Raw genomic sequence first — 109795 nt, forward strand, 5'->3', positions numbered from 1 at the left:
TTAACCAATCTTGCATATGCTGGTTCTCAGATTATGCTGTTCAAAGGGATTTTATTGCTAGCTGAAACAAAACACTAATCAGTGCACACACTGTAAAGAAAAGAAAATCCCTCAGTGTTAAACTCCTTGACTCAAATCTGAATTTAATTGCCTTTTAAAGACACACGTAGGCTTGTATGTGTTGCACTGACGCAGGTAAGGTTTCAAAAATAACTCTCACTTTGGTAACTAATGGCATGAAAACGAATGCCATAGCAACTCTATGATTTAACAGCTCACCTGGCTGAGTTCAACCCGCAAGTGAACCATCTGATGGAAGTGCTTGATCTATAACTTTTATTTCTCTTGTAAATAGAAAATATTCAGCCCACTTCAAGTGTCAAGTGCTATAAAACGCTTCGTTTCTGCCCATATAAAGCGAGTGTCAGAACAAATAAAACACAGGTACTGTGAAAGCATAATGTCATGTTTAAGGCAGCGACTGAGTGGGAATCACAGGATCCAACAGCTTTAAAGATGCAAAATTATTGAACAAACACTGATATTTCAATGCTTATATTTTAGTACTGGAATTAAATTTCCTGTCATTCGCTTTGTCTGTTATTTGTTACGGTAATTATTATAACAGTAATGTTGTCTGTACACTCTGGTGAATGGAGTATTAATCAGTATGCATTATGTATTATCTATATTTTATATAGTACTTGTGATCATACACACACACACAGGAAAGTGAGGAGTTTTAATTAAAAAAAAAAAAAGTCCAGAGGAGCCAGCAGTCTCTAAGCCTTGTGTGGGATGTAGTTTGGCCGGGCATGAATGCAGTATAACCAGACACCCTCCTTTTATTTTCCCCCCTTCCAGACAAGACACACACAAACACACACACACACACACACAGATGTTGTGCTTCATAATTTTAACACCCCTCTCTGACCTGAAGGCATCTCTTGTTAGCACTGTGTGTACTGTACAGTTCAGACAAGGTCAGTAAGTGGGCTGAGGTTTCTTTTTTAACACCCCTAGTTGGAGTCCTCCTGCTCAACACACACACACAAGAGGAAAAAGAGTGAATGTCAAACAATGTAGCTACATCATGCAGAGAAATATGCATGGGAAAGTAAGTTACTGTAAAGCTGCTGTTATAAAAGCTACTTTTTTATCAAAATCAGGAGACAGCGTAGCAGACCTCGCTCATATCTGCAAACAAGGGGGGAAGAGAGAGGGTGAGAGAGTCTCAACATTGGCAAAAAGCTCATCCTGATGAGTTTCTACATTTTGGGAAATCTCAAGGTTGAGATTAGGCCAAATCATTAAATACGTCTTGGTCTCAGGAAGTTGTCATGTGCACATTTAAACCGGAGTATTTCAATACTTGGCTGTAATTGCAATTCGTCGCCTTTTTTTCTCTTTTTTTAAAACTTTAATTTTGTCTTCAAATGGATTCAATTACCCCAGCACTTACTCATGTCCAGACAGTTTAATGCCGCTACATAAACCATAAATGACAGAGACCAGAATAGAATAAAGTGACCGTGCATTGACACGAGGGGAGATGGTATAATGAAAAATCCCCCGAAAAGTGACGCAAATGAAGAGAAACGCAGGAAACATGTCATCGGGATCTGTCACGAATGCTCAGCCTAAAAGTTGGATTTAATAGTTTTAAACAAACCCATTACACTGTGCCTGGTAGTGTCTGGGTTTTTTTTAAGTGGGTACATGAGAATAGGTCTGGGATGTTTTTATGGCTGGAAGTGCTGATATTTTTCCTCTTGAAAGCTAGCACGGAGCAATTATGCTATTCCCCCCTCGCCTCAAGACCGTGTTTTTCTTATTACTTTGATGTTTGCACCTTACAGATTGAGCAACTTTGCACATGTATCGGCATTTATCTGCTCCTCTGAGACTACACAACAACCTTGAGTAAAGAGGATACCGTCCCACCCCACACACACATACATACACACACACACACACACACACACACACACACACACACACACACACACACACACACACACACAGAACAAACAAACTATTTTTGAAGGTCAAAAGTATGTTTCTTCCTCCCTGCCATCTTCCAAAAACAACCCATCCTCTGCTACCCTCCCACATCTCCTTAACACCCCCATCTAAACTCCTATTCCTCCCCCCCTCTATCCATACCTGTCACTCTCCCTCCAACCCCTGCTGCTTGTTGCATCTCTCACCTCCCCTGTTCCCCTCTCCTCCCCATTTTCTCTGCCTGGCTCTTCCACTTTCTCCTTCCACCTGCTACCCTATCCACCCCATCTCCTTCTCTGCATGCCTGTCCCCTACCTATTGCTGTCCCCGCGGCTCCCTCCGTTCCCCTCCCTCTCCGTCCTTCTCTGCTTTCTGACACTCTATGTGTCGTTGATGAACTTCCTTCTGTGTTCCATCTGCCCCTTTCCCACCTCTCCCACTCCCTTCCAGCAGACCCACCTACTCAACGGGTGCTCACCATACATGCGGGCGTGTACACACACACACATGCACGGCCCAGAGCTGTCAACGTGCTCCTCGGACACTCCGAGTTGTACTGCAGATTAACAGCAGGGGGAGTGCCAGGCTTCAGAGGACAGAATAGAGGGGAGAAGAGAGAGCAGAGCTGCCCCCTCTGCTGCTACACCTGCGGGAGGCATGATGAAGGGATGATATACAGAACACATGCACAGAGTTGTTCATTTGCAGCTTGAATAATCTCTGTTTATAGCTGATAACATTTTTTTTATTAAAAGCTGTTTTGATTGTTGTTTATGTAAAATGCCAAAAAAAAGAATTCAGTGGTTTTCACCTTGTACTGTAACTAGTAGAAAACAGTGTATTTTGTATGATGCCATGGATTCTTCGGCTCCAGAATGAATTGCATTGTCAAGAAAATAACCAGCAGATAATTAAATCTTCTTCTTCTTTCAGTTGCTGCCTTTAGAGGTCGCCACAGTGGATCCAGATAAATAAAATCAACAATTGCTGATTGCAACTCAGTATTTATGAATTTGGTCTATTGGTGATTAGATCTCTAAAATAAGTATATAGTGAGGTATCAAACTCCTTCTAACCATATTTTTTTTTAAAGTGCTTTGGAAAAAAATTGAAATTATGTTTATATTATTTTGCCACATAGTTGAGTACATGCCTGCCTGACACAATCTGTGTGTGTGTGTGTGTATCAAAAATACCACAGGATTGTTTAATGCAGGAATCATTTGAGATTTCATTAATATATTCCATCATTTACTTTCCGCCTCCATGTAGGTTACAGTAAATCTGTGACTTACTGCACATTTTAATAGCACTGCTCACACCACGGTCCTATGATCTGTCTGCTGCCCCCACCTGCTGGTTATAACGCTATCGTGTTTTTGTTACTCAACAAATTGAACCCCAGCCAATCGTGTGTGTGTGTGTGTGTGTGTGTGTGTGTGTGTGTGTGTGTGTGTGTGTGTGTGTGTTTTATTTGTCCGAGTATTCATGTGATTTTGTGTTTGCGTGCCCGCGTGTGTGTGTTTTACACAAAGAGATGTTCAGTCACTTCCACCCACTCTCTCCATCTAGTTCACAGTGATCTTTCTCCCACACCTATCTCCTGCAGCCATTCAACCCAACAATAACAGAGCAGAGCTGCAGAAGACCACTGCATCAGGGCCGCTGGCCTGATGAACCTCACAGACTGACAGGCACAAATAATCAGCTGCCCTTTAAAGAAAAAAAAAACATATATACAGTACTAACAGTTTCCTGGCTGGTGTTGTTTATATCACACCGTTGCTCTCAGAAGCCGCAGGAGGGGAGCGTCTGTGACCTTAAGAGATGTGGGGCCTGTACTGTCTAATTCCATGTTTATGGTTTTGCCTTTTATAACACACACAGACGGAGCTGCCCAGGCCACAAGCACACGGAAATATCATCATGCGCCCTCTCTGCTGCTAATTGGTGCCTTGCTACCATCCCTCTGGGGAGGATTCAGCTTTGTGCTGGGCGACCTGAGGAGCAGCTCCAGCTGCAGATTTTGCTTCTCATTCTCCCACTTAGCTAAATGTTCTGCACGACTATCAAACCCACTTCAAAATACATCTTACGAGAAACGTTTATCACAGTAAAAAGATTTAAAAGATAAACCCAAAATATACCTCCATGGATGGAACGTAACAAAGCAAATAATTAATTCATGTTCATTCACAGCTACTGATTAATTTAAACCCTTCCAATCTGCTATTTTCAGTGTTAAAGTGATGCAGACAAACTGATACGTGATCATTTTATTATTTTTAATTTAATCTAAATAATTAAATGCATATGCTTTTGTGCACTGCCATATGTTAACAGGATTTGAAATTTTTTATTCTGCACTTTGTAGCATTGCTAGGACTCACTCCACTAGTATGTAATTATACAGTGTTTGAACTGATCTGTACTCACACGCTGTTAGTGCGGCCTAAAAATAAATATAACATTACACGTGTTCAAAAATACATACAAATGATTTATCTCTTCTCTCTGTGTTCAATAAAAACAATGTTTGACTTTTTGTTCGTATTGACTTCACTGACTGACTTTCTTTTTCGAACAATTAAATTATATACCAATTTGACACTATGGTTTCCTTGGCAACAGTGCAAATTACTTTGACCAGCATTAAAAAAAAAAGCCTCAACAAAAGCCTTAAATCAAATGTTCAGTATATTCATTGATTTAACACAGACGCGGGGCTGAATTAGGTTAGATGCATAATAGAAAAAGTTTTCTCACATTCTCAGTTAGCAGACTACAGATTTCATGATGCCACTTCAAAGGTTTTGCTTTATTTTTTTTCCTGAAGCACACATCTCAACGAGAAAGCTCCGGGTTTTAGCACACGTGAGAAGAAACCAGACAAAATGGTACATGTGCACGAGAGAAGCCTGCTCAACGGCATGGGTGGGAATGGAAGCCTGAATTGGCTGGAGTGCTGTGGCTGATGCTGAGAGGACAACAAAGTAATTATGGGACAGTTAAGGATATGCATAGCACTGAGAGAGTGAGTGAGAAGAAACCAGAGACTAAGAAAAGGAAGTAGCAGAAGAAGAAAGGGTCAGGAGGGGTGTAATGACCTGCTGCAATCTCCATCACGCCAATTAATTAGCCTCTGACTAGCAGCCATCTGGAACAGAGAGGGCACTTTTTCACTCGGCTGTCTGTCTACCTATCCACGCTCAGATTCATACATCCTCATTTTAACACTTTATCTATTTTTGTATTGCTTATTCTTCCATCTGTCTGTTTCCCGTATGTCTAACTATATCAGAATCAGAATCAGAATCAGAATGGGGTTTATTGCCAGATGTTGAGGTTTACAACATTAGGAAATTGCTGCGGTGCTTCAGTGCAAACAATAAGAATTAAAGTGCTATGTAGAAAGAAAGATATGCAGATCTAACTGACAGTCAGACTGTTTTGGCTCTCTCCTCCAACTGTGTACCATATTGACTAAAGACCCTGATGAATCCCAGTTGTACGGGTACATATTCATAAAATGTACACATCTAACGTCACACTCAAACACACACAAAACCCTGACAAAGGAGTAGCCGACTGCTCCAGCTGCACTTTCTTCTTTTTCCACAAGGGGTCATGATTACACTAAAAAGACTCTTTCCAGTGTTTTTAGCCCTTCTCTGCAGTCATTTGTGTCTGTGTGCAGGTGCAACCAGACTGTGGGATTCTTTTGTATTTGGATGGTTTTTGCCTGGTGGTACAACAAAAGCAGATTCACATAAGATAATCAATTATGATTCCACATTCAAGCTGCATTCACACCTAAGATCCCCATAAATCAATGCTGATTGCTCAACCAATAGCAACAAGCATTCCACTGTGAAAGAGGAGCAAACATTTAGAAAGAGATGAGTAGTTCACTTTTGTTCACACACGTTTTACATCTGAGACTGGAATTTTGAAAAGGTTATGAGCACTGCAACAACAAATACAAGTAGCACAACAAACCCCCAAAAAGCTAAATAAAGACAACTTTTCAGACAATAAATAAAAGAATGTTGGTTTCTGTGACAGTCTCTCTGCGTGTCTGTTATTAAATGTGTAAGCTAGAGAGAAGACATTCAAAACAGCTTTAGTTTTTGGGATACACCTTTCAGTGATAGAAGAAAGTACAGCAGTCATTTAAATTCTCTAAAGCCTCCCTTAAGTGAAACGGATCCTTGTATAAAAATACTTCTTTATTGAGTAAAATAAATAAAAAGGTGTCAGACACCCTGAAATTGGTACAGAATCTTTAACAGGTAAAGTCACTATATTGGCTATAAGAGATATTCAATAGTAGGGTATTGTGATTAACCTCACGCCATTAAAACACATGAAGTTCTAATTTGATCCATTTCTATGAGCCACAATCAACACAACTTCATGAAACGGCCAAAATTATCTTTTGAATATTTTTATAGGATTTGAAAAACTGATAGTTAAGAGCCTGATCAGCTGCTAGCTGCAGTTCTTCTGTTCTGTTTTGGACTAAGCAGCTGATTTATTGACAACCAGAATAACTGCAGTGTTACACTATAATACTTTGCACTGACAATAACTCTCAGGACTATCATACGACTCCTGTTCAGGTAATGAACAAATGGTGCCACTCTCTTTTGTGACACCATAATAAAAAATTTCACCAGCTTTTAAAATCACTAATACTAATGCACTAGTTTGTTAAACTGTAATAGAAATGTATCTGCACTGAGTTTATTCAGTTTGTGGTTACATTAAACGTGTATTCTGATCTCATTTAATTTATTTATGCGCTTCTAACAAGTTGAGAAACAAAAGGGGATTCTTTAGAGTATTATAATGCTTATTTACTCTTCCTTTGTTGCTTTGGTGTCTTATGTAACTGTTTTTGTTGGAGGGCTGCAAAGTTTCAAAGTCCACTTCAAATTGAGTAATTCTCTCTGGCCGAAAACCGTGCCGCTCGATAGCCTGAAACACCTTTTTCTGCAGGGCTAGACTTTCTTCAGTGCTTATCTTCCTCACCGTGTGATACATTTGCATGATGCTTACCTAACAACCAAAAAGGAGAAAGCAGCAGCCTAACGGTCCCTTCTCTAACTAAAAGCTGTTCTGTTGCTCGCTGCAAGAGCAAATACAAGAGTCTTCACCCACTTCCTGCAACTGCAGAGCTAAAGTCCCTGTTTATTATATTCATTTAATGGCACCGTCCCCAAAGCAAAAGGAAAACCCTTAGTGAAGACACTATGACGAGCGAATGAGCCTAATGTCACCTTTAGCTTTGATCATTTGCCCCTGGGGCCATTTGGAACTTGTAAGGCTAAAAATCATAGTCTGTGTTGGTTAAAATCACCCGGCCTTTTTTTAACATTCCCAGAAAATGCATGTTAACAAAAGAGAACATATTTTGCCAAATTTCTCAGTTTGGATCTTGACTCAAGTATAACAGAATCCTTCTTTCGTCTTGTTTCATTTCCAGCTCTCTGAAAGTTTAACCAAAAATTCATCAGGGTGGCTTTTTGGGTATGCTGTTGATAGACGAACAAACAACTCTGAGGAACAAAAGTTCAGCATGCAAGTACTTACAGAAATGGTTAAGCCATTATCTGAAAGCATTGTGCACTGTGTAACAAAACAGCTTTTACAGGAGTCTCTTCTGTCCCCAATCCAATTCTGGTTGAGCATGTAGGGTTGAACTTAGAACTATATAAACTGTGCGATTATCAGTTTGGGTTTTTTTTGGAGGGCAGTAATTTTAGGTGTCCGCACTGGGCCACCCGAACTAATTACAGAACAGAATTTCTTTTGGAACAGGCAAGTATTGGATTCACAAAGCAAAACAACCCACCACAGAAGAATTCAGCATGCCCAGAACTATCCCTTGCTCTTTGATTGAATCCAGCACACAACTATAAAGTACAATAGGTGACCAGTGACTTATTTTTGTGTGGGTAACTGACCACTGAGAGCAGGGGGGGGGGGGGGGGGGGGGGGGTAGCCTAGAGGAGAGTGAAATTTAGTGTTATGTAAAAAAGTAACTGGAATTTATTTTGAACAGTGTAGCATGTAAACCTTTTTTAGTGGACCGTGCTAAATAAATAATGATGTGCATAATATGGCCAATTTAAAAGATTTGTTTGTATTATTAACTAAAAAACACATCTGAAAAAAACCCAGAATGCTATTTGTATTTTTATTAACAGAATTAGGTAGTAGCAGTGACTTACCCCTGTTAGATGTGTGTATATTTTTGGATAATCAATTACCCTGGTTAAAATAATTCTGTAAAAGTAATTATATAATAATTAAAACATTTATAGGACATTTATAGGAGGTTAATGCCACTGGGGGGAAATGAATAAATGAATAAATAAAAATTAAAAATTATAAAAATTTGGTCTATTGAAAGTTCATGTTAGTTGTAAATAATTATCTGAAAATTCTGACTTAATAACTCAAAGGATTCGAGATGTTATTTCCAGATTTAACATAAGATAACATGACATAACAATTTGAAACTTTGACGTAATAACCCACAATCTTAACTTACTTGATCTTTAACTTACTTTTTTGCAGTGTTGGAACCTAGCTTCAATTGTTATATCTAAGGGCTGTAATAATTTAAGGTTTATATGTTTTCGGTAAGTAGCACAGAGATTCACTGGGTATGGAAATTGTGGATAACGATTAATGCGCTAGTAATAAACCCGTAACAATCTGTTACTTAACTACACTCTATTTCCCACAGTGCTCCGCTCTTGAGTGCACGTGTCAATGATGCCAGCAGACCGGACTGAACGTCACATTCCTGCATTCCCTTTTTCCTCAGTGTGGGACGTCGGAGTTGCCACTGGATAGCTAACCCTCTTTCCCCCTCGCTTTCTTTTAGAGAAACACACCCATGACACGGCGGATTTAATCTCTGGAGGCGATCCAAGGTTCGCCAGGAGTTCGCATTTCACTTCGGGTGAGGATTTACTTCGTTTTAAGACAACAGAAGGTGTTTTTCGGTTGGAGCGTTTCAACCGTTGTAACGAGATAACAGTTTTAAGAGATGCGCTGGATTTGCTGCGAGTTGTCTCAGTGAGTGACCTGGTTATGCTGGGATTGGTTAAGCCTCCACCAGCAGACCTGTTGATACGACAGAGGTGACGGAGACTTGTTTGAATTTGTAATTTATAGCCTTTCGGTTACTGCTCCTAAGGGCTAACGCTAGCCGGCTGGTTAGCCGCAAAGCTTGCGTCACCATTGTTACCGGCGATACGCGGGCACACGCAGACACACAGACACACACAACAGGGCGTGGAAGTGCCCCCAGATGTGGCTTTGTTACCTTAACAGGAACAATGCTGTGCAGCTGTTTTCAAAACCTCTGACATAAACGAACCGTCATGTATCGCTTCACTGACCCCGGTACACACGGTACTAGCATCACAGACAGCATGGGCGTGGTTCTAAGTGCTAAATTTAAAAAAAGAAAGCTTAAGCTATAGTGGCACAGGTTGTTAGTCTTTCTTCGGTTTCTGTAACGTTGCGTCATACTTGCTTGACAGGAATCATGGGAACAGTCGCTTAAAGCGTTAAAGTCAATCAGCTGTGCTGAGCTAGCTGCAGAGCAGCACACTGTCTCAGCTGTTGGCCCTCACAACAAAGAGTGGATCATCACAGCTGCGACTGTGGCAGGACAGAGGCAGATCAACATTTCTGTCAGATTTGGAACGTCTGTCTAAATATATTTTAACATAAACTTTAGCTCATACTCCAATGATGAATGTGTTACATGTTATTCATTAATCATGCAGTCCTTAATGAGAAAACTTGGCAGACTTAATATTTTGATCACTAGCCGACCTGACTGTTGCTCTTTAGCTCATACTTCGGTGAAGTTTGCGCATGGCATTCCTGGGATTCCAGCTGTTTAGGGACTGATTGGATCAGAGTGACTTTACTGATTTAAGGAATGTTTGCATGCTGCTACAAGTCAAAAAGCAGAGACCAAGGTAACCTTTTTTAATGCAGACTTAGAAGCTAGACCTATTTTGCATGATTGCATTATACAGGTGGTATTATTAATAGAGAATTTAAAAAAAGATTGTCTGCAGTGATGAAAGCATGTCTCTGCAGTGTATTTACCTTGTCACATTACTGTGATCACTCAGGAGACATATGCTATTTCATTAGAATGCCAAGTGGTCAGTCATGCTCAGCCACTTTCTCATTCTGTACATGTACATGTAAAGTCCACCCATTTGGTAACATTTAGCTGTTGTGAAGATAGTTCAGTCAATTATGATTTGGCCATGATCTGATAGTACATGAGCAAAGACATACTTGGTTGAGATTTGCCTACAGTTGCAGGGAATTCAAGGATATGTATGAAATTGAACTTTGATAATATGCCTATATTACTATCATCAAATAGCTGATCAAGAAAAAGAAAGATCTGATACACTATGTGCCCCACATATGCTCAATAAAGGATACTGTGGATTCTTAATACACATTGCTACAATTAGGAAATATTAGAAATATCCATCCATTTGCTTTTTCACTTTGTGATATGTTGTGTAGTTAGATTGCTCTCACATTAATATAAAACTGAGTTTTGCTGATGTGTAAATGTGGCCTGAAAAAAAGTTTCATTCATACTAATCTAAGAGTCAGTGCACCATCATCACCCCTGTGATCTGCCATCATGGCGCATGTGAATCCTGCATTGACGTGATGAACGATCGTTATTGTGAACTCTGTCCTGGGAGACCATACAGGGACAAAAAAAGAGAAAAGACAATAATGAAAGGCTGATCTCACCAGTGATGCCAGGGTTAATTTCCATAGCAGCAGGTAACTCTTACCTCTGTGTTGTATGTCAACGTAAGCATTAGAAAAGAGCTGGTGTTTAGGTCATGATGTAGACCCGGTTCCCTGTATGTGCGTGTAGCGCTTTGAAGAATGTGGAGGAGGCACAAATATAGCAGCAATCTTACGGAGAGAGTGGGAGCTGCCTGCACAAAACTGGATCATCCTGAGTCAGGCTGTAAAGCAGAAATCTAGCCTTGTTTCAGTGGGGGCTGCTCCTCATTACATTGCTTCTCTGGAACGGATGAGTGAGTGGGAAATGAGAAAGTGAGGATAGAGTGATTACACGGTTGATGAATCAGAGAAACATACAGCAGTTCTGTGAGAGATGACGGAGCTCCAATATGTTATATACTATGGTTTTTGCAGTAAGCCATTGTGTTGCTACTAGTTGTGTTGTTTGTGTGGTTGATCTCTTTGTCATCATCTCAGCCCTGACCAATAATAGCCACAGCTCTGTTGAACACTCACCTTTGTGCCTGTCTTTTGACTTTTGGTTGCTGTTCACCTTTAAGGTCTCAGGACTGTTATCTACCCTCCATACATGTTAGGAAGCCTGTGAGCAGGTCAGCATGCCCTCATTTGTTTGTCACACCTCCACGCTCGTGTGTCCGGACAGAAGAGCATAGCAATGTGGAGCTTCAATCCCAGCAGTTCTGCAGTACTGCACATGCCCAGTCCATTCCCATTTGGTCAGTACAGGGACAAAGAGGGACAAAAGAGGACAATGAGGCTATTGTTTTAAGTATACACACACACCATTGTACCTCCCCTCTCGTGTGACATGTGCACACACTGTTAGTCTCTTCCACTGGATTCAGATCGTTCTAATCACACACTTGTACACATAAGAGGGAAAAAATGGAATATTTTTATATTTTGTTTTATGTAACTTGTATTGCAGTGTGAAAGAACAGGTAGTATTTTATGACTTGAATAGCTCTGCTAGGAGAGTTGATCTTTGTAGAATGACTGTGTGATTTTGCAGTGGAGCGCATCTTTGTAGAAAAAAAATCTATATTTATAAAGTGCCAAAAAAGAATCAGTTGTTCTTTAGAGAACTTTCATGCAGTCGTTTTCAACACAACAATTCGTGGAGGAGAAACTCTTCCAGCGCTAGGGAGATGAATGAGGGCAGGATGTCAGACAAATGAACGGCATTGAGCATCCAGTTAATTTTCAGAGTTAACTGTGGGGATTAATTGCTATCAGTGTGCTCTGAAGCCATCAGCAAAGATCATCATCATCAAGTATAACTGAAGCTGAATGTCTAACCTTGAGGCTCCCTATCGCACATAAATTTATGTTTTTATATTGTTATGACTGTAACTTTTAGCTATGTAAAGGGATATTCCCCTTGTTTAGCCCTGACAATTCCCTTGTATCCATGTCATCTTTAGTAGTAACAATAATAGATCTACAAAGGCAGTTTTCTCGATTGTTGCCACCTGTTGCTCTGGTAACAGGATTTCTGCTTCTGTTTTGGTGCTGTACTTCCCGATGCCTGTCAAGGGTATCCTGAGGTTGACTACTTACCTACGTTGCAAACTTGACCAACAAGCCACCCCTCTCAGGCTTACGGAGGTTTGAGAATGCCCTTTTTTTTTTGCCTTTGTATGAAAACCATAAGATGGACAAATATAGGGGATGCACTCTCTAAAGTGTGACGAATGTCTGAAAAGAAAATGAAATAGAATTTCCAGTTTCACTACCGAGACGCATTATGCAGAAAAAGTGTCGCGGGAGAAATTGTGATTGATTGGTGCCAGCCACATAATGCTTATTATTATCCCTCGGCTTTGTCAGAGAGTGGCACGCAATGTGAACAGTGACACTTTTTCAACTGCATTTTGTAGGCGATATATTTAAAGTGTTCATGTTTGCTAGGTAAGAAGACGCGCTCATCCTGGTACTACCGGTTCCAGTGAATGCAAAATAAGATGCAGTATTAAAAGGATTTATTTGTCATTTACTTATAAAATAAATGAAGCACGTTGTGGAGTCCTGTATTATGATAGAAAATTGTCCATTTGTCATTACATACTGGCAGAGGTGTAAAAAATCTTTGAATCTCTGTGTCTTCAGTGACTGTTAATGTTTCATATGCACACAGGTGTTATTAGTACCCTTTGCTGACTGTAAAGCCCTTGATCCTAAGCAAAGTATGTGGTTGCTCCATTTAACCTATTTGCATACATCTATTACAGCAAGTATGTCTGCTGAATGATTAGAGTCAAAGAAGGCACGCAGCTCTTCTGCTCTCAAGAATAGACTACTCCAAATTATATTTAAGCTCAAGTGTGAGTTTCTTAAGCTGCCAGTCAGTAGTAGACCAGATTAGACATATTACCAGCTCTCACTGCATGGGGTGAGAACATTGACTTGGATTCCCACTGGGTAGACGGGGTCTCATGTTCTGCTCTGTTTGGCTTGTGAGGATTATGGTTCTTACTGATTGGTTGTTGTGTAACCATATCAAAGGTTGCAAATCACCGAATGGTTTAGGCTTGTTTTTCTGTATTCACACAGTAGAAGCTGTGTTCTTTCCATTACAGCTGATTTCTTTTTAGTGAGTAAAATCCACGAAGAGAGTGACGCACATCACGTGAAGGAGTCCAAAAAGTCTGTTCCGCACTCTGACGCTTAAATTGAGTTTGTGCTTATGTGTTAAATTTTCATTGTAGGTACACTGAAACCAAAACCCCCCCTCCCCCAGCCACAAAAACCTACACCGAAACCTGGTGTGGTCCTCGACAGAAATGGAAGACTGGTTGGCCCGTTCAGTACCATTATTTCTTCCTTTTTGTGGATTTTCCATCTTCTTTTTCTGCTGCCAGTTTTAGAATTGACTGGAACAACTCGAAGATAAAAGCTCCATCATGGTGGTAAAGCATGGTACAGGTACAGCATGCACAGGTATAAATGCTGGGAAAGGCATCAGCCACTAGGCTATGTCATAGGCTCAACATAGATCCAGGGCACAAGTCATATTTAAGCTTTAGGAACAATAATTCAGTTTGTTCAATATCTCATTCAGTAGGCCTGGCAGTGTGTTAATTCAGCACATCAACAGGCTAACTTGTGCAGTGCATTCTCCAGAAGTTTAAGATAGTTACTAATTATATGTATGGTTTTCCAGAAAAGTTCCACTTTCCCTACAATTTAAAAGAAAATACGAGCCTGTGCATATGTTTTCATTTCATAAAATTACATTTTTGGATATGCCCATGCTTCAACGTTCCTTTTGGACCACGATTAACTTCTAAACTAGTTGTGACAGTACTCTTTCATTATTCAGACATTAATTAGACACATTGATTAGAATGTCTACAGCAAAATTGATTTTTTGTGTGTGTTTATACACCACTCCTGTTGTAAGTTTGCATATATTTGTCCATTAATTGACAAATATATGCACTCTGATTTTGGAGATACATCCAATCACGGACATGCATAGTGATGAAAGTATATCTATCGGTCCTGAAACAAAGACACAGTGTGCAGTCCAGTGCCACGCTGTGTCTGTCTGGCCAGTTTAGTATCAACATGAACACTGCTTCACTTTGGGCATCGATGCAGCTGACCTCATAGTCTGCTTTGCATTTTATAGGGTTAATGTTTCTCTGCTTGCCTGGAGGGTCACTGCCTGAGGTAACCCAGCTTCTCACCACACATTGTTACTAGGGCTGCCACAAACGATTATTTTGATAGTCGACTAGTCACCGATTATTTTTGCGATTAGTCGACTAATCAGATCATCATCCATTGGACGTAAAGCGTACAGCTTATTGCACCAGCAGCATCTGCTCTTATATAACTATCATTAGCTTACAGCTTTAAGTGTTTCAGGTCTGTGGTAACTAAAAATAAAGACAAGATGATAGTTTATTAAATTTTAATGAAATCTGCAGATTGTTTTGGTGAAGTTTAATAAACTCCTTGCTATCTAAAATATAACAGGACACCGGAGTAAATTCTCGAGCATCTCACACTTCTGATGATCAGCTGTCTGCTTGATGTTTATTCAGCTGTGTAAAAACTATAACTTTAATCTCAGCCAAACCGATTTACTCAGGAACAAATAAAATACTGAAAAAAGCCAAACAATAACATTTTTAAGTTATCTAAGTGACTTATATATGTTTAACCTGAGTAGCGAAAGACGGCGGTGGGTTTGAAAACGATTTGCCGGGAGTCCGGTGTTCTCACGGCTCTAGTGAGCCTAGCCCCCGGCTAGCTATCGAGCTAGTGGGTAACAGACGTCTCCGAAAACGTCGGAGCGCTTTTGAAAATATGTGGTGTCCTGATAAACTGAGCAGATATTTGAGGTTTACACAGCTACATTCTCGCCTGAAAATATGTTAAACATTTATTTTGTGACCCAGAAAGAATAATAAGAGTAATATTAAAACTAACCAGCTGCCGCCATTGTTGGAAACTGAGCAGGGCTGCGCTATGAATTCTGGGACACAGCTTCTTCTTCGTCGGAGTTTAACGGCAGCTGGCATCCTTGTACATGCAGTGCTGCCATCTTCTGTTTCAGTCCGTTATTACACTCTTAAATCCTACTACTTATTCCTGCGTCTTTTGGGATCTTACAAAGCTTCAAACGACGCGTCGACTATTAAATCAGTCGTCGACGATTTTGATAGTCAACGTAATCGTGACTAGTCGACTAATCGTGGCAGCCCTAATTGTTACTCCACTATTCATGCTGGAAAGGCTTTGTAATAAGTAATAATGTGTGTATTTTTTGGCTGATAACAAGCTGTGAGACTCTAAAACATAGAGCGGCTCAGGTAAATTGTCCCTAACCCTAACCGGAACCTGCCAGAACCACTCGGCTAATGACAATGGATAGTAATAAATTACGTGGCTTGTCTAGATTCAACTGAAAGGTTAGGAGGAGACTTTGATGTCTGCAATTGTTGTGTACTGATATGCAATTTCTTAAGCGGCTTAAGTTTAGCAGTGAAGTTTGAGGGGAAGCTGGACAGGATGGCAGGCAGTTCTTTGTTGTAACAGCTGTTAGGATTGGGGCAAAAGAGCGAAAAGATGGAGACAGGAAAGAGCAGAGGAGTTAGAGCATTGTGGGTCAGGGGACTGAAAAATGTAGTTTGAGAAGACAGAAAAGGAGAATAGAGAAAAGAGGAGAGAGTGTGTTATACTGTGATGATTCTACAAGCAAATTAATACTACATAAACAGGTAGTATAAAAAAACTCCACAGTGCAACAACCACTGCAAAAATTGCTTGAAATCTGGAGACATGGGTCAGGATATTTTATACTTTCTTACATGGTGCACACAGCTGGAATAAGTGGATTCACATGTGTTTGCACTACTGGAGATACGCTCTGTGGTGCCGGTGAGGGAGTTTGCAGGAAGCAGGACACATGAAGCCTGCTCGCTAGAGGTGAGTGTGCTGGACCGTTAACTGGACTGTTTGCACACTGGCGCAATCCAACATTACACAAACTTGTAGTAAAAAGCTGGAAAGTTTTAGACCGGCTAATGCTAAGCTTCATTGTGTTGAACACTTATCTGCTTATATGCACCTCGAATGCTTATGCACGTTTGTCTGCAAACCATTTTATACTACTTATCTTGGTCCAGGTCATATGACCCTGCTGGTCGATGCACATGCTTTTTTTGGAATGCAGTCTAAAATTTTCGCCACCCTGTAGTTCTTATCTATTTTAGAATAGCTATAGTAAGTAATTTAAACAAATAGTTGACAGTACCTGGGGTTGATGACAACTGGTGTGTTGAGTTTTTATCTAACCAAATTCCCTGCGCCAGGAGGGGAAGACATTGTTGCAAATCAGTGACTGTTTCTGTCTTGCTCGATACTTTTCTCTTCCCATCATTCTTTTACAGGTCAACCTTGGTTTCATCTATACAAAGAATTTCTTTTATCAGAAAGATCATAGCTCTTTTAGATGTTTTCTGGCACCAGTGGTTTGCACCTTGTTGCAAATCCTCTGTTTTTACGTTTTTGCATCTCTGACAGTGATACATCTATCTATTTTAGAGCATTCATGACTTGGCAAGAAGCTGAGAAGTTGTTTTTCTTAGGCAAGGAAAGAATCCTTCAATCATCTGCTGTAATTACCTTCTGTAGCCTTTCAGGCTTATTGGTTTTGCTAAGCTGGCCTGTGTCTTCCCTTTCTCAGGCAATTTACCACATTGTTGATTTGGCTACGTTTTTGCAATCTCTCTGATGGGTTTAGTTTGCTTTTTTTTCACTCGCTTCAACATTTTTTTAGACGTTCATTGGGAGTTCTTGTGAAAAGATATGAAACTACCATGGCCATGAAACTGCTTGTCAGTCAATTGTTCAATGGCTAAACAGTCAACACGCTATTTTTGTAAATCTCCTCGAATTAAAGCTAAAAGTCTGCACTTCAATCACATCTTGATTGTTTGGTCAAAAATCCCCTGTGAAAAAAGTACAAAAATTATGTCATTGTCCAAAAGTTCATACATTAAATATTTCAGACAAACAGGTCAGGATACAAGGATGACGTAAGGAAAAAGTCACATTGGATGTTGTGTTAAAAATAGGCATTAGTGCCCACCCTGTAACTGTATGGATCTTCTCTACTCCCAAGTTGAAGATGTTTGTAAAGTATGCGTGTATCATAGGAGTCAGGTTAGGCGTGGATACAAAATGCAGCTTATTTAAATGTCAGAAATCTTCTCATTTCATGTGAGCGTAGATAGAAAGGCTGGACGATCATTACTAGTAAGTTAAAATGCAAGCAGGACTTCAGAATGATTTCATCATTGTCTGCATCTTTTTGTTATTTGAGAGCTCATATCGCTGATTGATCTTAGCGTGTATGGGGAAGATGAGACCTGTGTTTGGTGAATCTGAGCTGCCTTGCAATGCTATTTGTGTCCCTGACCTTGCAGAGTCAGTTCCTCTGTTTAGTCAAAGCTCTAAGATGGGCTACCAGCCTGCAGAGCATCTTTATTTGTTATTCCTCACATATACACCAAATACAGTAGTATCCTTTTCTTTGTGAAGAGCAGGTCCTTGCTTTAATCTCCTATCCTTTTCCTGCAGCCTATAAGTACAATAATAGTTTGGCTTTTTTTTACTGTTATACGTGATTGTGTTTTATGACTAAACACTTATTTTTCCCTCATGAGAAAAAATTGATTTTTAGTCAATGTAGCCATGAAACAAATCAGAACTGCAGATTTAGAGTGCTGTGTTGCAAAACACTGCTGGGTAGACTCCATTCCACAGATGCCTCACTCCTGTGATATGCAGAACAAGCTTTATATCCTGAAGTTAATGCCATTGAGATGGACCTGGTGATTTACTCATCCCCTACAGAAAGCACATAAAGGCTGTAATAGCACTGTAGAAATTGTCATAGATAGCAAGGCAAAAAAACCCAGAAGCTATGTGTATTTTGCATCAAAGGGTCAATAATTGCTGGCAGCTGTTTACCCTTAGGCAGTAATCCCACACTACATATCAAGGACAACAGTAGGACAACTGACTGGATTGTAGCCACTATCGATATGCATCTATCAACATACTGTTGCATTCACACTATTTGTCACGGTTTGCAGGGGCAAGCCGTGTGGAATATATATAGGACCAAAAGGCGGCAGCTCTGGTGCAGGTGAGTGTTTATTAACAACAAAAATGCAAACAACAAAGGCGCTAGGAACATGAAACTGAAACCTAAACTGGGTAAACTAACAACACAAACCAAGAATGACGGTGCAGGGAGGTCCGGGGAAATACATACAGGGAGACCGAGGGGAAACAACACAGACGAACCAGCAACTACTATGACAGAAGACACAACTTAAATACACTCAGAGAACACAGGGAGATTACATACAGGTGGGACCACAGCTGGGAGTAATTAACATGACGAGACTAGGGAGGCAAACTGAAAACACTCACATAAGACACAGACCTTCACAATAAAACAGGAACTTACACATGAAAGGACACAAACTAAGAAACGCGGACTAGATACAGGAACACACGGGCAGAACAGAGTAAACACTAACCAGAGGAAGAACAGAACCAAAATCGCGAAGAGAAAACACAAAACGCTGGGTCAAAAGGACCCAGGATCATGACACTATTATTGATTGCAGCTCTACTTATTCAAACTGTGTTAAAAGTATTATAAGTCAACACTTTTAACTTCAGAGCTCGAGTGAATAAACACAGTGCTGTAAAAAAAAATTAGTTTTGATTTCTTTTGTAATTTTTATGTTTCAGATTATCAAATTTTAATATTAGACAAAGATAAGTGAAAAAAAATACTAAATGCAATTTTCCAATTATGATTTTTTTTAATCAAGAGAGAGAAGATATCCAAATCTTCCTCGCTTTGTGTGTGCCCTAAACCAGCGGTCCCCAACCTTTTTTGCGCCACAGACCGGTTTATGTCAGACAATTTTTTCACGGACCAGACTTTAAGTTGTCGCGAATAAATACAACAAAATAAAACCAGTACCGGTAACAAAAAAGGAAATGCATTCATAACACAGGGGAAAAGACCCAGGGAAAAAAATGACGATGAAAACTGCTAAAATCTCTGAAAACCATAAATTTCACACCCGAGGTTCAACTCTCGCGGCCCGGTACCAAATGACTCACGGACCGGTACCTGTCCGTGGCCAGTGTGTTGGGGGCCGCTGCCCTAAACCTAATAACTAGTTGCACCACCCTTGACAGCAAGAACTGCAATTGAGTATTTGTAATAACTGGCACTGAGTGTTTCACATCCTCGTGGAGGAATTTTGGTCCACTCTTCTTTGCAGAATAGTTTTAATTCGCTCACACTGCTGGGTTTTCAAGCATGAATGGCCTGTTTAAGGCCATGCCATTATCGGATTTAAGCCCAGACTTTGATTAGGCGTCTCTTATATAAGTTTATTATATATAAGTTAATTTACCATTAATTTTTAATGTCTGAAGTGAGTTTGCACTGTCCATGGTTCGTATACAGTGGGTCCATGTAAAATAGTGGTTTACACATTCGATTAACACATGACACATGAAAGGTTGCTGGTAGAGCAGTGGGAGACACAAATCCCTTTGGGGTTCCATGAGTAAGGGCGTCTGGCATAAAAATCTGCTAGGTCAGATATGCAGAGATACCCGCTGTGGCAACCAGCAGGGAGTATCCAAAAGTAGCAGGTTGTTACCGGTTTGGCTGAGGACATAGCGAGGGGTACAACTTGGATTGATTGGATTGTCAGATAAATTTGTTGCCTTTTTGGGCTGCATATGAGTATGAAAAGTGTTAGTTTCAGTCTTAAAATACACCAAATACCATGAAGATAACAAATGTCTCTTGAGTCAGCAATGGCAACGAAAAGGGACAGCGCAGGGAAAACTTGTAAACCTCTGTAGAACTTTACTAAAGCCAACAGTGCACCCTTTTATGGTGTGCAAGTTTGCAAACAATCTCATCATAAATGTCACAATATATTTCCAAAGCTGGATTGAACTACTAGAAAAAAAGCCCTCCATTGGTTAAAGCCACAGAATTGTTTGTCCTTCCTTAAAATGGGGTCTCAAGTCCATGTACCAAGCATGACTGCGATAGCTGTGACCCTACATCCTGTTAGGCAGCTTTCTCAGTGATTATGATTGGCAATAATTGCAGCAAGTGACATAAGATCCAGTATCGCTAAAAATTAATTAAGGAAGAACTATGCTTGATTAAAGCAAACTAATTTTACTCAGACATATGGTTTAAAAGTTAAAGGCACCAAAATGGACCCCCTTTTTAAACCCTTTAGTTGTACTGCACTGCTGGCAAGGCAGACACCATTGTTTAACAGGTTCTTGCTTTCCATATGCCCCAGCTCTCTTCCTACACTCATAAAAAGCATCCTGTCAACTTGTGCATAATCCTGCTAACAAACAAAAAGACAAACCAGAAAGCAGTAGTGAAAACAGAGTTACCTCGGCAGAGGTAACAAGTAGTGAATCACTGCATCTATACGGAGATTGGAGAAAATATGAAAGCATGCAAACATATATGTAGATATATGCATGGGTGTGCCAGGGGATGCTTGTACTTGTACATGTGTGCATGCATTCATAAACTTGCAGGTCCCGTGTTGCTGAGCACACACTTGGTTTGAGTGTGCATATTTCTGTAACCTACTAATTGCAAATCACCAGGCTAATCAAAGCCCTGGCATTAATGTATGGTGGATTATATTATTGACACGTATGGATTACAGTGCTGACTGTGAGTCAGATGTATAACATGTTGACCTGCTAGTGTTTGTGGAGATTCAGGTTACTGTCTCTCAACAACAGTTCAGAACCTGAGGTCTGATCTTCTAGTGGAGGATGTTGATGTTATTTGCTGACTGTTCTAAATTTGTTTAGAGTTGTTGTTATGCTAGCTTAATTTAGAAATGATCCTGCCTTTGTTGTACGTCTGTTTGAAAAACATTGCCCTTCATGCAGTGCAGAAATTAGTAAGATCAAATTTGATCTTGGAAAAAGAGATTGCAGAATATGTTTAGGAAATACCACTCCCCATTACTCTGGCATTAGGCAGCACTGTTGCATCATAGCCAAAACAAAGCCTTTAGACTTTATGTAGCTGACTTGTTGGCTGCAAATGCACAGGACTCCCCAGCGAGTCCCAAGGGCTCAGCAGATACCATTCTGCTTGCTCCAGCCATAAATCCTCTTTGCATGGCTGGTGATCAAGCCGTGATGTAAAGGAGCTTAGTAGCAATAGACAGACAGCCAGGAAGCTGCTTCCCTGTTGGCCGGGGGTCAGGTGATCACACAAAAACACTGACAGGAGACAGAGGGAGAGAGACGGCGAGGTAAAGGTGGGAAAACAAACTGACATTGAGAGGTGTGTGAATGGTGACAGCCAACAGGGTTTGTGGAGCAACTTTTCAAAAGTTGGATTGATAAGCTGAGTGCCTGCCTGGGCCTGCTGTAGCTCCACCTGAACACAAGTTTTCTATCTTGTGTGTTGGACAGTTTGTTGGAAGCAGGCAGTGCATGTATGGGTGTTTGCTGACAGCAGGGAGGCTGTGTACCTTCTTCAAATGTCAGGGAGTTGAGGTGGAAAAGGTAAGAAAAATGTGTTTAGCTGTTCCTGAGCTGCAAGCAGTGATTATTTTAGGTAAATCTCCCAGGGATATATTTGATCAAGTGACTCAACAGTTTGTCTGTATTGGGTCGTTGGACTGATGTCCACGCACCTCTTTGACAGTCAGTGTCTCGATATTGAAACATTTCTTATAATGACTATATAATGACTGTCAAAAAGTTGAGCTTCACTTACTCTTGTACATTTCTTAAACTTCCTTTCCCCACAGGTCACTTTCCTTCCTCCCTCCCTCCCCTTCCTCCCCCTCCACCCATCACTGCACCCGTTGCCATGGAGAGCTCTTCGGTGGCGTCTGCGTCGTCCGAGGCTGGGAGCACACGCTCGCAGGAGATAGAAGAGCTGGAGCGCTTTATCGACAGCTATGTGCTGGAGTATCAAGTGCAAGGGCTTCTGGGAGACAAGGCAGATGGAGACTTGGACTTGGACAGTAGCTGCAAGGTACCCCAGGTCAGAGCTATATCACATCAGCAGTACTGTATTTGATTATTCCAGGCCTTGGTGGTGTCTGTGGATTTTTTTTTTATCTTCCCAAAAAAGACTGGAAGGTTTCTCTCTGTGTCAGCTGCCATTAGTGTTGTAATGAATACTGTGTAAATAGAGAGAAAGTGGAAGGGCATTCGTCAGAGATGTACCACGAAGATAGATTATTGGGTTAGGGTGGTATTTTGAGGTTAATGTCAGAGCGTTCATTGTTATGAAGGTAGCTGTCTTTTTACCTAGTTAGATTACCATGGTAACTAATGCCAAACACATAATATGGCCCGGAGCAGGTTATGTTCTGAGTTTCAGTTCGCAAATGACTGTGTGAGAGCCACATTCTCACAGGCTCTTACATTTTTGGTATGCTCTATGTGCCATATAGATTCTCTGATGAAGATATATGTTTATTCACAGTTTTCTGCAGGATCACTCTCATTTTATTTGTATGAACAGTGATTTGGCATTTAATGATTTAGGTTCTTTATAGATTGGTATCATCTAATACTGTCTCTGATTGGCCGGTTTTGCACTGAAGAAAAGTAAAATAACACATCTAATCTCAGACATTTGAAACAGAAATTTAGAAGTTCAACTTCAAATAGTGACTTGACTGATTCAGGACGGTGATTTAACTACAACATGACATAGAAGCTCAGTAGTCTTGCTCTTATATGCGAACACAACAGAATCTAACCAGTTGGCATCCAGCTGAGTAGAGTTCCCCATTGCAAAGAGACACATCTCAGATGATCTCATTGAAAGAGAAAGATCGATTCCAACATGTTGGCAATCCGTCTGCATTTATGAATTAGATATATTCAATTAGTCAATTATTTGCAGGCCTTGCTTTCCACCAGGGTGACCTGTGCATGTGCCATTTGATCAACCAATGTACGGCCAATCACTGGACAACCACAGATTATTGGTTAATTAGTAGTTGTCCCTATTTTTATTGTAGTGTGACAGAACCATAATGCAAAGAAAGCATGGCAGTGTTGAACTTACATTGTAGTTCACCTTTAGCTGCTTCAGCTGCCTTGACCTAGTTTATTGGCTGCTACACAAACTATACACCAGGCTTTAAGATTTGGTCAGAAACATAATTTTGAGTCCGTTTTAAAAGCAGAACTTCAAAGTAAATTTGAATATGCTTTAATAAGACTTTAAATATGCCGTAATTGTTAACCTACCTACTTTGTTTTCTCTCTTCTTCAGTGGACAGATGACTGCAATGATAAGAAAGATGGTAGCTGGACATCATCACAAGGACGAGGCACATCTAAGCCAGTGAGTGTTTGTCTGTTCACAGCTCTATCTTTGCTAAATAGAGGTGGGGATCACCAGATACCCTGTGATATGAAATTATCACAATATATGACTCACAATACAATATTATTGCAATTTTTAACATTTTGCAAGATGCTGACCGTTGCAATAACATATAGTGGGACTTGTCATGTTTTGTCCACCGCAAATGACATTACACTTTGTCAACATCTGTTTTATCCAGTAAGATGAGATAAGTTGCCTCACTTCAATTTTTTTGTTTGCTGGAAAATGAGCATATCGACACTGTCGCTAGCATGTGCTATAACTGTTGCTATAAGATGGAATCAGTTTGCTAACAGTCTGATATGAGTGATTGAATGGGGTCAAGTTGGCAATTACATGCAATCTGTTTCTGATAATATAACAATCAACAGTGATAAATTGTGAAAAATCACATATCTGTTTCTGTTTACCTAGACAGAAATTCACATTTACCTATTACAGTTGTATTCAGCAACCAGCTGGTAACCAGTTGAGTTGAGTATCCTTAAGTTGTGCTCATTGACAATGACTTATTCAGACTGATGGCAACACATCTGTCTGCATTTGAAAAAACCAGATTATTTGCAGACCTTTGACAGTCTCTCTAAGTCTGATTGCTCTCAGTCCAAGTCAGACTGCAACTGCTTGCAGACAGGTAGCCTCCTATCAGTCAATTGCCTTTATGCTTACCATTATGCTGAACATAATGTAATGCTGCTGTTGTGTTAATATAAAGATGTTAAATCACTAACAACCAAAATAATTTGGATGCCTAAAACAATAATACAAAAGCTTTAGTCATTGTAACACATCTCCTAGGCAAGGTCAGATGTATACCGTTGCACATAGTAGTTGCTGATCTGAAAATAGTCCTAATTTTACCCAGTGCACCCTTTCAGTCTGCTCGAGCTGCATATTGACTTACTCTCTGGTCACTGGATCACCACAATGATTAAATCACATGTTTTCCTTCTCTCTGTTCTGTACATGCTCGTCCGTTTTCTGGGCTCTGTCAGCTCTTCAGTGTATGATTGAAAGAGCTCTGTAACACCAACCTTTAGTCATTCATCTACACTTTCTACATTGAACGCATGTTCATAGTGACTGTCATGGGACACTATGACGCTAGAGCCAGTAATTAAAAAAATACTAAGTGAGTTACCAGCTAGTTAGTCTGTTAAATCTGAGTCTGTGTGTGTCGCTCTGGTGCGTTCTCACAATGCAGATTTTGGTGATTTTTTATTGTTGTATTGTTGCTCTCCAGAGTTGACTTTTTAGCAGCATGGATTAGAATGATCTAACAAAATAAAGCAGGGTAGCTGAGGTCAATCTTTTTCCATTTTCCATGTTCAGCAGGTTTTGACATTGACTATCTAGAGCAATGGTCTAATATATATACACACACAAAGCATGAGCAAAAAGGAGGAAAAATGGAAAACCAAAAACAAAGACCATAATTTCTTTCGTTAACTCTCTCAACTCCACAGGATGAATGGGAACACAGCAGTAATGGCAGCACAGGTTCCAGGCCCAGTTCAGAGTCCAGACCTGGATCTGGCTCACGATCTGGCAGCAGGGGGCACAACAACCAGTACAAAGGTTCTGCCAAGGTACAGAAACACATGGGTTTGTCTGCTTTTGAGTTGGATTAACTTTCTGAAAGTGCCTCACTAACATGACTTTAATCAAGATGAAAGTAAATGGAAAAAAACCCTGATGCCATGGTCATTTGTGCGTTCAAGCTGTCAGAACAGATTTAGATGCTTCAATGCTCCAATTTATCCTCTTTAAGGAATTTCTCCTCCTGAGAAGCCAGGTTTGTTCTCATTTGTCAGCTGGTCCAGCAAAATGAAGGCACATTAGTTACATTAGTTACTTACAGAGCAGACACCACCTTCAGTGAGTTGTATGCCTACAAAACATTAGACCAGGAACACGGGGAGCTTTGAACAGAGATCACTGCATTACACAGTACATGATAATGTAATGCCCATGACCATTTGTTTCTCTGCCACAGCAGTTAATTTTTCAGTTCCATCATGGTAAAGACTGAAAAGGTCCTGAGCCAAATTATGAAACCTTGTAGAGAGATAGAGCGTTAAAAAAGCAGGGGCAAAGGAAGAGCCAGTAAAGCTTTGGTTTACCTCAGCAGAGGAAAAGTTTGGAGGCTTCCTCATGTCCTGTTGGTTAATGTTAACATAAAATCCAGATAGGCTTAGTTTGTGCCACAGGACAAAGTCGTTTAATGAAAACACGTTAACATACATGGATTCCTTTCTTTTCTTTTCTTTTTTTTACTGATTTCAAATCATTCACTCATTCAAATCACTGATTTCATGTTTCCACAGTTTCTGATTAAAACTTTCACATAGTTCTGGCATATTGATATACAGTCACAGCTGTTGGTCATGTTAGCCACATTAGCTGCTCAAAATCCTGAGAGAAACAATTTCCCTTTTGTTAGGGATATAACAGTAGTCAACTGGGTCTCGGTTTCAACAGCAGAATGCTTCAGAATTTTAGGCTCTAAACACTGCTAACAATGAGGGAATGTAAAGCAGGAAGCTGCTCATTCTCTACACAAGGCCTTGCTTGTTGAGGATTTTGCTTCTGGTTATGGTTGGTTATGGAGTTAAGTCACAGAAACGTCTAGGCTACAAATGAAGTCTTTCTAGAATACCTTTGGAGGAACAAATGATTTGGAGGATGCTTGTGAAAGGTTACATACAAGTTGAGTAATGTGGACATGGGATTGGTGAGAAGTATTTTGTAGTCATGCTGAAAATATTTTTTCTTCTTTTTCCTTGTGTGTTATCTAGAATGGCAACAGAGAGGGATCCTTTGACATCCTGGGGACAGACATATGGGCTGCTAACACAATGGACTCACATGGGTAGGTACCTTTCTGTTTCACACACCTGTCTGCTGGATATAGCTTTTGGATGGTCATGTGACAGACAGTAGACAGCACAGTCTCGTAGCAATTGTTTGTTCCTCTCTTTGGTACATTTTGTAATTTTGTTTGGTTACTCTTTTCACTTCTTTAAGATTTCCTCTCCACTTGTGGTCAGCAGTTGCAGTTTAGCACTTGAGCTCCATTAGTGTCCTGTTTTTAACCTGTTTTATCTTTGTAGTCCAAGACAGTAGTTTCAACATTCAGCTTGACCTTTAGCAAATCTGTTCAGCTGTCGTTCCAAACTAAGTATCTCTTCACTCAACCTTAATCACGAGGGAGAAAAAAAAACACATTTAAACTACATCTGAGCTACCGGAGGCTCGACTGTTTAGCCCCAGTGCTCTAAATCCTGTTACTCTTTATAAATGACGTCTCTGCGTGAATCAGCTTCTGTGTGTCCAAGAGGTTTTTCAAACAAGAGCTAGACGTGAGACTTAAGAGCAGAGGGGGGAAAGTCAAAACGTTAGAGAAAGGAAATGAGTGAAACATAAATCAGTTAAAAGTGGAGGCAGGACTGGTTGCCATGGTAACATCTGCACAGCAGCGACTTCCGTCCACGCTGGCACAACGGAGCATGCAGTGAGTGATGCAGCCAGCATGGTGGGATGATGTAAGCAGTTTTTTCCTCACGCAGGTGGAGACGTGTTACAGGGTTAAATGTTTTACTAAAACACACTGATTCATTCAAGTATGCATTCCTGATAAAAGCTGTGTGTGTGTGTGTGTGTGTGTGTGTGTGTGTGAGAAATATGGAAACATAGTGTATTATATATTGTATATCAGATGATATAATAAGAAAAACTAAGGGTCTCATTAGCAATGGTACCCTGCAAGTAGATTATAAATTATACAGTATAAAACATGCAGAAATGTGTAAATCATTTTATACACATATAGAGCCAGAGATATAGATGCATAAACAATTCACATATTTATACATCTGCATTCACACCAGGCATTAAAAAATTACATACATTACGGTAATCAATGACAACCTGAAATATTAAGAAAAGCAAGCCATTCATTATATAAAATCTCATGTCCCCCCCCCAAGGGAACTGGTTCTTGAACACCAGTTGCTTTCGTAAGTAGAAGCTTGTGAAGTTTTATCTGGATTTAGTGAAAGTATAATTAAAGCCTTTTGAAAAGCCAAAAATAATTTGAAGGATAACTTTAAAGGATGGTGATGTAACAAGAAATCAAGAAATATCACAATGTCTCTCTATATCTTCAAAATAAAAAGGCAAATAAATCATTTCTAAGGGATTTGATTAAAAAGAAAATGTCCCACATCATTTTTAAAATGAGTTTTTGCAACTTTGTAGCAGTTTTCATGCAAGTGATCCAAATAAAGTCCAGATTATCCCACACAAGACCTGCTAAAGATCTGCATTTCCCCTCATATGCACTTATGCAGAGACTCTCCATGACTCTAACTGTTACTTTGTCTCCTCCTTGTAGAGGTGCAGGCTGGGACGTGCAGCCAGAGAAGCTGGATTTTAGCCATTTTCACAGAAAACACTTCAGAGGAACGCCAAAGCATCTGCCACACATTGACAGAGAAGGGTAAACTATACATTTATTTATGTTCAGTTATTTTGTCTCACTGGTGGAACTCAGAACAGTTTTGATTGCTCTATACCACCTTAATTTATAGCATCATACAACCTCCTGATCTCACCCTTTCTCTCTTACAGGATAATCAAAAACAAGTTTGAAGAAGATGATGGTATAGACATGAACGACATAGAAAGGTTCCTACCCCATCTTCGCTCGGTAAGTCTCTGATTTTTTTCTTGTGTGAAACTAAGCCATCCCAGTTTAGTACTGCAGTGAACAGGTGTGAGAAAGCCATTCACAGGTCACAACTTTAAGAAGCTTTAGCAATACTGTGTGATTTGCTGTTAGAGAGTGACCCCTGGTGGTTAGGTGAAGGAATAACGTGCACCAAATGGAGTTCAGAGTCAAGAGTGCTGGAGTCCGGTTTTTGATTAAATTACTATTAAACATAATTACAGGAATGATCTTTCTTGTACTAAAGGAGCAATTTGTATTGTTAATTTCTTTTTTTTTTAAAGAAAAAAAAGGAACTTAAGGGTGCAAGATGAGTCTGTGTTATATGTATTTTCTGAGACTTGTTGATTGAAAATAAAAACTTTAGTGACATCCGCTGGTCAGATGCAGGAGTGAGCTGTAACTGTGAATAATGATGTTATATGTCCCTCTAGTGGGCAAATGTTTGCATAACATATATGCATAGATGCCCAAATGATTCACACAGAAGAGATGTGGGTTGTTGGTTTCTGAGGCAGTCGCTGTTTTAGTCAGCGTCTGATTATCTCTAACAGACTCGTGCAAAACTTAATGAGTAGGTTCACATTTTCTCCAAGTGTGTCTCAAAACAATACTTGTACCGTGATAGAAGTTATAATACTTTCTCATTTCAGTCCACAAAATACAAAAATGTATGCCTCAGTATTTCTGTGTACGTGCATTCTTTAGTTTAGTTGAAGTCCCCATGCAGTGTTTTCTCGCTTTGTAATAAGACAAAAAGGCAAATGTTGTACAAACTATACTGTCAGGTCAGTGTACAAACAACAACATAAGTTGACCCAGAGTCTTCAAGCAACTTAAAGAAGTCCAGACGCTTTTCTTTCCAAGCTCCTTAGACTACCATGACCTGGATGGCTGAGAACCTTCACAGACATATTGACCCAGAGTGTTTTCCAGATCACCAAGAACCCAATAATTTGAAAAACAAGAATGAAAAGAATGAAAATATAAATAAAATCTATGAGTGTTCAAAAGAGTCAAATAAAAGAGCAATAGAAAACATTTACAGTGAGCTGTAATAAAGCATATAATAGAGCAGAAAAAGAGCGTCCTCTAGAGATTTAAGAAATTGCCAGAACCTCCGTGACACAGAGGAAAAATGCGGAGATAAAAGATTTTTTAAAAAGAACTTCTTCAATATATTACAGATATATTGTGGACTTTAAAAACAAATAGTAAAATTTTAAAATCTATTTGAAATATCACAGATAGTGATGTGCTATTTTCATTGTACTGGTTAAACATTGATCAGCTGCATTTTAAATCATCTGCAACACAGAGAGAGAGAGAGAGACAGAGGTTTGAGGTAAAGTTGCAGCAGTCCAGCTGAAATCCTTTAGCTGCTAAACTGGCTTTAACTTAGTGATTGGTTCTCGGTTGGTAAAAGCTTCGTTTAACAGCATCCTTGATTTGATCGTTAAAACTCAAATAACTCTCCATATAAACACCATGATTTTCAACTGCAGTTTGGAAGATAAGTATCTTATCTTGATGTTTGTGGAGCGTGGGATGCCAAATCAAATAATAAGTAAAGTGAAGTCATTTTGTTGAAGTGTTTGTTTTTTTTGCCTGCATAACAGTGATAGTGAATTTTGTATCTATGAACAATAGAGCAAGAGAGGTAGCGTGTACAATTTAAGTAAAAAAGGACCTAAAACGGATCCTTGAGGGATGCCGCAGTTAATGGAAGTTAGGAATGGCGAGCAGTTTGGACTCTAAAGGTGCCATCAAATAAGGAAATCCAGTTTAAAAATATTTAGTTTAGATCATTGTCTAAATGCAGTAAAGTCCAGAAGAGCCAAAATCAGCAGATAAAAAGATATCATTATAAACTCTTAACAGGGCAAAATCTGCATCTTTCTTAAATTAGACTGAAATCTCTTAAACATATTAAAAGTATTCAAGTATGAAAAACTATGAAAAAACTTGAGAAAGGCAACTTTTTCTAAAATCTTGACAGGGAAAGTAACCTTATATATATTATAGGGTTATTCTGAGTTCCTGAACTATTGAGGAGGTTTAGCATCTTCTCTAAATGGGATCTAAGTGCCTCTTACTTACATTACTTGCAGTCTAAAGGGCAACAGCCGTGTTTCTGAACGTGACGTGTCTCGCATCAACAGAGTAAAAGTCATTTTGCAGCTGGAATGCTTCTCTGTATAAGGTATTGAGCATTGTGTTTTCCAACATGATTTGTGATTCATTGAGGTGACGAGAGTTCACATTAGGTCACTCCTGTCACCTTCCTCTCTTCCTCCCCTGCTTTCTGAGCCAAAATATCCTCCGTCTTTCATGGTGTTTAAGCTACAGTGTCTTCCTCTTTCCTTCCCCTCTTGGCCTTTGAGCTGAGCTGCGCCGCTCACGCAGCTTGGGCTAAGATGGATCTAGGTGAGCGATCGAGATGGCTTCCTCACTGTATCATTTCTGAGCCAAGATTGTCGTTTCCGTTCATTCAGTAAGGGCCAAAAGATAGATGGGGTCATCAGCGTTTCTGTGCTGCGATCGGGATCAGAGACGCAGAGCTGGGAATTGAGTGCCACATTTTCTGTTTTGTTTTCCCTGACATTTCTCAGCTGTTTCTGGCAATTCTCATCTTCTCCCAGTTACTCTTTCACGTTCCGATTGTGTGAATATCGAGCCCTGGCAAGCTGATCGCAAAACCATGCCCTGTGGGGTCATGCAGCTATAAAGCAAGGCCACTGATGCCCAGTTGTTTGTCATACTAACAAGGCCATTCACTGACACTCTCTTTGGTCTTGAATAGCCCTCAAGATAACAGGAAGGGTACTTAAGTCTTCCACAAGAGACCACAGTGTAAAATAAAACAAAATCAATGTAAACCTTGGTTGGAATGATAAGCACAGGGGTTTGTGTTTGAAAGTATGTACATCTTTTTGTGGCTCGTTAGATGACTAGAATTTTTGTAGTTAACTGATAACCAGCATTAATACATTAAATTACAAACTGCATACCCCACTGCGCATGGTTTTGTTACTAATAGAAAGGGAGTCGTGTTTCTTCAGTATTGTCATCGCTTTTATTGTCATGAATCTCTATTAAATAAATATATATTCTCAGCATCCTGGCTCTGTATTTATGTTTGCAGGGATCTCTCTTTTCTGCTGGTAACTTGCTGCACTTAAGCAGTGATCCTTGGTCGTAGACATGGACAGCTGAATATCCCATAGACTAGTAGTTATTCCGGTTGTACAGTACTTTTCCACTGGAAGCCTCCCTGATGAGCACGTGCATGTTGTTGCAGACAAGTCTTCCTGGTCACAATAAACTGGCAGACATGCAGACATCCTCATGGGGTATCTTGTTCACCTTCTGAGGAAAAAAGCATTTAAGCTTATGCCTTGACATGCTCACAAATAATGAAACTCTAAAAAAACATCTGTATTAGATGCCCATTCTCCTTTACGTAATATTTAGTCATCAGGGGATTTTTATTTATTTCTTTTGTCTTTGAATAGTTTCATTTTGTGCCGTTATATACGTATTTTTTCCAACATAAACATTTTTGCACCCATGGCCTTGCAGCCTGCTGACAAACCAATTTCTGACAATTCAGATTTTCATTCTAAAAACTATAATTGGCAGCATATACATTTAAAAGCTTTTCTTCAATGCAAAATTTTATTCTCATAATAAAATCTTTTAAACTTCACACTTCCTGTACACCAATCTTTACCTGATATAAGCTTCTTTTCTACTTCTACTTACTCAGTTTTGCTCGACTTGACTTGGTTTTCCGTTTGGCAGTAGTATGGGCTACCAGGTACTTTTTCAGTACCTACTTGGGTGGGGTTCAAAGCCAGTTGAGTCATGCCAAAAATGTGATGTCAACAGACAGAAGGGCACCGAGTGACATCACTGCATGAGCCATGAGAGCGACTCCTACACTAGAATCAAACCCACCATTTTTCCAACCCTGCCAATTTAGTTTGGCCAATTTTGTGTTTTCCTCAGTAAGAACTCGCTAACAGATCACAACCACACCAATCACAGTGTTGTTGATCACAGTGTTGTGTGTTTGCTAATGTGAAAACTGACTATTTTCCTGTGCTACTATGCGCATGCATGAAAAGAATGGGCTCGTAATCTGACATTGGTGATGCTGCCCAGCCAGTCACCAAGCGAGGATGCTGAAAAGTATCTGATTCCTGTCCCTGGTCGGTTGATCAGTGTGTCTTTATATATAATATCAAATATTGTGATTTGGAAGCGCACTTTTAGAGGGCATCTTCAACCAAATCTCCAAAACAAGAGAAAACTGGACTAGGGTAATGCAATATGGGGTTCTTCCTTTGCCCACACTCTACCAAAGCTGTTCTCACATACAAAAACTGGACAATGTCATGAGAATCAGGTCTAAACATAGTCTGAAGTTGTTTTTTTCTCACATGCAGCACACACAAGGTTCCACCTCCTTTGTGGAAGAAACAATTAAACCACTGATTCATAACTATTTTGGCTTAACGGGCACTTAAGAAAAAGCTGTGAGTAGACATTGCTCCTTATTATTTGTCAGTTGTTGATAGTTGTGCCATAGAAACATCACTCCTCTCAACTTCTTAGATGGTAAAATTAGCCTTGGGGGCCCACTTGGGGCTAAGATATATCAGTTTTAATTAAGAGGCAATAGAATTGCATCAAGATTAAAGGTGAAAATATAAATATGTATCACAACTTTGGTTCCCACATTCCGATCCGATTACTCCTATTATGACTCTATATATTTATCATGTGAACCCTTTGCTGCTAAACTGCCCTATTGTATAATAACTGCCTCCACGGATGGAAGGATAAATAGATAGAAAGAAATCATCAGGTATTTTTCCACTCATAATGTACTGGACTTTTCCAGAGTCATCACTTCCTGCTACTGCACGGCAGGACTACATCATCCAAAGTCCCCGTCTGCAATCCACGCTTCCTTCCAACATTCACTTCCCCTTTTTCCAGGAGCCACAATGCGCTTACAAATAGCCCTCGGACGTGGAAAACCTCTCATTTGTGCGAGGGCGTGTGAGCAACCCAGTGAGAAAGGGCTTCCTCCCTTTGCTTTAAGGTTCTGCTGCACCTCCACTGGCCTCTGTGGAATGTCATCCTGCAGTCACAATGACCTGCCTTCATGTGCAATTTCAGGTTGTAACGACAGAAGCATCCAGGGGTCAGGGAGCAAGTATTTGATTCATGCCACGTATCCAATGGATGCTGGGAAACATGAAAGGCTGTATAAAAAGAATACTTGTAATCGCCCTCACGTACAAATTCCTTCACACAAAAGCAAATAAATAAGACAGAGACAGTTAAAATAAAACAGGTATAGACAAAACATGGATGTGGCCACCGTGTCATGGACTATCATTTAATTGTTTGCCCTAAAGTATACCCTCCTTTTTCATCCTTATTGCTTGTAATGAGTACCATGTTTACCAATTGAAGATGCTCGAAACCAGCAACTGAGACCATAAACTCGTCAACAAAGTGTTTCCTGAGGTCACCGGTCAAGTGATCAGTAGGGTCATTTTCCCATTTAATGCTAACCAATCTGACTTATTCTTGCAACAACATGGCTAGCCCCCCTACTGGCCATTTGAAAGAATGCAAGCCACTTTCACATTCAGTTGACTTTTCGGACCCAGAGCCAAATTCCATACCCTAATATAGAATTTATGCAGTTGTTGTACTGTGTTGTCTTGTGACTTTTATTCTCTGTTGTTCCATATTTAATTGTGTGTAAGAAAGCAAAGTGTAAAAGTATGTGGGCGATCGTGGCTCAAGAGTTGGGAGTTCGCCTTGAAATCGGAAGGTTGCCGGTTTGAGCCCCAGCTAGGACAGTCTCGGTCGTTGTGTCCTTGGGCAAGACACTTCACCCGTTGCCTACTGGTGGTGGTCAGAGGGCCCGGTGGCGCCAGTGTCCGGCAGCCTCGCCAGTGCTCCCCAGGGTGGCTGTGGCTACAATGTAGCTTGCCATCACCAGTGTGTGGATGACTGGATATGTAAAGTGCTTTGGGGTCCTTAGGGACTAGTAAAGCGCTATATAAATACAGGCCATTTATTCCTTTGGCAAAGTTTAAACATTTTCTCAGGACATGTCTACTTTTGTATGTATAGTTGTTCAACTGTTTGTTAATACAAACATTTAATCAACATGGGAGCAACTCAGTGCATTTAGGCATGTAGACACAATTGAGAGGTCCTGCCGAAGTTTAAACCGAGCCTCAGAACAGGGAAGACAGGTTATTTAAGTAAGTCTGAACATGGTGTGTTAGTTGGTCCCAGAGGGGCTGGTCTGAGTTTTTCAAAACTGCTGATTTGCTGGGATTTTCCCACGCAACCATCTCTAGTGTTTACAGAGAATAGTCTGACAAAGAGAAAATATCCAGTGACCAGCAGTTCTCTAGGCAAAAATGCCTTGTTAATGTCAGAGGTCTGACGAGAATGGCCAGACTTCGTCGGCCTGATAGGAAGGCAACAGTAACTCAAATAAACACTTGTTAAAATCAAGACATGCAGAAGAGCATTGCTGAATGCACAAAATGTCAAACCTTGAAGCAAATGGGCAACAGCAGTAGAAGATCACCCCGCAGGAGACTCTTGTCAGCTAAGAACAGAAACTGAGGCTACAGTTCACACAGGCTCACCAAAATTGGACAATAAATGGATCCATATTCCCTCATATCAACCGTTGAGGCTGGTGGTGGCAGTGTAATTGTTTGGGCAATGCTTTTTTTCTTCTTTTTTCCTTGTAGCACTTGAGCACTGTTTTAATGACACAGACTGGCCGAGTATTATTACTGAACGTGTCCACGTCTTTATGACCACTGTGTGCCCATCTTCTGATGGCCGCTTCCACCAGTTTAATGCATCATGTCACAAAGCTCAGATACTCAAACTGGTTTCTTGACCATGTTGAGGAGTTCACACTACTTAAAAGGCCTCATGTCAATATTTACCAGCATCTCTGAGAAACCTTGTTGAGCCTGTGCCATGAAGAATTAAGTTCTGAAGGCAAAAGCGGTTCAACCTGATACTAGCAAGTAGGGTATCCAATGAGTATATACTGTACTGTATTGTACAGCAGTGGGTTCACATGATAAATATGTGGTGTCATGTTTTAATATTAAGGGTTTTTTTGTGTTTGGTTCAGTAAAAAAGAAAAAAGAAAGTATTTTGCTTCTCAAAGAAAGAAACAATAAAATAAAAATAAAGGGCACCAGATAATGAGGAGAGCACTTGGGTGCAACCCGGGAGAAAAGGAGAGTGCAGCTAGTCACTGAGAAGACATCCGGTCTCTGGTCTGTGAACAAAGCCGTCCAAACGGAGAACAAAGCAGGAATCTGGAGCTGGGATATTACAGACTGGTTGGCCCCTCAGTGTGGAAGTGTACGTGCCGCAGAGCAGGACTCCGGTTATAGAATGACACTGGGGGCGGGGTGGGTTTCTTTGGTGGTCTGTGTGTCAGCTGTCAATTTGTCTGAGACGTGCAGGTCATACGCACTCATTTGCTGTTCTTTCCTGTAGTTTTAACTTAAGCTAACCTTAAACCTGTCTCCTTCATGGCATTTTTACTATCTGTTACCTCTTCTCGCTTTGTTTCCTCCAGTTTGCCTTTTCCTACTTATGACCACTACCCTTATGCTCTGCCTCCACCCTCCTTATGGTGTCCTTCACTCGTCCCCTCCATCCTTCAAATCTTGGTAGGCAGCAGAACAATATCCATAGGGTCATGGTGACCGGCAGCCCCCCTTCACGTGGTTACTTCCTGCTATTGTCTCTGGTCCTACTACCGATTGGCTCCTACACTCTATTAACCGCACACATACTGGATTAATCATCATTGTACTCTGTTCTGCTCTGGGCTCTGGCTTGGGAGAAAGACTGGAGCCATGCTTACACGCATGCATGAAAGCACAATACCATGGGAAATGTATGACCACTCACACAGAGGTATTCAATACGTCACCAGTGACTTGACCTGTTTTATCACATATGAGTGGCAGAAAGAATATGGAGTGGTGTATGCAAAAGCATAAAATATATCGTAGTGGAACGCCAAAAATTAATTGGTTCATTGATTTTAATCCCTTTTAATCAAATTTTATGGTCTTTTTTTAAAGAAACGGTGTAGCACACTCTCCATGAGTTTAGGTTTTTGTCACAGTAATTATTCCTACTCTTCATAGAGACCTTTCTCCGAGAAGTAATTTGACAGGAATTCCCAAAGCTTCACAAGTGTACTTAGTACAGTCTTCACTGAATATGTTTGCTTGTTGAACTTTAGAAGATGCATACTTTCTTGTAGACACTTAGTTAGGCTGATATGTCAGTCAATATTAGCTATTTGCCAATCTATTAGTATAAACATTTATAATTGCTAATAAATAAAACTTTAAAATTTCAAGTTTAGAAGGGGGAAATGCACTTTATCCATGTTTTGAATGTTGAGCTTGCATAGTTTATCCACCAGAGGGCAGTCTGCAAAGTATTTAGGTCATTAACATACCTGCGGACTAGCTGAGCTAATCAGAGTCAGGCAGAGTGTAAATAAATAATCCAGTCCAATAAGGACTCATGTAACAAATGGTAGAGAAATCTGTTTGTGTTTGAAAGAAAAAAATATACAACTTGATGTATCAGATTCTTAATTATTAACTATTGTTATCAGTATGGGCCGTAAAAATTAGTTGGGCTCTAGTATAAAGAGAATTGCCAAAGTTTTAATGATTTGTGTGTGTGTGTGTGTGTGTGTGTGTGTGTGTGTGTGTGTGTGTTTGTCGAAGCAATACTATAATACTTACATTGCCACGCACCTTTAGTTTCTCGTGATTAACGCATTATGTCTTTTTTTGGACGCACCTACCCCCTCGGCAGCTGCTCACAATAGGCTCTGATGAATCAAGCGTGTCAGTATGTGTAGTAATCTTTGCAATTGAGCTCACAATCATCAGACATGTGGCTCTTTTGACAGCTTGCTGTTTTACGTCAGAATTTTTTGTCCTACTGTGGTCCTCTGAGAAATAGGCTCAGCCAATTAGCGGTAACGTGGCCTTTAAAGGTTTCCTCGGGGTAAGTCTAGGGAGAGCTTTCATCTAATGCTTGTTACTTTCAGATCATCCTGGATAAACGCAGACACCAACCATATTCTTATACACAGCAGAAGTCCACTCATAAAGGCAGTGTTGTTTTAAGACAGACTTAAAAATGCCATACCTGCACTTTAATCATAATAAATTGCATTCCTGTGCGCTTATTCCTAAGGAATGAGGTAATCTTAAGTTTGTGATTACGGATTGTAAAGTTTCACTGTAAGAAGCAGCAAAATGTCTTCATAAAAATGTATATATGCTATTTGCAGGTCTTTATAAATATACTAAAAGAAACATCACACAGACACACACACAGAGTATTGGGATGTAGAGAGAACATATGATTGAAGCCTTTTTTCATTATTCTGAGAGCTGCCAAGAGCACAGCTATATGCACTTAAAACCCGCTGCAGCAGCAGTTAATTTCTATAGGGTACTACAGTTTTTCTCCCTTTTTCAGTCTCCGACACTTTGATCCTGCAGTGTTCTCCATATCCTCCAGTAGCAAGACCCCTGAGTTCTTTGATGTACCTGTCTCAGCATCTGTGGCGCTGGCCTCTGATCACTTATTAAATGAGACATGAATGTCAGGACCTCACATCTTTGCCTCTTATCACAGATCATCCTGTATACACGACCGTGGCAGCTCTAAATCTCCTCTGTCTGTACTGTTAGCATGCATCAGCTACAGACTAAGTTACATGAAAGGCAATGCGTATCATGAAACATGAAGGAAATCCTGTACTAGAGGGGTTTTATAGATTCTGAATACTAGCGTGACAAGATGGTCCGATAAAAAAGATCCAGGATCAGCATGTTACTGCTAATTTATCTCTTCCTGCTACTTAAATCTAACGGTAGAAATGCCATCTTTCATCATATAAAGTTAGTAAGTTAAAGTAATAAGAGTGCTAATAGTTTGCTTTTCGTGAATAATTTATAAAATGAAATCACTTAGTGCTGTAAAAGTCACACTGTGTGTAAAATTTCATATAGTACTGTGCAAAAGTCACCCTATATTTCTTTATACTTACATATGTTTCAGTAAATCCTAATTTTCCTATGAAAGGATACATGGAAATACAGTAAATAGGACAAAACAGTTTGTACAATTTTAGCTAACTTGAAAGTCAAAATTTGGTATGGCCTCCTTTATTCTTCAAAGCTCTTCTTTGGATGTTGGCTGCCTTTTGTTCCTTTTGTCAAGGTGATCCCACACTGCTTAATATTGTTGAGGTCTGGGCTCTGGGGAGGCCAATCCTGGTGTGCTTTTACCAATGTTTGGGATAATTGTCATAATACTTACTGTAATTTTCTTGGTGAACTCCATCTTTTGATGAGATCCCCAACATCACTGCCTGAAACACAACCCCAAGTTGGATACATGACTCCATCAGCATAGCTGCTGATTCTCAGTCCAGTTCTTGTTTCTCTTTCTTAACAATGGCTTCTGGACAGCCACCCTTCCACTGAGACCATTTCTGTTGAGGCTTTGGCAAACAGTAGATGGATGAACTGAAGAGCCAGATGCATCTCTCGGTTCTCCTATTTCTTAAGCATATGACTCAGATAATGTTCATCTGATGTAGTTTTTAAGCCTGCTAGTAACAAAGTTAAACAAAGAAACTGTTTAAAATCTACCCCCCACCCCACAAAAGACAAAAGACAAAAACTTCCAACTCTAATTTCCTTACAGACACAGAAAGGAGCGTTATTTGTTTGGTTTGGCCTGTGAATGAAACGTTGAGGAACGTTTTTGTATTTTCATTTTACGTGCCTGCTGTCTTGTATTGACAGCGGCTTTTGCTCTCAACAACCTGTCCTGTAATGCCACCCTTGGGTCAGCTTTAAATTTATTGCTTTTGGCTGAAAGCCCTTGCAACATAAATAAACTAAGAGAAACAATGGAGCGACTCAATAAGCATCATACCAGAATTGTTACAAAGCAGAAGGGAAAGGAAGACATGCATTTCATTTTCTATGCTATAGCAGACAAAGTTCTATAATCTTTATTCTCCATTTCCATTCTCCACATTTCCACCCTGTTAACATTTCTCATTTCCTTACTTTCCTTCCTTGCAACTTATACTCCTTCCATACTCATAATTGTTATGAATGGATCAACAATGGCATTTGACCTGGTACGTGACTGTTTAGGCAACTCTTTAGAAAAACTGAATCCTCTCAAATGCTACTAAGTATTAGTGGGGCCAGACCAGTGAAACTGCATGATAAATGTGTGAAATTGGAGAAACTGACATTTTTATATAGCAGACAGTTTAAAAACAGACACTTTTCTGTCATTTAATTATTTATCTGTTACTTAATTACTTTTGTGTAGTATAAGGAGAGTCTTTATCAATAGGAAAAGATGTAAAACGCATGAAAATATTGTTCAAAGTTCAAAATTTATAGTCACATTTTACAGTCACGTTTTTGGAATTTTCAGTTCAATTCAATTCAGTTTTATCCATACAGCACCAAAACACAACAACAATTGCCTCAAGGCGTTTTATTTTGTAAGGTAGCCCCTAAACTCGTTTTTTTTTAACATATTAACTGACTTTGCACTTTATTTCAGCTACATGAAATGCTAGTAGTTGTTTAGCGTGTTATTAAGCACTAATTATCTGGACATCTGCGAGCTTTGACTTTAAACTTTGCTAGCTTGCTACCATTAGCTAATAACTAGCTAATAGCTAATAACACTCCACACTTTCATCCAAATATGGCAGCTTCTGGCTCCAAAATGACAAAATAATATGGTGGCAGCTAAAATGCTAACATCAAAACTCCAGTATGTGTAGTTCAATTTTAGATAGGTTGATCTTTTTTTCTTTTTTTTACCTCTATTACTAACATTGACAGGAATGTCGACAGGAAAGTATTAGCAAGGGGGAATGATGCAGGACATGAGAGCTATAATAGCATCCCATGTTTCACTGGTACCTAAACAAAATAGGTTTCTAAACAGGTTTTCCTTTTTTTTTTTCAATTTATAATTGAGCTGGATGGAAAAAAAACAAGCACTATCCACTAACTATAATTAATGACTACTGTGTGCCAAAGTCAGAACAAATGCGTGGCAGAGGTGCTGCTCATGTTTCAGACTGCTCCTGGTGCAGATGAACACCTGAAGGTAACAGTCTGAAGGAATCTGCGTGGTTGTTTTAGGCAGTCCTGTAACCATGTCAGCCTGTGTCTAAAGAAAATTCCAAGATGCTAATGATGACAAAGAGTTCACAACCCAACTCCAGAGTGAATTATTTACTGTGATTTATGTGCTAACCTGTGAATGTCCTTGGCATGCTACAGGACCAGACTTCCCCTGAAGGCGGATGCGCAACACCCAACCGCAAAACACAATACACGCATAAAAGAGACACCACAGTCAGGCCTGTAAAATTCAAGCTGATTTATATTTCAGCTGTTGGCACGCTGTTTGACATCTGAGACTCGATGTTGTTTTAAACTTGGAAAAACTTGAGTTTGATGGTTTACATCACCATGCTGTTTACTTTTCTACAAAATAAGGCTGCGTACTACACATGCATATCCACAACTGAAGTCTAAAACTGAAGACTGCAGGAACGATCATTGTTAGCTATTAAAATGCGTGTGTTGTGCCAGCTCTGGCTTGTTAAGGCTTCGGTTAAAACAAGTGATGAATGTTTTAAAAGGAAGCTCTGCCTTCACATTAGCAGGACTCGAGCCCTCATCACTGCCAGCCCCTTTATTGCCGACTACTTCAAGCATATAAAATCCAAATTAAAAATATTCCTCAAATTTAGCTGTCATGAGTCTGAATCCTCATTATTAGCCCTAATTGTTCAATGGACGATAAAATTAAGAGTTTGAATAAAAGACTATTGACAGTGGTGATGAAAGGGGTTAATCCTTCTTTCGTCATTTTTTGTAGCACAGCTCGTCATTCATCTCCACCAGTGTATCGTAATCTTTGAAGAGCTACATTTGTTTTAAAAAACATACAGATGTGATCAGATCCACAGATAAAAATCAGTCTCATTTTCTATCAGCTCTTGCGCAGGCAGTCCCTCCCCTCCATCCTTGTCACGTCCACAGGGCTAGCACGGCCTGCCTCGAGGTGAGAGGTCTTCTGGCTGGGGACCAGGACAGTATGGGTCCTCACTTTTATCTGCCTTAAACTGGCTGCTACCTGCAGATAGCATATTCACACATGCAGCTGCTTGAGAGGCAATTCTACATTTCTCGTTTCCTGTCTCTCGATCACGCCTCTCTTATCTGATAGAAACTACTCACATTTTTTTCTATTTTTCTATTAATAGCGCTTTCTAATGAGATCTAACTAGCAATAGGAAATGCAGCAAGTAGAGAGTTTAAGAAATATGTGGTGGTGGTGGGGTGTGTGTGTGTGCGCGCGTGCACTCACTGTCATCTGGTTACCATTTGAGGGCAGAATTATAGCTAATGATATCCTAGAGGAGAACTACAGTAGCTAAACATGCAACAGTTTCTCCGTTTTCCTCCCTCTCAGATCATTCCAGTGGTAAGAAGAGTTAAATTATGAGGGAACAAAGGCAGAGTCTATAATATGGGTTAGTTTGTTAGAGGCTAAAAGCATGTGTTTATTTACATTTCCAGACTCTTTGCATCTCAGATTTCCATCAGAATTCAACTATAATAATTTTGGGCTCTTCAGTTTTTCTTCTGAGTGTTTTTAGATGATGTCTGAGTTTGCAGTGCGATGCTGTACAGGTATGTTCTGTACTCTGTGTGTACTCACAGTCCTTGGAGGAAGTTTATGAAAGGCTGGCATAAGTCATTACAGGACTAAAGAACCGCTGACAAACATTTTTTGTAACACAGTTTTCTTTTCACTTTATCTCACTCTTCTGTAATATATGGAAACCAAAGCTTGGAGCTCTAAAAAGTTCTCTCTCGTGTTACTTCTAAACCAGAGTGGTCATACATATACCAACCAGAATTGGCTTGCCAGGGTATCCAGTCTAGTGCACTGACTGGATCACTTCGCAGTGTGCCAAAAAAAAACTACAGGGGAGGATGTTTTTTTTTGTTTTGTGCACTAGAACGTATTGTGTTAGAAGTTGTTAAGAATGCATCATGTCACACGTGGTTGTCTGAACATTTAAATTCATCCAAACCGCAGGTATGAGTCATTATCAGTTTTACGGCAGTCTTACCAAAGCAAGCCAAGGAGCCATGCTGGTGCATGTCATTATAATGACAGCAGACTGAATAAAAAAAAAAAAAAAAACAACAACAACAATTGAGACCAATTCTTAAATTGTTCTAACTTCTCGACGTCTCAGGCTGTTTATGATCTATTGTGTAAATGGATGATTCGTTAAATGTATTCCTAACATTAAAATAACGGCAGAAATGTACTGATATTTTAGTTATTTTGCATTGAATTAAAAAGTCTAAGAGTCCTGTTTCATGTCAAGGTAAACTAAAAAAAATGGGAACAAAATATTAAAAGTGCTCATGTGATCATTATCAAAAGGCATTATTGTCATTATACGGTCGATATTATCAAGTCATGAGACAAAAAAATCTTTGAGATTTAATATCGACCGTATTTTTTGTCATTCTTTTATGTAGAAGAAGAAAATGATGATACAGTATTATACAGCATCGACCAAAGACTGCACAGCACTCTGCCTCATGCACCTTTTTTTTAAATCCTGTCCTGTCTGGTAGCTTTTGCAATCAGAATTATGATCCGAATGCACTGTTGTGCCAAACGAGCCAGGTTCAGCTCTATAAATTCTGATTAGGCTCCTCTTGTTCAGGGTTTATCTGACTATTTCTTCATTTCTGGTCATTGTATTTAAAGTTATTATATTATATGTGGTATACATTATGTCAATGTCTAAGGCAGGACAGGATAGAGTACAAATAGAAATACACAACGTGTCGCCAACTGCTGCACCTGTAAGGAAAAAAAACATACAACACCTGGGACACAGAAATTCGAAAGTGTGTGTGTGTGTGTGTGTGTGTGTGTGTGTGTGTGTGTGTGTGTGTGTGTGTGTGTGTGTGTGTGTCACACAATGTACTTGAAAATGAGGGTGGGAGACCTGAAACCAGGAGTACCAAGCCTCCTGCACTCACTCTTATTGCACACTGCATGTGCTAGTCCTGCCTGTAACCATGGTAACAGCGCATAATGATGATGTTTGACTGACAGGGCTGATGTTTAATGGATGGCAGACAGTCTTATGTCCTTTTCACAAGAAGTGAACTGTGTAAGTAAGACATCCAACACAGTGTGCATTGGAAATATCCATGTTAGAACTAACTGTAAAAACATACATGTTTCTTATTTGTTTGATTATACTTTGTCGCTTCCAATGCAGGGCACCTTGTGCTATTTATTAAAACCCTGGGAAGTGTTAAGTCTTGATTTAAACTAAAGAACATTAATAACTGTTCCTCGTCCCTCAATGAATTATTGTTTGTTTTCATATCTCTGCTGTTTTCACCTGCACAAAAGTGAGGATATCCTGCTTTCCTCTTTCCTATCACATTTTAAACAGAACATATTTGGGTTCAGTTATTGGTACAATAAAAAAAGAGGCTTATAATAGCTTTTGTCTCTCTCTTATCCATTTTTATGCAGTTTTAGACACTTGGCTTCTTTTTAATACATTTGTATGATGATTGCTGGTGCTCAACTTCTAATGATTCCAGAGTGCATAAACACACACACACACACACACACACACACACACACACACACACACACACACACACACACACACACACACACACACACACACACACACAATGTACTGGTCATTATTGAGTAAATTACTGAGTGTGTCTGTTTGCAGTGAATGACATGAGGCAGTGGATTTTCGCCATAGCCATCCTATTACTGTACAGTTTGTCAAAGTCATGCCTGCGAAAAACTAATCGCAATCAATAACTCTCACTCAGCTATTACTGTGGTAATAGTTCAGTCATCCTTTGGAAATGAAAAGGATGTTTGAAATCCTTGTTTGAAGCAGCCGATCAAAGAGATCTTCAAGGACAATTCTACATACTATAGGTGGATCAAACAGTTCCAGGAACTCCCTGAGGATCACTGCCCAGCAGGGAGCTCCGAAGAGAGATGGCTTATGCCTTAAAGGGATTTTTTTTTTCTGTTTTTATTTGCATGGCCAATGAGAACTCTACAGTGATGCAACAGCTATTCAGTTCAGTTTTAGGTTACTCATATAGCACCAAATTATAACAACGGTCTCATCAGGACTCTTTGCATTATAAGGTAAAGACCATACAGCACTAGAGAGAAAACCTCAACAATCAGACCTCCTCTAATGAGCAAGCACCAGTGGCGACAGTGGGAAGGAAAAAACCCATTTTAACAGGAAGAAATCGTCAACAGAACCAGGCTCGGGGAAGGGCAGTAATACACCACAGCCGGTTTGGGCGAGCTGGTGGTTGGCAAAGGAACAACAGCAGCAATGACAGGATAGAAGATATCGCCAATAGAGTGTGTATGTTATATACTCTTAATGTCCAACAGGATATTAGGATATTTTTTCTTTTTATTCTTCTTCTTGGGGCAGCACAGTTGTACAGTGATAAGCATTGTGGCCTCACAGTAAGTGGGTTTGAATCAAATGGTGGACTGGTGCCTTTCTGAGTGCAGTTTGCATGTTCTCCCTGTGCCTGTGTGGGTTCTCTCAGCGTATTTCAGCTTCCTCCCACAGTCCAAAAACATGCAAACAAGGTTAACTGGTGATTGGCTGTAGGTGTAAATGTGAGCGTGAATGGTTGTCTGTGTTAGCCATCTGTGACAAGATCGATGGATGTTCTCCTATTTGTAACACCTAAATAGAAAAGCTTTTAACAGAAAAATATTTATGCCAAAATGTGACACTTCATTTGAAATGTAGCATATTCTAGTTTCTAAAATAGTCCCTATTTAGCATGTGGCTAAAACAAAACCCAACCCTAAATTTAGATTGGTTGCTGATGAACCAACAGATGCTAAGAGGCCTTTAAGTCCCATGGCTATGGCCCTTCCAAGGGTAAGAGAGCTGCCATTTTACAGTGCGGAGCTGCCTACCTGAAATGCTTTTTGTGGCACAGACTCACAGCCTAGCTTTTCACACACAGCATGAGTGTGGTCTTTTTCTTTCTTCTAATCCTGTTTCTTTATTTTCTTCCTACATCACCATCTCTGTGAATACTTCAAGTATCAGGCTGAGAGAAAATTGCGAGCTTCATTTCATGAATGAAATTTTCAGTGTATTTCCTCCAGCACATATAGGCTCCACTCCCGGTCCATTTTCCCCCAATTTTGTTCAATTTTAAAACCAGAAGTTGTTTGCACAGCTGATGCGGTACTGAGATTTTTAAAAATGGGCGCTGGTCTTGTGAAAAAAATATGCTTGTGTCTTATGTGCTAGTGAGTATGTACCTTGAAGGACAGTTTGAAAAAGATCCTGAAAACAGGTTTCTATGAACTTCGATACTTCCTCATTTCAGAAGTATCACAAGCACAAACGTGGGGGGGGACTTCCTCCATGACTTACAAGTACTGTGGAAAAAGTTCCAGCAGTCACACAAGCCTGAATAAAAATTGTTGGTCAACTATTACTGTGAGAATTCTTGTAGCAGTACTTTAGTCATCCTGTGGAAAGGAACAAGATGTTCAACACTCTTCACTCTCTTAAAATCAAAATCATCATCAAGGACAGTTCTAACTGTAGCTGTAGACATTTGTGCACATACTAGCAACTCAAGTGTGTTTTAATGGATTATTGTTGAAGTCATGTGTATATTCTTTATGCTAGTTTTGAAAGCAGCGATGCTTACTCTTACTCTGTGATTTGTCTTGTTACAGGTCTTCCCACCCCTTCCTAACGAGGCTGAGATTGCACACACCAAAAAGCTCTTCCGACGCAGGAGGAACGACCGACGGTAAGCCTACACACACACACACACACCTACCTCAGTAAGAGGAAACATTTTTCTGTGTTGGTGTCAGTGCAGTCAGGCCCATAGCCCTGACATCTCTCCCCATCCAAAGAAAAGTTGAGACAGTAATGCAGGTTCCACACTCCACTGCAGATGGGGAATAAAGAAAATGCACGGAGGAGACAAGTTTCTCCTCCATTTTCAAGTTGATTAGGTCTCTATAATAAAAAAGTGCCAGCTTTTTAGTCACTCGTTTTTGTGCCTACAATGTTCAAGTAATCTCAAGTCCAAACTAGGTTTCACACTGGCACATCTACTTTAATTGTATACAATGAAATCCAATTTCACCCAAGTCTGACTTCATTGAAACCAGGTCCTTAAAAGAAGAAAAGAAAAAAAAAAATCGCTCTCTCTCTCACTCTCTGCCCTGATGTCACTGGAAAACTGTTCTTCAGTTGCTAAGCGACCAGCGAAGAGAAAATATTGTGATTGTATTTGTGGTTTAAAAAGAGGAAATTGTCTCTAATTCAAATGGAAAAAAAGCACTTTTATCCTTGTTTTTAAGCTCAGAGGATAATTACTTTTGTCCAGAGCTTTTGTATTTATGTTTGATGGCCGCAGCAGCGAAGGCTTGGCAGAAAGAAAAGAACAAAAATATGGACCAACATCAGTTTGCTTGGGTTTTGGTCTATTTGTTTTTAAATGGGAAATATTAACACAAGACCATCCTGTTTTCTCGTGCACTCTGCTCCCAGGCAGTCTTACAGCTTACATGTTAGGGGAAGTTTTACATAGAGAAACTGCTGGCCTGTGTCTGGTTTATGCACAATTGTCAGGAATTTACACAACTCTCGTCTCATAAATTTGAATCTGCCGCCAACATTTGCATTCAGCCATCTGCGCCTGAATCCAACTGAAAAGGAATAACATTAAACGCGAAGAGGGATCTTGACAAGAAAACCTTGTCACAACCTTCTGTTAAATTTACATTCATTTACATTTAACCACAATGAATTACTTGGCAAACAGGTTTCTGCTGAATGACTTGTTGATGGTGGACTCTGGAAGTGTATTCACATTTTCAAACCATAAATTTCTTTCAGTGATGAGTGCATGCTGTCAAAGGTGCCACCAGGCTACCACTAGTGCTGTGCAATCAAATTTTGGTATTGATCCAATACCATTATCAATACATGGCCAGTATTACCAATACTGATATTTTTAACCTGCAAAGGCAGCTTGTGTAAGGGAGACCAGGGTATCATACTGTATGAGATGAATTACCTTCAATTCTGAACACATTTTTGTGACCACTAAACCACTGTGATTTTCACTTTCCATACAAAGTATCGATCCTATCATGCTACTATGGGTCTGATGCCAGTGATGCTAGCTACCACCCTAAGGCATCACAGTCACACAGGCCTAGAGGCAGCCCTCTGGAAACATCTAGTTGATAGGGAAAGAAGTACACTCCCCTTTTCACAGTTTCCCTACCACTAGCTGAGTAAGTGGGGGGCGTTTGCAGACAAGTCAACATCTTCCATGCAGATTACAGGTGATTACGGGAATCTGCTAATAACCAAAGCAATCACAAAGAGCTTTTGAGGGCAGCACTTATGCCTCTTTGCTATCAATTTTACCTAGTGACAGCTGGCAACCTCTGCATACTACTCACCAACCAGACACATTTTTCCCTAACGACCTATCGTTGTCAGGGGTCTTTCCCCTAGTGACCGAGGGTTGCTGACCCGGTTGTGTTACTGGGAACTAAACTGTCTGTAAATCTTTTTTGGCCTGACCTTCTTCGGAAGTTGATTAAAAATGAATGATAAACTATGGTTTCTTTCGCCCCTCATAAATCATCTTAATTCACTGTAGTTTAACTCCATATTTTCCCCCTGGTCCTCAGTAAACAACTGCTTTACACTAAAAAGAAGCATCACACAGAAAGCAAAATGAAGCTAAGGATGAAACATGTCAAATGAGGGATGAGGCAGAGGATAAAAAGCTGGGCGGACATGAAATGGGGATCAGTAGAGCTGGAAAAGCAGGGAGCAAAAAGGAAAAAGCCGTGATTGTTCTCACAAGCCAAACATGAAAGCAAATTATTATTTTTTTTAAACAATACAATTATTAATGAAAAAGAAAAGCTGGGAGTTGAGAGAAGAAGAGTGTGGAGTAGAGTTAAAGTGGAATGGCTAAAAGTAGGTGCAGATTTTATATGTAGAGGGTCAGGAGAATGAAAAAAAAAGTGATATGATTGGGTCATGCCAACAGAGCTACCTATTACAAAGCTAAAAGCCTTTCTACCGACATGTGGTTAGTAAGCAAAGCCAGTTAACAAAGTGAAAGGTCTTTATAAAGCTTAACATGTCTGCTCATCAAATGCATTTACCACATTTGTTTCTTTGTAAAACATGCTAATCTTTTCCTGTAATTGTGCAACTAAACACCAGCAGTCACTGTAAATGCAAACGTTGTATTTAGTGATTTATTTTGTCTAATGTCTCAACACAGCTGAGGTAGGAGAAGGAGAAAAAAAACATGAGCAAACGTGCTAAAAGCAGAAGATGTTGAAATATGGAAATAACTATTGATCATTTGACTATTTGTCCGAGGCATGCAGGCTGCGCTGAACAAAGCTCAAGAAAGAGAAACAGAGTGGGACTGAGAGATTGAGTAAAGGAAAAGTGTAGGCTGGCTGTGGCAGGAAGGAAAAGAAAGGGGAGGTAGTGCATGTGTTTCTACTTTAGTAGGCACGTCAAGCAGGGCTGAAATTAGTTGTGATTTACTGGAATGTGCTGCTTACCGCTTTCTGCTTCAAAACAGAAAAAGGGGGCAAAGAAAGAGCATAGCAGATCCTTTCTTCATCATACCTTAAAGTCTTTCTTTAAAAAAAACCCCATTCTATTAATTAACAAGAAGCTTTTTACACATATTGACTTAATTTTGTCTTTGTTGGAAGAAGTGCACTTTCTCCACAGCATCACTTTAACTGTACTCATGACTAAACAAACAACAAACACTAATCTACAACACATCATAGCTGAAACCTGTTAAGTGTCATTGGAGCTGTTGAACTGAGAGTTGAAACGATTTAAAAACAGTTTGTGTGGGACTAAATGTCACCGCAATGACTAACAGTTCCGCTATCTTTATGATTTTTATGCTCTCAAATATGAGTAAACATCTGGGGCCAGAGGCATGAAATTGTGCACCAACAAAAAAATACAAAAAGAGAAAACCAGAAATGCACACTTTCTGTTAGATTTATGAAGATGAAAGTAGGCCTGGTTCCGTTTTTATACATCTCAGTTCTAGTACGAGCCTTATGTGCCCTGCTGAACTCACGATTTCATATCAGGGCTTATCCCCGCTCAGTGACTCATTAAGCCTGTGAAGTAAATGCATTGTGTGGCACTTGGCGATGTCTTTGAAGAGCTGTCATTACAAAACGACTGCGATTATTTATAGCACCTGTTTTATCGCGTGTATGCACACACTCACCGGCCACACGCTCGACGCAAATATCTAATCAGCCAATCACATGAAATCATCTCAAACTGGTTTCCTGAAAATGACAATGAGTTCACTGCACTCAGATGGCATGCACAGACTCCAGCAACTGTGTGATGCCGTCATGCCAATATGAGCCAAAGTCTCTGAGGAATGTTTCCAGCAACTTATTGAATCTGTGTCATAAAGAATTAAGGGAAAATGCAAAAGGGGTTACACCCAATACTAGCAAGTTTTAAATAATAAAGTGACCTGTGAGTGTATATGACATGTCATTTTAAGCCAACATCAGGTAAATGAGCCATACTGAATAATTGATAACCCTCCTATTAACCATAGCCAATATTTTGAGGGTTTTCCTTTTGTTTTGTTAACTAAATAGTCAAAATTATTTAATGTGAGTGATTCTCAAATTTAGAGTGATGGAAACTGCAAAATTATTTTTAAAAAAAATCATCAACATAGAATGCATTATACAGAAAATGGTGTGTGACAGACATCTGAAAGAGGTCTGCTGCTTCTTCTGCACCCACCATGAAACGCCTGCTTTACTGAGTGTAATCAATAAAAGCTCTGCATGCATGTATGCACACACGCTCAATATGCTTTGGACTTTTAAATCTCAAGACTTAGCAATGCAAATATTCAGTCAAGCAGTCGAAACCCATCTCCCCACAGTCCATTAGGCCAGCGTGTTGTGTTCTTTATGAAGCTTTGGCCCCGTTATTGACTCGTCTGGCCTCCGGGCGTCTTTCCCCTGGGCCGATCAATCGTCCAGTCTGGGTCAGCCGGTGGTTCCATGAATTCTCCATCCACATAACCGTGCACGGCAACAGTCGTGATTGATCATCAGCATCCTGCCTCCTCCAATGATCATGTCTGGCCATTAATTTCACCTTTTTAGTTACCTTAGCATTCTTCCTGTAGTTTTGTGCCTGTTGATTTTATGACCATTATCAACCTGTAGTTTTTGTTTGTTTCCCTCTTTGCCGCTTTGCTTTTCCTTCTCTTAAAACCTTCCGTTTCCTCCTTTTACGCTCTCCATTAAATCCCCCCTGCTGTTTTCTACAAACTGCTGCCACTGTACTCAACTCTTCATCCATCCTTCCAATCACCTGCACTGTGGCATCCCCATCTCTCTTGTCTGTAGAGCATTTGATCAGTTCACCCGAGACCAGTTAACCGTACTTCTGCCTACTGGCCCAGGGGGAAAGCGTCAAGTCTGCGCCAGGTTAGTGACAACATAAGAAAGATGCTCAGAACAAGACCTGAGTACAAAACGGTGGAAAGTGCATTTGATTGATTCTACTCAAGACACCCAGAGGTCAGATAATGGTGTGGTACTCACCCCCCCCCCCCCCCCTTCAATCAAACACACAAATGGCTCCATATAATGAGGAGGTGGAGCCCGCCAGGCAACATCAAACACTAATTTAAACCGGTTAATACCTTCATATTACCAAACTCATCATCCTCAGACAAAAAAAAGAAGTAATTTCTCATTTCATTAGAAGCTCGGTCACGCCAGAGTCAGGTCTGTTTCCAAGTAACAAGACAGTGCGAGATGAAATTTCATCAGTGGCCCCATCCCTAATGCAAACATCTCTTTGGCATTAATATGACTGATGGGCGGTCAATCTGAGCAACGCTCTCTCTACCGCAGAGCTCACAGTCATTAAATATGATTTACATTTTATTTCATTCTCACTTTCACCCCTCATCACCAACACCAGTAGATCAGAATGGATTAGTGTTGAGCCTGAACTAACAGCTACTGTAAATATCTAATGAATCAAATCAGAGTATGTGTGTGTGTGTGTGTGTGTGTGTGTGTGTGTGTGTGTGTGTGTGTGTGTGTGTGTGTGTGTGTGTGTGTGTCAAAGACAGACGTGTCATATTCCTCAGCTCTCTTGTCTTGCAGTGAGCAGCTTAGCAAATTAAACATCATCATTAGCACTGAAGTCCTAATCCGTAAGGCATCTGATTCTTTAGTCTTAAACCTACAGTAAATACCCCTCAGGTGTAAACTCTCTCAAAAATAGAACTGCAGGACCATCTGTTTACAGCTCAGCCTAATCAAAAATGTAAAAAATAACTTGGACACCAAAGCGGGGACTGTTAAATTGGTCGCTCACAATGACCATAAGCCAGATAATTTAGTGATTAAAATAAAGCACTGGTTAAAAAAATAAATATATTTTTTTTAAATACAGGAAAAGTTACAGGGTAATTTTTTGATGCAAAAGAAAATCATTCCTGTGAAAGAGGCGCTGTCGTTCTTTACAGAGGGAACCGCTTCAATTAGCAGTGCGATTACAAACACGTCAGGCCAACGCAGATCAGGCTGAGACGGAATCTTTATGAAGTGATGAAGGTAGGCTCTTTGGCAGAGGAGACTCACAAGATGAACTGTCTTCCAACCTCCCAGAGAGTGGAGGAGGGAGGCCGGGCGAGACATAAACCACATGAACACACGCACAAAAACGATAAATACGTTCACACAAACACTCCTTTACCGAGAGAGCTGCCAGACAGGAAAAAAAGCTAATTGTTTTTTTTATTACTGATGGAATCAATTATTTGTAGAAAAAAATTCCTTAAATATCATGCGCAAAACTCTCTCCCCAAACCATGAATATTTCAGTTTACATTGCTTTAAAACAGAGAAAGCCGATCCTCACAGGACAACCTTGATCCAGCAAATGTTGGACAACTAAGCCTTAAATCCAACATAAAGTCTGTTGTGCTTTGTAATTTATTTAGTAACTTAACAGGCTATGCCTATCAGCGTGCCACTACCAGTTAATTGAACCATTTAAGTCAGGGGTGTCAAACACGGCCCGGGGGCCAGAATTGGCCCAACAGAGACTCCAATCTGGCCCACTGGATGGTTCTGAAAAATTAGAAGGACGGTGTCAATTTTAGACATTTAACTTCGTAGGTTTTACAGAGTTTGCTGCTGACAGACCTCCTCCACAGCCATTTATGCGACTTAAGTATTTAAGTAATAGATTAAAAAAAATTCAGTGAGAGAAATATTTCTGGGGTTTATTGCTTTTTTTTAAAAAAAACAATGGTTTCAAAGTTAAAAAAGGACATTTTCTGTGAATTAACAAAAACTTTCTGTTCTGTAACTTTGCACATTTATTAACTACATTTTAAGCCCAAAGAGTCACGCTGATAGATTTCTTTCAACTACAGAAGTGTAGAAAAACTAAATATAAATAAATAATATCATGAAATATCTGAGCGATTCAATGTGTAGTTAATCGTCTATACATGGACAGACAGGTGAGTGGTGTGACCCACCATGTACGCAAAATGAGTTTGACGTTCCAGATTTAAGCTATTATTTAAATTGTCCTTATGCAGCACTTTTATACTGTAACTGAACACTCTTAGTGCTTTATACAACTTGCCTCATTCACACGAGCATAATTTTTATCCTTTTTTTGTTTTGTTTTTTTAAACGCTAGTGCTTTCTATCTAACATTCATACTCCAAAGGATACATCTGAGTGCAGCTTGGTTTTAGTCTGTTGCCAAAGGATATTTGACGTGCAGACGGGAGCAGCCAGGGATCAAACCACCGACTTTCTGATTAGTAGATGACCCGCTGTACCTCCTGAGCTACAGCCGCCCCACCCCTCCACCATGACGTTTCATTGTATACGTTTTACTGGGTTCATGTACAATAGTTAAACAACCGTATAGATGCTAATTTATAATATTTGGCAACTAGCTACTGTTCATTTGCAAGTAAAGTTTGTAACCACCTACACCAATATGCTAAACATACTGATTTCATTTCCTTCATTTACAGATCACATCAGTCAAAAATTAACATTAAATTGCCTACATGGATACAGTTAGGTATATCTAAACAAATGCTTGCTAGCTGCTGCTACCCTTTGAGCTAGTTCACTGGCTGAGGCAAATAATAGGTTGCCTTCTCAGTGCCAGGGTGACTAATCCCTTGGACCATATGTCAGCGGCTTGTCAAGCCCAGAGCCAGTGCAGCAAAAGGACATAGCAATGCAGGACAGGAAAACACAGACACACTGTGCGTCCACATGTAAGCAGGCACTGGGCTTTTGATTTTCTAGATGTAGTTCAGTAGTGGTGGGTTAGTGCTTTTGTGTAGAGGTTCTCACAAGAATAATGTTTGATCTTTGTGAGAAGGTGCGTCACAGTGTCACAGAGCCGTTTAAGATATAAGGCGGCTGCCATTTCATTACACTGCACCTAAAACTTGCCCTCATTTCAGGAAACAGCAGCGGCCTCACGGCGGCGGAGGTGGCGGAGGAGGGAAGAACCAGCCTCAGTCACCGCAGCAGCAGAGGGATCAAAACCAGCAGCAGTCCCCAAACCAGCAACAGCAGAGTTCAGCAGAACAGGGAGATAACAGAAACACTTGTGCCGGTCGACCCCCACGCCAATATCAAGGAGGACATGGGCAGCGCCAAGGAGGGCCCTTACATCACGGATACAGCCAGAACCGGCGTTGGCACAACAATCAGAAAGGTCAGGGGCATGGACAGACAAACACTACCGGTGATAAAGGAGTACCCCCAAGAACAACCAAAGACAAAGAGACTGAGAATGTAAAACTGGGTGACGAGCACATGAGACCTCTTCTAGACTGCAGCAGCAAGAGTCTCAGTGAGTCACCCAAATCTGACTCGACGGCAAACACGACCGCTTTCGCCGATCTGACGGCTTACAAGGAATTTCCCAACACACCGCAAAGTGGAAAGGCAAGCGAGGGCCAGTCGGAGCAGCCCAAAATCTGCCTTCTGCAGTCGTCAAAGGAGAGGCTGAGGAGGAGACTAAAGGACAAGGTACTGAAAAGCTGCTTAGTGACTGTCAGTCAGTATTAAAGCAACAAGAACCGATGTGTATATACACACACAAACACAGTCACACGACACCATTTGCTCTCATGATTACCTTAATTAAGTTCAAAAACATGGGTGCACTGTCATTATGTACACACATGGAGAAACACTTTCCTCCCTGCCTTGCTTGTCTGTTCATTTTTACAGCATTCAGGTTGAAACACACACCCAGACTGGCAGGGAGGGGAGCACATGTTCTCACTAAGGAGGTGAAGGAACTAAACCAGCATTAGCTTAACAGTTTTTGATGTTTTCCACTGTGCCCCAAACTGATGAGTTGGCCAACTGTAGCTGCCCCCCTACCCCCCCTTTTTTTTCTCCTTACAGCTAATTCATTACCACCAGGAGACCATTGATTTGACAACACGGGACTTCCCAAGATGCAGCAAGGCAGGAATTAGTAAATATACCCTCTGTGATGCCAGTGAATCAGTGAAACCAGTCTAGAAGGGAACTTTTGGTTGATGGGATGCACCGAGAAATACATCTAATGTTTGCATCATCGTTGTTTGCAATAACGTTTTTTCCTAACTGGTGACAAAACCTGGTGTATTCGCAACATTTTGCAAAACCTTGACTGGGTTACAAGTCACGCGCTTTCAGCAGGGCTACACAATCTGTTGCTTGGCAGTAGTCTGATTGCAGACGATTTTAAATCACATATATTTTGCTACAACTCTGCGTGCACACGGCGAGATGAGCAGGGAACAGGTGGAAGGTGAATTTATTCATCTAATACGAGCAGCAGCAGGGCCTCCCGCTAGATCAGACTCAATTTTTTACTTTTTTTTTTTCCCCAATACTCGAGCCACCTGAAATCGAGTGAAATGAAACGGCCACCTTGCTGCTCATGCTGGCCTCCTCGCATCAGTTTCTGCCAGGATTCCTCTGTGGCGAGAGGGATGGGGCAGGTGGGCCCGTCCTATTTCTGGTCACCAGTTTAGGAGGTGCATCTCTGCAACCCTTTCCCTGCTTTGTTAGAATGGTAGCTGAGCAAGGGAAACACATTATAATTGTGCCATGAGTCACCACCTTTTAAATGATAACGAACCCACTGCCTGCTTTGTTCTTTTCCCTCCTTTCACTCATACTCCTACACTTTTTTTCCCAGTGGCATTGACAGTTAACAATGGAAAACAATGTGTAACAATACAGTTAATAATACAGTTAATAGGTACAAAGGCTCAATGTAAGAAAAATGGATATACCTGTGATTTATCTCTCTTTTTCTAATCAGCTTAATTATAAACATAGTTATAAACTTGCCTTTGAACCAGAACGTTATTGGAAAAGGATATAGGAAAACTGGAAATACAGTATCAGTCATACCTGCCTTGGCTCACTCTATGTCTACTGAGCCAACATAGCAATAATCGGAGCCAGGGTGGCTATCCACTTAAAATGACACCCCAGATAGTGCTCTATGTGAAAAATCTTGAGTGGTTATGAATGTAAATTAGAGTTTCTGTGACAATTTCTGTGGGAGTGTCAAGGACATTGCATGATAGAAGAGGAATGTTTCAGCAAAAAAAAAAAAAAAAAATCATCATATGACAGCTTATAAAGAAGAAAATGTTGAAAGCTGTGGCCCGTGTACGTCACTGAACTTAACTGCTGACCCTTTTTCCACTGACCAAGTCAGTCAACCCAGTACAAGAAGTGTCTGTACCCAAACATGGAACTGTCAGAGGTTATTGGGATGTGTTTCAACAAGAAATGTAACAATGACTGGCACTGAAGCCAGGACTTTTTCTCCGCTGTGAGAGAACTTAGTAAAACAGAAAAAACCCAAAACAGAAAAGTTCAATGGTGTTTAATTTCACATGAGAGATCATTACTAGTCAGAGTAATGCATCACTGTGAAACTGTACCATTTTTGAAGCATTTGCTATTTAAGCTACAAATGAGCTTTAATATGTCTGTCCACATATTCAGGACTTTAACTAGAGCAACTGTTCCCTAAGGAAAGAAACATGACGTATAAACTTCCTAAACATTCTCATTAACTCAACTTGCTTTGTCATTCATCGCAACTCATGTGTCAGATTAGCTGACATTTATTTCTCTGTAGGAACATCTGATTTGTGTTGAAATCTACTGTGCTCTGAATCTAATATCATTATCCTCACCAACCACTTACATGCATTATCCCGTCTTTCCCCTCAGGAGGAAGCATGCGTGCAGCAGTCGGGCCCCGGATCACGGAATATGGACCGACTAGTGGCGCTTCTCAACAGCATGAGGAGCAACAGCAGTGGAGTAGAGCAACAGCTGGCGTCCTTCATGGAGGAGGCGCAGTCCTCAGCCCGTTCGGAGGAAACCCTCGCTCAGGTGGTCGGAGCGATCTACTCCAAGGCCGTGTCGGACAGGAGCTTCGCGGCAACAGCTGCGAGGCTCTGCGACAAGATGGCGCTGTTCATGGTGGAGGGGACCAAGTTTAGATCGCTGCTGCTCAACATGCTGCAGGTGAGATGGCGGCAACAACGGCGTCCAAAGCTTATCCTGGCTCCTTAATGTTTTCTCTAAATACTGAAGCAGGTGTAATTTATTTATTTATTTTTTTTTTTTTGGGGGGGGGGGGATTTTTTTAAATAGTAACTTTTACTGAAAAAACGTTGTGTGCTAAACTGTTCTTAAAAAAACAACAGTGTTTGCAGCCATGTGCAATGAACTTGAGAGCCTGTTGCCTTTTGAAATAGCTGCTTTGAAGATGGGGATGAGGTCTGTGACCACTTGCAGTTAGTTAGTGTTTTTAAAACAACGTTGTTGCATCAAAAAAGGCAGATGGAGTCAGTCAGTAAGTCTGCAAGTGAATGGGGTGGCATTGGCAATTGTATCCAATCTGTTTGTGAGAACATGAGTAACTATGATAAACTGGTCAAAATGATAAATCTGGTAAATCTGAATTTAGATATTTTAAATCCATGTCACACTGTTGAGCTTCCAGCTAAACCATTTTTGCAGTTAATCATTAAAAATTAAGCAGAAAACAGTTTCATATTTAATTGTTTGTAGAGCAACAAAACCTCTAGTCTGAATCATTTTTTATATATTTTGGGAATAGACTAAACACTTTTAATTGATTAACCAAAACAGCATTTTCAGATGAAGCAATAATGACCCAGAAAATCTTTTGTCCAGTCTATTGCTTTAATGTTTGAATCCCCCTGACTGTACCTGCCATTTTATGCCTTGAAATGCATGAGTTATTGTAAACAAGAAGTTTAAATGAGCATTAAACATCATATTTTATACTCTATGTTTTAACACAGAGGTAGGCAACTCCAGGCCTCGAGTGTCGGTGTCCTGCAGGTTTTAGATCGCACCCTGGGTTAACACACCTGAATCAAATGATTAGTTCATTACCAGGCCTCTGGAGAACTTCAAGAAATGCTGAGGAGTCGTTTAGCCCTTTAAATCAGCTGTGATGGATCATGGACACATCTAAAACCTCCAGGACACCGGCACTCGAGGCCTGGAGTTGCCTACCCCTGTTTTAACATAATAATCTGTCATTTCAGCAGCTACTTTCAAGCTTTGCTTTTTTGAGAACGTTCAGGTGGAAGCCCACTGTGTGTGTTTGTGTGTGAGACGCCGTAAATGTCAGTGGGCACAGCAGCTAATCTAAACACCCAGGGGGGAAGAAAGAAACCCGTTCCCCCTTTTTCCTCTCCGTGTCTTCACTTAACTGCACCGTTCCAGTCTCGCACCCTCCGTGAAAACATCCCCTTCGCCGTTGCATACTTCACTCCCCCTTCCTCCTCATCCCTCATGAGCTCTGTATTCCAGAGCTGCCCCATCTTATCACCCTCCCCTCACCTAGAATGACACAGGCCACTGCCTCACTACTTCATCCTGCATAGTTCCCAAGTGCATCTCTCACCCGCCAAACTTTTCCTTTCGCCCTTCGCAAACTCCTGAGAGCAGCAGACAAACTAGAAGTAGACATACAACACATCCTTGATGCCGGCAAGGACTAAATGTTAACCCATCCGCTTCTATGCCCCCCCCCCCTGTACTCCTACGCTCTTCTTTTTCCTCCTCCCTTGAGCTTTAGTGTTTTTCCACCTCTTCCTTTAGATGCTAAACTTGTTTTTATCCCAAATCCAGCAGCAGTGAATCTTGCCTTGATCCTTTTACACCCCCCCCCCCCCCCCTTTTTTTTTTATTCACCCCCTCTTCATCTCAGCTGTCAGGTCCCTTCTTTTCTTTTATTCCTCACTTTAAAATCCACTTCCTAGCTAGCCAGCCAGCATGCCCCCCCTTCCCCCTTGTCTTTGACATTTTGACTTTTTTTTTTTTTTTGCTTTAAAACATTTTAAATGTCATAAGTGGGCTCATGAAAGCTTTAATTAATGATGCTGCTTTCAGGCCCCTGGATCTCAGTATGGGGTGGAATTACTGTGCGTCTGCTGTGGCTTTGCTTGAACATAGTCAGACTTTCTCATAATGAAATATTTAACACAGCTCAGAAGTCCCAGGGGCCCCTTTTTGTCTATTACTGTTGACACCTTTTGATATTATAATATGATATGATAATTTGCTGAATCATTTTAGTTTAATTTTGAGCGCGTGTTGCGCTTGTTTTTAAATGGGCGGAGCTTCCTGCCAAACCTCTTTACGTCTCCGTTGTTTGTGCACAGGCAGACTTTTAGTGTAGCCGTTCAGCAGCCCAACAGGCAGCAGAGCGAGCGGCTCTGATTGTTGATAAAGTTTCACTTTAATCTGCTGAATAACATCTTTACAAGTGCACATTAAGCATTAACACATATTAACCCCGGCACTTTAACAGCACCACACAGTTCACCACACTTCACTTTCAAACTAAATTAACACACTCGCATCCACTTCTGGCAGTTAAAAGAAATTTGGGAATTTTTTTAATGCATTTTCAAGCTGCTTTTTGGCTTCAAGTACGTTGAGGAACAAGGTTAATATATGTGCCACCTACCAAAAAATCCCATTAGAGAGATGGAAAAGTTGTTAATAATGATTAATGGTTCTGCCAGGAAGATGGTTAACCATCTTCACTTATGAATTTAACACCTACCTACCCACTGCCTACTTGTACTACACAGCTACTGAAGCTGGATAACCGGGAATGTTTCAGTGTGTTTTCTAAACTAACCAAGCATCCTTTTTCCACTCAGAGGGATTTTTCCTGTCGCGAGGAGCTCCAGCAGTCAGATGTGGAGCGGTGGTTGGGTTTCATCACCTTCTTGTGCGAAGTGTTTGGTACCATGAGGAGCTCCGGCGAGCCGTTCAGGGTGCTGGTGTGTCCCATCTACACTTGTCTACGAGAGGTTTGTATCTGTTTTCTTTTAGGTCACTAGCCAAAATTATCAACCCCTTTCACGCTTTTCGAATAAAAGAAAGTGCCCGGCTGCGTCTCTGTATCGTGCTTGCTCAGTTCAATACATGCACTGAATCAGAGTTTCCTGTTTTTGGCCAGACTCAGTCTAGACTCTTGAAACCACAGCTCTGTTTGGTTAGTGGTGCAAAAACAGCCAAGACACCATCAGTTCCAGTAAAATTTTGTGACCCCAGGTTCACTTCTCATCAGCTGGTCTTGCTCACTTAGACACGGTCTCTCGGTCTCCATGGAAACCATTAAGGGAAGCCGCAGCAGACGCACGGCGATACAGAAGTGGTTAATGACAAATGAAATACTGAAAGGGGAAGCAAGCGAGGTGAGGGAGGTGAGGGGAAGTGGGGGAGACTGTGGCTCAGGTTGACTGTCAACTCATGGCACAACAGGTAAAAAAGAAACCAGCAGAGAGGAAGCTTGGTTTTAATACAGGGTCTGAACGAGAGAGGAAAAACAAGGTCAGGTGTAGGAACTAGTCTGAACACTGTCCAAAAATACACATCCACAAAATAGCATCACTGCTTGGTTAGGTACACCTGTTCAACTGCTCCTTAACGCAAGTATTTAAATCAACGAATCACATGGCAACACTAAGTCAAATAACTGAATAAGGCTGTGAGGGTTAGTGTGTATTCCCTTCAATGATCGCAGTAGGCATTAACTCACAGAGGCAGACTCCACTTCTTTTGCTAGCGGCAATTTTTCAAATTCTTCATCCCACATTTAGCAGTGAGTTGAACAAACGTCCACCGCAGACACGCATTTCGGACCACATAGAATAACATGGCATTCACAGAGGGATGATGAACATGAGAATCAAAACAATTGGGATTTATAAGAAATCCATTTTAAAAAGACGGAGAATTAAAAATTGCTGTATGTGTGACAAAGTTTCATTCAGATAGGCCCACCCAATAAGGAGGAGATGGGGCAGAGACAGTCATACGTACACTACAGTCGTTATAGTAAGATTCTTTATGATATTTCCTTTGTTGTTTGTATCTTCTTAATGTGATTTTACATTAACAAATTCTATCATCTGCTGCACCACATGCAGCTGTGAGATGAAGTTCTATTTGATCAGCAGAAGGAGAGTGAGGTTTGGTTGCATGAGTGAGAGGAGATAGAAGTGAACTCTATACGGAACAAAAGGATTCGTGTAATGACACTTCAAACCTCCCCGCATCTGATTTGAAAACATATCGTCCAGCCCTCAGGGAGACAAGTAATTTTTTGGCATCACTGGAGAACATTTCCTCATATTGAAATTCAAGTGGGGTAATTGGAGACCTCTGCACCCCCTTTTTTTGTTCTGTTTTTCCAGGCATTAGAAAATCTAGCCAGTGAGATCTTAGCCAAGCCCCAGATCAAGTGATGTAGTACAAAAGGAGCAACAGCCCAACAGTCGGAGCTGGTTAAACAGAGGACCTCCTCGCAGGCAAAGAGGCGTCAGCCTCCCAGCATCTATGCTGGATATTTGGTGACATTATTTTTAACTCCTACACAGTGCGTGCATTTTTCTGGTGAGGGTGGAGGGCTGGATTCTGAAATTCAGCTTTTGTTTCACTTCCATATTTCTAGTGTAGTTTGAACACACCTGGCGTCTCATTAACAAACAAAACAATCGCAAACAGTTTAAGCCATCCACACCCTGTCTGAGGGTATGCCCAGGGCTTTATCTCAGGCTTGTTAAAAGGCTCAACAGCATGACCAAGGGTGTGGACTAACCAGTCAGCAATACACACAAACACGCCTCTATAATCTACATCAGCAGTATGAAGGGAGCCCCGAGAAGACTAGAGGTCAGAAGGCGCCTGTGAACAACTTAAACACTAATAATGAGGATATATGGTGTGTGTGTGTGTGTGTGTGTGTGTGTGTGTGTGTGTGTGTGTGTGTGTGTGTGTGTGTGTGTTTTTTCAAGCCCACATAAACGGTCTAATAATCAGTTTCCTAGAGACAGTCTTCGTGACTTTGATCTGGCCGCTGTTTTGATTGTCCTGTTGTAACATGCGATTGTCAGATTCTTGCTACAAGCTATGTGCAATAGGTAAGATAAGATAAGATAAGATAAGATAACTCTTTATTGTCATTGCACAGTCATACATAGTACAGTAGTACAATGAAATTGGAAAAACTGTCCTACGTCGGCACTACATATAACACAACACGACACGATATGACACATCACAACGTAGCAAACAACACAACACAGTATATTAACTTAGTATAAAAAAGAAGAAGAGGGTTTGCATATGCACACGCACACCCGCCTTATACATGCGGTCTAAGTGTTTGCATATGCATACATATGTCCCTGCAGAGGAGACACTTCTCCAGTAAACGTAGCCTGCACAACAGGATCAGGTAACAGCAAAGGTGTGTTAGTGTTTGGGCTTAAATGCCAGCTCCTATAGCCAGAGCAAATTAATGAGTGCTGATCCCATCCATTAATAACTGACAGGCTGCTATAGCTCCAATCAAATGGAAGATTTGCCCCACACAGAACAAACTAAAAGACATAATCCTCAAGTAAAATTAAATTTAAAGCACACCTTAAAACGAATGACTTTTTTCCAATTGACACATCCTGCCATTACAGAGCAATATTTGCATTTGTTTGAGTCCTACTTTTGACTCAAGCTCCAGGACCTGCTGTCCTGTTTTAGCTCAGTTGATCTGTGACTGCTCACCAACTAGCTGCTTTTTTTGCTAGATTAAGTGACCCGTTCTACAGCTGTGCATGCGTTGTAGCACAATTAAAATGACACGTTCATCTATCTTTTTGTCTCTTGGGCTTACTTCTTTTTTAATATGTTGCCATGGTAACAAAGGTTGGCAAAAACCCTTCAGGTCAGAACTTAATAAAAATCATATAAAAGATTTTTGACTTGGACCTTTAGCCTTGAGTTAAAGCAACATTCTTTGTGTACCAGTAATCATACACACTACCAATTATTGAATCACTTGAGTTCAACTCTGTTATTTTCAAATGAAGGGGAAAAACTGTGATGCAGTGTGGCTCATGATTCTACCCCAAAAGATCATCATGTCATCATGTGACCCATAGAAGTTGCCATCAGGATATTGGTTTGCAGTCACTCCTGGTAGACAGCATGTACATACCCTCCGGTGGTGACATCAGGACCTATTTATATGGTATCTTGGCTTCCCTCTTAGAAAGCTACCAGTAGCTGTTTACTAACTTGTTCAGTGGATTTTAACTTTTTCCCCCATTAAGATTTGACAACCTCTGTATTCTTAATGACAAGTTGACACGTCAGTATGTATTAATAAAGACGTGGTTAGACGATCATTAGAATAGTTTCCGCTCACTTCTGATGCACACTCAGTCATTTTGTTCTATGACAGAAACCACTCAGTTCAGAAGACAGCTTTCAGGGTTTTCAAGGGGGGGAAAGTTTAACAGTCTTACATTGTTAAACTCTGTATTATTGTAGGTGTTTACCTTACAGTATAAAGTGCCTTGAGGCAACTGTTGTTGGGATTTGGTGCTACATAAATAAAACTGAATTAAATTAAATTATAACAGATACCAGACAAATATGGGGCTGGTCCTGAAGCGTGAATTCCAGTTTTGTCTACTACGTCAGAATCCTTCGAGTTTGTGTGTTTTTAATAAAGCATGTTTCGCTCTGCTTCATCCCGTGCTGCAGTTATTGAAGATACAACCTTGAAGATACACTAATGCAGCGGCCCCCAACCCCCGGGCCTCGGACCGGTACCGGTCCGTGAGTCGTTTGGTACCGGGCCGCGAGAGTTGAGGCTCAGGTGTGAAATGTATGGTTTTCAGGGTTTTTATCGGTTTTCAGTGTTATTTTGTTATCGTTTTTATCGTTAACTCGGTTTTCCTGGGTCTTTTCACGTGTGTTATGAATAAATCTTCTTTTTTTCGGTACCGGTACTAGTTTTATTTTGTTGTATTTATCCGCGACACCTTAAAGGCCGGTCCGTGAAAATATTGTCGGGCATGAACCGGTCCGTGGCGCAAAAAAGGTTGGGGACCGCTGGTTTAATGCACATGTGAAGTCCAAACTCATTTAAGTCACTCACAGAGCCGTGTTTGGATTTGTTTCTTCTCTTCAGTGCTGTGAAACAATCAAAGGGAAAAAAAATAAGACGGCTGTATTTTCTAATCCTGATGTCTTTTAAATAAAAATACTGTAAATGGAAGTCGCACAGAATCCCGGGTTTTCCCATGGCAGTAAGATTAGTTTCTTGATGATATAACCAACCAGACATCCGAGTGTTTTCAGCTTCAGCCGGAGAGACTGAGTGTTAAGCTGTCTCTCAAAAACTTTTTTTTTTTTAAATGCTGATTTTTCAGCTGGAACACACCATGTGTTACGGTGCAGCAGTGACAGGAGAGAGAAGAGAGGAAAAGCTTATTGCAACGGATAGGAAAGCCGATGATAGATGAGTATAGATTAGATCGTTATAAGTGTATTGAACAAAACTTCCTCCCTCGGTTCCCCGGGGAACTCATTATGAGCTAATCCCGCTTGTCACAGAGTTCTCCTGCTCTGGAAAAGGACGGGACTTGAGTTTCCACATCAAACAGCCACACTGTCACCACACCCGTCTGAGCATACTGAGGAGCTGACGTCTGAGCAACTGTTGGACCTAAATGATAGGTGGAATACCATTAAGCTTACAGTGTGGAAATAAGAGGCCTGCTCACAGTGAATGTGGAGCATAGCATCAAATGGTGGAGGATTACTTTTTTTTTTTTAAATGTTTTTACCTCTGAGGAGTCAGACATTTGAATGACTGGTTTTGATCACAGCGTCTTTCCTAAAGCATGCATTTAAACAGGGTTTGGTTTGTCTGCTCAGTTTTAAAATGAAAACACAGTGATCGTGTTATTTAGCTCTGAAATACTGAAGTTGGGTTACTTGAGTGGGTTGGAGTCTCTATGATGCATTCTATCTAGTACTCACATATTATATCATTGCCGTTTTTATAGTGAACTTATTCATACAAAATTGTTTGTTTTAATCATTGAATAGCTTCAGAGCAACATGAGCCTTTATGGAGAGTCAGTCTGCCATTTTTTTTAAACTTCCAGTTTTAAGATGCACCAATTCCTGTGTGAAATATCGGGATTTGGCAACTTCATGCTGCTCTCTGCCCATCAGCTGGTTGCTAATTCTGTCTGTCTGCAGTCTGGTAGCATGCAGTGGGTTTAAAAAGCTTTTCTTTTCTGTTTTTTTTTAAGAGTGAGCCAACACTGCTAAGCTGTGGGACAGTATGTTAGGTAATACAGATTCAGGTGATAAACCATATAAGAGATTGAACATTTTTATATACAGTTGGCATTGAAAAACAAATTGGATTTATGGGTCGTTCTCCTGAACAAGGTGATGTCCTGTTTATTCCCTCCGTGATCTCACTTATTTTTTCCTTTACTCTGTCGCTGGACGGCGCATTGATACGTGACAGTATTTTCCTCATTTTCAAAACACGCTCCCCCCTTCCTCCATGGTACTTCCTTCCCTCCATCAGTTTAATCAAAGCAGAGCTTTGTAAACAGTGTTATGAAGACTAAGGCAGCATTAGAGTTGAGCATTTAGCCAAAGTCGCCTCTGCTGTAAACTGAACCTAGAAGCTCGTATTCTGGCATAATGTTATTCTACCTCTCTCTGCCTGCATTGTTTCAGGGGAGAATTTGTATGCCCATCTGTGCATGCGGGCCGGCATTGGTGTGTGTGTGTGTGTGTGTGTGTGTGTGTGTGTGTGTGTGTGTGTGTGTGTGTGTGTGTGTGTGTGTGTGTGTGTGTGTGTGTGGTAGTGGGTGGGAGGGGGCTAGCATGTTTACCCAATCCACTGTTTGTTTTTGGCCACGCTGTGTGTTTACGTGTGTGTGCTACTGCGTGTGTATGTACATTGTGCGTAAAGGAAGGCATGATGTGTGATGTTTGCTGGCAGCCTGGAAGCTCAGTGTGTTGTCTTCCAGGATTTAAAATGTTAATGTCAAAAATATTTACAATCAGGATTAGGTCCCTCCCCGTTTCTTTGTGAACTCATGAACACATTTTTCTGTTCTCTTCATCAAGTGGTTTAAATCAGTTTTTGTATGTATACAGTGCATCTTCCATCATTTCTACTGTGCTACTTCTGGAGTTGTGTTGTGCTAGTTTGCGCAGCCCTTTGCTTTGTAAGTCTTACAGTGTCTGTTCTTGTCCTTTGCAGCTGCTAGAGTCGACGGATGTTAAGGAAGACGCAGTCCTCTGCTGCTCCATGGAGGTATCAATGCATAATTACTTAAAGTCAAGTCTTCATACTCAAAAGTCAAACTGGCCCCTACAAACACAAGTGCTCGCCTATACAGACACCACAGACTGTATAGAGATTGACAGACCACGTGACTTTCGCGCATTGCATTGTAGGTACGACTGGCAGCAAAATCAAAACACTGCATCAAGCGTTAGCATTTCCAGCACCGGTAATCATTAATTCTGCGGTTTTAATCCCTACTTGCATTTTATTTGCCCCTAAAACAGTTATGTACAAAACGACGGAGAACACGGCAGGTCCGTACAAAGACAGACTTGACGAAAAGGCAAACCAAGAAAAAAAAAAAGTACGAGGAAAAAAATCAAAGGAGTGAAAAGGTTAGACCTATACGAGCATACAGAGTGGAGTAAGGACGTTAGCGTGCTGCCCAACTTTTATCACGCACATATTTATTATTATATGGTCCTAAGTGTGGGTGCATACACTCACAAAATGTTTGGTAACTTCAGATCCCTGCAACAAGCCCAGGTCCAGTTTACTTTGGTGATTTGGACTATTCCATTTCACAGCTGTTGTTAATTTTTTTTTTCTCTTTATCTCCTGTACAGGCAAACACAATCTATTTGTCTTTTCAGGTTGTAGTATTACACTACATTTTCAGATCCAGTAGAAATAAAATAAGTGTTTCGTAATTCATTCAATTTATTGTCTTTATTTATAACTGGCATTATTGTTTCATTCTATTATAGGATCTTACAAGAAACAGGCAAAATTGTAAAAATCCACTATGCTTTATTAGCTGCTTCGGTGAAAAACAAATCAACAATGCAAAAAATAATAATAATAATAATAACCATTGCAAAACAACTTACTTGAAAACAGTTATTCATCACTTGATTGCTTCAATACAACACTTTGGGCACATATATGCGGGACTTTTCGCGGCTGTTTTTATATCGCTCTCTCACTTAACCGATCAAATCTCGCTGTGGTAGCAGCTTTAAACTCGGTATGACCCAGGTTGATAGAGGGGGCCCAGTCTGGATCGCCACAGTGAACAAAGCAGCATAGTGCAACGAATTCAATTCAAATCAATATAAGACTTATTTGTAACCCTCATCAACAATTATGTTATGATAAATTACGTAATAACTACAACAGAAGCCATCAGTCGGCTCTTTGTTACTTCGGAAACATGGCTTGAACAATTTCTCTTCCACGACAGAATCCGATAAAAAACGATCTCCTTACCCCTCGGCTTCCCATGGCTGTCATGCGACCGGCTATTGCAGTTAATAATGCCATTCTTTGTTTCTTTTTATCGTTGTGTGACTGTTTTCTTATGAAAGCCTGCGTGCCCTAGTACCGCTTGCCACTCGTACCTACAATCCTTTGCGGTTTTACCCCGGAAATTACATCACATTTTCGATCTCTATACAAAAGATGGATATAGTCAGTCATTGGTTTCTGGATTTGCATATTGAAGCCTTAATTTGAGCATTTTTGCTGCGTAGTGTTTCTAAAACTGGGAAGCAAAACTATATGCTTATCAGTAGCATTATCAGTCGAAGCATAACTAAATTGTACTCTGCAGATGGATTTAACATCACGAAAGACTTGAAAGTAGCGACCACAATCATAAATTTATTAGGAAAGAATTTACTCAGGTCATAAATGTGGTATGCAGATGGCCCGTTTTCCCATAGACTTCTATACATTTGAACTTCTTGTTGCAACAAGACTAGTCGCCCCCTGCTGGCCATAAAAGAACACAGTTAAAGTACCTAATTGGCTTTGCAGTGGGTTTTTTAGACCAGAGGCTGTGTGTTTTTTAAATGAAGCTAGCAGGATGTAAACGTAAAAACACAGAAATTTAGCCCCCTGGAACAACTATCTTGCAAACTATATCAGGGGTCTTGTTATCAGGGGTGGGTGGGGTGGGGGCGAATACAGTCTGCATCACCCATAGAGCCACAGCCTCCACATTTAATGGGAAATCTGCCAGGCAGCAATAAATCCTTTAAACGGCAGAAAGTAATACCTAGAACTAAAAGGACAGAAAGGGCTAAGGCAGGTGAGCTCTGATTGGAAAAGAGTTCCCAGATGCTCGCAAACACAATGTTTGCAGTCTTGATTACATACTGGCAGCCTCGGCATGCACACATCTCCATGGCCAGAGGGTGTGTGAACCTCTGCTTGTCTGACTGTATCCACAATAACAAGGTGCCAGACATTGTGTCTTGTTCTCAGTTAAGGACGCACACACGCACTCTTTTCTCTGACCTCCTACCTCTTTACTCCCCCACCCTCCCTTCCTTGTCTCTCCACCAGCTGCAGAGCACAGGCCGACTGCTGGAAGAGCAGCTCCCCGAGATGATGACAGAGCTCTTAGCAGCTGTCAGAGACAAGATGCTTTGTCCCGCCGAATCTCCGCTGACTCGCTCTCTGCTCATGGAGGTCATCGAACTGCATGCGCACCGTTGGAGCCCCCTGGAGGCTCTCACTACCCAGTACTACAACCGTACCATCCAAAAGCTCACCACCACTGCCTAGGTGCCAGCTCCCACAGGAGAAGAGGAGATGTGTCCTCCTCACCCCAACACAACAGATGTTTTCTGGTTATGCATTGTAATAATCTCTGTTGCCTAAAGAAGTAAATGTCGCTATTGAGCTTAACTGTAAATTCCATTATTAAAAAACAAAACGGATAAGAAAAGGTGACCACTACCACAGACAAATCATGTAAGAGCCTCCTAACAGGTAACCCAAAAAGCCAACACTACATGTGCCACATTTGGCACACATTTGAGAAGATGGTAACTGATAGGTAGTCAGTGTGGGTGTGTTCGGCCACATGGAGCCTGAGAGCTTGGCTGGCTGCTGGATAAAGGAGGGAAGAGACAAGAGAGGGGTCACGTAGCAGAGAGGAGGAGAGGGCAGCGGTCTGTCCGTGGGGAATAGAGAGATCTGTGCCCAGAGATGAATAGAGGACGGAGAGCGAAGGGGCGGGTGGGGGCCGGGGTGGTCTGTGTCAGTCTCTTCATTGTGTTCGTTTGCCACACCTCCCCTCCTCCCCTTCCCTCTTCTGTCTCTCCGTTAGCCCCCAGGGTCTGTGTGGCTGATAAAAGAGAGGAGGAGGCAGGGAGCAGACACAGTGCTGTCTGTCTGGGCTGTCTGCCCTGCCAGGCCAGGGACCAGGTCAAAGGGCCTCGCTGTGGAGCCCCCCCACAGCTCCTCCCTGCCTTTGTCTCCCCGACACCCCCCACCCAGCAGGAAGCCCTTTTGAGGAGATGAGACAGCGGGCCTGCTGGGCCAGGCTGGGTTGGGGATAAAGATCAGGCTGGCTAGAGTAGGGTGACAGATGGCTGCTTGAGCCCCTGTGAGACGACACACTCCAAGCACACCCCACTGGCACCCCAACTCCCTGTTCCCCAAGCTCAGGCCCACACAGCCAATAGAAGCAGTAGAAATATTGCAGAGGGTGGGGTGAGGGGGGAGCAGCATTAGGAAATTAAATCAGACACTGCTGTCTGATAATTCCTTTGTTTTTGTCTTGCTACGGAATGTCTCTTCTGCTGTTAAGCCGTGCACGTCTATGCTTTGTTAACCACATCATCATCATCATTATATTTTTTTTTATCATTTATTGTTTTTGGTTATCAATGTTTCATTTTGAAGTCCTGTTTCAATGGTAATATGTATGAGATATTATAGTCATAGGCCTTATTGCACAGGATCGATTTGTTTTGCACCGTTTTGAGGCGATTTGCTTTGAAAACTCAGAAAAAACAGAAGTAGGAAGTTTGAATTGGAATCAGCGTTGCAGAGTAACGGCGAATTCAAGTAGAGAGAGATCTGAGTTGAGCATAGTGAGGGATTGGAGGATGTTTTAATGGACTAGTGGCCTTGTCAATTGCCCTTTTTTTCTCTCCGTTGTTTAGGGCACAGCAGCGAGCGTGCTGAGGACTTTATCGCATCGTTGTGTTGTTGAAGGAAATATATATAAATATAAAACAACTGAAAAAGTGATGTGACAACTAAAAGAAAAAAATAAGCATGGCACACAATGAAGCAGAAGTACAATGCTTCTTTACAATTTCCTCCTACGCAAGCCATTCTTTGCAGTGGATGTTTTTGCAAGTGTTTAATATCGACTGTAGTTTGGTCTTGATTTTTTTTTCCTTTTGGAGAGAAATGACAACTATTAACCTGTGTATTTGAAGATGACAATGACGACAAGAAAAATCTTAACTGTTTGACCTCATATTAGCTAGTCATGTGTGACCCTTATTCCAGCTAACGTGTGTACTGCAATAGTCATACCAAGCCAATCACGTTTATTTGGGGGTTTTTTGTTTTTGTTTTTTTAAATGGGCTCTCTATATATAATCTGCATACGATATAATTACAAGTATTACAAAAAAACCTCTTAAATTTGGGGAATAATGCAGCAGTGATGTTACACATAGGAATACCGTGGTTGTGTGGCTACAAGTTAGCTCATCCTTTTTCATCAGGAAGTAGCTGTTTGGGAGTAATCACACACACACACATATATATGCTTAGTTCCCACTGATTCTCTGTGGGCTGTTTTTATATTATTATTATTTTCTGTGTCTTGCATCAAGAATTAAGATCCTGTGTGGTAGAAACACACCCCAGAAGATTAGTTAGATGAGATGGGTGACAATTTTTTTTTCTTTTTTAAGCTCAGATGTTTTTTGAAGACGCATCCCAATCATCTGTACGTGTGTGTGTCTGCTTAAGAAGTGATCTGTTTTATTGTTTTGTCTTTTGTTGTTGTCTTATTTTGTTTTTAGGTTTGTATTTAAATTATATTTAGCTCATTTATATATATATATATATATATTAAAAATAAACTTTTTTTTCTTCTGGTGGGTTTTTAACACATCTGAAGCAGTGATACCTAGCTTGCTGGCAAGTGTGTAAGTTTGGAATTTCTGGAGTTTCCTTTGTGAAAAAAGAAAAGGCCATCAGTCAGTATCCATTATGCAAAGAGCGGTTCCCTCTCTCAGCAGATTGGGGCAGGTGGGGATTGCCCCCATCATCTGTGGCACCCCCTCCCCCCACCTCCAACCCCTTGTGCCCTTAGACCCCTGCGCTCGGGTCACGTGACTCACTCGACGACTGAATGAGATGCACCCTCATTTGGATTTTCTCGTGAATCTTGACAAAACGAGCGGCCCGGCCGACGCGCGGACGAGCTTTTGGGATTGACGACGGTGGGTCATCTGTGATGAGCTTTTGTTTTTGTTTTTCTAAGCAGCTGAAAAAATAAACTAATAGGAAAGAAAAGATGTGCTGGAACAAACTCTGGTGTGTGTTGGGGTTTTTTTTTCCTTCTTTTCTGTCTCGTCAATTTCTCAGTGCAGTCACATGGAAGCTGGCCTGGTATCACTAGACAAAAAAAAAAGAAAAGTCATTCAGACACGACAAAAGAAACAATGGCACACACGTGGTTGGCTCCGTCGTCAGCAGACAGACTGCGTAACTAATCGTGGCGCCGCAGTGGGTCATTTTACTAACAATTCATACGTGTGCACGCTGCAGCTCATTTACATCGTCACACATTAAGCCGAACACACTTTAGAAATTAACAGCGCCGTCTGTGTTGGTGTGCACGACTGCCACGCAGCGACCTTCATCAGTGACTCGCCTTTGCTGAGCCCCCCAACATATGCCTGGGGGCTCCACGACTTTGGCGTCCCGATGGGCGCTCTTAATGCAGGGGTTACCTCCCCGCTGAGGGCCCCGTCCCTCAAACCTATTGGATGTCCTCCAGCCCTTATCCACAGCGATCAACATAATCCCACGTGATTATTCTGAACACGTAAACACATGTGAAAGGCTGAAACGTTAGATTTCTTTGTTTTATTTCACGCAGAATCACAACACAAACAGGGCCAGTAAGGATGTTATAGATGTTCTAATCTGGCAAACAGGGAAGTGAAAACACACCAACAGCAGATGCAAGAGGGGATAGAAATGAAATACTAAAATGAGTGAATGCTCATATCATACAGGGGATGATTAATGAATAACTGACACTGATGGCCGGCACCGGTCACACTTAATTCAGCTTGGTACAGTAAGAACAGGCAGAAACACTGTAACTTTAAAGAATGAAGATTGTGTCTCTTCCTTTGTCTGTCACTGGGCCCAACACTGACTGATGAGTGAAAGAAAGGTCTGTAATCCAGAATTCGAGATGACATCTGCCCATTTTCCTATTGCTCCATAACTATTCCATAACTATTAACTCTGGGCTGGAGGTGGAAAGAAGGCTGGGTAATTACAATTTTGGTTTGCAAAGATTAAAACAACATAATTGGGGACAAAATTCTTACTGCTTTTGGGGGCTGAAGCCTATCCCAGCTGTCATACGGCGAGAGGCGGGGTACACCCTTGACAGGTTGCCAGTCTATCACAGAGCTAACACAGACACTGACACCCACATCCACACCTAGAGTCAGTTTAGTTTCACCAATTAGCCTAACCACATGCATATCTGTGGGAGGAAGCCATATTACCTGGAGAGGACCCACTCAGAAAGGCCCTAGGCTGGAGTCAAACCCGAGCCCTTCCTGTGCGGTGACGGTGCTAATCACCACACCATCCTAGATGCTAGATAAGCTATATGGAGCAAAAAAAAAAAAAGAAACACCCACACTTTTCTACTTCTAAAAATGTGCATATAATTAACATAATTCTGCTTTTGTTATTCACTATTCTGTTTTCCATTGTCTCATTCCGACGTATTTTTGGTTGTCAAAATCAAACTGGTTAACAACGGATCATATGTTTTGGATCAAACCGAACCATTAATCACCTTGTTTGAGAAAACCATTGGCAGGTCCTTTTAGTGTCTAAACAACCATTAGTTAAAGCCCATAAATAGAGCACACGAATAAATATAATCAAGCCTCGGGGCACCGTATGATGACTCGAGCTTTGCCGACTTTGTGCTGGCACTGAAGAATGAATGGATCCGTGTGCGTGTGTGTGCGCAGGGTGACTCACACCAGCATCGTCCATTGTGTGAGCCAGACAAAAAGCTGGCTGCATCTCTGCTGGCCTCGATGACGAACCAAAGCCGAGGAGGGAGGACACTCACTTTAAGATGACGGTTTACGAGCGCAGACGCACTCCCACAAACTTCAACACACAAGTGCCAGCACAGCTCTTTGTGGCTGCGTCTTGTATTTTTATTTATTTATTTATTTTTTAAGTTGTCTGATGGCTCACACACTGTATTTTTTTAGACCCTTGGTGGGGTTTTTGTGTGTGCGTGCCCTCCCGTCTGCACAGCATGCGCGTTTTTGTGTTTGATCGGCGCACAGGCAAAGCCGGAGGAGAGCACTCCAGATTGTTTTCTGTGTAGTCCGAGGGCTGCAGAGGTCAAACATTGTGTAAAACAAAGTAGATTTGAAACGCGCAGAAGCATCCCCAGATGTTTTTTTTTCCTCTACTGTATGCTTTGCTGTGGGAGAAATCAATAACTGTGGGCTACCAAGTGGTTTTAGCTCGCTCTCTTGACCTTTTCCAACTCAGCAGCAGCTACTGCGCAGCAGTTTATTCCACTCTCCCAAAAAAAAACTGACTCCATCTCAACTATAATTGGATTCAGACATTTTTAACTGTGTCAACATATTCTGGAGCTAAAGTAGATACCGAGACGTTTAATGATTAATCATATCATCACTTTGTGGCTGCTGCCAAATTAAATCCTACAGTCATATCCACCTACAAATCTCTGCTGTGTGCTCTGTAAAAATACTACTCGTCCTTCACTATACACTCACCAGCCACTTCATTAGATACACCTTTCTAGTACTTTCTAGGACACCTTTTACCTTCAGATCTGCTTTAATTCTTCTTGGCATAAATTCAACAAGGTGCTGGAAACATTCTTCAGCGATTTTGGTCCATATTGATTTGAAAGCATCACAACAGCTGCTACAAATTTGTCAGCTACACCTCCATGATGCGAACTGTCTGTTTCACCACAATTCGAAACAGAAAATTCTCTCTGTTACACTGAGATCTGGTGACTGTGGTGTCCATTTGAGTACAGCAGACTCAAATGGACTCACTGCATTTGGATGCTGGAGACTGGTTGTGGTCTTAAGTTGATGCTCAAGAAAGTACTGATCACCAGCAGCCTGGCCTACTGAGGCAGTATGGAGTCATGCTTTCATGTTGTTTATGTTAAATTCTGATCCCACCATGCAAATGTTGCAACAAAAATCACGATTCATCAGACCAGGCAACCTATTGCCAATCTTCTGTTGTCCAGTAACAGTCCACGGGAACGTTAGCCTCAGTTTCCTGTTGTTAGCTGACAGCAGTAGCGCACGCTGTGGCGTTCTGCTACTGTAGCCCATCTGCTTCCAGGTTCATTGTGCATTCAGATGCTCTTCTGCACACATTAATTGCAATGAGTGGTTATTTGAGTTACTGTTGCTTTCCTATCAGGTCAAAACACTCTGGCCATTCTTCTCTGATGTGTTTTTCACAGCATTCTCTGTAAATGCTAGAGATCATTGTGTGGGAAAATACCAGTCCAACCAGCCTGTCCTGCACCATCAACCATGCCACTTCAGCAGGTCATCGTTACTATGTCTGCAGGCCTGCAATAAGAAGCTGCCATGTGTCCCACACACACACACACACACACACACACACACACACGTTTAATAGTAAAATGGTGTTTTTTGAGAAAAAGTAAAAGTAAAAGGTGATCTCAGGCAGAGCGGAAACTGAAAAGCCATAATACTGTTTCCTGTACAGGCTGTGGAGGAAATGATGTCATGACCTGCTCACTTCCTGAATGAACTCTTTCAGTGGCTCTTCTGGTGAAGAACCTGCCGACTCAGCAAAATAAACAAAATATAGGTTTCTTTGGCTCTAAATGAAGTACATCCACAACTCACTGACTCATTTGCGCCAGGCTGAGATATTGGATCTATTCTGAGAAAAGAACTGGAAGTCTGCTCAAATCCACAAAGCTGCTTTGAGCTAAACACTAAAATCCTCATGCCAACATGCTTACAACACTAATAATATATCAGCCAGCCAGCACTGACCTTCCTGACTGCCTTCATATTTACTTTTTTTTTTGGCAAACAGCATTTATCACTGGCAGTGACTGATATTTATCCATTTTGTCACATCAACTAAATGGTAAATGGCCTGTATTTGTATAGCACTTTACTTAGTCCCTAAGGACCCCAAAGCGCTTTACACTACATCCACCCATTCACACACACATTCACACACAGGTGATGGCAAGCTACATAGTAGCCACAGCTACCCTGGGGCGCACTGACAGAGGCGAGGCTACTGGACTCTGGCGCCACCGGGCCCTCTGACCACCACCAGTAGGCAACAGGTGAAGTGTCCTACCCAAGGACACAATGGCCGAGACTGTCAGAGCCGGGGCTCAAACCGGCAACCTTCCGATTACAAGATGAACTGCCAACTCTTGAGCCACATTTAAAGACAGCATGAAGAAGAGTTGAAATTGTTTTTATTCCAAGTAATTGAGATGTTCGTGTATCATTGGCAAAAAAAAAGGATAATCTTTCGGGCTCCTCACAGCTCCATCATGAACACCCACTATCCTTCCTCTGAACATCTCCAAACCATCTTCAGACCATGCATCAAAGCAGCTCTCACTACCATCTTGTGAACCTTCCCTTTCACTCTTGCTGCTGTCATCCTGTCACAAATCACCCCCAACCCTCATCTCCACCCAATCCGACCTGGCTGCACTCTCTTCTTCACCTCTCTTGTGCACAGTCTGTAGCTTTGGATGGTTGACCCAAGGTGTTTAAACTCATCCACCTTCTCTACCTCTGCTCCTTGCATCTTCACTGTTACACCTGTCTCCCTCTCATTCACATACATGCATTCTGTCTTGCTTCAACTACCTTTCATTCCTCTTCTCTCCAGTGCATACCTCCACCTCTCCAGACTCTCTTCTACCCACTTCCTACAGGGAGTGGGAGTCAGAAGTTGGCACGCTGCATCCATAAACTGCACATGTAATAAAATATAGGATTTCAATCAACAAAACTACAGTACAAGCGAACGACTCATTTAAACACAAATAAATAAATAAAATCACACTCCCCGGAGCTGTCGTAAAGCAGGAGGCCAGGCAGTAAACATGTTTTAACGCTGTGATGTTGGGCAGTTTAAATGAACTGTAGTTTTTGCCATTACCAGAATGCCTTCATGTTTTTGTCTTTTTCATGTTGGACTATCAGGCTAAAATTTCCCCATCGGCATTCATTTGAGGATGCGATTAACTGTCACCTAAAGTGTGGGAGCAACTGGGATTGTGATAGACTGGCGCTGTTATTACAATTCATCCTAAAACTAATTTCCTGGCAGTGCCTCCAACAGATTCGGCAACCTCTTGGTGGAGGAAAAGTCAGGGAATAACCCAGATAGTTGCACTTCACCCCATCAGGATCAGGAATTTCCATTAGTAGCAAACAAGTCATCGCAGTCCGTCCAGTAATTGTCGAGCTATCACAGATCGGACCAGAGTGGTTAACCAAACACCCAACAGGCTTATGTCCCAACAGCCAGACCGCAAGATGACTAATAAACACAAGACTCTGCATCATGGAAAATCCACCATCACAATCATTCTACAGAAAGTATGAAAAATAAGAAAAACACAAAGAGGGACTTAGCAATTTTAAGGATGTGCTCTGCAATACGATGAACACACATCAGCAGCCTGAGTAAGTGTGGTATGGCAATTTGAGCTCAGTGAAAAGTATAACAATGTACACAGATTAACACTGTTTTTGTTGCAGACATGTGAATCGCACGCTGTAAAGCATTTCATTCACACAAGCTTAGAGCAGCTTGCTTTTAGGGGAAGTGTGACGTCTTTGTTGTTCAGGAGCATCTGTGCCCTCACAGTGGCCTGGCTGAAAACGGAGCTGCAGCAGGCTTCTCTCACTTGCTGCCAGAGAGAGCTGATGCGACCGGTGTCAACAGATGGACTTTCATACTGGGAGAGGAGTGGTGAAGAAACACGAGGTAGAGCGGATTTTTTATTTATTTATTTTATGGAATAAACTCGCAGACTAGATAAAGATTTGCAGCAGAGCAGAGAAAATAAATGGTGGGGAATGATCAGATCATTCTATCCTTCTCTCTCTTTATCTCGCTTACAATGGTCATCTCAGCTAAATGCTTCAATTTATAAGAAGTGGCATGTGTGTGCACACGAGTGTGTGCGTGTGTGTTCGCATGTCCGTGTGACATTTCCTAACCTGACCAGACCAGCCACCCAGAAGTGTCACAAGCCGGCGTGAGCAAAGCTTCCACTGTGAGCTGCACTCAGTAACCGACCACTCGAGCAGAAATCAACACAAACACACACACACACACGTGCACACTATAATTAGAGATGGTGAAGGGACACGGATAGCGTCTGCAGAACCTCTCCTGCTCACCAGAGCAGAAGTGAACACACAAACCTTGTGCACACACGCACACACACACAAACACACACTATAGCCATTGGACGTCGATGGAAGTGTCCACAGACAAGCAGTGGGAAGTAACACCTGATGTCTTTGTTGCCAGGCTCCCGCCTAGCGACTGTCAATGTGGGAACCTGCTGCGACAAGCACGACCCTGTTGCTAGGCAACCCGAACTTATGCGACAGATAGTGGCAAAGTCGTACAGCAAGAGCAAAACTGAACGATACGGGGGGGGGGGGGGAAGAAAAAGAAAAAGCGGTGTTGGATTCAGACCTCCATGAAAAGCATAAAAATGTTTTTTTTTAAAAAGGTCTGTGGACAGCTTATCAAAGAAGGCACTGAAGCACAACAGCAAGAAGTTTCAACTTGAGTGTGTCTTCAAGAAAACCGGTGCAGCTGTCTGCCTTTTCCTACTTTTTACAGACCTGCTTCCCTGCGTGCCAGCAGTCCTTTGATTTGTGAGGTGGCATGCAGGGCGAGGCGTGTTCCTAGTATACTGTGTGTGTAAACACACACATAAAAGAGCTCTGCGCACAGCCAAGGGATCACATGAACTCTTGTACAAGGTACTGCTCTGTCCATGGACATGCAGGCTCTACCTCAGCCTGCTCTGGCACCCCCCCCCCCCCCCCCCCACCCTCAACACACACATACACACTCCCACACATTTCAAGTCAAGCCAAGTGTGTTTTATTGATATAACACAATTTCACAACTCACAAGTTTGCCTTTAGAGACTGCACAATACGTGTAACACCCACTGTTGTTAGGCCCGTGAGTGATATAAGGAAAAACTCCCCACCAGAAACCCTTTAACATGAAAAAATGAACTAACTACTAACATATTCCTAAAAAACAAACATAGCCCGAGTATACCTCTTCCACACAAATGCCCCAATGCACAACCCTACATGTTTGCTTTGCAGAAAGTGCATGCACTACCCCAGATTTCATCCTCTAAAACACAATAATATCCCACAGTACTGGCAGCATTTTGAGTTTCTGCACAGCAAATGCATGCCCGCAGAGCTTTTGCATGAATTCACTTATTTATGATACAGACGCACATGGGAAAAATAGTCAGTTGCTTTCCTTCTATACTGATTCAATCTCTTTGTGAGACTACAACAATACAATGTGATAAAATGGCGATAAATATTCCCATCTATTTTATATCAGTTGCAGCTTAGCCTGGCAACCAGTGGTGTTGAGTCTTCTTTTGAGAAGAGATGCATAGCTGACAGGTTGCACTCATCAGTGCAGACTGACTGACAATCTCTCTGTTTAGAAATAGATGCAATTATGTGCAAACCCCTCACTAATCTGTTTCAGTTTGACTGCAGTCGGTCCTAGTCAGACCACGATTGTTTGGAGTCACGTTGCCTCCGAACTGTGCAGTCATCTTGCAATCAAAACAAAAAAGTTGGTTGCTGCAACTACTTGCAGTTGGTCACCAACCTCAAAAGGATTCAGTGCAATCACTGGGAAACTCAGTGACTGAGTAGTAAGACTTACTGAGTTATATTAAATTTTCAGAGATTATCTGAGAACGTGATTGTTCTGTTATCGTAGTCCTTGAATAATTTTCTGTTGGCTTGTCCATTAGCAGTCTAATAATTACATCATCTGCCAGTGATAGTTTAATAGTTAAATACTGCTAAATCAAACAGTTTCCTCGAGGTGCTTTATACTGAAAGGTAAACCTCGACAATAATACACAGAAAACTCAAACAAACCCCTATAAGCAAGCACTTGGCAAAAGTGGAAAAGAAAAACTCCCTTTTAACAGGAAGAAACCTCCAGCAGAACCAGGCTCAGGGAGGGGCAGGCATCTGCTGTGACCAGCTGGGGGGCTAGGGGAGGTAAACAATAATTTAGTTTAATTAAAAATAAATAAATAAATAAAAAAACTTGGAACTATTTTGGTTTTCATGTGACGTATGACCCTGAAGGTAAGCGCGTCATGGACAAAAGTAAAACAGTATGTCGGCTGTGCCACGCAATGCTCAATTACATGGGTGGGAACTACTGCGTTAGCGCAGTTAGCTCGTTAACGTAGATTTGCCGTGTTGTGGTGTTAACGTCATTTCAACGAGATTAACGCTGACAGCACTAGTGGAAACATAATGAATATGACTGCACATTTACTCCAACATCATCCTAGTGCAAAGACAAGTGGAAGCAGACAAAAACAACAAGCACGCATGCTACAAACTTTACCAGAGTCATTTAGACAGCCGTTAGCACATGATTCTCCTTATGGGGACCTGATATGTTTAATATGCTGCTGAGAATATAGCCCAGAAGAAGCGGATAGTATAGCTTTTATTTTGGAAAGAGCCATTTCTCTGTAATAAACTCTCTTTTCCAAAGATGAGTGATTTCTCAATCAGATATATTATTTTTTATTACTTTGTTGTTTCAGCAACATTAAATTTAAAAACTGTACTTTTGAGTTAAAATATATATTTATAATTTTAATAAATGACAAATTAAAAAAGCATGAACATTTTTTTTTGTATCGAAAAAATATCGAACCGTGACACCAAAGTATCGAACCGAACCGTGAATTTTGTGTATAGTTGCACCCCTAAGAAAGAAAGATAGATAGATGATATATATATATATATACCAGGGTTCTAACTGGTCAATGTGTAACATTTACATGTATTAAGACACAAAATTTTAATATTCAAAGTCAGAATTTTTCATAGTTATTCACATAGATGACATGATCTCAACCGCATGAGACTGTGAGGGTTTATCAGGGTTTGGCCAAGTGTAAAAGCCCTTTCCAAATACAGAAAAAAAAGGTTGAGCTACTATTGCCTAATTGAGATTGTTAGTCAGTCCCCCTCTGTGAGCCAGGTATGTCACAGAGCCCACTCCAATGAACTCACAGACCCCTGCAAACTGTTCATAAAACATTACTAAAAATAACCTCCTTTATCTCCTTTTCCCTCCGGCAGACCTCCAGTCTCTTCCTGTTAAAAGGGAACTATCCTTTCCTGCTATTGCTAAGTGCTGTTCATAAAGAAAGGTCTGACCACCGGGGTTCTGCCTAATACTGTAGGGTTTTTACCTGGCAACATAGCGCCTTGAGATTTCTGGTGCTGTGAATAGGCACTGTATAAATAAAACTGAAATTGAAAAGAAAATTGAGTTCTTTTGCCAAGTTGCCAAATGGAACTTCAGTATCTCAAGTACACTCAGAAGTTGTTTTCCACAGCACGTCCACATCAATGAGTTTGACATCTGCAGATGTCTTTCATTTGTGTTCGTTTCTCTTTCTACCACTCCCATTGCTGTCATCACAAAGACAACAACTACTGCCAACAGGTTAGCTTGGTTTTCAACTACAGTTGGGTGCACATTCAGGCATGCTCTGGTTTGCACACCAGCTCAGCTCAGACAACCTGTAAGGCTGTCAATCTAATGCTGAAGCTTGGGTTCAAAACTGCTCCAAGGCCATTTATTGGATATCTTTCTCCCAGCTTTCCTGTTGTCTCTCTCTAGCTACACAAAAACGGTAACTGTGAGGATAGTCACTAACATGTCAGGAGCTAAACGAGTTAGAAAACCTGACGTGCCCAATAATGGGCAAGGATGATTCACAGGGTTATGCATTGCCCCCCCCTAAATATAACTGTTAGCATCCAAACTCCTTTAGTATTGGCGGTGTGAGAATATTTGTGATGTGTGAGTCAGAGTGAATTCGGCTGCTGAGTGTCGTACACCCACGAGATCCGGCAGTCGCTGTAGACTCTGTTTCTAAATGATGCTGTGTTTCAGGGTGTTACACAGGCTTTTTTTTTCCTCTGTCTTTTTTTGGATGAGTGATCAATTTAGTGAAAGTTGAATCACAGTATCTCAACAGTACTCGTTCAACCACATCCCCTTTCTCTGTTAACCGTTATGTCTTGATTTTGTTGAGCACACGCAGTACAGTACAACCCACACACAGCCTACATATCTAGGAAGACACGCTATGGCCCCTGAGATACCAGAGTGAGTCTTTGCAATGTGTCCAGCACAAAAAACAGCAACAAAAATAACAAATTACTTCTGCGTGTTCAGTGGATATTGGTTTTCATAGTCAGCCTCAATTAATTTGATCATTTCTAAGAAAAACAAAAGAAGGGGGGATAGCTAGGATGCTTGCTTTCAAATAGGAAGATGTAACACTTTTCTTGTTTTAGTCCTTTAACTGCACCAGTCAAAAAAATAAGGGATCACTTAATCACAGTGTAACACAAAATCAGTTAAACTTCAGGGATATCAAAGGCAACCCTTCCTCTTACTGATTTTTCTCTACATTTACTTTTTGCTAATGTCTGAGGCTGAAAACGGCTGAAATGCAAACTCCAAATGAGTTGATGCCCCAGGTAGAGGAGTTGAAATATCTCTGGGGCTCAGGAACTTGTCATGAGTGAGGGGAGTGTGAAGCAGGAGACTGACAACGAAGAGGGAGCTGAGAACGAACCCGCTTAGATTACTGCCTCATATCAAGATATCTGGCAAAAAATTGATGGATTGACCTGCAGCCCGCTAAGGTTGCACAGCTAGTCCGACTCCTTCACGATGCCACAGCCACACATGCAGTCACAAGAAGGTTTTCTGTGTCTCCCAGCACAATCTCAAGAGTGTATCAGAAATGGGCTGTTACACAAGGACACCTGGACAGGGCTGTAGACGGGCATCAACCCAGCGACACGGCCGGTATCTGCTCTTTTGTGCAAAGAGGAAACTGAGGAGCACTGTCAGAGCCCTAAAAAATGACCTCCGGTGGCTGCTCGTCGTGCATGTTTCCGACCAAACTGTCAGAAAGTGAGAGACGCCTCCAAGGTTCGCACTAAGAGCTGCCTGACCATTCCACAGTAGGGGTGGGACAGACTACTGATAAGCCAGTCTGACAGTCTGATCAAACTGGTCAGAAATAGGTTTCATCAAACTCAGCACTCTGAATATATTCTCCCGCAGACTGACACAGCAAAGCCAGCACTACATGGTAAAAATCGAATGAGAGAACAAACTCTCGAGGGGAACATTGCAGACAGTGTGGAGAGGGAGCTAATTACAAAGCTAATTCTTTTAATTGACACATTTTTAAATGAGTAATAATGACAACGTGCGCACACATTGACACCAAAATGGAGCGAATAAAAAAGTAATTTGTGCTTTATGCATCTTCAGAGAGATTTTTGCATTCTCTTTAATTCATCACAGAGTTGAGATACGATTATTACTGTGGGCACTGTAACATGTTAGCATTGTACTGTCAGTTAGCCAGCCTGTTTCTCCTTCTAAAATGTGACAGATTCATACCGTCAAACTGAGACTGTGCAAAACATGACAGTAATTTCCAACAACGCAGCGAGCTGAGCTGTGGCTGAGGGCCAGCAGGAGAACGGGGATCACGATCATAGAGCTCGGCTAATTCATCTAATTAACAGCACTGCTGCAAACGTATCAGCACATCACAGCATTTTTAGTTTACTTGTCCTAGTTTCCCTTTGAAGTATGCAAAACAAACAGTTAAAAGTGAATTAATAACCACAAGACAATTGGCCATGGGTGAGTTATTCATTTCTTCTTTTGTCTGTTTCCATTCCAGCAGGTTAATGGCTCTGAAGTCTTTCATCTTACTGGAGACGCAACACTAAAAGATGTTTTCTTTTTCTTTACTCCCTCATTTTTGTCCTCATCCCCTCTCTTTGTATCTTTGTGGTTTTTGTTCTGTTACACAGCAATAACATGATTTACACATAAATTATAAAATGGCCCACATGGTTATGAAGGTTATAAAAACTTTTAACAAGCATGACTGACATGCATACGTAATGACAAATAGAAGAAAAGTCGTCATAACAGAATGCTCAAAAGCAGCTAAGCCAATAAACTGTGCTTCTGTGCAAATCATCGTCTCCCAAAGTCTCTTTGACTGAGGTGATGAGTGCAAAGTTGCCTTGTCCCAGTGGGAAATGCGCCAAGTTCAAATACACTGGAATTTCCCTTTTTTTTTTTCTTTTAACAAGTTTCTGTTGATCTCATACCACAAATCAGCTGGCAATGAGGAAAGTATAGACGCAGCTATTCGGTAGAAGAGCAAGTGGAGCTGTAGTTTGGTGCACGTTAACAAAATAATCACTATTAACCATCAACAAGGTCCGTCAGGACAAAAGAGACACTGTGGAAGAGAGCCAGAGGTTAATAATAACTAATGATTAACTGCACACAGAGTGAAGAAGAAACACTCAGTGCATCGTGGGAAGCCCCCAGCAGCCTAGGCCTATTGCAGCATAACTAAGGGTCATCTGATCCAGCCTTAAATATAAGCTTTATCACAAAGGAAACTTTTTAGCCTGATCTTAAAAGTAGAGAGGGTGTCTGTCTCCTGAATCCAAACTGGGAGCTGCTTCCACAGAAGTGTGGCCTGAAAGCTGAAGGCTCTGCTTCCCATTCTACTTTTAAATACCCTGGGAACCCCGACTAAGCCTGCAGTACAAGGGCAAAGTGCTATTGGGGCGATATGGTACTATGAGCTAATAGAAGCTTATGCCACACAGGTAAAAATCAGCTATACAGGACCTCTGAGTCTATTAGAGGGTCTGCGGGATGACTGGGCTCTCAGAGACTTGGACAGTTTTCCAGACATGGCTAAGCCTAGTCCCAGACTAAAAGAAAAAATTCAATACAGAACTCCATTGAATAAAGGTTATGGTCTACAACAAGACTTAATCCATGTCTGGGAAACTGAGTACATGTTTGATCTGTCACCCTCCTGTGTTTTAAAGCTTATGTTGCATTTCCATGTAGCTTAACTCATAAAGGCTTGTGATTGCGATTTTTCCTCATTTATTTTGCACTCATCCAGTTGTCTGACAAAACAAAACATCAAAAATAATAACAATATCACAACCTAAACACTGTCTGATGAACCTGCCACATATTCTCTGCAGACGCAGGTCCAGAAAGTAGCGCTAGTCATGTGTTTCCCACACCACTTTCAGTCCAGGAGGGTCACAGTAGGAATGTTGATCTTCCATTTCAGTCTGATCTGATCAGTTTGACAAAGACGAATAAAATGGTTTCTCTTTTTCCCTTTCCTCCTGCACTAAGGCAGAGCAGACAGTTTGGTGTAATTCAGCCTGATTTTTATTCATCTTGTTTTCAGCACAGGGTCACTTGGCAGTGAAGAAATACTTCTTTTTTTTCCCTCCCTAAAACATAAGTGTATTTTCATTACCCAAGAAAAGGAACTGAGAGCAAACGAAATAACCTTTTCAGATTGTTAACCTGGCAAACGGTTTTACTCTAAAGCAGCGTTAAAATGAAATTTGTAGCGACGTGAAAATGAATTTCCTTTACAGCGACTTTATGACTCCCAGAGGTAAGAATCTATATTATTGCTTCTTTATGACAATAACAGGCACGCTTAATGAGATGAGATGCGATGCAGAGTCTATATGGCCCAGTACTCTTTATCCAGCAGTCACACTTTCATTAAATGTGTACATTTTTTGACACTGAGCCACGAGCGATATGCCAATACAATATATATGATAATTACAATGTGTGGGTTGCAGCAGCTCTTACCTATTTAAAGTCATTCATTATCACTCTGTTTCATATCTGAGCAGCTGTGTGTGTGTGTGTGTGTGTGTGTGTGTGTGTGTGTGTGTGTGTGTGTGTGTGTGTGTGTGTGTGTGTGTGTGTCTAGCCTCTACCCTACGCTAAACCCTGTAGATGGATGTAACAGCGCTGTGTGTGCCTTTGTGTGTGTCTGCACTTCAGACACGAGGCCCACAAACAAAGGACCATTCATCGTCCCATTTGGGCGATTGCGAGGGCCCTACTTGGAGACACTGGGGCTGACACTGAGATTCGTGCCACTGGGCGACACAATAGCAACATTATGTGGTGTCAGAACAGCTACACACACTTCTTGGAAGAATGATTCAAGGCTCCAAGCTCTGAATCCCAAACACACACACACACACACGTAAACAAAGCATGTGGGATATGTTTGTGAATCAGTTGCGCGTGCGATTCAAACTCTCAGAAACAAAGTAAGGCCGGGATTTGGTTTCTCAGGAGCAGTAGCCATTTACATTGATGAGTTTAAACATTCTGAAAAATGCTGCAGCTATCAAGTTTGTTCCTCTTACAAAAACTGGTGACAGGAAGCACTGATTTTCATGGCAATGACCTCCATACGACACTTTGTCTGCGCATTTTTTCTAGTCATCGTGAGTTTGTAATGGTCAGACACTGTAGGACATAATTATTGTACATCATTGTGACATCAGCATGCGTCTCCACAGACAGATTAAGACTGACTCTTCACTACAAAACATGACCATTATGTTTAGCATGTCCTGCGGCATGTGTTTTCTAGTCTTACATTATAGCCCTACATTATACATTGAGTGCACCTCTTGCACGTGTACATGTGAAAGTAAAGGTCTAAGCAAAAGGCAAGATTGTGAGCTGAGGCAAGTAAAAGTAGGCAGAAACACGGGGAATGAAGAGTTAAATGGAAAACAAAGCACAGAAAACACGACACGGGCAGGTCTGATTAATAAATAACCTCAGTCGTGATCTTCATGAGCTTCGGTGAGTCAAAAGCCGTCCTCGTGGCAGTTTAATGCGCGCTTACTTTGTGTTTTTACAGCGCAGTGTAACTTATGTGGGGAGTGATTGCTTGGCGAGCAATTAAGCTCTAGTTTGTCTTAACACTCACGTCAAAGCCAAGGGAAACACTAGAGTGTCAAAATTAACATACAGGTGTAAAAAGCTGTTTGGCCCTTTTTATTAGGTCCACAGCCTTGGCTGATCCACCCGTGTTAACACACAGGCTCGTACACTGCAAACTAACCGGCACAGGCCAAGGTCTATTTGAGTGTGCATTCACGAACCTTTTAAAGTACACATATAACAACATTTCTGACTTCAAATGAAAATTGCTGAAAAATAAATGTAAATAAAGTGCCAGCGTTTTTTATTTTTCTGTGAAGGGTGCCATACTTTTGTGTTCTTATTCAAAATGTTAACTATGAAGCTATTTTTATAAGCATCTCCTTTAAATTTGATTTGCACTCTCGCACTGGTTTATATTTTAATCAAGCTCCATTACTTGGAAATACAAATCCACCCTTTAGGATTTGGAAAGGTTGCCACATGTGTCCTTGGAATATGAGAAAAGAGACCTGGAAATGCGGAACAGTATAGCCCTTCTCCACTTTCAGGAACAAGAGATTCTGCTTCTAGAAAATTAGGGATTCAGGTTTTTGCAGGTTGACTGAATTTGTGCATCATTATATTTGGATGAGAAACATTGGTCCCTTTAACGGCAGAGACAGACATAATGGACGATGGACCGCACCAGTCTACAGTCAACTTTAAAGTCTCCTTGCATTATCACCCCTCTCCTGTTTCATGTTGACAAGCAAAGCAAGAAGACCAAAAAAACCAAATGTGATGCACAAAATGAGACACACACTAGACGAACTGTTAACTTCTTCAACCCACTCCCATTCATCTTTCCCTCACACACAACACACATTCACTCACCCTTTGTTCCAGCTCTCCCTCTCCTATCTTTTTTCTTTTCCAACCCTCTCCTCCGCCTCCTCCTCCCTCGCTGCCTCTCTCTATTCAACCTCTTTCCTCTCAGTCACTGCCTTTGACCTCGCTCCAGTATAAAAGCTAACCTTACACGTCAGAGAAAGGTCACTTGCACACAGGGGGAGGGTCACGGTGAGGTTGAATTCAAGCCCTGGGGCGCTGCCTATGTCCCAGAGGACTGTGGGCAATGTGACAAGGATGAGGCGGGAGGGGCTCCCACTTGACCTTAGGGGGTGTTGTTCATCTGCACACATATACAGCTGTATGCAGTCACTGTGCTGAATATACGGATCTAACATCTAGAAGATCATTCAGATACCAAGAATAAAAACCAGCAAAAAAATGAATGGGCTTTGGTTTGAATAAAGGCTTAGATTCACATCAGTGAAAAAACATTAGCACACGTTTCTCGCCCACATGGAATAAATGTGCTCGCTATATCTTCATATTATAAAGCAGCTGGTCATAACTCATTTGGATTATTCTTACTTTCTATATGCCTCACTTTTCACCAGTTGTGCGCATGTGTGCGCATGGGTGTCCAGTGATTGCCTCCTCCAAACTGATCTGTCTTCCTCAGAGGAGGGTGACAGGTCCCTCTGTGTCTCACAATAGAAAGACAACCCCCTCGTACGCACACACTGAGTCACACTTACCATACAGCCAGATGGGCTTGTGTCCCCCATCGCCAGACAAATTAAGTTTGGGCCTCCAGATTAATATTCAGGCAAAGCAGCGGCTCTATATAATTGAATCATGGTGCCATGAGTGTACAACAGGGGCTACTTTAGATGCAGTCACCATGTGCGCACCCACACACACAGACACACACACACACACTCCAACATCAACACTTGGCTGCCAGCTGCGCTCACTATCCTGTCTGCTGGTTGGGGACAAGACATGAATACACAATCACAGCTCTGCATGCACCACACGCTGTTTTATGGTGGGTTTTGTGTTTTTTACCTGTAGGTCTCCGCCTGCTACCTAAAACTCTATTGAAGTACACCTTCTGAAAAATACAGTAGAGACACACAAAGGTTTATATTGTTTTTTTAATGTCGGAAAAATATGTCTGTACTGTCACTAATGAAGTAAGCAGTAAAAGTTTTTTTTAAAGTAGACGGTGGTGTTGATTTTTAAATTTAATTAATTTAAAAAGAGGTGATCATATATATATATATATTTTATTGTTTTGTTTAAATATTTATTTTAATATTTTCTTATCAATTTTCCATCATGTTTGGATGCTTTGAACGGTGTAACTGTGGCACGGGTATTAAAATGTAAAAAAAGAATTAAAAAACAACTTGATGTTAAGATTGTGTGTTTATGTTACACTAGTGCATCTCAAAAATGTAGATCATCTCGTATTTTAATTCAAAAAGATAATTTTTTATTTTCTAGACTTATTACTTGGCAAGTGAAACATTTTAAGCCATTTTTATTATTTTCTTTGTTTGCTTTTAGCTCATGAGAGGTCAGACATCTAGTATATCAAATTATTAGAATATTTCCTATGACCTGTAAATGGACTGTTTATACAGCGCTTTTCTACTACCAGAGCACTTTATGTAAAATGCCTCGTTCACCCATTCATATAAGCACTTTCTTTCTGTTCTTTCTTCTGTGCTCAAGTGCTTTCTGTCCAATGCTGACAGACATTCATACTCTCGTGGGTGCATCTGAGAGCAACCTGGGGATATTTGGCGTGCAGTCAGGGATCGAACCACCAACCTTTGTAGTCAGTAGATGACCTACTCTACCTCGTGAGCTACAACCACCAGCTCCAGAACAATGCAGAAATGTCCAACTTCTGAATTCACAACTTGGTTGCAACTCATATTAGCATAAATTACTACATCAGTGTGACAAGGAACGGAGTTGATCAGCTGGTGGCTCTGCTGAGGTTCAGCTCATCTGTATTTTGGGGTTTTTGGGAGTTTTTCTCATCATTCTATTGATAATACGTCACAGATTGCTTGTGAGGTTCAGATTAAGTAAGTTCACTGTGAGCAGGTGGAAACACTTAAGCTGCGAAAATAAATCTCTAATCTCTGGGACCTTGATTTCCAAATGAAATGCACAAAAAATGACTTCCATCAGAAAAGAGCAACAATCCAGCTCTCTTTCTTCTTAGCCCATGCAAGATCTCTGGCTTATGACTGACTCGATATTAGTAACGCTACAGTTGTAGCTTCTTTCCTGAACATGTCTGAGCGTGGTTGGTGCACTGACACCAGCCTCAGTTCCCTCATCCATTTGTTGAACCAACTTTTCCGCATTTCCAAAGTTTGAATAATCATTCAACTTAAAAAAAAAAGACTTGAAATGTTCACTAAATGTCGAATGAATATGGAGTACATTTAAATCACGAAGAAAAACGTATTTCTCGCGTGTTCTTTTTGATCAGCCGTGATACTTGCTGTTCATCATTGCTAGCCAAGGATCAGGCTGCTTAGGCTAACTCCACTTATAATGCTTAACAAATTTATTTATACCACCATCCAATATAAGCTTTATGCTTAAGGTTTAAGCTCCACTGATTTTACATACAGTGAGTTTTTTACAAAAAAGGAGAAAATAATAAAATGTGTTATTGTTTTTGATTAAGATGCCAAATTACAGTTATTTATTTGTATTGCTGAGCAGAAAAATTAATTTTAGTGGTTAAATGTTATGCTTGATTAATTTCTGTGGAGTTGTGTCAGCTCAAATTTGGCTATAAAAACATTCATTCAAGTTCTCATTTGCCAAATAAATACTACTTTTAGTTTTAAACAAGGTTTTGATGGATTTCTAAAATATGTTGTGGACTAATAAATTTATTAAGCACTGTATATGACCTGCAGCTTCAGATGATGTAAAAGTATTGTTAGTGCTCCTTTGAGGAGGAGAATTCAATTAATCATTACCTCCAGGAGCTCACTTGGAAGAACGTTTTGTTTTTTTTAATTAGCAGAAACAATAGTGTGAAATGCAATAATTGATCAGTGGCTTTCTTCCTCCAAAAGACACGCTTTTTGGTCCCACAGGGAAGAGCAACCAGGTGCTTCAGAAAATTAATATTGGATTTCGAAGTGCAGCATGTACCTGTCAAAGCAACGATCTGACCGTGCACATCAGCCAAGCTGCAGTTTGGAGGAAACATGCACAGAAAAAGGGGGGAGATTAAAAACGTTGTGATTTTTAAATTTTTTTTTTTTTAAATCACACTTTTATATACTTTGACAACATAGTTGTTGTTCCCCAAATGCATTTTTCGCACCTTTTTTTTAATTGTTTCAAAAAGGTGACAAAATATCGATCCTAATAATAGATCAAGTGCTAGCCGGCTCAACAAGCTGCTACACTGCCCACAAACACCAACACATACACAGACTCACACCTCCACAGTCTCTTTTGCTTCCTGTTCCTCTCACAGGCTGTCACCCTCACAAGTTTTGGTGCAGAGAGAGGAGGTGACATGGACAAGCGAACACACACACACACACACACACACACACACACACACAAAATTCATTTCTCACCACTCTTTTGCAGTTATCCCACACGACCACCTCCTCTTCTTCGCTCCTTTCTGTCTCTCGCCCTCTCTGTTACACACAAGGTTCAGTTGTGGGTTATCTGCCACTGGCCCTGCTCATTAAATTTCATGGCGAATATCCAACATACATCCACTTTTGTCTTCATCATTTCTTTAGGGTTTTGCATCATGTAAAAAACATTATGTGCAAATAAATCTGCATTCATTCCCAGCTCTTTCCAAACACAAAATGATGAAGACTTTCTGCCAGTGAGGCGGTAATAGCACCCAATTTCTGCCTTTTTGTTAATTTCGTGACATCTCTACTGGCAAATATGAGCACAGAGGACATTCGAGAGGACTGAAGGTACCAATTAGAGTCATTTTGGCATGAATACCACCTTTACTCCTCTCACTGTTCCAACCCAGTATCAGCACACAGACATACAGTCTTTAGTTTGCAAAGGCGCTTCCACATACTTTAAGTGATTAAGTCCCTAATGGCAACAAGGCCAGACCGGTACAGTGGTATCTGGCATCCACAGCCGCTTGGATGCTGTGTGAGAACTATCACTTCCAGTGATTAAATCCCAGCACTCATCTTATCTGAAGGCAGCAGGGCAGGTAAAGTGCACTGCAGTGGCAACGGTTAATTTGAGGGAAGTGCTGCGCATTCTCAAAGAGCAACCCGGTTTATAAACACCACTTCCTGTGTGGGTGCCTTGTTGACTGAACCACACTTCACTTTGTTTCTCTCTACACTAAACTGGTTCTGTGGATTTCACAAGGCAAAACATGTTTAGTAAGTTGTAAAGGCTGTACGAGGACAAAGTGTTCACGTGGATGCCAGATACGGTTGGTTTCGTCCCAGTACGTGCAATTGCAATCTACAGCACTTGAGCACAATGTCACATAGCCAGATAGAAAAAAAACGCATCCCACGCAGTGCACTCAGCCAACACTCATCCTAATAAGATATTCACAGCTGTATCCTACAATTTACCATGGTTTATGGCAGCACACTAGTCCAGCTACTGGGGGTAGTGCACCTGCTGGTTTCAGGACAAACAACAATCAGCAGACTCAAAAATTAGAGGACATAGAAGACTGAAGCTTCTTATGGTGCATTCGCACATTCTTTGTGTAAATACATGCGTGTTGAAAAAACTACAAATGTTCGCCCCTGACAGCCAATGAGGACTACGAGTGATAGCTGGAATCACGTTACGCTAACCGTTGATTTCACTCACGTTTCTTCCTGTGCATTAGTTGAGAATGACCGAGCTAAAATCCTGTGTGACTTCCATATACAGACAGAAAAACTGGTGATAGCTAACCAACCAGATATAGCAGTGGTAGCCAAGTAAAGGAAGACGGCCAAGCTAGGCGAATGGCTTCAGCATCAACATCTAAGATCTCTGTCCAGAAGAGCCCAATCCTACGAACAGCAAAGATACTGCACAGGCCTCTGGTGAAGGACCCAAGCTTGAAGGATAAAGACCAGTTTATTCCAGAAGAAGAAGAAGATCCAAAAGTTTTTCACTGAAGCAGAAACATTTTAACCTTCACAATTAGAATAATATTGCATTTATGACACTTGGACTGATGTTAAATATGTTTTGTTTTTTTAAAACAGTGAACTTATTTGATCCGCTCCGATCTTCCTGTAATATTACACTTAGTGTTTTTTGTAATGCATGCTACATATGTGTCGTACTATGATTTAATCATGAGGTGGCCTGTTTTCTGGCTTAAACATCATAATTATCATAGATTGTTAGTATGACTCAAGTAAACACGTGAGAGGAAAAATGTCATTGGGAAATGGTGGAGCCACATTTATGAGTTATTCATAGTAAGAGTCATTTAAGTCTTAAGTCTTAGAGAGTGATGTATAAAACCTAAATGACAGAAAATGTTTAAATTAGGGGAATAATGAAAACACTATTTCAAAAGTCTTTTATGTACACTGCTCAAAAAAAGGCCCACTTTAATCAGAGTATAGCATCGAGTCAGGTAAACTTCCAGGACACTGATGAGTTCGGTTAAGCAGCAGAGGAGGTTGTTAACCAATTTCAGCTGATTTAGTGTTCATGAAATTAACCGGTGCACTAGAGAGGCAACGTGGAGGAAACTGACAGTTTCTCCATCCTCATCTTTTCTGTCAGTTTTTTCACTAGCTTTGCATTTGGCTAGGGTCAGTATCAATACTGGACACAGAGGTTGCACAGGTAGTCCAACTCCTGCAAGACGGCACACCAATACGTGCTATTGCCAGGATTGCTGTCCATCCAGCGCAGTCTTGAGAGCATGGAGCAGATTCCAGGAGACAGGCTGTTACTGTAGGAGAGCTCGATGGGGCGGTGCAAGGTCCTTAACTCATCAGCAGGGCAGGTATTTGTTCTTTTGTGCAAGAAGGAACAGGATAAGCACTGCTCGAGCTACAAAATGACCTCCAGCAAGCCACTGGTGTGAATGTCTCTGACCACACGATGAGACAAAGACTTCATAAGGGTGGCCTGAGGGCCTGACATCCTTCACTGTGCCTTGTGCTCACTGCCCAGCACTGTGAAGCCACACTGACATTTACCAGAAAGTACCAGAATTGGCGAGTTGTGCAATCGCCTTGTGATTGAAACCGATCGCTAAAATTACTTGAGGTCAGTCGCTAAATGTTAAAAAATTCAGTCTAATTGTTCCATTAAATTTGTTTTTCTAAGGCAATACAACACATTAGCTAGTCAAATAGTTCACTTCATATTTTTATTTTTTTTAAATCTCCAAGAACAAATGTAATCAATTAAAATATGAACTACTTCAATGCTTATGCACTGACAGAAACGCTGTCTATGAGTTTGCTCGTGTTAGAATCTGCGATCTCATTTAAGAACCAGCTGTATTGTTGTAAAGTGGAGCCTACTTATTTGTTTATTATGCTGATTTTATTAAATTAACTAAATCATGGAACCATCTGAGCCCAACTTGGCGGTGTAGAGGTACGCTCCTTATCAAATTTCCAATTTCATTGTACTACTGTATGTATGACTGTGCAATGACAAAAAAAAAAGAGTTATCTTATCTTAAATAAGTATGTCTAAATGCTTTCTGGAATCTTAACACATGCATCTGTGATTTCCCAATCGTACCCCACATACGACAAGACGTTTTGCCACCTTGTCTCCTGAAATCAACAGTTACTGTCATCTATTAAGGTGTGTTGAACTCACAACATCCACAAACAGAAACAGCGAAGGAGTAAATTGATCTCAACGCCCAAAAAAGACAAAAGCCCAGAGAGCTGCTCTGTTTTCGATAAAGGATGACACACCCTTAAAGCTAAACCTTTAATCGCAGCAAAAGCACTACTAGTGACATGCTTTATGCTTTGTAATACCACACCTTTATTAACCTGTACCACAACATAGCTAATCAGGGAAACCTAGGCCTTTGAACTGCTGAAAACAACATACTGTAAGCTGCAGTGCTGGCAAGATGAAAGTCTCAGCAGCATGAATAATTAGGCCAGCAACACCCAGCTACTCTCTTTTCACAATTTAACACAAGTAGATAGGAGGTCATTGTAAAAGAGGCACAGGACAGTCTGCAGAACTGGAGAGGTGATGACGTCATGGCGACACAAACCAGGAATAGTTCATATCATTGAAGAGCAAGGGAGTGAAGAGCAGGTAAGAGAAGACCTAGATATCGCCGCCAGGCCCTGCAGCCATGTTTTTCAATGTCTGAACCACTTAGCGAATGAGAGAGACACAGAGAGAGAAAGGGCAGAGAGAGAGTGACACACCAGATATTTCATAGCCTAATGCAGCCTGGAAAGTGGCAGTTCTGTTGAAAAGCACACGAAGCCTCCAGGCAGCTTTCTGGACCTTGGTAATCTTCTTCAAATCGCATGCCTAATGCTCACTCACACCCAAACACCCATCTGAAATGTTCCCAAAAAAGAAAAAGAAAAAAAGGCTGACCGGCCGCCTGGATGGCTGGATGGCCGGATAATTGACTGGGTGAGTGAAATCAATGCTGTGAACTGGATGTGCTTTTCAGCTCCACTAACAGCACGCTGGTTCAGTAAGAGTTCAGCATGCCACAGTAAATGGTCTGGGGGGTTTGTGTGGCTCAGCTGGGAGGACACTGAATCACCGCTCTTCACATGAATCCGCTACAAAGGCTGCTCTGCTGGCGCATGTCACCGAAAAGGACTTTAGAGACGAAGAGGCGGAGTTCATGTTACACCGTCCATCATTTTGACTCAAATGAAACGTGAATAATCACTAACCATAAGGTTATTTTTCATTGTTATCATTCGCTGGAAGCAGCAGCCACTAACACACAGCTGTCACTGTGCCCGAACAGGCAAACTTATATAATGAAATTATACAATTAATTAAGACAGTACAATTAAAATATGAGTAAACCATTTACAAGCAATTACCTCAACAATAACAGTGCAAGTAGAAGTGCATTAAACTGTAGCTGCATAAGCCAGTAACACAGACAGAGACACACACACACACAGCAAAAATGCACAATTAATAAAGTGCAAAATACAAAAACAACCAAAATCTCTGAATTTATGCACCAATAAAACCTAAAACATCAGTAAAATTTGTTTGGGCAAAATATTTAAAAAAAGAATAGGGGCAGTGATAGGCAAAACATGTGCAGCCTGAAGAAACTGCCTCCAGGTCATTTAAAAATCACCTTAAATGTATTCACCCAAACCAGCTTCTTAACTTTCAGTTGATTTTGCAGCTGATTCCAGGAGCTGCAAATGTGAATGCTCTTTTGCCAAATTTAGTGCAAACCTTCGGGCCAGACAGAAGGAACGAGTCGCAGGACCAGAGAAAATTATTTCCTACACTTAATAAGGGTATTCTGATAATGTCAAACGCATCCTTGTAAATAAATACATCTACTTCTCATTAACTGTTTTATTTAACTGAAGATTAAAAGCTGAAAAGCACACGATCTGAGAGAGGTATCTTAGTATGATTTTTTTCTAGAGCAATTTCTTTGCTTAAAAAGCTTTTCATCTGAATGGAAACTGTTGCATGTCAATGGCATACAATGAAGCTGTAGTTGGAAAAGAAAAAACATGCACAGCTAAAAAAAATAATGCCCCTCCAGATTTCTGCTGCATTTAGGAATAACTTGTTTTTTACCTGATACATGGCTTCCTGTGAGTTCCACCTTCATGCGTCATTTTCTTCTCTGAGATAATGAAATGAATTAATATATTAAGGGGGATTTATAATGAATATTGTTTAATACATAGGGATATTAATAACTGTATGCCTATATGTGACAATGTGATTAGCCCACATATTAAGGAGGAATGAAAGTACATGCAGGTATATATGCACATATAGGAAGATATCACCATCTGTTGCTTTGGCTTGCTCTTAGCAGCACTTGAGATTTTTTTTTTTTAAATCATTCAAATAAACCTAAAATAATAAATAATATAAAAAATATCCAAGTAACAGACAGTTTAAAAGATGGAGGTAAGCTTCAAAAATAGTGTTTTGGTTGATGCCATATTGGGGGTTTTTGGCATCGGAAGTAGCCTTATGAGCTAGAACTAGCTAGCCTGGTTTGCAAAACTCACAGGCACATATTGGCTAATTAGCAAGCTAATAAATTACTAGAACTTCACTCACCAAAGCTGAAGCACAGACTTCTTGAATAGTCTGTACCACATAGCAGGTCATGATATTAGCCATATAATCTAGATAACGGCTAGAAAGAGACTCTGATTGGAAAACATGTCAGTGAAAGTGGCCACACCCCTAACTCAATTATCCAAGTGGATGATTTTTATTTTTTTTAAAGAAAAAAGAAATCCCCACACTCACAGCTGCAATGAGAGAGGGGTAATAGCCATATAAGCTTAACGTGTTTTTGAACCAGGGTGTAAATATGCTGTAAAGTTGGCCATTTTAATATTTTAATATAGTGTAAGGGGTCTGACTCGCTTTTGGGTCCAACGTGAAGTGGCACCTAGGGGAGCTGCAGTTGGCTTAATTTTCCATCCCTTCACTTGGAACTCAGTGTCTCCTTGCTTTTAGGCAGCACCGATGACCACCAGTTATAGGAAAAGTCATACTAAATATAGCGATAATGAGGTGATGATCACTGCTGTGGGTGAGTGGGATGTGAAGCACTCAACCTGTGTTGACATGCATTTCCACATTTATGTATATATGATCTTTCCTTGTTGATGAAGCTTATAGTTAGTGTGAGAACAGGTGACCCTGAGCCCTCTCTTAGTTGTGCTTAAATAGCCTTAGGCTGCTGGAGAGTTTCCCATGCACTGAGCATCAGCCATTTTCACTTTCTATGTGTTTATACAGCACTACTGCATTTAACCATTAGTAATTATTAAACTCTGGAACTTTCTCCCACAGTGTCTTTTGTTCTGTCTCATTCCCCTCACCTCCACCTGGTCACAGCGGATGGCCACCCTTTCCTGAGCCTGGTTCTGCCCGAGGCTTCTTCCTGTTAAAAGAGAGTTTTTTCCTTCCCGCCATTACCAAGTGCTTTCTCATTGGGTGCCGTTTGTTTATTGGGGTTTCTTTCTAATATTGTAGAGTTTTCAGCTTACAATATAAAACTCCTTGAGGCGACTATTGTTGTGAATTGATGCTGTATGAATAAAACTGAAATGACTTTAATATATTTATGCCTCTGTGTTCAAAAATTCCTACCCAACAAATAAAGATCCAAACAGTTGCATGTCTGGGTGCTGAGTGGGAACACCGGCTCAGTCATGTATAAAATATGACCATGTTGAGCACTGCAATGTTCTCCCTGCACTTGGCCTCCTCTTCACATGTCAGGGCCTTTCCTCTCCGTCACATGGGCTCACTCATCATCTGCAACTATCACCGAGCGGGCAGGCTTCCACTCTTGCGCCCAGGGTACCTCCAAGACAGGCGCAATGTTTAAATCAGTCCCCAGGAAAAACTGGATCTCTTCCACTGTTTAATTCCACAGACTTTGAGGCATGCAGTTGCTAGGCAACAGTAGAAATGTGTGCCCTTCTCTGATATCCATGTTGGTTTCATTTCTGCATATGCCAGCTTTGACTCAGATCTAAGTTAAGGAGATAATTGTCATTTATAAAAATACACCCCCAAAGCATTAGGCGAGATTTCGCAAACAAACAGCTTCAAATGAAACTGTGTGTAGTTTTGATTTTCCATGTTTTTATTTATTGTACAAAGGGAGAACGCTTACACTAAAGTGTTTGAGTTGTGGCTGAAAAAGGGAGTTTTAATGAGTTCTGACTCAGAATACTGAGTTATTCAAATATACTCAACAAACACACTCAGCTTCTTGGTATGCTAACATGCGAAGAGCAAACAAAGTTTCACTGTGTCACGGCATCTGGAACAGCGAGAAATATTTAGCTTCAGAAAAGAAACAGCATATTTTGGCATCTCTTTAAACTAGTACATAGACACATAAAAAAAAAAATCAATATTTTGTTGTGTAGCTTGTCCTTATCTTTACTGAACGAACCTTTGCTTATAACAGACACACATCACAGAAAGCGTGTTTCAGTTCCGATGAAACAATCAGTGCACGTCTTTGTGTTTTTGTGACTGTGAAGCTAAAGAAAAACTGCATGGGATTGTGTGGCTTTTGTGTCTGCTGCTATAAAACCCTCTACTGAACATCTCCATCCCCGGGGTGTTATGTTTGTGCATGAGAGGCCATTAGAGGTGGAAACTGGAATTGAAATGACTGTGTGTCTGCTTTTCTTTGTTGTGTGCATTTTTCCATCTCTCTATACACTAGTATGGTATCCAATACAAAGTAAATATGTATTGCTGATACTGATATTGACTCGGACGATCGAAACAAAGTATCGATCCCATCACACTACTATCAATGCTATCGATTTTTGGATCAATCTGCTCACCTCTACTACACACATGCTACACACAGACCTTCGGCACAAATGCTTGGTGGGACATAGTCAACTTGTTTTGATTAGCAGGCTTTTTTATTAGTTATGTCTTCAGTAATCCGACTTATCCAGGAATGTAGAAGTACTGATCTTCTTCCAGGTTGGACTCTTTAATGACATTTAGGCTTTTCTCTAATCCACACAGGCTCAAATATATACAAACGCTTATCATAACAAGTGCTGAAGGTCTACGGTGCATTAGTGATCACGACTGTTTAAGGGTTTTTTTTCTTCCTTTTAGGTCTCCGTCCACTTCAAAAAGAATCAAAGAATGTCTCTCTGTTGTCTTTCCAAATATTTGATAAAGCTTCACACACACAGGTAGACCTTGGACCCTTGGAGAAATTCCTCGGCCAACAGAGGCGATTTCATTACATGAACAGGATTTGCTGTGTGTTTGTGCGTGTTCATTCTGCTTTGAGGGAGAGACTGCACCAAGCCGAGGAAATACAGTGCCTTCTCATCAGTGCTGCTTTGCTAATCTCACCATGTCTGCCTTTGCTATTTAAGTTTTCATGCGCTGTGTTTGAGACATCAGTGGTTTCAGATGGTTGTTTGCAGCCAGCTGCGCTCTGTACACTCTGCTCCCACTATCTCAGTGTTTTCATCTCCTTCTCAAACAGATTTCATCTGTTTGGGCTCTTGCTCGCTTTGTGCTCTCTGTCAGCGAGACCCCAAGCAGAGAGCATCTTCTGCGTCTCCCTTTTTCTTTTTTCTTTCTGGTCCCCACAGGTAACAATGAAAATGTTTATGTACAATTATAAACTCGCAGGCCACTTTGTTAGGTACACTTTGCTAGTACTTGGTTGGACCTGCTTTTGCCTTCAGAACTGCCTTCATTCTTTGTGGCATAGACTCAAAATTACAAAGGAAATAAGCAGCCTAAAGAACAACTCCCACAGAGGGACAAAAAAAAAATCCTGAACATGAAACAGGAGAAGGAGAGTCTCTCTGTCAAGCTCACTGAAAACGGTCAGAAAGATGAGGCCTTCACAAACACATGCAGCTCTCTGGAGGACACCTTAAGGTACTAGGAGAGAGAAGGTGGAGCAAGACAAGAGAGTTTTGGAGGACGAAAACAGCTCAACAGCTCCTGGAAGTCAAGGAAGACACCAAAGTAGCCAAGGGAAGAAAAGAAAAAAGTAGAAAAGAAAGATCTGTATGGAGAGCATAAGGAGTCAAGGATAAATGCAAAGATAAAGAAAGTCGGGCAAAGAGAAGTGCAAAAAGCACTGGAAGAAGAGAAAAAGTGAATAGAAGAGGCAAATAAAGCAGCTGAAGCTGCACAGAAAGACACGGGAGTGAGAAAAAAAGCATTAGAACAGACGAAAACAGAAATAGGAAAAACAAAAATGTCGGAGCGACCCAGGACCCTGAGCAGTTATGAATTATTTTGTTATATGTATAGGTGATACTGTGCTGCTGTTCTGTGTCCACATTTCTGTATAGGCAGGTGTGTGTGTGTGTGTGTGTGTGTGTGTGTGTGTGTGTGTGTGTGTGTGTGTGTGTGGGATGGATGTCAAGCACCTGCAGGCCTGGTGGGTGTGTCCCTGCTAGGGGACTGGCCACACCCAAAGCTCCTGCCACACACATGCTGCTGGTCAGGGCTCGTCGGGGGAGCTACTTAGGAGAGTCTTGGAGCTCCCACCGGCGCGGGACCACTGTGTGAGACTCCACGTTAGTCATCCAGTTGAGCTTAGTGTGTGTGTATGCCCGCGGTTGTATGTGTCCTGACGGCTGCTTCTATTGTATCCCCAGGAGAAGTGTGGAGCGCCAGACAGCAGCCAGCACGAGGAGTGCTGAGACACGGACTTTTCATGGAGAGACACGACACGGGAGTCAGGGGAGAGCACGGGGATTTATTGTTGTTTTTTCCATACACTGTAAATAAATGCACTGTTTACATACAGAGCTCCGCGCCTGGGTCCTCCTTCTCTACATCCAAACCGTGACGAAAAAAGAAACTGAAAGAGACAAAATTAGGATTCAACAGTCAGAACTGGAAAAATTTTGGTAAAAAAAAAAACAAACAAAAAACGATACTACTGAAAAAGAAAGAAGAAATAGACATGAAACTGCTGAGAATGAAAGAAGCAAAGAAACATCTGAAAAAAAGAAAAAGAGGCAAAGAAACTGAAAGAGCAGATGAGAAGGAGAAGAACTGGAGTGGCATCTGGAGGTGCTTCTGGTGCAGCTCAACTTCCTCTTCCTCCTCCTTCACCTTACCTCTTTATATCCCCTCCACTCCCATTCTCTCTAGCTTAATTATCACCTTTTCATGTCCGTTCATTATCTTAATCAGTCTTCCACACCCTTTCCCTCTTTCACCCTCCTATGACCCTTTGGTCATTGGGATTTCTCTCTAACACTGTAGGGTCTTTTACCATCCCATTCCCTCTACCCATACTCTGCTACACCCTCTTTCAAAGAGCATTATAATAATTGCCCATCCATGCATCCACAGATGAACATAAACAGACCTCAGCTTGTAGGTGGATTTAAACCAAACACCTTTTAACTTTTAGGTGACAAAGCCAACCACTGCAACTCCACGTTGGCCTCTGTTAATAATAATAATAATCATCATTATTATAAATCATTCAAGAAAACCAAATCATATTCCTGCCTGGTTGCTGCATCTATGATTAAAGAACATTTTCTTTCACATGGTTATCAGACTCTTTTAGGATTCTTAGAATACCTCCACAACTCCAGTAAGTGTTGTTAAATGAGATATAAAAATGTTTTAGGAGACCCTGAACTTCCTTTTACTGTTAAAACATCAATAACAGTAACTGAAAATGGAAACCAAAAATGTTCCCAGTAAATATTCCCATTGCTCCATGTCTGCTACACTGGAAATTCTTTGCTTTGTTAGAGTCCAGGAAGAAGTCCATAAAGTCCATAAATCGTAATTATCCAACATCCCCAGATCTTTTTTCTTACAGTTAAGTGGAAGTTTGCACAGTGTTTGGTAAGTAATCAAATTCTCAGTGCTATATTAGAAACCGGGCTGTACTGAAAGAACATAAAACCATAAACATGAAGGGATGCATCACATGACAGAAACACCCATCAAGATAAAGACTTGTTTTTCAAAGCTTTAAAGTTTTATTTATTAATGGTTTCTATAAGAGAGATAATCAGGCAGATTCCTGTTATGGAGTCACAAAATAACTGAGTGACTTTATTGCCTGATCCAAGGTTAAACTTTCTGTAGACGAAACAGGAATTTAATCTTTAACAGTCACAATCGTCAAATGGGATGACGAGAAGCCACACGGGTAATTGCAGATGTTTGAAAATCTGACATATTCTTCTAAAATAATAATAGCTGTTATCTAATTGAAAATGTGGCATGAATTACTTTTTTCCAGTTGATCAGAAGGCCTTAATAACTTAATATGGGGATTCATCTATTAAAGCTGGTAAAACATCAACGAAATATCTTATAAAAGTATGCATGACTACCGTATGGCAAGTTGCAGAAGATTCGATTATTTTTCAGTCATTCTAGAGCCTAATCTTTAGAGAAAAATTAGACTTGAATACAATTTATTGGGATGATAAAATAAAACAAAATGCTATTTGAGCAGTGACAGCTTCTGGAGCTATCAATTTCACAATATTTGTTTTTTTAAAATCAATGAAATAGAATTCTAAGAACCACACGAGTGTTTATACCCAGAGTGGGTATAGCAGAGCAAGGGCTGTATGTTTAGGGCAAAATTCTGTCACACATACAAATGTTGGTGAGGCGATGTATGTTGAATGTGACACGTGAAAGAAACGCAACATTGCACTGGTGTCACTGGTGCTACCGTGTGAGAAAACCTTCCTTTAGCCAATTTCCTGAAGATCTATTAAGAATTACTCACAGTCAGTACAATGTCTCAGGCAATTTATCACAATTATTTTCTCTTTTATTTCATAATTTCATAGGAAGCCTCTTTTTCGGTCACTGCTTCCTTATGATGATGATCAGTCAGTAAGATGGAGAGTAAGGATCTTTGGTCGTACGTATGCTACCATGTGTGGCTTTGTTTCTGTCACATCAAATAAAATGTGTTTCGTTTGGCATGATAATAATTTTACATCCACTGAATGTTGCTACATTAGAATAAAGCAGCAGAAACTCATCTTTCAGACACTTTAACATCTTTAGCTCTAAAGATGAACAATTATTGGCCACAGGCAGTATCAGGCATCAGACCCAAAAATCACAGTCAATAATACAAGGACATCCAAAAAGTCTTCAAAATTAAAATAGGTTATGTCATAACATCTTATATAAAGTTTCACATGTATGGGAATAAAGGAGGTTTTGTCTGCCTTTTCATAGCCAAGTAAACTTGCTGGCCATGATGGTAACAGCTGAAAGGACTGATGGAGGGTGCGAGAGCTGTATGACCAGCAGAGTCAGACAGTGGTGCTTAAACTGTATCTGTTTTGTCTTGTGTATAACAGTGAGGCTATTATGCCAGGATTAAATACTGAAGGTCCAGACAGATTCAATGAGTGACTCGTAAACCAGGCTTGAAACTTCTTTACTGATATTAAGACTTCTGACCTTCCTCAGCAGAGTTTGAATCGTGGCTGTTGAGTTATCTTGTCATATGCTGTGGGAGTGTCTGGTTGGGCGTGGTCCAGGTTCCTGTCATTTGTCCCTGGGAGTGGAGTTGGCCAGCTCATCACCTGTTGTCAATCTCCGGGGCTCCACCTAGAGGGTTTTTAAGCCAGCACGGCCTGCCACTCCTCGCCAGTTCGTCCTGCTACCATCTGTGGTAAACTCGGCCTCCTCTGAGCTCTGACTCTGTATATCTGGACCTTGGGTTAATATGTTTTTGTTTCCTGTATTCTTCAGATTCTCCACCCATCGCACTCACCAGTAGTGCTGTTTTTGGTCTCCATCCTGTCCTCCCATCTGCTCGGAACCCGAGGATTATATACTCCACTTCTCCTCAGCCTGCCCTTCAGTCTGTATTCTCCATCTCTTCGAAATCTGGACCGGACTCTCCACTCTTGACCCTCTTTGGAATACACCCCTGGCAGCCTTTTCCCCGTTAAATGACTAGGGTCGCCAAGTAAGCCCAAGACTATTCACTGGCACTCCGTACCTTTGTCCCTTACTCGTTTGTTTCCCATTCAGTAACATTTCTCCCCTGTGTTTACAGAAGTTCCCGTTAGAAGTCTCCCCGTGCTCTACGCCGGTTTCTCCGCCCACGGATTTCCTTTAGTTTTCTGCGTATGGTTTTTGTTAAACCCAGTTCCGTTCACGTTTTGTTCTTTTCAATAAATTATACACAGTTCTAAGCAAATTGAGTCTGCTCTTGAGTCCACCGCATTCTCGTCCGTGACAGAACGAACTGGCCACTAATGGACTCAGCGGACCCAATTCGTGCCGCCATTAACAAACAGGGCGGCATGAACAGACTTTGACGTCCTTAATGGACCAGTGTAATGCTATCAGTGAAAAACAGGAGGAGTTACTTACCCGGTTGTCAGAAATCAGGGAGCCTAATCCACCCGTTTTTCCTTTTTTTTTTTTTTTTTTTTAAATGCCACCCGTTTTTCCTAGTCAGCCGGGACCGTTGCCTGCACCCGCCGTTGCGCGTCCTGAATCGGCTTATCGGGGCATCTCTTCTCCTCCACCGGAGCCTTTTCATGGAGAGCTGGGGCTGTGTGGGGGGTTCCTGTTTCAGTGGTCGTTGTTCGTCAATCGCACGCCGCACGCGTTTCCTAATGAGGCTGCCAAGATTTCCCATTTTGTTGGGTTGCTTAGGGGTAAGGCGCTTGCGTGGGCTGAGGCGTTTTTGTTTTCTCATCCTATTGCCTCGTGTTCCTATGAGGACTTCCTCAAGGAATTCAAGGCTATGTTCGCTCACCCGATCTCTGAGGGTACTGCAGCTAAGAGGCTGTTGGGACTCCGCCAGGGAAAACGCAGCGTTGTGGAATATGCGATCGAGTTCCGCACCGCTGCTGTTGAAGCGGGTTGGCCGGATGCTGCGCTGCGGGGTATTTTCCTAGCGTCCCTTTCCGAACAACTGAAGGATCAGCTGGCTGTGCACGACGAGCCGGCCACGTTTGAAGCGCTTGCCTCTCTTGCTCTCAGGATCAATAGTCGACTGAGGGAGAGAGACGCTGAGAGGCGGTCCAAACCCTCTCCGTCTCTGTTTCGACCCGCGGCCGTTTCGGCGTTACCCCCGTCGCTTCCGGTGACATCATCCGTCCGTTCTCGATCTCCTTCCCCTGAGCCTATGCAGATTGGCCGCGCTCGGCTCACTCCTGAGGAGCGGGAGCGGCGTTTCCGAGCCGGAGAGTGCTTCTACTGCGGGGGAAGCGGCCATCGCATCGCTGTTTGCCCAGTCCGGCCAAAAGGCGTGGCCCGCCGGTAAGTCCGGGGTTACGGGTGGGCAGTGTTTTTAAGAGTGATAAACCCCGTTTTTTGCTTTCGGTTTCGTTGATGTCCGGTACTAAGGCTCATTCTCTCCGTGCTCTCGTTGACTCCGGGTCGGAGCAGAATTTGATAGATGCTGCGGTGGCTAAATCGTTCGATTTGCCCCTCATTCCGCTCGAGCCTCCGATCCCGGCCGCTGCTCTGAATAATGAGGTGTTCGCGATGATCACTCACCGGACCGCGCCTGTCAAGTTAGTCACGTCAGGTAATCATCAGGAAGACATAACTCTCTTTGCCACCTCTTCCCTTGACGTGCCAGTGATCCTTGGTTTTCCGTGGTTGCAGAAGCACAATCCGCACATTGACTGGGCAGGGAAGAAAGTAGCGAGTTGGAGTTTGTTTTGTCTCACCAACTGTTTAAAGTCAGCTCTGCCCTCGGGGGCTTTTGTTTCTCCTCCAGTGGTTGTCTCCCCCCCTGACCTTTCCTCTGTCCCTCCTGAATATCATGATCTACAAGAAGTGTTCAGTAAAGACAGGGCTCTGTCGCTGCCTCCTCATCGGCCCTATGATTGTGCTATTGATCTCCTCCCCGGTGCCCCTCTGCCCTCCAGCCGTCTCTATAACCTGTCCCGTTCGGAGAGGGGGACTATGGAGACGTACGTCCGGGATTCGCTGGCGGCCGGTCTCATTCGTCCTTCTTCTTCACCGGTGGCCGCTGGTTTCTTTTTTGTTTCTAAAAAGGATGCGTCGCTCCGGCCGTGCATTGATTATAGGGGCCTTAATGCGATCACGATTAGGAACAGGTATCCCCTGCCTTTGATCAGTTCAGCTTTCGAACCCCTCCACGGGGCCACTGTCTTCTCTAAGTTGGACTTGAGGAATGCATACCACCTTGTCCGCATAAGGGAGGGTGACGAGTGGAAGACTGCTTTTAACACTCCTCTGGGGCATTTTGAATACCTGGTGATGCCGTTTGGCCTCACCAATGCCCCTGCAGTCTTCCAGGCACTGGTGAATGACGTGCTCCGGGATTTTTTGAATGTTTTTGTGTTTGTTTATCTGGACGACATTCTGATTTTTTCTCAGTCCCTTGAGGAACATCGGGTGCATGTCCGGAGTGTGCTGCAGCGACTGTTGGAGAACCGCCTTTATGTGAAGGCCGAGAAGTGTGACTTTCATGTCTCGTCTATCTCGTTTCTGGGCTACTTACTGGCGGAAGGGCAGGTGAAGACGGACCCTGTAAAAGTTAAGGCAGTGGTGGAGTGGCCCGTTCCTGGTTCGCGTAGACAGCTGCAGCAGTTCCTTGGCTTCGCAAATTTCTACAGGCGTTTTGTCAGGGACTACAGTCGGGTGGCTGCGCCTCTCACTCACCTTACTTCCTCCCGGGTCCCCTTCGTTTGGTCCCCCGAGGCTCACTCGGCCTTTGCCACACTCACGCGACTTTTCACTTCGGCTCCTGTTTTAGTCCATCCTGACACGAGTAGGCAGTTTGTGGTGGAGGTTGATGCTTCAAGTGTGGGGGTGGGGGCTGTGCTGTCTCAGCGTTCTGGTCCTTGTGGCAAGCTCCAGCCCTGCGCCTATTTTTCTCGACGCCTTTCTCCTGCCGAACAGAACTATGACGTTGGGGATAGGGAGCTCCTGGCCATTAAGTTGGCTTTGGAGGAGTGGCGCCACTGGCTGGAGGGGTCGGAACATCCATTTATCATCTGGACAGATCACAAGAATCTGACTTATCTCAGAACGGCTAAAAGACTGAACTCCCGCCAGGCTCGGTGGTCCCTTTTCTTTGCTCGATTTAACTTTGATATTTCCTATCGCCCTGGTTCCAGGAATCTTAAACCCGATGCTCTGTCTCGCCAGTACTCCTCGGACTCGGACTCCCGGGACCCGGAGCTCATTCTCCCTTCCACCTGCAGGATTGGCTCCCTCACCTGGGATGTGGAGGAGGCTATACGCCAAGGACTACGGGACGACGTTGATCCGGGAACCGGCCCGCCCGGTCGGCGTTTTGTGCCCTCTGCCGCCCGGTCGGCTGTTATCCATTGGATCCATACAGCCCGGTTTACTTGCCATCCGGGAGTGAGTAGGACCACGGCTTTGTTGAAGAGGTATTTCTGGTGGCGTTCTATGGACAAGGATGTGAAGGCTTATGTAGCTGCCTGTTCCGTTTGTGCCCGTAACAAGACCTCTAATCGGCCCCCGTCTGGCTTACTCCGACCGCTGAGTACCCCGCATAGGCCTTGGTCTCATATCGCCTTGGATTTTGTTACCGGCCTCCCAGCCTCTTCGGGGAAGACGGTGGTTCTGTCCATAGTTGATCGGTTTTCCAAGGCGGCTCACTTCGTGGCCCTGGACAAGCTGCCGACGGCTGCAGAGACCACCCAGCTCCTTACAGACCATGTGTTCCGTCTTCATGGCATACCCTCGGAGATTGTGTCTGACAGGGGGCCTCAGTTTGTCTCCCGAGTGTGGAAGGCCTTCTGTACGGCCCTGGGTGCCAAGGTCAACTTGAGTTCTGGTTTCCATCCGCAGACCAATGGCCAGACTGAGCGTTTGAACCAGGAGTTGGAATCCGCTCTTCGCTGCGTCTCGTCACTGAACCCGGCGGCCTGGTCGTCTCAGTTGCCTTGGGTGGAGTATGCCCATAATTCTCTCACGTCTTCGGCGACGGGTTTGTCGCCCTTTGAGGCCTCGCTGGGATATCAGCCACCGTTGTTCCCAGAGGATGGGGCGGATTTGGCTGTTCCTTCGGTCCAGCATCACCTTCAACGCTGCCGGCGGGTGTGGCGGAGGGTCCGGCGGGCTCTCCTTGCAACTGTCGACCGGCAACGGGATTATGCGGATCGTCGCCGCTCTGTCGCTCCGGCGTATCGGCCTGGACAACGGGTGTGGCTTTGTGCTAAGGACATTCCCTTGCGGTCGCTTTCTCGAAAGTTGGCTCCCCGCTATGTTGGCCCCTATGAGATCACTGCTGTCGTCGGCCCCTCGGCGGTCCGTCTCAGGCTCCCGGCTTCCTGGCGTGTCCATCCGACGTTTCACGTCTCTCAGGTCAAGCCGGTCCGTAGCAGTCCTCTGTGTCCACCGCCTGTTCCCCCGCCTCCCGCCCGGCTCGTGGACGGTCATCCGGCCTATTCGGTCCGGCGGATCGTTGACGTGCGCCGCCGTGGTCGTGGTGTCCAGTACCTGGTGGACTGGGAGGGGTATGGGCCTGAGGAGCGTTCTTGGGTTCCCCGGTCGCTCGTTCTGGACCCGTCTCTGATCGCTGCGTTTCGTTCCTCCCCTCGCAGGGCCCGGTCTGGGGGGTCGCCGGGTGGCGGCCCTTGAGGGGGAGGTACTGTCATATGCTGTGGGAGTGTCTGGTTGGGCGTGGTCCAGGTTCCTGTCATTTGTCCCTGGGAGTGGAGTTGGCCAGCTCATCACCTGTTGTCAATCTCCGGGGCTCCACCTAGAGGGTTTTTAAGCCAGCACGGCCTGCCACTCCTCGCCAGTTCGTCCTGCTACCATCTGTGGTAAACTCGGCCTCCTCTGAGCTCTGACTCTGTATATCTGGACCTTGGGTTAATATGTTTTTGTTTCCTGTATTCTTCAGATTCTCCACCCATCGCACTCACCAGTAGTGCTGTTTTTGGTCTCCATCCTGTCCTCCCATCTGCTCGGAACCCGAGGATTATATACTCCACTTCTCCTCAGCCTGCCCTTCAGTCTGTATTCTCCATCTCTTCGAAATCTGGACCGGACTCTCCACTCTTGACCCTCTTTGGAATACACCCCTGGCAGCCTTTTCCCCGTTAAATGACTAGGGTCGCCAAGTAAGCCCAAGACTATTCACTGGCACTCCGTACCTTTGTCCCTTACTCGTTTGTTTCCCATTCAGTAACATTTCTCCCCTGTGTTAACAGAAGTTCCCGTTAGAAGTCTCCCCGTGCTCTACGCCGGTTTCTCCGCCCACGGATTTCCTTTAGTTTTCTGCGTATGGTTTTTGTTAAACCCAGTTCCGTTCACGTTTTGTTCTTTTCAATAAATTATACACAGTTCTAAGCAAATTGAG

The 109795-nt window shown here is 41.7% G+C and overlaps 1 protein-coding gene across 3 annotated transcripts; it reads left to right on the forward strand.

Annotated features, from left to right (window-relative positions):
* Positions 1-8879: 8879 nt before the first annotated feature.
* On the forward strand, positions 8880-69665 carry ctif (CBP80/20-dependent translation initiation factor). Of its 3 annotated transcripts, XM_085359842.1 has the most exons (14): positions 8880-8983; positions 22224-22462; positions 23711-23782; positions 25294-25416; positions 26626-26699; positions 28224-28328; positions 28460-28538; positions 46557-46633; positions 51300-51380; positions 54416-54989; positions 57213-57512; positions 60197-60349; positions 66628-66681; positions 69004-69665. In XM_085359842.1, exons 2-14 carry the CDS (start codon positions 22286-22288, stop codon positions 69223-69225), a joined length of 2091 nt encoding a protein of 696 aa, XP_085215968.1. In that variant the 5' UTR covers positions 8880-8983; positions 22224-22285; the 3' UTR covers positions 69226-69665. The 3 variants fall into 3 exon arrangements, with proteins under 3 accessions (XP_085215968.1, XP_085215966.1, XP_085215967.1); XM_085359840.1 differs by lacking the exon at positions 8880-8983 and having other exon boundaries at positions 22245-22453; XM_085359841.1 differs by lacking the exons at positions 8880-8983; positions 51300-51380 and having other exon boundaries at positions 22245-22462.
* Positions 69666-109795: the final 40130 nt, after the last annotated feature.

This window comes from Diplotaxodon limnothrissa, linkage group LG7 (assembly GCF_057381915.1).
Source record: "Diplotaxodon limnothrissa isolate DT_005_m linkage group LG7, D_limnothrissa_male_GT1.1, whole genome shotgun sequence".
Classification (NCBI taxonomy): Eukaryota; Metazoa; Chordata; class Actinopteri; order Cichliformes; family Cichlidae; genus Diplotaxodon; species Diplotaxodon limnothrissa.

What these genes read in the sequence shown, in the direction of transcription:
- ctif (XM_085359842.1), top strand. Translation starts at nt 22,286, where the DNA reads ATGGAGAGCTCTTCGGTGGCGTCTGCGTCGTCCGAGGCTGGGAGCACA. An exon ending in CGCAGGAGGAACGACCGACG is followed by an intron (nt 46,634 to 51,299) that starts GTAAGCCTACAC and finishes TCTTGTCTGTAG; the next exon opens with AGCATTTGATCAGTTCACCC. An exon ending in AAGCGTCAAGTCTGCGCCAG is followed by an intron (nt 51,381 to 54,415) that starts GTTAGTGACAAC and finishes CCCTCATTTCAG; the next exon opens with GAAACAGCAGCGGCCTCACG.